This window comes from Coffea arabica, chromosome 10e (assembly GCF_036785885.1).
Source record: "Coffea arabica cultivar ET-39 chromosome 10e, Coffea Arabica ET-39 HiFi, whole genome shotgun sequence".
NCBI lineage: Eukaryota > Viridiplantae > Streptophyta > Magnoliopsida > Gentianales > Rubiaceae > Coffea > Coffea arabica.
Window position 1 is genome coordinate 586,412 of NC_092328.1, and position 123,037 is coordinate 709,448.

General features: G+C 37.6%; 18 protein-coding genes and 1 long non-coding RNA gene across 27 annotated transcripts; 11 read left to right on the top strand and 8 right to left on the bottom strand.

Annotated features, from left to right (window-relative positions):
• The first annotated feature begins 2,880 nt into the window (after positions 1–2,880).
• Positions 2,881–7,634, top strand: LOC140015346 (uncharacterized). 3 transcript variants are annotated; one of them, XM_072067674.1, is made up of 11 exons: positions 2,881–3,335; positions 3,717–3,774; positions 3,874–3,984; positions 4,379–4,516; positions 4,897–4,966; positions 5,049–5,104; positions 5,384–5,509; positions 6,218–6,357; positions 6,810–6,882; positions 6,972–7,046; positions 7,212–7,634. In XM_072067674.1, the coding sequence occupies exons 1-11, from the start codon at positions 3,151–3,153 to the stop codon at positions 7,518–7,520; spliced, it is 1,341 nt and encodes a 446-aa protein (XP_071923775.1). In that variant the 5' UTR covers positions 2,881–3,150; the 3' UTR covers positions 7,521–7,634. The 3 variants fall into 3 exon arrangements, with proteins under 3 accessions (XP_071923775.1, XP_071923776.1, XP_071923774.1); XM_072067675.1 differs by having other exon boundaries at positions 4,897–4,951; positions 7,209–7,634; XM_072067673.1 differs by having other exon boundaries at positions 2,882–3,335; positions 7,209–7,634.
• Positions 7,635–7,961: 327 nt separating this feature from the next.
• On the bottom strand, positions 7,962–12,913 carry LOC113712842 (uncharacterized). Of its 2 annotated transcripts, none has more exons than XM_027236441.2 (5): positions 11,030–12,913; positions 10,203–10,355; positions 9,925–9,996; positions 8,672–8,879; positions 7,962–8,419 (listed from the first exon to the last, which is right to left on the bottom strand). In XM_027236441.2, exons 1-4 carry the CDS (start codon positions 12,788–12,790, stop codon positions 8,769–8,771), a joined length of 2,097 nt encoding a protein of 698 aa, XP_027092242.2. In that variant the 5' UTR covers positions 12,791–12,913; the 3' UTR covers positions 7,962–8,419; positions 8,672–8,768. The 2 variants fall into 2 exon arrangements, with proteins under 2 accessions (XP_027092242.2, XP_071923432.1); XM_072067331.1 differs by having other exon boundaries at positions 7,962–8,447; positions 11,030–12,892.
• A 1,060-nt stretch (positions 12,914–13,973) lies between these two features.
• On the top strand, positions 13,974–21,216 carry LOC113712400 (uncharacterized). Of its 2 annotated transcripts, none has more exons than XM_072066772.1 (21): positions 13,974–14,180; positions 14,264–14,340; positions 14,464–14,541; positions 14,632–14,763; positions 15,229–15,279; positions 15,362–15,505; positions 15,597–15,719; positions 15,890–15,967; positions 16,221–16,313; positions 16,385–16,504; positions 16,903–16,986; positions 17,318–17,416; positions 17,521–17,715; positions 18,096–18,171; positions 18,944–19,047; positions 19,133–19,392; positions 19,496–19,582; positions 19,687–19,917; positions 20,057–20,135; positions 20,204–20,267; positions 20,728–20,909. In XM_072066772.1, exons 1-21 carry the CDS (start codon positions 14,090–14,092, stop codon positions 20,844–20,846), a joined length of 2,385 nt encoding a protein of 794 aa, XP_071922873.1. In that variant the 5' UTR covers positions 13,974–14,089; the 3' UTR covers positions 20,847–20,909. The 2 variants fall into 2 exon arrangements, with proteins under 2 accessions (XP_071922873.1, XP_071922874.1); XM_072066773.1 differs by having other exon boundaries at positions 14,023–14,180; positions 15,188–15,279; positions 20,728–21,216.
• A 226-nt stretch (positions 21,217–21,442) lies between these two features.
• LOC113715225 (uncharacterized) lies at positions 21,443–26,163 on the bottom strand. Of its 2 annotated transcripts, XM_027239481.2 has the most exons (7): positions 25,730–26,163; positions 25,516–25,605; positions 24,943–25,023; positions 24,681–24,812; positions 22,809–23,027; positions 22,364–22,456; positions 21,443–21,923 (listed from the first exon to the last, which is right to left on the bottom strand). In XM_027239481.2, exons 1-7 carry the CDS (start codon positions 25,997–25,999, stop codon positions 21,762–21,764), a joined length of 1,047 nt encoding a protein of 348 aa, XP_027095282.1. In that variant the 5' UTR covers positions 26,000–26,163; the 3' UTR covers positions 21,443–21,761. The 2 variants fall into 2 exon arrangements, with proteins under 2 accessions (XP_027095282.1, XP_027095283.1); XM_027239482.2 differs by lacking the exon at positions 22,364–22,456.
• A 4,990-nt stretch (positions 26,164–31,153) lies between these two features.
• On the top strand, positions 31,154–36,640 carry LOC113722490 (O-fucosyltransferase 16-like). The gene is made up of 10 exons (XM_072067493.1): positions 31,154–31,612; positions 31,751–31,822; positions 31,940–32,030; positions 32,220–32,296; positions 32,878–32,966; positions 33,137–33,320; positions 33,924–34,105; positions 34,521–34,623; positions 34,955–35,286; positions 35,384–36,640. The coding sequence occupies exons 1-10, from the start codon at positions 31,436–31,438 to the stop codon at positions 35,829–35,831; spliced, it is 1,755 nt and encodes a 584-aa protein (XP_071923594.1). The 5' UTR covers positions 31,154–31,435; the 3' UTR covers positions 35,832–36,640.
• A 1,455-nt stretch (positions 36,641–38,095) lies between these two features.
• Positions 38,096–44,220, top strand: LOC113712866 (WD repeat-containing protein DWA2-like). Of its 2 annotated transcripts, none has more exons than XM_072067685.1 (14): positions 38,096–38,308; positions 38,480–38,563; positions 38,656–38,788; positions 38,957–39,068; positions 39,712–39,811; positions 40,899–41,026; positions 41,173–41,242; positions 42,182–42,270; positions 42,520–42,565; positions 42,665–42,738; positions 42,830–42,900; positions 42,970–43,028; positions 43,592–43,658; positions 43,773–44,220. In XM_072067685.1, exons 1-13 carry the CDS (start codon positions 38,264–38,266, stop codon positions 43,631–43,633), a joined length of 1,053 nt encoding a protein of 350 aa, XP_071923786.1. In that variant the 5' UTR covers positions 38,096–38,263; the 3' UTR covers positions 43,634–43,658; positions 43,773–44,220. The 2 variants fall into 2 exon arrangements, with proteins under 2 accessions (XP_071923786.1, XP_071923787.1); XM_072067686.1 differs by having other exon boundaries at positions 43,794–44,025.
• Positions 44,221–46,857: 2,637 nt separating this feature from the next.
• On the top strand, positions 46,858–52,990 carry LOC140015301 (protein EARLY STARVATION 1, chloroplastic-like). Its single transcript, XM_072067393.1, has 11 exons — positions 46,858–47,469; positions 48,241–48,332; positions 48,502–48,695; positions 50,029–50,068; positions 50,184–50,265; positions 50,405–50,482; positions 50,585–50,710; positions 51,450–51,571; positions 52,165–52,204; positions 52,398–52,472; positions 52,690–52,990. The coding sequence occupies exons 1-11, from the start codon at positions 47,129–47,131 to the stop codon at positions 52,856–52,858; spliced, it is 1,359 nt and encodes a 452-aa protein (XP_071923494.1). The 5' UTR covers positions 46,858–47,128; the 3' UTR covers positions 52,859–52,990.
• Positions 52,991–54,716: 1,726 nt separating this feature from the next.
• On the top strand, positions 54,717–58,080 carry LOC113712759 (uncharacterized). Its single transcript, XM_027236313.2, has 2 exons — positions 54,717–55,787; positions 57,119–58,080. Exons 1-2 carry the CDS (start codon positions 55,278–55,280, stop codon positions 57,893–57,895), a joined length of 1,287 nt encoding a protein of 428 aa, XP_027092114.2. The 5' UTR covers positions 54,717–55,277; the 3' UTR covers positions 57,896–58,080.
• A 48-nt stretch (positions 58,081–58,128) lies between these two features.
• LOC140015413 (alcohol dehydrogenase-like 7) lies at positions 58,129–62,879 on the bottom strand. Of its 2 annotated transcripts, none has more exons than XM_072067985.1 (11): positions 62,664–62,879; positions 62,487–62,585; positions 62,092–62,228; positions 61,883–61,929; positions 60,508–60,833; positions 60,046–60,128; positions 59,864–59,939; positions 59,631–59,695; positions 59,184–59,279; positions 58,618–58,782; positions 58,129–58,460 (listed from the first exon to the last, which is right to left on the bottom strand). In XM_072067985.1, the coding sequence occupies exons 2-11, from the start codon at positions 62,542–62,544 to the stop codon at positions 58,344–58,346; spliced, it is 1,170 nt and encodes a 389-aa protein (XP_071924086.1). In that variant the 5' UTR covers positions 62,545–62,585; positions 62,664–62,879; the 3' UTR covers positions 58,129–58,343. The 2 variants fall into 2 exon arrangements, with proteins under 2 accessions (XP_071924086.1, XP_071924087.1); XM_072067986.1 differs by having other exon boundaries at positions 62,668–62,878.
• A 515-nt stretch (positions 62,880–63,394) lies between these two features.
• Positions 63,395–65,452, bottom strand: LOC113712762 (uncharacterized). Its single transcript, XM_072068006.1, has 2 exons — positions 65,446–65,452; positions 63,395–63,826 (listed from the first exon to the last, which is right to left on the bottom strand). The coding sequence occupies exons 1-2, from the start codon at positions 65,450–65,452 to the stop codon at positions 63,417–63,419; spliced, it is 417 nt and encodes a 138-aa protein (XP_071924107.1). The 3' UTR covers positions 63,395–63,416.
• Positions 65,453–66,777: 1,325 nt separating this feature from the next.
• Positions 66,778–67,713, top strand: LOC113712538 (uncharacterized). Its single transcript, XM_072068007.1, has one exon. It carries the CDS (start codon positions 66,778–66,780, stop codon positions 67,711–67,713), a length of 936 nt encoding a protein of 311 aa, XP_071924108.1.
• A 3,616-nt stretch (positions 67,714–71,329) lies between these two features.
• On the top strand, positions 71,330–77,174 carry LOC113712760 (serine/threonine-protein kinase BSK1-like). The gene is made up of 9 exons (XM_027236314.2): positions 71,330–72,025; positions 72,211–72,346; positions 73,271–73,404; positions 73,583–73,688; positions 74,277–74,362; positions 75,131–75,319; positions 75,771–75,935; positions 76,017–76,130; positions 76,645–77,174. The coding sequence occupies exons 1-9, from the start codon at positions 71,705–71,707 to the stop codon at positions 76,894–76,896; spliced, it is 1,503 nt and encodes a 500-aa protein (XP_027092115.2). The 5' UTR covers positions 71,330–71,704; the 3' UTR covers positions 76,897–77,174.
• LOC113712758 (ATP-dependent zinc metalloprotease FTSH, chloroplastic) lies at positions 77,037–80,702 on the bottom strand. Its single transcript, XM_027236312.2, has 5 exons — positions 79,059–80,702; positions 78,285–78,531; positions 78,008–78,191; positions 77,452–77,623; positions 77,037–77,364 (listed from the first exon to the last, which is right to left on the bottom strand). Exons 1-5 carry the CDS (start codon positions 80,352–80,354, stop codon positions 77,143–77,145), a joined length of 2,121 nt encoding a protein of 706 aa, XP_027092113.2. The 5' UTR covers positions 80,355–80,702; the 3' UTR covers positions 77,037–77,142.
• A 7,048-nt stretch (positions 80,703–87,750) lies between these two features.
• On the bottom strand, positions 87,751–89,730 carry LOC140015484 (probable cytokinin riboside 5'-monophosphate phosphoribohydrolase LOGL10). The gene is made up of 7 exons (XM_072068103.1): positions 89,569–89,730; positions 89,299–89,396; positions 89,114–89,144; positions 88,880–88,979; positions 88,653–88,723; positions 88,312–88,455; positions 87,751–88,120 (listed from the first exon to the last, which is right to left on the bottom strand). The coding sequence occupies exons 1-7, from the start codon at positions 89,692–89,694 to the stop codon at positions 88,022–88,024; spliced, it is 669 nt and encodes a 222-aa protein (XP_071924204.1). The 5' UTR covers positions 89,695–89,730; the 3' UTR covers positions 87,751–88,021.
• A 4,257-nt stretch (positions 89,731–93,987) lies between these two features.
• On the top strand, positions 93,988–94,725 carry LOC140015431 (uncharacterized). Its single transcript, XM_072068008.1, has one exon. It carries the CDS (start codon positions 93,988–93,990, stop codon positions 94,723–94,725), a length of 738 nt encoding a protein of 245 aa, XP_071924109.1.
• A 280-nt stretch (positions 94,726–95,005) lies between these two features.
• On the bottom strand, positions 95,006–95,442 carry LOC140015324 (uncharacterized). The gene is made up of 2 exons (XR_011821937.1): positions 95,303–95,442; positions 95,006–95,215 (listed from the first exon to the last, which is right to left on the bottom strand). It is a non-coding gene; the product is annotated as an uncharacterized lncRNA (long non-coding RNA).
• A 5,844-nt stretch (positions 95,443–101,286) lies between these two features.
• LOC140015345 (probable CoA ligase CCL5) lies at positions 101,287–108,141 on the top strand. Its single transcript, XM_072067656.1, has 5 exons — positions 101,287–102,690; positions 107,033–107,178; positions 107,368–107,435; positions 107,512–107,614; positions 107,711–108,141. Exons 1-5 carry the CDS (start codon positions 101,424–101,426, stop codon positions 107,822–107,824), a joined length of 1,698 nt encoding a protein of 565 aa, XP_071923757.1. The 5' UTR covers positions 101,287–101,423; the 3' UTR covers positions 107,825–108,141.
• A 3,933-nt stretch (positions 108,142–112,074) lies between these two features.
• On the top strand, positions 112,075–114,758 carry LOC140015378 (lysine histidine transporter-like 8). The gene is made up of 5 exons (XM_072067842.1): positions 112,075–112,625; positions 112,805–112,938; positions 113,182–113,612; positions 113,806–113,937; positions 114,082–114,758. The coding sequence occupies exons 1-5, from the start codon at positions 112,210–112,212 to the stop codon at positions 114,568–114,570; spliced, it is 1,602 nt and encodes a 533-aa protein (XP_071923943.1). The 5' UTR covers positions 112,075–112,209; the 3' UTR covers positions 114,571–114,758.
• LOC113713037 (uncharacterized) lies at positions 113,637–117,624 on the bottom strand. 2 transcript variants are annotated; one of them, XM_027236737.2, is made up of 3 exons: positions 117,217–117,624; positions 115,069–115,313; positions 113,637–114,812 (listed from the first exon to the last, which is right to left on the bottom strand). In XM_027236737.2, exons 1-2 carry the CDS (start codon positions 117,327–117,329, stop codon positions 115,106–115,108), a joined length of 321 nt encoding a protein of 106 aa, XP_027092538.1. In that variant the 5' UTR covers positions 117,330–117,624; the 3' UTR covers positions 113,637–114,812; positions 115,069–115,105. The 2 variants fall into 2 exon arrangements, with proteins under 2 accessions (XP_027092538.1, XP_027092537.1); XM_027236736.2 differs by lacking the exon at positions 113,637–114,812 and having other exon boundaries at positions 114,929–115,313; positions 117,217–117,622.
• Positions 117,625–123,037: the final 5,413 nt, after the last annotated feature.

The following is a 123,037-nucleotide window of genomic DNA, read 5'->3' on the forward strand; positions in this document are numbered from 1 at the left end:
TTTAAATTGTTTTATAACATTTCTTTAGTTTCTTCTATTTTTGTTTTTAGTGTATGTAAGAGAATTCAAATCTAAGATATCTCATTTACACTTCGTCCTTTTAAATTACCCAATCCATCCCTCCTCCATCTTTTGATTTATATTATACAAAAACAAATGCAATTAAAATTCATCATCTAATATAACAAAAGTGTACCAATCCCCATGATTTAATGGTCTAGCTTGACCTTTTTGGATATTTTGATTTTATAATGATGAATTGAATAATTGAAACTCACATGACTACTCATAAAAAATTAAAAGGCAATGAACTCTAATGAATTTTTATGTGTTAAATCATCACTAGTTAAGGTGGGGATTGATCCCTACATTTATAAAACAAATTTATGGTGATATATTGTTTTAATTGATGCATCAATAGGGTGGTCACATGTATATTTGTTATCTTCTCGCAATTTGGCGTTTGCAAGAATGTTTATTTACATGATTAAATTATGAGTATAATTTCTAGATTATTCAATTAATAGAATTTGTGTCTCTTCACCACATGTTTTTTATGATTATTATATGTATATTACAATAATTGTTGAACATTCTATATCTTATATTCACACACAAAATGATCTAACTAAATCATTTATTAAATTATTATAATTAATTGCTAAATTATTATTAATGAGGTCTAAATTTTTTTATCTGCTTGAAAATATGCTATATTACATACAAGAGTACTTGAAGTAAGCTAACAAATTAAAGCCAATTATCCCGATAACCATTAAATTTTTTGAATAGTCGAGTTTTGACAATTCAACTATTAATGGTGTGTTTTTACCCACTAAACTATTAAAAATATAAATTTTGGGTCATTTTATTTGATTTTACCGTTAACTCTACCAAATCCAACCATTAATAGTCTGTCTCGTAAATTGTGCACATTCTTAGATTTAACAAAGTTAATGGTGGAATCAGACGGAATAATCCAAAATTACGCTTTTATAGTTTAATAGATAAAAACATACTATTAATAATTAAATGGCCAAATCTTGACTATTAAAAAAGTTTAATAACTACCCGAATAATTTCCTCCAACAAGTTATCATATTTTTTCCCCTGCAATTAGCGTTTGGTTTTGAGCATTATATTTCTCATTTAATTTTTTTTTGTGATGCGATTTATGTTTTAATTACATTGTCTCAACATACTAAGATAGCCCCTAAAAAAGATTGAAGATATATATTGGGTATAAATCACATTTTATAATTAATCACATTGAACCATAAATTAGTGAGTTGTTTATACTTATATTTATTTTTTTATAATTAAAATAGTTAAACTATTGTAGTATTCCAAAAAAAGTACTTTTTTGTTGGAAAAGTAATAGTTAATTCAACAGATATGGAGTGATGACAGGGAGGTGAGTAGTCAAAATGATATAATTCTCTTCAAAAAAATAAGAGTAAATTAGACAATACATTAAATGACACAATTTGTTTAAACTAAAACCTTCTCCTCTTGCTTTATATACAATAAGAGATAGTTCGTGAACAGGTTTATCTTCAGCCTGATATCTCGCTTTATATATAGTACGATAGTTCGTGAATAGGTTTATTCTCAATTTGATTATTAAACACGTCTGAAAACTCATTTGGAGTTGCGGTAGTTTATTAGTAGATCTGTTAATAAAAGCATTTATTAACAGTTTAAGTGTTTTTAAATATATTATTTGGATACATGGTTCAATAACTGCTTATTATATTTGATAAAATGTAAATTTAAAAATTTTTAAATGTATTTATTTATGTATTTAATTCATAATATATGATTAAATGATTAAATTTAATATTCCTTTTAAAGCATAAAGTTATTCTAAAAGCATCAAATTGGATCTTTTGTTAAAAAGACTATTAACACCAAAAATTTCGCTTCTAATTTTATAGAATGATTTTTATTAAATGTTTTAAAAGTACTTTTAGCGTCAAAAAATATTTCCTTACCATGAGTACCGTAATCTCAAATGAAACCGTATATTATATACCACCGAACTGAACCAAACACAAATATGCTCCAGTTGGGTTTGTTAAAAGCTATGCATACAAACAAGCATGTGGATAAAATTGCTGAAAATTAAGAAAGAGGACAAGATCAAGCTATGCAAGCAGAGAAGTAAAAAACAGTTGAACAAGTGGATGATTTAAGTCCCTTCAAATTTTTCTTATACCTCTTCAGGTCCCCCTCCCCTACGCACTCCTCATTTGGATCAGCGGTGATTAAATCCCTTCCAGGTTCTCTTTGGATTTCTTCAAGTCCTTCTCTCCCCCTTATATAGAGTAGGAGCAAGTTTAGAATAAATCTTATTTTATCCGAAAAAAAAATCAGTTTAGGTCGGTGGTAATTTAGTTCCTTTTGAATTTTTCTAGATCCCCTCCTTCCTTATGCACAAAAATTTGTTTGGGCCAATGATGGTTCAGTTCCCTTCGAATTTTTCTTAGGCCTTTTCAAGTCCCCCTTCCCCGCCGATAGTGATTCAATCCCTTCTGAATTCTTCTTGAACCTCTTCAGATCGTTCTCTATTCTATTATAGAGTAGGAGTAGATCTAAGGGTTTGTTTGGATTATAAGTTATTTGGGATATTTTTACTGTAACATTTTTTATGACGTGATGTATGTGAAATAAAAAGATAATTGGGAAGATAAAAAAATGTATTAGAAATTATAATAATGATGTAAGCAGATAAAATTGGGGAAATAATGCTCAATCCAAACAAACCAAAATAAATTCTATTGTATCTGTAAAAAAAAGAAAAAAAGCAGACGAGAAGAGGAATCAGTGGGGCCTAACTATGACATCGTGACCGTTGAACGTGTTGAATCAAATCAAATCAAATCAAATCAATGCAGGACAGACCCTCCGCCACCACCACCACCACATTCCCAACCCACGCCCATTCCCTGACACAACTAAGTCCTCCCTCCCCCTCCTCCTCCCTTCTCACACTCGTCCTCTCGCTCCCAGGCCAGAAAGCCGGCCGGCAGCCTTCATACCATCAAACCATGCCCTTTCCCTTCTCCGATTCCTCCAAATTTAATCAAAGTCTTTGCAGAAAAATTACATAAGATATCACAAATTCAGGAAATGAAAAACCAGATTTAGATGGGCCGTCGTCGCCGTCGTCAAAACCACTTTCTTGATTTCAATTCCTCCTCTCCATTATATTGTTCACTGTGGCCATTTTTATTAGTTTTGTTATTCTTTGCTAGTTTTTATTTGGTCGATGGGAAAACTAATGCCACCAGTTCTCCAGTCACACCCATCAATCACGATCTGTACCATACCAGGTAAAGTTCTTACTTAAATTTCATTTTATTTCTTATCGTACCCTTTTGTATTGGAAGAAGTGAGTGATATTCTGACATTAGTAAAACATTCTAATTTGGAAAGTCATGATAGTTGTAGCAGAATTAAATTTGGACTGGTGAGATCCGCCAATTTCGCATGTGCTCCATCAAAGATGGATTTTTGGTATTGATTTATTGTTGCCTCCTCAGGCTGCTTCATTCAAGTTCAATGGGAAACACAAAAATTTGAATGTAAACGGGTCCTTTTCTGAACTAACAACAGTTTGATTGGGTCTAGCTTTACTGTTTAAAAATCCAAGCGTCTTATAAGCAAAGCTGAATCTTTCTTTTCGTGTTCTTTTCTTTTGTCGAATTATGCAGTGGAGCTTTGTTGGAAGAAATTGAAGCCTTGGTGCACCGCCACCCAGACAAACTATCAGTGCGTTTATTGGTTTCTTTGGTTTTTTTCCACTTTTGTTGTTGTCGTTGTTATAATTGGGAATAATGTTTCCTGATTGTTTTGTCATAACTTGATTAGATTGAGACAATTCCCAGTAAGAACAAGGGGTACAATGCGGAGATGACTGTGGTTACTTATTGTAGGAAAAGGAAAGATTGTGATGGCAAGTCCAAGTTCAGAGTACTCCTTGTAAGATTTTTCTCCACATATATTTTTTAATTGGTTTCGTTTTAATTTGCAGAATTAGGTAACATTTTCCCAATGTAGATCTACAAGCTCATTACCTTTTTCTTTTTTCTTTCTCTAAATTCTGTCATCATAAGAAAGGAGTATTATAACAATGACAGAACCATCCTTGCTCAGAGGAAACAGAGAGAGGGAACACTTAAAGCAAAAAAAAAAAAAAAAACCGAAGAAGAGGAAAAGTTGAAAAAACTATACATTTTTTTGTTTCTATGCTGACTTGTGAGTAGATAGAAGTGTGCTTCCTGCACCTAAATGTATCATATTTGACATTTAGCGTTTAGAAAATCTCAGATTTGCCATTGCTGCTGTTTTTGACAGATAATTACTTGTATTCCAGAGTTTTGGTCAGCATGGAAGGGAACTCATTACCTCTGAGCTTGCGTTTCGGATTCTTTCTATATTAAGTGAAGAAGAATTTTTACCTTATACAGATCGAGGGTCAGTAAATGACACCCTTGATAATCTTGTTATAAAGGTAATATTTGTTTTCTTGAGCTTCTGTTGTGTAAATTCTTGTTTATTTTGGCATCTACACATTCTTGTGTTCAGTATGTTATACTAATTTTCATCAGTAGAAGCTGAACAAAATTCTCTTCCAACTTCAAACTGATTACAGCTCGTTATTAAGCAGCTCTGCTGATGTTATTAATCACAAGAAGTTCTTTTTTAGTTTGATCTTGAATTAGAAACTAATACTATCTCTTTTATTATGTGAACATGCCATATTCTACTTGTATCCTGAGAATACTATCTCTTTTATTATGCTGCATATATTGTGTCTTTTCTATACTAAGAAAGACATTGCCTTCTAGAACTTACGCTTATTCTAAATCAAAGTGCATGTTGCTCTGTCAGGTTGTACCAATGGAAAATTTGAATGGCCGCAAACTTGTTGAAGCGGGAGACTTTTGTGAGAGGAGAAATGGTCTTTCATTTTATCATAGTGGCTATGGAGTTTGCACAGGACTACAAGTAAAAAATACTAAAAAGTTTGTCTTTTCTGGCAGGGAGAGGGGTTGATCTTAATCGAAATTGGAGTGTAGATTGGGGCAAAAAAGAAAAGGTGTGTTTAATGAACTTTTCAGGATATTTTTTTTTCCTGTATTCTGGTCTTTGATCCTTCTAAAATTTTCTATCCAGGATATGATGTCCAATATTTTTATCTCTCCTGCTGTCTTGATTCTTGTTTACCTATATGCTGAGTGGTGGCTGATACATCAATACTATCTTTTGGATTGATCACACCCCCCTCCCTGGGGGTGGTATATTTTATTTTACAAATTAGTATATGGGTCCATTCCACATGCTAACAAGTTCTTCTGCCTGCTTTATTCTCTTTCAGGATTATGATCCCTATGAAGAAAATCCAGGGACTGCTCCTTTTAGTGAGCCTGAGACTCAATTCATGCGGAAGCTTTCGATATCTTTTGAGCCCCATGTGTGGGTTAATGTTCATTCAGGAATGGAAGTAAGCTTTGATTCTTAAATATCTCTGGCTTCTGCCACTGCAAGTTTGCTCCAAGATTTGCATTTTGTAAAGTTAGCACATAAGTTTAAGTTTTCAGCACAATCTATTTTAAGGTGTTTGTCACCCAGCCTGTGGTTGTGGACTATCTTTGCAGCAATTAAGCTGTTTCCTTCTGGACTTAACTGTAAAACCTGTTCTTTCAAAATGCATTGCATCTTGAAGCCCCAACAGTATTCCTCTTTTTTAGTTTTTGTGTGTTTCATCTTTCTTTTACCTTTTTGTTTTCTTCAAATCTTCATGGAAGCGATCTTTGTTTTTCAATTGATATAGTTGATGAACATGTCCTGTTATTCAATCAAAGCAGCTTCTGAATGTGACTGGATATGCATTCCCTGTAAAATGAAGTTTTTTGGTGCCAAGCTTCTTTCTTTGACGTATCAGACATTTATTGATCAGGTTTTTATACTTAATCTTGGGATGAGTTCTCAGATGAATAAAGGCAGCAAATACAACAGTCTTACATGTTTGTTTTCAGACTAGATGAGTACATGGAGTTTTACGGCTTTATATTTCCTGGACCTAATTCACATTGAATTGGTAACCTGCATCTGCCTCGTTATTATGCGAAGTAAATAGTAATACCATATTGCTGTAATATTTGGATTTTCATGTCAGTTTTCATCAGTTGTCGTTTATTGTTTTCGTTAGGCCTTATTTATGCCATATGATCACAAAAATACGACTCCAGATGGATCTCCTTCCCTGAGAATGAGATCAATGCTTGAAAAGTTGAACCATCTTCACTTGAAAGATCGTTGTTTAATTGGATCTGGTGGAGGCTCTGTCGGGTTTGTATACTTACACTGATATCCTGCAATATCTGGTTTGTTCTGAAAGTGGCCATGCATTATGTTACCTCAGCTTAAGTGGTATTTATATGGGTTTATTCAAAGACCTAAAGTGACCCCTATTGACATTCTTATTCTGTTTACCACTGCAATGCTGCTGCTTTCTGCCTGACTACATTGCTGGGTGATTCCGGTGTAAATTTTTTTTTCTTTTTTCCTGACTGCAAAAGGCCATGAAGCATGTTATCCAGTGAATAAGCAGCCCTGGTGAACTTAGAACCTACCCGTGCAGTTAATTTGCAGTGTTGTTATTTTCAAATCAAGCTCTTTTAGGATGGAATAATATGCAGTGCTTGCATTTAAATTAGACAGGAAACGTGTTGCTTTTACAATGTTCTTATTGTTTTGCATAACAAATTATTTTGACTGCTTTTTTTTTTGGGTGTGTTTAGATATCTAGCTCACGGGACAGCTACTGATTACATGTATGATGTCACAAAGGTCCCCATGGCATTCACCTTTGAGGTGTGTGATTCTCTTCTATATGTTGTTTAAGTTGAGTATTTTCTCGATTTCGATGTTCTGTTCTTAATGCGTGCACCTTGGACTAGCAGATATACGGAGATGGTACAGCCTCCTCAAAGGACTGCTTTAGAATGTTCAATCCCATCGACATCTCCACCTTTAATGTATGTTGGTTTTCAAGTTATGTACATAGATACAAGTGTATTAGATTGGTTAATTCAAGTTTCAAATTTCTCTTTGGAAGGAGATTTATTGAGCTAATTATAAGTAGCGTCTGTTCATGGTTAGTTCTGGGAACTTATCAGTATTGATCTTTTGAATTTCAGAAGGTTCTCAATGATTGGTCTGCTGCATTTTTAACACTGTTCACATTGGGTGAGTTGCAAGTGGATGGACTTCATTCAGGGGATGTGGCATCAAGTTCTGAGAAGTGGATATCCATAGATGACTACTTGAATGGTTATCTGTTCGAGAGGAGAAATAGATACGGCAAGAAGATGGAAGTGCTTGAACTCGGAATGCAGGAGATTAGAACATATTTCCGATTATTTCTGTTATCATCAGTCCTTTTGATGTTTATGTTTTGTTCTAGAATCTCGAAGAGCACAAGACCTATTGTTTCAGCAATGTCCTTGTAATGATGTACTATTGGCCCTCCTGTTGCTCAATGAAATTGGAGGGTCAAGCGACAGACGGCGAGAGAGCAATTTTGGCGCACCTGTAATTTATTCCCTGTAGCAATTCTTTTTGTATTTTTTGCCCCTTGTGCCTCATTTCCCTTCTTTTTTTCCACTGCAAGTGAATCTAAGGATAATTTGGAACAGTAAGTCTCATTTTATGCATTTGAACGATCTCCAATTTTCCTTCAAGAAGATAACCAGTGCACATCTCGAATGTTATGCATCGCTGACAGATTCTCTGAAGTTACTCGCAATACAGCATGAAACTTGCTAAAGCCTTCTGCTTGCTTGCTCAAACATGCCAAATTAGAAAATTTTGTCTCATCCTCTTTTACGTTTGTCAGAGTTAAATGGGATTCACAATGAAATTGCACAGGATAAACCATTTTGACTAGCAAATTGAGAAACTAATGCCTCAAAATTATCAGTAGAATATTACACTTCCATGATCACAATCAAACACAGAATGTTTCCCAGTTTATACACAATCTACAATTAACACTGGTCCTCAGAACAACACAATCATCTTAAGGACCTCTTCCTAGAATTTTTAGAATCATTTTAAGGATAAAAAATATATCATTGTTCTCTTCTGTATAGAAAGGAAAATGGAACCTTCAATCTGGATGCATAACAAAGAAGTGTAAGATATTCAATTTCAAGTGGTCGAATGGTAGAAGATAGATATTTCAGGGCCTCTGATGCATCTTAATCCTTTTGGAGTCTTGAAGCATCTAACTGCTACATCTGATTTCACCTTCATCCTCTCTGATTTTGCATCATCAAACTTCAACATCAAAGACTTCAGACACAATCTTATATCTGCACTAAGCTGGAATAGCCTATCACATATCAACCTGCACAAAGAGCAAATTAAGAGGAGACCTGGTGCAGGGTGCAGGAGGATGAGTGAATCTCATTGGCATAAACTCTTGGGAGGAAAATAGAAATGAGAGTATTACATATTAAGTTTTTTACTGGAAATTCAGAAAGATAATCACAACTTGACCCCCTTCTGCAAATTTTGAAATTCATAATGGGCAAAAGCTTTGGAAATTGGAAGATGCTTATGATGATTAAAATTACAAAGGCACAGAACCGGAGCTTACCTCCATGAAAGGGTCGCAGCATGTAGACTCAAACAGATGTTTTATCACAATCACATGGATCAGTATTTTGGTTTGGCCAAAGGTATTGTGAAACCAACTACACTTTCAATGTAGACTTCATATATCGCAGAGCAGATCGTAACATTGCTCTAGCTTTCCTATCTGGGAGGCATCCAGATGATAGCATTTCTTCATAAACAGCTGGAACCTAAAATGTGAACAACTTGACAGAAATTAGTATGGAAATGAAAGTTAAATTTATAAACGAACCAAAACAATGACATATTATCACACCAGTTCCCCTGCAACGCATTTGGGATTTTGGTGAATCTTTATGTGCATGAATGATACCTGAGATCTGAAGCTTCCCAAAAGCAATTTACAGGTGACATAGTCCTGAACTGACGCAAAATATTCTACAGTTCCTTAGGACAATTAAAACACCTATCTCTCTCTCTGTGCCCATGATCCCTAAAGAAAAGTATAAGCAGTTGGCAAAACTGTATTTTATACTTTCGTGTAAACTGTTGTACACCAAAATTTTTAAGCCAATTAAGAAGGGAGCATCAGTTCTAGACTAGATGTCATATGTTGAATGGTAGGAGCCAAAATCCTGTAAATTTATTGAAAGCATTCATCCACAAAATATCCGTCTCTGTATCACTAAAAAAAAATGGAGAGATAATTGAGTAGTCCAGAGTAAAGAAGAAGGAAAACCTTCCTGACACCAATAGTTAAGATCAAACTAAGATAAAGCAGAAACAAATTTAACTGCACTACCTGCCTCACTCTTTGAGAGTTAGAAGTGCACAACACCTAGAAGACTAGCAGAGATCTATGCATTTTATTAGGTTATCTATAGCAAGATGATAAGTGACTTTCTAATACTCATCAACTGTATAATCCCAAATAGTGTGTTGTATTTTACCCTCGTGATCAGAAACCGATACATGAATGTAAGATCAGCATTCCCTAAAGTCTTAAACTCTTTCTACCATATCCTTGAGGTAGCTATTGTGAATAAGTAAGTAATACTAAAGAATAGCACAAAAAATACTGTGGAAAAATTAATCAACAAATTGCAGCAGTGCAAGAGAGGGATTGGATTAAAAAAAAAAGATTTTTAGTAATCTCATTCATTCTCGAGAAACAGTCTATTCAGATCTACCACATGAAAGAGATCTTTGCCTATGCAAAAATGCTCTAATCGAAATGAAAAAGAATAGAATACTTGGAGAAGATTATTGCCTAACCTTTTCAAATTTCTCTACACGAATTAGAGCCTTCATGAGTGTAGTGTAAGTAACCACATCTGGCTTAAGGTCCTGTAGATATAGAATAGTATATTACAGAAAGGAAGAGGTGATTAATTCAAAACAATATACATGCATACACACACACATGCGCACGCACACGCGCACGCGCGCGCACACACACACACACACATATATATATATATATAGAGAGAGAGAGAGAGAGAGAGAGAGAGAGAGAGTGATCCAACATAGAACTTTTTCAGGCATCAACTCACATTATCCTTCATGTACTGTAAAACAGCAAAGGCTTCAGAATCTCTCCTATCCTCACTAAATGCATTGATAAGTGAATTTAAAGCCAATAAACTAGGCTTTAACCGTTCTCCTCTCATTACCCGAAATGCATTTACTGCTTGCTCCGATAATCCCTGTGAAAATGTGAAGAACCGTACAATCATCAAACATTGTTCAAAGCTTTAGTTACAGCAATGATCTGTAGATCGGGCTCCCAGTATAAATTATGGTGGAAGCAAGAGCAAGATGCAGTAACAGGTGCATAGCTTGTTTGGTTAAATTGTGTCTCACAACTGTTCCACCAGTCTACTGATAGAATAGTCACTAAATTGATAACTAGTGCATGAGTTAAGCCCTTCACAAAAATGTGGGCCTATCGCATCCCAAAATAAGTAAAAAAAAATGATAACATTGTTTGAGAAAAGGCTTGTATTTATGCAGTGAGAGGGATACAGAATTACGGGCACAACAAGAAATGGCGGTAACATACATGTCCACATAAACGAAATCAAACAACGAGAAACTCTAAAAGTAAAGCAAAATATATGGCAGACAATGAAGGACAAATTGTATTCAGTCATGGTAATCTTAAAAGCTGCTTCCAGCCATTCCTTGTACTGAAACATCTATGCAATTGTGTGTAGGTGCCTGTAGAAATGTATGCTAAGAACATCTCTACGAAAGCCTAAGGAGGCAACACGGTAAGTTAAACAATGTAAGACCACATTAATCAAGCAATGAGGATAGGCTGATCACCATGCATTACTTAGTGAAGTGTATATAGATTAGGTTCTCATTAAAGACATACCCTCTGTGCATAAGCATTGATCAAGGCATTGTACATGGTTGAGGATGGTTTCAATCCTACAGATTTCATCACCTCCAAGCACTCTATTGCGTCGGTGAATCTCCCTGACCGTCCATATATATCAACAAGTGTTGTATATGTAACAACAGTAGGCAGTAACCCCTGACTCTGCATCTTACCGAGCAAGTCCTTCACATCCTCCCACCTCTCCTGCTCCCCAAACGAATTAATCATTATATTGTATGTTGTGGTGCAAGGCAAACAACCGCTTTTTTGCATTGCCTCAAACAACTCCTCGGATTTATTATGATGCCCGTGCTTACAATGACAGTCAATAAGCGTATTCCATGTCACAGTATCTGGCTCAATTCCCTCCAATTTCATCCTCTCAAATGTATCCATTGCATGATGTAAGCAATTATACTTGCCGAAAGTATCAATCATGACATTGTAGAATTGCCTGTCAGGAGTCACCCCGTTATTCTTCATTTCCTTGAGCACCTGAAACGATCTCTGCCACTCTCCCCTATCACGATAACTAGCTAAAATCCTACTAAAAACATGTGAATTAGGTTGAACGTTATTAGCTTCCATTTCTTTCAATACAATTCTCGCGCTCTCCCACCTACCGGCATTTCCATAAGCATCAATAAGCAGACCATACGTGTGCTCATCCGGGGCCACCCCGCTCCTCTCCATCTCTGACACAACATCCTCGGCATCCCTCAAGGCACCGGTCTTAACATATCCTTTGAGAAGGGCATTATAAGCCCTCGTCCTGGGCTTCAGTCCACCTTCTTTCAACTCCTCAAAAACAGCCTCGGCCTCCTCGGTCCTCCCCGAATTCCCCAACTGCGAAATGACAGCAACCAAAGTTGCAGTCTTGGGACTCAACCCGTTTCCTTGGATTACGGATAGGAAATACAAGGCCCTACTAACGTCACCAGCTTTGGAGAACCCCACAGTTACATCATTCAACAACTGCCCATCAAGCTCGATCCTATCAGCCTCTATTTCGTCATACAATTTTTCTAAGACGGTGGAATCAATGGAATTGTTGCGCAAAAGTGACTGAATAATCAAACTATAATTGACAAAATCAGATTGGTAGCCGTCGCGACGCATTCTGGCCATCAAATTAAGGGCTTTTTCGAGGTCATCATTCCGAGCACAGGCGCCAATGAGGGCATTATAAGTCAAGGGAGTCAACCTCTGGCGCTGGGAGAGCAAGAAGGCTTCGTAAAGCTTGTCGGAGCGTCCGAGGGCGTGGATGAGAATGGAGTAGAGAAGCTCGTAGGAGAAGCAAAGATTGTGTTTTTGGAGCCAGGTGACGAGAGCATATGCGGTGGAGATAGAGGAAGGAGTGGAGGAGAGTGATTTTAAGAGGGAATGCCAAAGCGGGGCGGGCACGGCTCGGTAGGACTCGGCGAGACGGAGCTCAGCGGGGTGAAGCTGGGTAGGGGAGTCAGCGGAGCTGTTAGAGTGGTCGGGAGTGTAAGTAGAGAGGAATTGGAGGAGTGGGGAGAAGTCGTAGCGGCGGTTGTTCAAGGAAGCGACGTCGTCTTGGTCGTCGTCCTCCTCTTGTCGGTTGTCTAGGCTGAGCTGGTGGGAGGAGAGAGACGTGGCGGTGACACAACTAATGAGAGAGATAGCAGTGGGGAAGAATTGATGGTGGTGGCGGAGGATTGGCGGCGGAGTGATATGAATGGGAGGGAAGCGAAATTGGAGCGGGGCAGGCTGCAAAGCTACGCCTATGTTCATCTTCCTTCCTACTGGCCTTTCTTGCTCACCCGAAGGCTGATTTGAGCCTGAGCCTGAGCCTGAGCCTGACGAAGGCGGTGGAAGATAGTTTCATACTTACATTTCATCTCTCTCTCTCTTTTTGTTTTGTTTTGTTTTTGTTTTTTTTGGGTTGTCAAAAAAATAATCACTTTACCCAAAATATCCTCATATGCAGAATTATATGACGGTAGTATCCCCCAGTGTGCCTAAACAGGAAAGAGACGAGAGAGTGCGGGCTGCAAACGAGCCGAGTCGAGTCGAGTTTTGAGCTAATCGAGCCGAGCCTCGGCTAAATTTTATCAAGCTCGAGCTCGAGCTCGAGCTCGACGAGCTGGCAATTTTCGAGTTCGAGCTCGAGCTCGAAAAAAATAAAAAAAAATTATTTTATTTTTAAAAAAATAAATAAAATAATATTTTTTTCTGAATAAATAATAAAATATTAAGGATATATCCGTAATTTCACTATGAAAATAAAAAATAAAAAAAAAATATATATATAATATACATAATTTATTATTAAATAAAAATAAAAATAAAAATAAAAATATATATATATACTCAAGCTCGCGAGCCGGCTCGCGAGTTAACGAGCTTAATATTCTGAGCTCGAGTTCGAACTCGAGTTTGACTCGAGCTGGCTCGAGCTCGACTCGAGCTCGATTAATGTCGAGCTCGACTCGAGCTTGGCTCGAGCCGCTCGCGAGCGGCTCGATTCGTTTGCAGCCCTCCGATTATGTTTATATTTAGAGATAATTTCAAAAACCTCCCTTGAGGTTTTTCTAATCACACCTAATATCCCTAAAGTTTCTAAAATTACACTTAACACCCTTAAAATGACAACATTTGTAACATGTCAGCTCTTTTATATAAAAATAATATTAAAAAATATATTTAGTAGAGGGACTATAGTATTCTTTCAATTTTGCCCTTTTGCAAGTTGATTTTTAAAATTTAAAAGATGAAAATAAAAACAAATAGGACTGCAATATTTTCATAGAATTGAGGGGGTGTAAGTACAATAACTGCTAAATTGTTATGCCACAAAAATTGTTATTCTAAAGATGCTAAGTGTGATTTCAGAGCTGGGTGTGATTAGGAAAAACCTCAAGGACGTTTCTGAAATTATTCCTTATGTTTCTGAAATTTCGGAGCTAGGTGTTTCTGTCTGTTGTTTACGTTAAAACCCTACGCACAGCAGACAGAGGTTTATCGGGCTGTAAAGGTCGATTCTTTGGTTGGTGGTGGGTGTCGCCAGGAGGAGGAGGAGGAGGAGCTCTAATGGCGGGCTCTCGAGTTCAAGTAAACAAACAACACAAGACTCGATTTGCTTCCAAGTCGTCTCGCAATGCCCATAAAGTTCCTCTACAAGGTTAAACTAATTCGATTTCACTTTCTTCCCCTTTATTTACCATTTTACATCTCCTAAATTCTCTCTCTCTCTCTATTTATCAGATAAGCATAAAATCGCAAAATCCCATGCTAATGTTGGCAAAGGAGCACGAGCAGCTCGACTTCAACGTAGCAAGATGGTAGCTTTTCTTTTCTCTCTTTTGTTCTTTTTGTTGTTCTTTTTTATTGTTAGATTAGATGGCTTTTTGGGTCTATAAAGCTATCTGTTTGAATGGGGCAATTGAAAATTTCTGATTTTGTAGCTGAGAGACCAGAAGCGGGCGGAGCTACTGAAGGAGAAAAGGTTCTCTTCTGGATCAGGAAGCCCACCCCGCATTGTCGTGAGTGCTATTTGCCGCTAATCATCTATGCTTCCATCCTAACCTCTAATTTGATCATTAATATTAAGTGTCTTGTTTAATTATGTATAGGTTTTATTTGGTTTATCGTCTTCTGTGGACCTGAATTCACTTGAAGAAGATCTCTTGGGATTATTATCGCCGCAGAGAAATGCCATTGGGTCTCCTGCAGTTGCTTCCTCTGAATACAAGCTCAGAGCTACTGTGAGCTCGATTCCAGTTTTATTAGCTATGATTACTAGTATCCTGTAATTTGTCTGTTAAGAGAATGTTATCTTTGTAGTTAACAAAAATTCTTACAACGTTTTTCAAGCTCTTTTAAGTTATTAGAGACCACATGTAATATTTCCTGGTCGGGTTTGATGTAAATCAACTTGAATGCCCCTGAATGGCTAGCTTATGGCTATCTTTTCAAAGTAATTCACCTCAGAATTTGCTGGGTGGTAGGTGCATACTCATGAAGGATTTTCATAGATATCATGAGAATCAGTTTCTATAGAAATGTACTGCTTAAGATTCTAGTATTAGCTCTTTTCTTGTTGCCAAGAAGCATACAATTTAGTCCGCTGGACACATCAAATATCATATCCAATGCCATTTTGGTTGAGAAATTTAAATTGTTTTTCAGGATGAAGTTTGCAAAAGACTAACTAATATCGCTTTCTCTAGATCTTGAAAGCCCCTTATGGTGATTTGTCAGCATGCATGGAAATGGCCAAGGTACTTCTTCAATTTAGTTGCTGAACCTGGATTGTATAGACCGTTGTTGCAATGCTGATGCTTAGATGCTTTTCTGTTTTAGGTTGCTGATTTAATTGCTTTTGTGGCATCTGCCAGCTTTCTAAGTGAAGATGACAGTTCTAACCTTTACATAGATTCATTTGGGTCTCAATGCCTTTCAGTGTTTAGAGCTGTTGGTCTACCAAGCACTGTTGTTTTGATTCGTGTAAGTTTTTCTGTCCTGTTTCTTCCATTTTTTACTGCTTGTTGCTTATTTGGTTAATGATTATGAGTTAAAACTTTTTGCAAATTTTTAGGATCTACCAACAGCATTGAAAAGGAAACATGATTTGAGGAAGGCTTGTACATCTAGCCTTGTATCTGAATTTCCTGAAGATTGTAAGTTTTATCCCGCAGATACAAAGGATGAATTACACAAGGTAATGTCGATACTCGTTGCCATTTTTCCAGTATTTTATACGGAACTTGACATATTAGTCACTGATTATAAACAAAAATACTTCTGTCAAGTTGTCTTTATTTGAGTTTCATGACAGCCTAGTTGTTTTTTTTCCCTATAAGAGTTAATATTCTCATTCATTGGTTACAGTTTATGTGGCTTTTCAAGGAACAAAGGCTCACAGTTCCTCATTGGCGAAACCAGCGGCCTTATATTGTGGCTCAAAAGGTAGTTTTAGCAGACATATCTTCTCTTCAAAAGGCTCACAGTTCCTCATTATGCATTGAGTACTTTCCTGTTGTGCTTGGGGACCATATGGATGCATTCTACATGGAAAATTGGAGAAAGATAATAGATTCATGCTAATAAATCTTATTTTCTATTCAATAGTTCTATATAGATTTTGAAATGTCTTTCTGATTGTGTGTATGGAAAAGATAGGACTGGTTCGATCTATTAGTTTTATTTTGGTGGTGTACAGGTTGACTTGGTAGAAGATAATTGTACTCCTGGGAATTGTACCCTTCTTCTTACTGGTTATCTGCGTGCTCGCTCTTTGTCAATAAACCAGCTGGTAACTTGTCAGCGTTTGTTTTCCATCTCGTACTATTCTTGGTGTTCAATGGCTGAGCCTTTCTGGATTAGGTTCATGTTTCAGGTGCAGGGGATTTTCAATTGTCGAAAATTGAACTTCTCAAGGATCCATGCCCTCTGAGTGTCAAGAAAGGAGGTGACTCAATGCATTCAGATGATAATCATACCCAGGTATTGTTGTTGATTGCCCCAGTAAAACAATCTAAAAATGATCAGGAAAATTCTTATGATGTTTATACGGGCAACGAAAGGAAAGGGATTCCTTGTTAATCATGTAATGAACGGTGTTTTGGGTTCAATCTTAAAATGTCATTGAAGTCGCTTCCTTTCCTTCTGATGGGTTCATTTTCAGATGGAAACTCGGGCTTAGTCTATCCCTTCAGTGCACTGCAAGTTCTTTCCTTTCCTTCCCTTCAGAAAATGAATCAAAACTCAAATAAACCCAATATACCAAATTCTTTGCCTATCTGTTTCTTGCAACTTCTTCAATTTATTGTTTTGTAAAATAAGCAATATTATTTGTCTGGACCCTGGTTTGTGATATCCAATACATGTTTCTGACATTTCAGGTAATCAGGTGCCTAATGCCTGATCCAATGGAGCAAGAGCCTTTACTTGTTGAAAATATCCCTGATCCCTTGGCAGGAGAGCAGGTAGTTTGTTTTATTTTTGAAAAGGTTGCGAGTAGAACATAGCTAAAAAGAGAAATAACTTGAGTTGCATGTTAGTTGTTGGTACTTGGTATAGATCAGTAATCTTGTCACATTTTATTCTTGCTTTTTATCCTGGAAAGGGTAGAAAGATGGAAACTCTTTACCTAGCGCTGCGATAGTTTGTTGTTGATGAATTTTGGCAAAAGTTTCATGATCCTAGGTTGTTGTATACCGTAATTATGTAATTGAGATTTTACTTTAAATTAACTTTCAGCATGTATTGTTTTAACATTTTTTTATTGGAGATAACTTATGACATGCTATGGACTAGACTTGGCCAACAGAAGCAGAAATGGCTGAAGCCGACAGAAATCACAAGGATAAAAAGCCAAAAAAGAGGATTCTTCCTCCGGGTACATCTGAATACCAGGTCAATACTTTTGTATATTCTCAAATTACTCCCCTCTTTCCTACCTTCTTCTGCCATTGGATAACGAGATGACTTCTGATATGCATCTAAATTACAATGTGCAGGCTGCTTGGATTGTTGACAATTCAGATATTGACTATACAGATAGTGATGACAATGAAGATGACGCTATGGTCCTGGAAGAAAGAGGGAGTGACTTTTTAGACCAAGGGAATGAAAATGGCTTTGAGCCTGATGATGATGAGTCTTCTCTTCCAGGGGAGTATGATGAACAGACTGAAACAGATTCCATAATGATGGTGAGCATTTGTTATGAATCCAATATAATTGTTACTCAAATTCTCTCACCTTTCTGGTGACTGTTTGATGGTAATCTCATGATCATAACACCTAAAGTTAAGATTGATGGCTGCTAAATGAAAAGGAAACAGTGTTAAAACCACATTCTTGTGACAGACATTGTAAGCTTGATAATTGGCTTTTGGTAAGTATCTGAGAACTAGTTTAAAATTTTTGTTTTGATTTATATGACTATTGCTGCAGGACAGCTAGCGCCGACTCCATTCGAGATGCCTTTTCTTATCTGAGCGATTAGCTTTCTTGCTTTTCAAAGTTTTCAGCCAGCACAGTGTTATCCTAAAGGTTTACCTGTGCTACATTGGTTTATTTTGGTTTGCAGGACGGTGAGAACCTCACTAAAGAGCAAATTGAGGATGAGATTCGAAAAATTAAAGCAGCACATGCTGAAGATGAAGGTGTGGTTTTGAAGTTTTCGATTGACAAATACTTTTCTCGGTAGTACTAGGAAATCTGTGTGTGTCTCAAACCATGTCAAGAAAGGTCAGAGCCATATTTAATGCGCGAAGGCACAATGACTTATTGTTTAGAGTCTTATGAGCTTTTCCTGGGGAGCTTATTATTTGGGTGGGTAGTTAGCTAAAGAAGTAACAATATGAGTACAAAGAATGAGTATATAGTATTTGGAAAAATTTCTCAACAAAAGGCTGTGAAATCAAGGTTGTGCAAAAAGCTAATTACTGGCAGATTTATGCTGATGCAGAATGTGTTTTGGGAATTTTTATAACATCAGTTTTGGTGTTGCCTAGCTTGTATAAAAACATAGAAGTACTTCTTTCTCTTGATGTGATTTGACTTCCAAAGCCTTTTGCCAAAAGAATGATGCAGTCTTTAATGATGGAAAGAATTTGCCTTGTTTGGATTGTGATTTTCCACGAACACATTTCCCAATCAACTTTTAACCTCACATACATCAAATCGTTACAGTACATTTTTCTACAAAAACTCCTAAAAATAGCAATCCGAATGGTTACGGCATTAATTTTTTCTGCTATCTGTATAAAGGAGTACGTTTCATTTCACTTTGTGCTAGAAGCACATAATACTATTAGCTCTTTGTAAAAACAGTAGCTAAAATCTTTTTTTCATGTTCTCGGTTTCTGTTAGTGTTTTGATTTTTGTGGTAACATGGTCTTGAGTTGTTTTGTAATTTTTTTTTATTTCCTTCAGAATTTCCTGATGAAGTGGATACCCCATTTGACACTCCTGCTCGGAAACGCTTTGCCAAGTATAGAGGCGTGAAATCTTTCAGAACCTCTTCATGGGACCCAAAAGTTCGTTCTCTCATCCATGAATTAATTAGGAATGAGCTAATATTTGACGTTGTACTTGGTACTGACTCTTGTATATGGCTTACAGGAATCTCTTCCTGCGGAATTTGCTAGAATTTTTGCATTTGATAATTTCTCAAGAACTCAGAAACATGTACTTGCAAAAGCTCGAGAAATGGAACAGGGAAATGACGATGAGATTATACCAGCAGGCTCGTATACAAGGCTCCATATCAAGGAGGTGCCTAACGTTGTTGCGTCCAAATTATCCAACTTAACAAAGACAATGCCTGTAATCTCATGTGGTCTATTGCAACACGAGTCTAAAATTTCTGTCCTCCATTTCAGGTTTTCCTCATTCAAAGTTTTATGATTTTTATTGGTTTCAATTCTCGTGGAAATCTGAATGACTCTCAGTTGACTAATCTTACTATTTGATATGTTTCTGCAGCATAAAGAAGCACGACACATATACTGCTCCTCTTAAAGCTAAAGAAGAACTCACGTTTCATGTTGGCTTTCGCCAATTTGTTGCTAAGTAGGTTCTCTTTCTTGGCCCTATTGAATCTGGAAGGGAGAGAATGGGCATTGAGAAACTTTATTAACCTTTTGCTCTTCTTTAATGTTCTTGTTTGGTTGCAGGCCATTATACTCGTCTGACAATATCAATTCTGACAAGCACAAAATGGAAAGATTTCTTCATGCTGGGCGGTTTTCAATAGCTTCTATTTATGCTCCAATTTCTTTCCCACCTCTTCCACTGATTGCCCTCAAGAATGATGGAGAAGCTGCTTCACCTGTTGTTGCCGCTGTTGGTTCACTGAGAAGTATTGACCCAGATAGGATTCTTCTGAAGAAAATAATTTTAACTGGGTAAGATAGGTTTCCTTCACACACTATCTAACCAGTTTACTCATAAGTAGAGAGCTCAACAGGAGTGTGTGCTCTTTTGACATTCTTATGCTGAAGTACTGCAAATCGGGATTAACATGTTGAATTAATTGTGATACAGATATCCTCAAAGAGTGTCAAAACTAAAGGCTACTGTACGCTATATGTTCCATAATCCAGAGGATGTCAGATGGTTCAAGGTATGGAATTCTATAGCTTACTGTGAATTTTTTGGCATTGATGTTGCTTATAAATGTATTACTTGCAGCCTGTTGAAGTTTGGACAAAATGTGGGCGCCGTGGTCGCATTAAGGAGCCGGTTGGTACCCATGGTAAGAAATGTACAAAAATGACTTTCAAAGATATAATGTTTGTTGTTGCTGACTTCATGGTTACCTGCAATGTCTTGTTGCTTGTATGGAGACGGTAGATATCTATCTTTGTACAGTAACTTACCATGTTATATGTTGTGTTGAGGCGTTCTATGTGCACGGATGCATGTCTCACCTGAGCATAATATGCATGTTCTGCATTTGTATCATGCGTGTGAACAGAAATACTGTGACTCTGGAGGGAGGGTAATGGTTCTGATTGTGTTTTATATGTTTGTACGTGTTATTTTCTGAATGGTCTGTTACATGTATCGCCAGTTTGCGCATGCATTTATGTGCATACCCAGATTATTTTATATGGTTATAGGTCGGTCGGTAGCAATTAAAGCATCAGCTGTTAATTTGGAATAAAAGAGTTTCTGTAGCGAACGTACTGGTGAGTCTCTCCCTGTATTTGCAGGTGCAATGAAATGTGTTTTTAACGGGGTCCTTCAGCAGCATGACACTGTGTGCATGAGCTTGTATAAACGCGCATATCCCAAGTGGCCACAACACTGGTTTCCTCTTCTTGGTGCTTGAATGACATAAATGAATCCGTGGCAGCGAGATATATCATCTTTCTGGTGCGCAACGGAGGAGAGGATAGAGGCCCGTTTACCAAATGGGAATGAAGCTCTGGTTCAGAATTGCTATTTGACGAACGGGCTAGCTACCTCTACGTGTGGCTCAGTGATTCAAGCCGATTAGGATCCTCCTCTACATTCGGTTTGGAGAAGTTTTGACTGCACATGATAATTGGCAGCGTTGGTCATTCCATTTTGGTGATTTAGCGCAAGCGAGTTCTTCTTCATTGTAGAAATGAATAGATATTGTGTAATGGCGAAAGATTCTGAAGTTTGCAATTCTTCCGGCATTTATTCAAGCGTTCGAAAGTCATTTATCGTGCCCATGTCTGATTCCTTCCTTTTGACATTAAAGTTGTTTCGTATTTTGAATCTTCCACCGTTAGATTGATATTCATTTCAAGAATGGCTTAACGTCGTCCAGAAATCCTCTTCCGAGGGGCTTGTCTCTCTGTGCCATCAATACCGGATGGAGAAATTAATTAAACAATTAGCGTTTGAAATTGCAATAACCAAGAGAAAGCAGGCATTTATTTGTTACAACTTGCAATATAAAAAACGCTAATGTTAATGGATTTCAATTACCACAATTTGGTTGCGTTCTGATTACAGGCAGGAGAAAGCAAAATGGCGAAATCCTCCTCCCGTGAGTTGTTCGGTACATTAGCTGCCTTGCCGTGACTAACTAGAGTTTATCAATCCCTTTCTTTCTTTCAGGCTCTGTAACCCTACCCTAACTCCCTTCTCCCTTTATACAAAGCAATTTAATAGAAACCCAAAACAGCATTGGCAGTTATAGCTTATGGTGATCGGACCGTCAGCCTTGCAAAAACAGCGCCAGCCGGCATATACGCACTCCAGCAACGGAAGCCTATATATTCTCACCTGGCGGTAGCTCTGCAAGCTTTGGTGGAGTACCTAGTACACGTTCCATGTCAAAGCGAACTTCAATATTTCTGATACTATAACCAACAACCATGAGCCAGTAGAGCAATTTAGCAAGCTCTGGAGCACTTGTCTCTGTCACACTAGTCTGCGAAACACAGACAAATAAAAATTGTTGATAGGAGCCCCATCAGCCAATGAGCAGTATTGCTTCTACCAAAAAGGTAAAACAAGAGGAGTTCTAGCTAAATAGCACTAGTTAATTAGAATAATTCATAAAGAAGGGATACTGGTTTGCATCAATAGTAATAAAAACATAGTTTCCAACTCTAATTACGTTGAGACTATTCCTCAAAAATAAAAAAATTATGTTGAGAATAGAAGCATCATGTCACCTACAAGGATTGTGTCAAGACTAATCTTCTCTTTGAGGTAAATCAAATTTCTATACTGTCACATCTCAACCAGAAGCTGAAAGAATAATTTGAAAGGTTTGTAGCAATTTCCAGTGCAGTACTCTTTAACAATTCCTCAAGGACTAGAATCTAAAGAAGGCTCAGGATTTAAATAAACAAGGAGGAGGAATACCTTCATTTGACTAGGGTCTGAAACAGTTAACAGGCGTTTTATGAATGTATTCATGGCCAGAATCACATCCTCCCCAGCAGTGCTAGTTAATTCCTGGCCAACTTTTCAAATGAGAAACCTAAACACAAATAGAAAACTGCTCTTTCCATTGAACTTTTTCATGCAAACCAATAGTTAACTAATAGATATCTCTCTCCAAACATATGAATTGACCCAAAGCATGTGGAACAGAGTAGCGGCTTTACATCAATCTGATGGGTCATAATTGCAAAGCAACAAAGGTATGCCGCGCTCAACAGATGCTATTGCCTTAAATTTTCTGATATTTACTAAACATAAGCAACCATTATATGCATTTGGAATGCAGGTATTATCCTAACGAGCAAAAAAGGTAAGGACAAAACTTCCCCAAAATGTTCAAGCTGTCGGTTGGTATTATTCTAACCTTTAGATTTTGGGGCTCAAGGGTTTTCAGATAGTCCAATAAGTCATTCTGGCCATCACTAGATTTTCTTTCAATCTGACGGTTGAGTTCCTCTATTTCTGCTTCCAGCAACTCAATGTATTTCACTGCATCTAGTTTTTCAGGACCAGAAACATTGTTCCATCTGATAACTTCTCCAGTCACTTTTTTCTGTGTGCCAGGTGCAAATTCTGGTCCATCCTATACATTCAGGAATAATTGCCCAAAGACATCATCAGATGCATGAAAAGTTTCAGCGAAATTAACAGCCAGTAACATATAAAAATCCAACATACCAATAAGACAAATCAATTAATGCTAAGTGGAAAAAATGTTGAAAATGTACAGAACATGTCTATCATTTATACATGGTATGTGCTTGTAAAACTCCTATAAGCATTTCTCAAGGTGTGTGAATGTTAAAGTGAAATGACTTTTACATCACCTTGTAGGGTTGCAAACCATATTTGCTTAAGTAGCACAAAATTATGTATCCATGAAAAATGAGATGCCAAGCACTCCCTTGTCTAACAAAAAGGAAAACAAGAAAGAATAAACAAATTGACCACTTAAAGTTAAGCAGTGGCAATTACTTTTCAGGACACACTTGATCTTATCCATCACTTCTAGTCCACGTCTTGTTTTCTACAACTGGGAATTTATGACAGGCATGAGCCAGGTCATGACTAAATTATTCATGTTTCCATGTACTTTTACACAAAATGGATGGCCTGTTAGCTTTTCTGTTTCACTGCATCCAATCAAATTTCCCTTCTAGGCTACTTCAATGAGAAAAAATGCAACTCTCACTGGGACCCCAAACAGACCTAGCCTTCCAAGGAAAAGGAAACCAAGTTCTCATTACTTTGCATAAATAAGATGCAAAATATAGCATTCAACCTTCCAAATTGGTGTCTAAAGTCTATACCAATTCTCCCAGCTCAGGCTGCCAGTCTAACACGGAGCACATGCACAGTGTTTCTTTAAAAGTTAAAGATTTCGTTTCCAAGTGCATATACCAAGCATGAGCACATGGCATCTTTTTGCCTCTTTATAACCTAAGAAATAACAAAAAAATAAAATAAAATAAGTCCCCAAATCTTTGTGAGCAATCCCTAGAATAAGGTTCACATGATATCATTGCCATCCCAAAGACATATCCTTGTGATAATTTGATGCATATGAACAGGGACATACATTTACATATCATAACATAGCTTTAACAGCGGAAGCCTTTTTACTTTTGTTTATTTCTGTAATGCAATTACAAGATAGAATACAAATATACTAACAACAAATAAGATAACTTTAACAGCGGAAGCCTTTTTACTTTTTCCTTATTTCTATAATGCAATTGCAAGATAGAATATAAATGTACTAATAACAAATAAGTAAACATGACTAAATCCCAAATTTTTTCCATTTTGATGCCCAAGGATTCAGATTGAATCAACACATTACAGTTAACATGTTATGACAACTATTGGAACTTGAAAACAGCAACACTAATAATCCCTTATCTGATTTACAGGTCTCCCTTATAATGCTGAGGTAGCACATTATATGCATGCTACTCCACTAGCATTAGCGACAACACTTATATGTTCTACCACGTGACAAGATTTCTTTTCACTAAAGACTTGCCCTTATATAAGATTTCTTTTCAATAAAGACTTGCCTTCCACACTAGAAGTCACCAAGGTTGGACGAAGGCACAACCTAATTTCCGAAAATGCCAAAAAGCCAGCAAGCTCAGTTTACTCCATAATTGACGTTAGCTGTCATCCCAAAACGAATAAAGTTGTGCAAAACAAGTAACGACAAGATTTCCAAAGTAAATAAAAAAGGAATAACCTTGCTCTTTGGTGGTTCAGGGAGAGCAACTTGCTCCAAGCTTTGTTGCAATTCTATCCGGTATTGTGCATTCCTGAACATATATCCAGTCATCAGAACACTATACATGAGCTGTGCAAGATTCTCAGCAACCTACAAAGGGTCAATGGATCCCAAAATCAGAATACTTCGAACATATCCAACTTAAACAACGGATAAATTTATTTAACATTTAAACCATGTGGAGGTCCAAAAGTCCAACGTCATAATTCATGAAACGTACAGTGGTCACAGTTACTGCAAAAAATTGCGGCGGCAGTGTCCCTATCATATTTGTCACAGTATGTCGCATAGCTTCAACCACCTAAACAACCAGAGAGCAAATTAAATGGAATACAAATAAAGCACTCTGCCACGTCATTTCAAGGCTGTTTAAGGCAGCAAAAGATCTGTACTCTAAAATCAGAGTTCGACAATTCAATAAAATGATGCCCAGAGTCTTCTCCAATTCAAAATACAACGAATAAATTCAATTATAATGGATTGCAGCAGTGCGTGTTAATGCAAGTAAAGTTGCAACAAGAAAAACCAATCAAAAGGCTGCCTCGTGTCATCTCCGGTTCAAAATTTAACAACCAAAGAATAACATCATTGGCGGCAGCATACAAAAATGCAAATAAAGTTGTAAGAAGAAAGGCCAGTCTAATGCAACCTGGTGCAGCTTCCAATTCAAAATTTACCGGACAAATTCAATCAGAGCACCGTTGGTGGCAGTAGCTAAACGCATAAAACCCAAATGAAGCTGTAACAAGAAAGACGAATGCCGAAAAGAATACCGCGGTAATATAATCAATACCTGCTGGGGTGCCCTCTTAACAAACAATTCCATGAATTCAGGCTGCACATTTTGCACATATTCCAATAGAATTTCCCTCCTGCTTTTATGCTGACGCTCCAAACCAAAGCCCAAATCAAAAGCACAAAACATAAAAATAAAAATAAAAATGAAACAGAAATAAAAACCAAACTTCATATTTCAGTAATAAGAAAAACTGGAACAGGGTTGATACCAGAGTGCCGTTGGAAGGTTGAGAACCAGCAGCATTGGAGTTGTTGTTCTTGTTGTTACTGTCCTCACTACTGCTATCAAAAGATTGAGCTCTCAAGATTAATCTACCTTTGTAAGCTGATGATTTCGTCCGGCAATTAATCGAGGAAGAATTCTGCCAATTGTTACGCCAGGATACCAAAGCCAACGAACAATTTGACGACGAAGCTGAAGCTGAAGGTGAAGAAGATGACTGTGATAACAACGATGGTCTCAAAGTCAAGGACGACATTTTAGAATTGTTGATAGATAATTAACGGACAAAAAATATTGAGCAAATTGTAAGCAGTTTTTGGAATTATTTGATGCTTCAGTCCATCCCCAAAACCCCTCTTTTATCACTCGTCTTCTCCCTCACTCCATTAACGATAACACTGAGACAGGCACTAATATATTCTACGCTTCTGATCTGTGTCTGAGGAAGACTTAAGTTTGTTGGGTTGGGCTTCTGATTCTATGGCTGTGCCCCAAGGATGCTACGACGTAGTATCCTTTGTGGTTTAGGCTTTCATACCCCCTCGCAGCCGTGTGCCCGAGGCTTCTACTTCTTATTCTTCTTTTTTTTTTTTTTTTGGTTGGTTGGAGTCCCGCTATAACCAAGCTTCTCCAACTTAAACACTATTCACGAGCACTCAATTGTAAAGATTCTTCAGCTCAATTAAATGAAATCTCAGTTCTATTCTGGGGAATTTTTCGACCAATAAAATTGTTCCGAATAAAATTTATAGATGTAGGGTCCTTATTTGTATAATTTGCTGCTAATTCATTGGTCGAAAAAAGGTAGTTGGTCCGAATCATGATAAAAATTCTTGGTTCTATTTGTTAATGTTGTTAAAGTCGTACTAGATATTGATTCGTCTAAACTACTGGGTCTGGGGTCAATTGGTCGGATCCCTCTAAAAAATCTATTGATGTCTGTATGATGTCATAATTTTTTTTATGTTTTTATAAGTTTTAGAAATATTGAAATTAAATTCTTAGTTATATTCAGCCAATCATACAAAATGTTTCAAAAATATTAGACTTTTGCAATCGAATATACACCTAAGAATTATATATAAAAAAGCAAATACATAACTAAAATATGTCCATTCTCCAAAACTATATGAAAAACTAAATTAATGCAAGTTGGAATCACTTATACTAAATTGATAAGATGATAGGGATGAAAACATCTTGATTTAGAGATCATTGAGAAAAGCGAGTGATTTGGTATTTACACTAAGTGGGTGATGTTTTCTCATTCCTATTCATAAATGAAAGTATTACAATTTAAGTAACTCAAAAATTATGTTTAGGAAAAACAAGAAAAAAAAAGTTTGAAAATTGGGTCAATAATTTAGTTGATTTTTATGATTTTGACTAATATTTTATCAAAATGGTTTTGCACTACAAATCAGTTCAAAAACCCGGTCCCGGATTCATTTCAACCGATAGGTGATTCCAACTTCGGAGGGCTTTGGACCGATCAAACTTACCGGTCTGATCCGGGTCTAACAACACTACTATTTGCGATTAAAAGAAAAACTTAAGCAATACTCTTTTTTTTCTTTTTCCCTAGCTCAGGGAGGCTCTAATATATAAATGGCTCAAGATTTCGCTCAATGGCAGAATTGGACTACTTTGTACTGCGATGTTACCATGATCAATCCTTACTTAATCTGTTTCTTAATGTCATAAACTTTTGGATCTTGGAAATTCTACGACACTTTTGAAACAGAATCGTGGACGCGAGATAACAAACCTGTAAAATAACAACCCCATGCTGTACCGGAGTGTACGTGTTCCTTAAAAAAGAGAGAATGGCTTATTGGTTTTGGAATGATGGTTGGATGCCTTGCTTAGTTCTTAATGTCCCGACACTTTTAAAGCAAGATACGAGGAACCAATCATGCTAACTACACACATATCCAGCTTGTCTCTTTTCTTCTCCTTTAGTGAATGTTCTTTTGGGTTTCTTTTTCTTTTGTCTGGTTGGGGTTTCGCCAACCTTTTTACTGGATGCGCATCATGTCACTACCCCCCCCCCCCCCCCCCCGGTCTCTCTCTAGCTCTCTAATGTTTTCTTAATATAAGACGCAACAGAGGATCATCTATGTTAAAAAAAAATCACACTCTTGTTTCTACAATGTGGTTTACCACAACATGGTATACCACATTGTAGGATTTCTCACCAAATCATGGGGGCATGACTGATGATTAGTTGTGACAAGCACTTATGACCCATTAGCTTCAGTTCTCTACGGAAATAGGACGACATGTATGTGAATGTCCTTTCACCTTTTATTCCTTGTGGTAAAAACCTAGAATATAATCCACCTTTTAACATGTGCGCTAGCACTAGTATGGGATTGAATGAACCCAAAAAAAAAAGGGAAGGGAGGGGAGGGGAACTTACATTATAGGGAATTGCCTAAAGTACACCGATGAAACGCAGTGGAGCACTTGCCGAACCAGAGGTTGTCTTTCCTAATCAATTACTAGGGTCCATTTTTACATGTGTTTACTATTTAGTGAAATTTTACTTAGCTTAACCACCCCACCCATCCACAACCCCTACTTATTTGGGTACTAGTCAAGTTTTTCTCCTCCTTCTTATTCTATTTATGCCTAGTTAAAAGATTTTTCTAGCAGATATCTAATAGTCACTCGTTAACACATTTAAATAATCACCGACTTTGAGTCAGTGGACACCAAAAAGGGATTGAGTCCCTCTTTGGACTGTACTTTGGGAATTCAAATCCTATTAACAGTGAAAGAATATTCAAAAAAGGTGTCAAAGCACCCCTCCCGTTGGTTTAGTCGAGCATGTATATCTGCTAATCCTTTCTACAATCTCTTTAGGCTCCCCAACCCCTTGTACGGTCTCTTTGATCTCTCCTTCTATGTAGAATGGGATAGATTTTGTTATAAAAAAAGTTATGCTTGCAGCAAAAAAAAAAACAAACACTTAGGTCACATGTTATCTATCATGTAAATGCACACCCTCACTATTATTTCTTAAGAAGTGTCCAATGAACACTTGTGGCAAATTCAACGGGGAGCCATGCCATTACCAGCAGTAAGCCAGCGCAAATATAACTTTAGTATGAAATTTAAGACCCAATAACCTTCTAGATTTATCATTGAATTTTGAGTTGATGTTGTACTGTATAACACTCATATTTATTAGTATATCTCAGTATTTAAATACTTTCTTAAATTAATACTTATTACTCTTGTCGAATAAAAATTAATACCTGAATCTGTTTTAATGTGCATCTCAATAAATAAATCATAAATGCCGCTACATGTGTTTCCAATTTTGCTAAACAACATGCATCCTGCATTTGTTTCGACTCGGAGCCTGGGGCTGTTGTTAATTTAGCCGGCGCCGGCCCGCGTGCCGCGGGATGTGGAATCATGTGCACAACACGTGAGTAGCTGGCACAAAGGGTGTGTTTGGATTGCTTGTTTTCGTCGGAAAATATTATCATTTTTCGTGATCACATTTTTCTATCACCTTTTTTCCTCACATATATCAAATCGCCACAGTAATTTTTCTATAAAAAATAACGAAAAATACAATCCAAACACACCCTTAAAATTCGGTTTCAGGAGAGGAGGAGAAGGAGGAGGAGGAGGTGTGACGTCTATCCGTACGACTCTATCCTTGCGAAACAAAACAGGGATCTTCTTTTTCTTTTGTTTTCTTTTCTTCTCACATCACATCTAGGGTGGTCCGTTGGCTTGTAAATGGAGAGAACTTTACGTCGAAAAATGCCAAAACCAAATGGGCGTTTGGTAATAGGCATGAGCGGTAAGAATAGGCATCTATACCGATTTTTTGACAGTAGCATACTACTATAAGAATCATCGAATAGAAATGAAAGCATTGGATCTTGTTCCCTATCAATTATCATTGGCCACTTATAATTAAAACTATCTTCATTGTATTATATTTTGTGATGCTCGATGCATGTGAAAAAAACACTCGTTGAAAAATATTAAAAAGATAATTTAAAATGCGTTTATAATATGAAAAAAAATTCAAATAATGGACAATCCAAACAAATAATTTTTGTTGATTTGAGAATCACAATTTACAAGAAAGGAATTGAAAGGCGAAATTACTTTGGTACGTTTTTTTTTTTGTAAGCAAGACTCACTCACAATCCATCTTCCTCTACCACCTAACCCAACCCAACGACTCATCATTATACATCAATAACTTATTATCACTTATGAAATGTTCAAAATAGTAATATTTTATTTTGGCTTAGTCAATAAACTACCTTTAATTAGAAGACAATTATATGGGATGTTGTACAGTTTAAAATGTTTTTGATGCTTGTTATGAGCTAAATTAACTAAACAATTTACGAGTACCTCGAATTTAGGTTTTAGTCGAACTCGATTTGACCTAATTTAAATTAGTTTATTTTATTTATTTGAATTTACAAGTGAATTGATTTTGAGTAGTTACTTTTTCAACGAAAAAATCAGAATTAAATTACTAACCCTGAATCACAGGTGTTTACCTCAAAAGCAGGAACTCTTGAGGCCATCTAGGGAACTAATAACCTAACCCTTAACCCCCGAGGATCGACGTGGGATTCTTGTGGTAAGGTGTACTAAAGGTGATTTTGAGTAGTTACTCGAGTATTGCAAATTCATGAGGCTATTGAGCTCGCGAAGAATACTTCATATATTTTTTTATCTGAACATTGATTGTATATGCATCTTGCTAAATAAACTTTTTTAAATCCAACAAGTGCATATTGTACCTAATTCAACTGTACTTTCTCTTAGATCCAACGGGTACATGTTGTATCTATTTGGTTTGATGGCAATTAGTTTCCGTGGATTAGTAATAGATGTAGATATGCGACGATTAGCGGGAAATAAAAGGTGCTGAAACCACAAGCTGCAATATTATTGATCCAACCAAACGTACCCTGATGACAAATTCACCTCTTTCGGCAGACATATCTCCAAACGGAGCCTAACAATTCTTTCCCACCTTGCCAAAGTTCTAGATTATCCAAAAGCCAAGCCAGCTGCAGTGGGTTTTACGGTTTTACTCATCCACAAATCATCATCTAATTCATTCCCACTTTACCAAATTAAGGTTCTAGACTTATCCAAAAGCTAGCTGTAGTGGTTTTACTGACTCGTGCATATCATCATCATCGACAACCCTTCCCATCCACAGATAGAAACCACTTCGCCGAATTAATTATCCAGAAGCCAGCTGTATTAGTTTTTACAGTTTTACTCATCCATCATCATTGACCATCCTTTCCCACCCACAGTAAAAAACCAGCAGGGAAAGAGGGGGGCTGAAAAAAAAAAACCAAAACAAAAACAAAAACTTAGGTACATATAAGACAGGCGCACAGGGGATGGCGATGCAATCCACAACAATATTAAAATGTTTGTCGTTATCCCAGATGTTCCTGTGCAAAAAAACTACCGGATCCCACCCTCCTCCTCTTCCTGTATTGATATTGCAACCCCGCGTTCCCGGTTCCCCCTCCCCCGCTAAACCCCTTCTCCCGCCTCGTTCTCCTGCTCCTGCTAGCCTGCTTACTACTACTAGTTTTACGCAGAAAGAAGAAATAAAACGCCTAGGTCACTGTGTTAAGAACGTCGGAGGGTGGGCGGCTCAGCTCCGCAACCGCCCCCCATGGCCTTCCAGCGACGCCGGCTTCAGTACCAGTACAAAAATCGTGGCCGGCTCTTAATCCCCGCCATTTCCGTCATCTCCGCTGCTCTTCTTGTCTTATTCGTTTTGATCTCGCTACTCGCCCCTTCCCCGACTGATGGAAATGGTCCCCTCCGCCTGCCCCGCCACCGTTCTTCGGTAATCTCTTCAACTATCACTCTCTCTCTCTTGCTCTGCCCCCTCATTTCTATTGCTCTGAGACGCATGCCATAGGTATCTGTGAGAGTTTTATGTAATGCAGGATTTGATAACAATCAGTTTGTTTGTTTGTTCTAGACGGAGACGGAGACTAGGAATAAGGATAGAACTAAGGACGAAGGGAAGGGAGTTCCGAAATTTCGTGTGCCGGTTAGGGTTCTTCTTTTGATCTCTTTTGCTTTGGTTTTCCAGCTTCTTTTTAAAAATTTTGCGGATCCGAATAATATTATGACGAATGCGATGCTTTGTTGGCTATTGGAGATGTAGCCCGCTCGAGGAGCCTATCATCGTGATCTTTGGACTTCGACAAATGCCAAATTCTATCATGGTTGTAGTGATGCCAGCAGCAAATTTCCAAGTGCGTATGCTTCTACTCGGATTCAATACCATTTTTACATTCATTCATTTTGTAAGCCTAGTAACTGGGAATGCACGTTTCCCTTCAGTTGGTTGATCTGGGACAATAAAAAATATATATTTCGCTGGATATCTGAGACCTTTTTTTTTGGATTTTATTGACTACGGATTTTGATTATTACTACTGCAGAAGCAGAAGCTATCACGCGTCCCAACCGCTATTTGTTGGTCGCAACCAGTGGGGGTCTTAATCAACAGAGAACTGGGGTAATGTTTTCTGATATTCGGAGTTTGTGTTCTAATTTGCAGTAGCTATGTGTGGGAAGTATTAGCAGGGCTTTAGGCAAATGGGCTCTTGACATGTGCTGACTGCATTTTAATTTTGAATTCCCATTTAATGTTTGAACCCAATTAAGCATGTATTTATTGCTGTTATTCCTTTTTGTTGGATGTATGTCTATAACGTTTTGGTAAGCAGTAGTGAAAGAGTTAAGAAAGCCGTTAATGTTGTTGTTCTCTTCCTGACAATTGCTTTTTCTGCGGCCTATTTCATCTATTGTACTTCATTTTCTGAGAGAAACGATAGAAGTAGCTGGTCAGCAGGTGATGGAAAACTGACTACCAAAATAGAAGATCAACTTCAGGGGGCTTTCGCCTATGCCGCCATTCAAATTAATTTGGATATGACCTCCATCATATTTTGTGATCAAGAATCATGGATACTGTAAAGATTTTCTGTATTAGTCATTAGTCCATAGTCCTGCTGCAACCATGTTGAAATGCTGATTTAATCTCAAGGCATATATATTTGCATTGAAATGCTGATTCTTCTTGCTTGTCTTTGTCAGATAACTGATGCTGTTGTTGCTGCTCGTATTTTGAATGCCACCCTTGTCGTTCCAAAGCTAGATAAGAAATCCTTTTGGAAGGATTCGAGGTTAGTTCACAAATGCTTTCCTGCTAGAGTTTTGCATCTGGTATTTCTTTCTACATCTTTGACAGGCTTCTGGTCTGGATATAAATGCTGTAGATCTGATCAGCTCTTTAAAATTTTAACAGAATGAAATGAAATTTGATAAATTCCTTTGCTTCTTTGTCCTATTGCAGTAACTTTTCAGAGATATTTAATGTTGATTGGTTTATATCATATCTAGCAAAAGATGTTAGAATTATTAAAGAGCTTCCATTAAGGAGAGGACACCAATGGATTCCACACAGCATGCGAGTCCCAAGAAAGTGCAATGAAAGATGTTATATTACTCGTGTCTTACCTGTTCTTTCAAAAAAGCAGGTGAGCCTTTAAACTGGAGATTCTAACTTCTATTTTGTGTATATATACTGCCCTGGAATATGATTCCTTAATTACTGTTGTTGGAGTGTGTCTTGATGCTTAAGCATTTTGTGAACATAAACCCAATGAGGTCGTCAAGTTGTAGCATGTTGCGTTTGTTTGAGATTTGTTCTCCATTTCCCTTTAATTTGCTCCAGTCAAGAATAAGTATATCCCATTTTATGCAAGCTACCAGATGGCTCAATAGGATATTTCTTTCAGTTCTAGCAACATTATTGTGGGATTTTTTTTAAGTTAACTACTACTTGCTCAGTCAACTTGATATTCTTCATATGAGAAAACCTCCATGCAAGTTCATTCTTCCCTCCCTGATACCACTTCTCTTGGAGTAATAAGTTGTTTACAAGTCCAATATACATGTGATGTATGTGTAGAGCTCTTGATATCAAGGTTGACCACTGCAGCAATGAAAATGTCTCTTCGTTGCATTTTGAGTTCCTTGATTTAGGCTTTCTTAAGTTGGTCTTTGTTGGCTGTTATATTCCTTTTTTTTCTTCTCTTTTTCTAGGAAACATGTTAAATGAATTTGAATCCTTGTAACAGGCTATCCAGCTAAACAAGTTTGACTATAGACTTTCAAATCGGCTGGAAACAGATTTTCAAAAGCTTAGATGTAGAGTCAATTATCATGCTCTGAGGTTCACCAACCCCATAATTACCATGGGTGAGAAATTGGTTCAAAGAATGCGGATGAGGAGCAAGCACTTTATCGCCCTTCATCTAAGGTAGTCTAGATGTTCCAAATTTTGATTATATGCTGATGTATGAGTCACGTATTTGACTTTTAACTAATTATATGTTCTATTCTTGGTCCCTAGAGATTGTTTTGATCTTTCTGATGGAGTCCATTTTGGTGAGCATGTATCTATGCTACTGGAAAAACTGGGATGCATGTGGATTTTGTTCTCCAGTATCCACTTGAATTGGCCGGAGTTGCATGTACCTTAGGAGAACTTGATCGCTTCATATGTTATAATTTGTTCAGGGGTTGTCGTTATCTTGTTCTATATTGTTTTTCAACAAATTTGGAGAGAATGGATAGAAACTTCTTTTCTAATTCTTTAAGCAAAGCATGATGATATTCTGATTTGGATGACGAGGTCTAACCATTATCATCCTCAAAAATATGTAACATTACAGGTTTGAACCCGATATGCTTGCATTCTCGGGATGTTATTATGGTGGGGGAGAGAAGGAGAGGACGGAGCTTGGTAAAATACGGAAGAGGTGGAAGACCTTACATGTAAGGCTTCGAATATCATTCTTTCTTTATTTACAGATCCTTTTGGAGCCACAACACTGTTTACCTCTTGGGTTAGGCATCATATTTGGTTACTTGTTAAATTTCAATGCACGAATAATTCAAGGCATAATACCTGACAATCAGCTATGGGCGATTGGTGATATGAATTTCATATTGTCGTTTGACCTGATTCACGTGAATCTTCTTTTCCATTAGATAGCTTGATAAGATGAGTTTTATGTTAAAAAGATGGCAAGATGCAATGTTAGGACCAAAAGGCCATTCTTGTATCATGTTTTAGTTAATTCAGATCTTTATTGGTTATTTCCAGACTAGCAACCCAGATAAAGTAAGGAGGCAAGGAAGGTGTCCCCTTACTCCTGAAGAAGTAGGCTTGATGCTGAAAGCACTTGGATATGGTAGTGATGTTCACATCTATGTGGCATCAGGTGAAGTATATGGGGGTGAAGAGACATTGGCTCCACTGAAGGCACTCTTCCCAAATTTCCATTCAAAAGAGAGTCTTGCTAGCAAGGAAGAGTTGGAATCATTTTCTGCATTTTCTTCTCGCATGGCTGCATTAGATTTCATTGTTTGTGATGAAAGTGATGTATTTGTTACCAATAATAATGGTAACATGGCAAAAATTTTAGCGGGACGAAGGTATCTAGCCTCTACTGTTCTATGAAAAAACTCTAGAGTCTTGATAGCATCTAAATGTTGGTAATCTTTATTTTATGTTATTTTATTGTTATTGTAGGAGGTATTTTGGACATAAACCTACCATTCGGCCAAATGCCAAGAAATTGTATAGGCTGTTCTTGGACCGAGACAACATGACTTGGGAAGAATTTGAATCAAAAGTTCGCAAGTTTCAGCGAGGTTTCATTGGGGAGCCCAAAGAGGTGAGACCAGGAAGGGGTGAATTTCATGAAAACCCCGCTTCCTGTATATGTGAAGATTCAGATGCAAAAGCAAAGGTGGATTCACTTTCAAGAAAATTTGGCAAGGAAAATGGTGTAAGAAAGGAAGATGTTGATACTGCAGCTGATGATGAAAATATGGATGATGAACCGGAAGTTTCTGATGGTGATGGTGATGAAGATCCAGATGACCTTCCTACAAATATTTTGCTAAATGGGACGGCTTCAGATTATGAGGCGTCTCTCTTGGACAACCCTGAGCTGGATGAGTTGCTTTCCGATTGAATGAAATCTTTGACCTTCCTGGAGAAGTTCTTTTCTTTGGCTAATCTATTGTCTGACACTCTTTTCAGTCTTTCTACAATGGCTTCGACAAAGGTGCAGCTCTAGGCCCATCTGCGTGAACTATGCAGATGATTTGATGTATATTATGGCCCTTTTGATGGAGTGAGATGGAGCAAGATTTCACCAGTAAAGCTGATTGCATCATTATGGTTAATCGAGTTTCAACCTGTAAGGGCTCCGTGGGAGATGAAAATCGTACTCGGGGCTTGGAATGGGTGGCATTGCTTTCACAAGAAACTTGGGGCTTTTAACTAATTGTATGAACAAAGGCAGAGTTAGGACTGCGTGAATGCAGGTAAACATATTTTAGGATAGATTGGAACTAGACAAGTCCGGTTGACGCAAATCATGCGGTCAAGGAATGAAAGTGGCTGGGTAACTTGCTACTGACAAGTAGGCGAGTGGTTGAATCTTATACGCGGAGATGAGCATGCTGCAAAGTATATTAGGAAGCAAACGACGATGAAAATTTCATCGCAAAGATGTTTATGAATGTCGTCGTGCTCTCTTCTGCAATTAGCACGGCAAGGGGCCCGGAGGCATAATTAGACGTACCAAGAGAATTGAATTTGCCTTTTTTTTTTTTTCATTTTTTATTTTTGGGGGGTTCATTTTTCCCTTCTGGATGGATCCTTGGATCTGGAAGCCTTAATTTGTACTGATTCACTAGTAATGTGCATCAAAAGTAGGCAAGTGTAGATTAAAATTTGAGGGATCATATATATTAATTATCATTCTTCTTGTGGTTATGTGGAATTGCGACATAGAAGTGCTACGCAACCAACTTGAGGAGTGAAACTCTAGTGATTGAATTCAGCGATTTTACCCTTCTCAACTCTGCTGCTGTATTCTTCGGTAAATCAACATATCCATGAATCAACAAGTCTGGTATCCATGATCCATCCATCAAGTTGCGGGACCTTGGTGAATCATTTCCTTCACAAAAGCCGATAACTTATGTGGTGTGGTTCCTGAGGAGACTAATATCTTAACTCCAAATCCCCTCAGACATCGATGTGGAACTTGACTAGCCTATGCAGCTTAGCTGCTACTAAGGAATAAAGACCCCCCCTCCTCCCACTAAAGCCAGTGTGGCCAGTCTGTCTGTTTTACCAAACATACTTTTGTGTTTTTGGTTTACTTAATTTCTGAGGGAAAGCTATTTCTTTCTTCATCATATTTATTCATGCATAATGGTCGTTTTTCACGAAAGGGCTTGGGCTGTGAGTTGACCTAAACCCATTATCAAACGAAGCAGGTGCCGGGAGATAGAGGCAGGCTGGCTAATCTGTTTATGAATTTCTTAGAGGTCTCTTGCTCATCTCGCCTAAATGATGAATGTTGGGCAAGTTTTAATTGAAATCAATGGTTTCTCCTCAATGCATTGCATGGTCAAGCAATTTTATTTTATTTTATTTTTTGTAACAAGACAAAATAAGTTGCCTTAAAAAGGAAAACTTATTACTGAATCGAATTGTCGTCCTTGCGTGTCTTCATCCATCCCCTCAGAAAAACGCTACAGACGTGACGCCAAATTTGACGGGAGACTTGCAAGCGGAGCGGATGATATTGCAGGAGTGGGCATCCCACAATTAATTATTATTAATGGGTTTGTTTGGATTGTGTTTTATTTCCCCAATTTTATCTACTTACATCATCATTACAATTTCCAATACACCTTTTTATCTTTCCAATTACCTTTTTATCTCATACACATCACATCACAAAAAGTGTTACAGTAAAAATATTCCAAATAAAACACAATCCAAACAAACCTCTGTGACAAAAAAATCTTTAGAAATTCACAAGATGAGAGATTTTCTCGTACGTATTACAATTGCTCGAGCATTGATTCATCGGGTACGGTAATAAGAAACGAAAGCCTTGTATGTGTTTGAGCTCTCGGACAGTAAATTTTCATATTTTGACTTTGATTGAATTAATTGATAGAGTAGTTTTATATCATAGTAAATTTGTTGGTATTGAGTAGTTGATGCGATCAGTTGGACGCATGCACAATTGCAATCCACCGCATCACTCAGAGGTTGGATTTAGCAGCTGGTACCTTTTCCCCCTTTTTTAAGTTTTAGCCCTCTGTGACCGGATAACAGTGCAGTAAATCAATTTAATAATAGTACAGTACGATATAGGGAATAGTAGTCTATACTACTGCTACATTATTCCAGTTGAAAAAATAAAAAAGGAGGCCAGTGAAGGGTGCTTTCCTCATTGAAATTATTTGCCGCGGTTCGAGTTGGAGGCAGGAAGGACTGGGACTAGGAGGAGGCCCCTGAAAGTGAAAGAGGGAAAGGCAGATCGGATCTAAAAAGCCAAAGAGCTGTTATCTATAGGTGGATCGATCGGGAAAAGCAATGCAGGGAGGATCGACGGGAATCGGCTATGGTCTCAAATATCAGGTGGTCATCCCCTCCCCTTTTTAATACCCCATTCTTCCTTCTTCTTCTTCTTCTTCTTCCTTTTCTTCCTCTTCCTCCATCTTCCTTGTCTTCTATCTTATTTTACTAGTGAGTATTAATTTGTTGTGTTCTCTTGTGTTTGGTAAAAACATAAATTGGCAAAATTCGCAGGCGAGATGCATTTCCGACGTCAAAGCAGACACCGACCACACCTCCTTCCTCGCTGCCACTCTCAGTCTCAAAGAAGAAAATGAGGTTGGAGAAACTACTCCTAATTGCTTTTCATTCCAAATGTATTTTCTTACTGGAGACGCAGTTTCAAAAATTGTGATGCCCTGCTCTCGTAGGTGCATCTCATTAGGCTTTCTTCGGATGGTAATGAATTGATTTGCGAGGGTTTGTTTTCACACCCAAATGAGATCTGGGACCTCGCTTCTTGCCCTTTTGATCAGCGCATTTTCTCTACCGTCTTTTCTTCTGGTAACTACTACTAACATTTTCTGCTCTCTCCATCTTTTATTGTTGCTATTATTATTATTATTTTAAACGAAAATTGTTGGCTATTTTGTCCTCCTAACATGCCGGTGAATAATTACTTCTTTTAACACTCTTTCCCCCCCCCCCCCCCCCCCCTTTGGGGTTGTGAAGGTGAGTCGTATGGGGCGGCAGTTTGGCAAATCCCTGAGCTGTATGGCCAACTGAATTCCCCTCAATTGGAGCGAATCGCCTCTCTTGATGGACATGATTCCAAGATTAGAAGGTTGTATTTATCATTTCATTGCAAATTCTTCACTGAATAAATAAGCTGACATTTTAGATTTATTTTGTGGAGTAAAAAATTAAAATAATAAAAATGATTTATTTTGGATTTTATTTCTTTCTTTTTCCTCAAATTAATAAAAAAATGGTTTTGAATTGATTATTAGTTCTGGATTGCAGGACTTTATTCTTTTCACGCTATTCTATTCATTTTCATGAACTATGAAACTGATTGATTACTATAGGTGTAATTTATTTTTTAATTAAATTTTGGGTTTTACCAGCTACTCAGAGCCTTTATTTTTCGTCCTTGATCATTGTTTCTTTCATTTCATAACCTGTGCTGGAACCTGCTAGCTGCATTTTATATATGCCGGTATACGAGTGGGAGGAAGTGGAGGCATACTGAGGGAGTAGAGAAGGAAAATTTTTTAATTTTCACAATTGTATTCCCAAATTTCTAGGTGTATTAGTTTCTTCCCCCCCCCCTTTTCTTATGATGATTCCGTCTTCATATTGACATTCTCATTAGCTACAAGAACATGCCTTCCCTAAAATGGACCAAGAATTCGTCTAATCAAGAAGAAACATAGGTCCACTGCCTGGGTTTGCAACTCATGATATTAATTGGCTACACTTGGCAGTGTGCTTTGGTGGCCAACTGGAAGGCATGACAAGTTGATTAGTATCGACGAGCAGAATCTTTTACTGTGGAGCCTAGACACTTCAAAGAAGACTGCACAGGTACGGTGAACAGAATACTACATGGGTTGCATAATGCACATCACGTGCACGTCATGATACTTCAGTACATAAAGCTATGGCCTTGTCCTTTGTTTACTGTGTGCTATCAGCTGAATTCTTTTTCCAGAAAGTTTTTTCTTTTTACATACAACTAGATCATTCACTTTGTCAGCTATTGGATGTAAATTTGTATCAAATGCGGGAAGGACTAGATAGAGAACATTTCTACGTATAATTGATACATTTATGATTAGCACGTCATGATTGACTGAGTAGTTATTCTACATACATTGACCTTAATATCTTAATTACTTGAGTGCCTTTAACTGAGCTGGATGGTTTCATAGTTGTTTCTTGACTTATATATTTTTGAAGATTAGCCATAGGAGGTCAATAGAAGACTATTTTAGTATATCATAAGTTACTTAAATAGGCTTCTGAGAATGTGCTTTGTCTACTGCAGATCAAGAGTTTTGTTTACATTTATTTGCTTCATAATGGATAGTTAAGAGTTTTTCCTGGCCTTTATTCCTTCTTGTTTGGTGTACTTGTAGGTATGCATTGTATCGAATTGTTTGCTTCATCACATTGAGACAAACACGACGCGTTCATGTCATTACTACGCCTTCTGAAAATTTAGCAATTCTGTTTCCCGTGTACACTGTTCCCTGTGTATACATCTTTAAGATAGTTTATTATCATGTAATATATCAGTAGCAGTGTGGTTCTCCATTTTGAGTTAACCATTTTGGTTATAGGGACAAGGATTTGTACAACTGGGATTCTCAGCGATTAAAGCCTCTGGAATTAGATTTCCCCATTGATTATTACCATTGTATACATCTTTAAGATAGTTTATTATCATGTAATATATCAGTCGTAGTGTGATTCTCCATTCATTATTACCATTGATGTTCATATATTGCTTTATGTTAGGTGTCACTATGTAGGATGCTCATTTTTCTCTCATGTCTCTCCTTGTGCGTTCTTAATATTGCTTCTGTATGGCCCATAAATATGAAACTGTGGCATTGTTGCTTCTGATTTGTTGGACTAATTCATATTCAGGTCTTGCTGCAAAATCTAGGTTCAAACTAAAGAATCCGCTGGGATGCTTCACTATCTATCTGGTGGAGCATGGGATCCACATGATGTTAATGCTGTGGCCATAACCTGTGATTCATCTATCCAGTTTTGGGATCTGCGAAGCATGACGTATGTTCTGTTGGTTTGATAAAATATATTTAATTCTCCATTGGTTTATATGTTCTTAATCGATGTGGGTTTTGCATTGTGACAAATTAATCCTGTAAAGTTCAAGGCTCTACTGTATGTCTGATTCCCGATTTTTGTATTTGCAGGAAGACAAATTCAATTGAGCATGCACATGTCCGTAATCTTGACTATGACATGAAGAAGAAATATACACTTGTAAGTGTTGATCTACAGAATGGTTGTTACAGTTAGAGAGTTTTTACTTGCTTGTGTTGGAAGAGCTTTTGTGCGAGTGAAAAATAAATGTAGCATTTGCAAGTTATATTCCCTTTTGTGTGAGTGAAAAATAAATGTAGCATTTGCAAGTTATATTCTATCATCTGCTTAGTTATACTCCCCAATAATTAAACTGTATCCTATCTGTTAATATTTGACGATGTGCAATATTCAGATTACTTACATCAAAAGATCTTTTTGCTTGCACAGATAAGGCTGCGGACTCTACAATGATGGGAATGTTTTTTATGGTGTTTTATCATAAAGGAAATCCTTTAGAGGTGGATTTGCAGATTACATTTAAAGAAAAAAAGAGTTTCACCTTATTTCTTTAGGCTGTTCTAGACATACCTTAGATATCTTATTGAAAGCAACATTGTTTCTTGAGTGCAATGAGGCATGGACCGCATAATCAGATAAAGCAACTCTTTAAAATTTTTCCTGCCACTTTGAGGGCCCACACCACAAGGTTGGACATGAATATCTGTAAGAAAGGTGCAGAATGAGGAAGTAGGATTTTTATTAGGTTTATCTGAAGAATATCTTCCATTGCAACCATTTAGGAGCAGATCAATGTGGCACTATATTGGTGAAAGTATTGATATGCTAATTATACTAAAAGCTGAGATCATTTCTGAAGCACACTTAAATTAATTAATGAGCTGTATGAAGTTGATTTTGTGGTGTATATAACGGATTAACATTTCTGTCATTCACCATCCTTTTACGCTAATCATATTTATAGGATGTCTTGGAAATCTGAATAGAATATTAACTCTCTTTGCTTCACAAAATTTTCAAAAAATCTCCTTTGGCAATCCTGTGTTGATTTGCTTGTTGTTCAAAGATGAGCTTATAGGGTCTGATTGATTCTAACAGGTAACTGCTGATGATGAGTTTGGTATACACATATGGGACACACGGATGTTGAATTTTCCATTCCTGGAGCTCCCTGGACATGCACACTGGTATTCCTTGTGAAAACTGAAGCAAGTTTATGTTTTTGTCTTGCATTTGTAGATGTGCAGCATCTTTAATCATTTATATCTTTAATAAAAGTATCATTTTTGTGTCTTGTTGCTGAAGCTCTTAATTTTATTGTCTTTCGCATTCTAGATTTATTATAACTTGTTGGCTGATTGCATGTTATCAATTGTGGTTTGGGGTCATCTTTGTCAAAATTTTTCCTCTAGTTAAGATAATGCTGTTTTCAACAGGACATGGACTGTTAAGTGTAATCCTGAGATTGAAGGCTTGATTCTGGTTCTCTCTCTCTCTCTCTCTCTCTTCCCCTCTCTCCCTCACTCTGTATTTGAGAGTGTGTGTTATAAAGTGTGTTTTGACATATGCTAACTTTTGTAGAGTGCTGGAACTGATTCAGCTGTGAACTTGTGGCTTGCTTCTCCTCCTAACGGAGATCATTTAACATCTGAAAGGTGATTTTCTTATTTCGTTCCTCTGAATTTTATTATTTGGCATATTATTTTTGTTTTATACTGGTTTCACCTGTCTTTGTTGTTTTGCCAGCTTGGAGTCACCAACTAGGCAGGTGGATCCATTGCTTAATTCATACACTGACTATGAAGACAGCGTCTATGGTAACTGTTGCAATCTCTGACTTTATGGAACTTAATTGAACTGAAATTAGCTCATCAAGTAAATCTCAGGCCTCGCTTGGAGTTCTCGACAGCCGTGGATATTTGCGTCATTATCTTATGATGGGAGGGTAAGAGTACTAGAACGTTATGGAAAAAGGACATATAGATTATTTTCATGGCTATGTTTTTCTTTATCAAGCACCTGATTATTCTGCTCATCTGAATTGTCACTTCTACTTTCTTCTTATTGATGGGATATAACCAGTATGGAGCCCTTTGAGGTTATCTTTTCCACTGATCAATTGGAAGTACTGTTTCCACTGGTTCAAGAATTGTTTTCCTTTCTAAAGTTTTGATCCCGCATAATGGAACTATGTGCCACTCTATGTGTGTCCTCTATCTTGGGCATCTTGTGAATTGGTAAAGATTTGGGGATCTGAGTAGTGCTTTCCTGCTTAAACCTGCTATCGTGGTCCTTGCTATTCTGTATTCATCTTCTGTAGCAGTATGACGCATCCTTATGTTTCAGTTTAGGATAAAACTTATAGTAATGGCATATTCTTTATTTTAAAACAAAAAAAAAAAAGTTGAAAATTTAAAATTTCAGCTGTTAGAGTGATAATTGAAAATTTCTCCATATTATTATCTTGTTCAGGATTGCTATTTAATGATAGATTTTTTAATTGAACAGGTGGTTGTAGAATCTGTGAAGTCTCATCTCCCAAGAAAATGAATGAATCCAGATGCTGTTTGGGAAGGTTGTGGACCCTAGACATTACTTCTTTTTGAGAAGTTCTCGCTGCTCTTCCCCCCCCCCTCCCCCCTTTCTATTTTTTTTCTTTTTCTTCCTGCTAATTTTTGTGTTCTTACAGGTCTTCTTGCTTCAACTCCAGAAAACATCCTTCTATGGAAGTGTAATTTTGATGTTTAATCTGATGCGGCTCATTTCGGCCATGACAACCTGAGTGTCTTGGAACTCTGCATTGATTTGATTCTGGTATGGTATATCGACCTATGCAATATGCTTGTCTTACCACCCCCTGTATTTGATTGTCTGTAGTTGCAGTTACACCTGCTGTGAAAGTGTAGCTGGATAACTTTTTTTTTAAGTTTCTACTGGGACTAGCCTGTGGTTCTTTTTTAGTCAATGCGAGAGAAGTTCTAATGGCTAGAAGAAATGTTGTATGTCGTCGTCTTAACGTTCTGGCCAGATACCGATAGATACTCTATTATTAGGCGGGAACTGCTTGGATGATGGGCCATCTTTTCCGCTATCAGTGAGAGAAATTAAATACTACTCCTATAATTCATTTCACAGAACCACTCACCCACAGACAGAAAGGAAAAAGAAAGAAAAATTTTTGCCACGTAGACCAGTAATAATATTTTGCTTTGTGATAGTAGTGGTTGTGGAACTGATACTTGGCATGGCGTGAAATTTTGGTTGGTTTTGTTACATCTGTTTGTGGATGTTGGGTGTTGAAAGAGGTTGAGCAGTGTTTCGCTGCCTGCTCACCCTAATTGACGCGCTCCTCCTCCATTTACAACAAGGTGTACAAGGGTCATATGTGTTTTGTCAAATGCTTTATATGAATATGGAAAGAATTTCTAAGTTTGTTTGGAGTTTGAAAGAGGGAGCTACTTCTGAAAGCTTTGTTCAAGCACTCTGTGGTTGTGGTGTCTTCTGCTTCGTGGGTGTGTATACAAATACAAGCAAGCACTCAGGGGGAATGTCTCTATTGATCGGTAACCTCAATCAAACATGTTTTCAAGGGCTTTCTGGATGCTGCTTGTGTGTGGTGTGGTGTGGTGTACCCATATTGAATTTTGTGTAGTCAACAATTAATCGCTGAAACGTATGTTGCAAACGATTCTTTGAGAGTCATAATATTGTCGTGAGGGCAATTTGAGAAGAGTCGTGGTAGCGGTGTTGCTAACTATTATGTATGTGGGAAGTGGACTTCAAACCTATCCAAAAGAGCAGAATGACTCGTCAAAAAAGTGGATTAGGTTTCCTCGTTGAAGCCGAAGGGGATATGTTTGAATTCGGTTGGTTTATATCACAGTAACTTGTTGTTTTAGTCCGGCAGATCCCTGTGTGACTCCTTCCTTATGTTTCATTTCGCCACGAACGCCGCGTCGGATGGTGGGGTTTGCCTTGTCATCCCATTTGCATCTCATCCACTAATTCTTTGAGTTCCGCCATCAGCTGCCCTGTCATTGTGATACCCGTCCTTTGACACGTTGGAATACCGGAGGTCTGAGGGGTACGGCGGACTTGGAGTGGGGGCTGGTACCATTGTTTTGGATAAGGTAAAATCGACGAGGGATGACGAATGACGATCTCTTGGAAAATGACATTTTGGGCATCATTGACATTGCTGTTGTTGGTCGGTAGTCTACCAAATGGTTCAATTCATTAAAGGCCCACATTCCCAACTGTGAACAAATCCATGGCTCCTCACCTTGGCATAAACACTCCCCAACGTTAGAGTTTACGCTTGACCCCAAACAAAAGAGGGCGATAAAAAAAAAAAAGAGAGAGAGAAAAGTTTATATTCTCTGGGCTGATAGAGTAGCAAAAACCAAGCTTCCTATGATTGTACGAGTTTCCGCTTCAACGTTCGAGGAACCCACACCCACAGAAAGTATTTTTTTGTTTTTTTTTTTTGGGGGTGGGAGGGGCGGGGGGATAGTTAATAAACATAAAAAAAACGAGCGAAAAGAAATTTCTAGTTTCGAGCAAAAAGAATTCAAACTTCAGAATTTAAATTCAATTTTATCAAATGAAACCTTAACCATAAACACATTCCAAAAATTGAAATGCCTTTTTTTTTTCGAACCAATTCTGTGATTCTAAAGTGGCAAGAATCAGGGAGCTTGCGTCTGTGGGAAGGAGTATGCACTAAAATTGCATAGCACATAATGATGATGATGATGGATTTCAATCGAGCGCTGGTAAGGTAATGCGCTAAAAAAATAGACCGCGCAGTTGCAGCAGTCCCAATAGTTGGTCAGCAGTACTCTTTCATCCCAATTATTTAGTTATTTGAAAATTTTATTTTTTTTAAAATAATAATTTGATTGTGATATTTATACTTTTTTTTTTTCAATTTTATCTCCATAAATTCAAAATTTAAATTTGAATGATAACATGCATATGATTAGAAAGAAAGATTATATTAGAAAGAGAGACTAAAAAAGACTTTAGGGATTATTTTGGATATCATATTATTTTAAATAATATTTTGCTTAAATCATAAATATATTTTTCAACTCATTTTTTTATTATTTTTTTTATTTCACATACATCACATCATAAAAAGTGTTACAGTAATTATATCAAATAATATTTTAAATAACACTCTATCGAAACACGCCGTTAATTTTTCTAATATGATGAATGTTTCGAGACATTTAAAAATGAAAATTATGACACCTGAGATGAGAACGGAGGGAGCAGTGAAATGAAATCAAGAATCTGATGATGGGTTATGGGCCTACAAGATGGGTGAGTTGGCAGCAGAGCAGAGGCACCAAGAAAAAACAAAGGCCCGTCAGAGGAAGCAGCGATGCATCCGTGGGACACATGGCGGATCCAGAGAGGCAAAATAAGATAAGCATACCCACAAGGTCGTTTGGTTGATCCGTCACCCCGTCGATTCCACGTCAATTGCGCTAAAATAATTGGTAAATAAAAGGTGGTAAATTATATATCCACTCCAGGCCCGGCCCCCGGGGAGTTGTTGGATTCCGCAACCAGCACAGTAGCCCGCTCCCGCGCCACCCCATCCCGTCCCACCCAACAGCCACGGGGCAGTAGGCAGCAGCAGATCCTCATTTCCCATCCCAGACTCCTCGGACTTATTGAAGACTCGGGTCAAACTCAACGGTCTCATTTATCGATAAAATTACAGGGGCGGGGGGGGGGGGTGTCGTTCTTCTTATTTTAAAAATAATAAATAATAAATAATATTATTATTATTCCAATGAAGTGAATGAACAACAATAATAAAACCTCACTCCCCCATAAAAATCGATGATTTCTCCAACTTTTTCCAAATGCCATTTAAATTCCCACTAACATTCGACCAACTGTAGTTTTCTTGCTGCTCCTGCTCTTCCTCCTCCTCTTGGCAGTTCAGCTGCAATCTTAGGGTTCCCCAATTCTGAATTTTCCTCGAATGCTACTACTGCTATTACTATTTCTATTGGAGAGGAAGAAGCAATGGTCGCATCATCTAGAGGTTTTGCGCCCTTCGGTCTTGTTCGTCTGAGGAGTGGCGGTGATGCCGCTATTCTTGCTTCGCTGCATCGTCACCGGGACGGGAATGGATTTCTGGACTTGCCCAGGAAGAAGAGAAGGTTCATTCTTGGTGAATGCAGCAGGCGGCGAGTGGTGGTTCAGTGCTGCTCTTCCGATTCTGTGGTGCCAATTCGGGGGAGTACCGGTGGGTCCAGGAAGAGTGTCGACAAGTGCTCCGAAGACTGGAGGTTTGATTCTATAATCACTCCCAATTATCGACCTCGAATTCAGGCTTCCCCTGCATTGCCCTTCCCTTCTCCTCAGTAAGTTCCCTTCCCTTTCTTTCTTTCTTTTTTTTAAACAATTATTTCTTTTTCAACTGATCAGAATTTTCAAAATTTTTAAAAATCTCATTGTGTTTAATTCCTTCCTTACTTCCAACCTTAAAGCGGTTCCTTTCTCTCTCTCTCTCTTTTTTTTTTTTTTTTTTCGGTTTCTTTGTTCTGGTTACTTTCACTATCAATTTCATAAAAGAAGAATGATCTGGAACAATTGCTGTTGCAATATATATTTAGGAAGGACTAGGAGCTGTTTGTTTGGACGAGTCTACAGCGAAATCATAGGAACAGCTCGTGAGCCAACTGGTCGGTTGTGTATGTTGGAAGTTGGGGAGGAAAAATTAGAGACTGGGAGATGAAGATGGGGAGTATCTTTTAAGATAAAGGAACTGTACTTGACATGCTTCTCTGCATCATGTCAAAGAGGATCTTTTATCCTAGTTCTGGCATTGCTATGACTTTTAAATCATTAGGAATAGATGGAATGATGATCTCGTCCATTGAGTACTTAACAAACTGAGGACAATGATCCTTTATGTGTCCAAGTTAGTTTATATTAGGGATTTGTTTCTTTTTTTTTGAACATTTACAAGTTCCCAAGGAAGAGAAGGGCTGGTGGCCTGATGATATGTTGGTTCTCTTAACCGCCTATTTGTTGTCAGCTCACTCTATCTCGCAATGTTAGCCAGTTTGTATCAGAAGACACTGAATAAGTCTGAGTCATTCAAATTTTCACAAGCATCTTTGGTGTTGCAGGTCTCGATTCGTGTCCAAACAAGAAAAATTCTTCCCGCGCTGCACCCCAAGGAATTCTGGTCCTCAGTCACGTGATTCTCCACCAAAACGAGGTTATTGCAGTATCCCTACTGCAGTTTCTTCTATATACACCTTCATATCGTAATTTAATCATAGTGAATTTATTAGCGTTTTGGTCTTGTGCAACTTGATTTGAGTACATGGTGGGATTGCTTATTTCACCTGATAGTTTATGAATTGTTATGCTTTCTCTGCTTGCAGATACAGGTATTGCAAGTGAGAAAGATTGGGGCATCAGTCTGTTAAATGATAATGTTAATGAATCTGGTACAAATGAAGATGGAAGTACTTGGTATCGAGAAAGTAGAGAGGATCTTGGAGAAAATGGATTCAGATGTAGATGGACGAGAATGGGTGGTCAAAGCCATGATGGCACTTCAGAGTGGAAGGAAACGGTATTTTAAGTAATTTATCACGTGAATTCCTAATGTGTGCTTAATTATGCTAGTCATTGATACGTGGCAACATTTTGTTCATATCCTCGAGGATAGCTTTCCTGTGGTGTTTGTGTCATCTTATTGTCCCTGCTTGTATAGACATGTCTTCTGAGTCTAGGCCCTTCCAAACATGCAAACTAGCATGCTCACCCAGGCACACACTCACTCGAACAGCAGATAGGCAGACAGGGAGAGAAAAAAATAATAAGATACTTGCAGATAACGGTGGAGTTAATATTGAGTTGCATGCTGTGTATGTGGTTAAATTGTTGGAGAACAGGATACTGAACTAATAAAGGAACGGAAGGGAGCACAAATCTGTAATTTGATAGGGGTGTTAAGGGTAGAGGATGATGTATAGGAGCGCCACTTGGGAGGATATGAAAAGGTATGATGGAAATCATAGTCAGGGATTATATCCTTTTCCTAATCAGGGGTTGATTTTTAGCGCTCATTCAGGAGATGCTGAAAGTTTTCCCATAGGTATATGAAATTATAGGAAACAGACCCATGTCTACCCATAACCCTCCTGGAGAGACAGAGAGCCCAGAAAAGTTTTCACTAGAAGGGGAACAAGAAAAAAGAGGATTGGAGAGCAGGTAATCAAAACATGGTGGTTTCCCTATGTGATCCCTAAGGGTAGTGCAACTTAAAGTTTCAGGAATGCTGATACCAAAGGATAAAGGGGAGTTAGTTTTAATTGTCTACTGATATCCTATCCTTTTAGCTGTTATATAATTGTTGCTGTTGGGTACGTCTATAATGCCCTGTTACCAAAAGGCTTGGGACCTTTTAGAGTTTACTGAATTTACTTGAACAGACCGTTGTCTCACTGGGAATTTGTAAAACTTTCTTCTGATTGTCGTATGAGTGAATAATAGCTTTAACATTTTTCCTTGTATTTAGTGAATGAATCTTGCCTGGTTGGAGGCTTGTGGATCTTCTATGCCTAGTGGTTTACAGTAACCACTTTTGATACGAGCTGCTGTGAGACAATATGCAGGATCTTCAACTAGAAAATTCTGATGAACCATGAAAGTGAATTGTTCGCTTCAGCTGTGGCTTTCTGAGGAAAACTAAAACTTTTGGTTAATCGTACCTTGGATTCTGGATTTCAGACTTATCAAAAGAAAAAGAAAATACCACAAATAGTTTCCTCCCTTCTTAAATCTGTTTCTTTCATCCATGATAGTGCATGCACGGTCATCCTATGCTGAATTTGGTTTTATAACATCATTAAGTATCATCCCAGGTGGATGCATTTAATTGGATTTGTTGATCTCCTTGACAGTGGTGGGAGAAAAGTGACTGGACAGGATACAAAGAACTAGGTATTGTCATGCTTTCATTTTATTGAACCAAGAGAACCAAGACAACTTGTTCTTTTAGATTCTCCTCTTTACTGTTTTTCAACTATTCTAGTGCTTATTTCTAGTGCTTTCATAGGAGTCGAGAAATCTGGAAGAAATGCTGAAGGGGATTCATGGTGGGAAACATGGCGAGAAGTTCTCCACCAAGATGAATGGAGGTTTTGGGTTTTTGCTCTTCTCCCTTGTGCTTATAGTTCCCAAATAGAGAAGATACTGCTCTGGTCATTTTTTCCAACTATTACTGGAAAAATTAATTTATCCCATGACACTCTCCCTGCCTGCTTTCTCAAATTGCAGTAATCTCGCTAGGATAGAGAGGAGTGCACAAAAGCAAGCAAAATCAGGTACAGAGAATGCTGGGTGGTATGAAAACTGGTAAGAAAGTATTTAAATCAGGAAATTAGTTAATTATAAAGCATCAAACATTGGACAAGCAACAAAGAGAACAATCTACCAGAATCTACACCCTTTATACAGGTGGGAAAAATATGACGCCAAAGGCTGGACGGAGAAAGGGGCACATAAATATGGGAGATTGAATGAACAGTCTTGGTGGGAGAAGTGGGGAGAGCATTATGATGGAAGGGGATCTGTATTAAAATGGTATGTACTTTGCTCTTTATTCTAGACATACAGGATGGCTTTCTTCTGGGTACATGAGTTTTGGTGAATTTGGACTTGGTACGTCAAAGAAAATTTGTATGTTAGCATGACAGGCCGAAAGGTTATCATCCGGTTGCACTTATTCATCCTATCTCTACTTATATTAAATGGTTCACTAGAAGCAAATGGTGTTGCCCTTGCTAAGTTGCCAGTAATTGACAACACGAAATGAACAGTGAAGAAAAACGTTTCTTAAATTCTGGTGCATGACTTGAGCATATAGTTTAAGCGCTCTTTCTTCTGATCGTCTCTTGGTACATTATGGAGTTGGGCATCATTCTTCTTTCTGATCATGTGTTGGTACTTTTGGAGTCAGATACAAATATTTCAAATGCTCAATATCCAGATGCATCTTTGTTAGATGAAGTTGATTCAGAATTTGGTTTCAAGAAGTGATAGTATTACCATAAGATGCTGAATATAGAATTTGGAAGACAAGGTTGTTTGGCTTGTGGTTGGATGTCCACCATATAGTGCTTAGAGATCAAGAGTTCAGCTCTACATATGCCCTCCTCCTAAATGACCAAAACTATTACTGAAAGTTTGACCTCTAGATGGACTTGCAGTGGGGTTCTTCGCTTCAATTAAACCCCTAATCTAATCGGTCATGTTTCATCACTGCTACCTGGCTTTTTTCCTCTGTCAAATGTTCTCAAGTTCTATATTTCTGTTTCCTCAGGACAGACAAATGGGCTGAGACTGAACTGGGAACAAAATGGGGAGACAAGTGGGAAGAGAAATTTTTTGCTGGCATTGGTTCGCGTCAAGGAGAGACTTGGCATGTGTCACCTGGTGGTGAAAGTATGTGACATTTTCCTTTTCTTTAGTAGTGATTAATATATCTGAATGTTGTGTGTGCCAGTAAGAGCTTAATTGCTGAAGTAGATGCTTCTCAAGGATATTGTCTCAACGCACTTAGAACTTGAGTCCTCTACTGTTTAACATAAGCTCAAGGCAACTTGCAGGGATCTCTTTTATAGTTCTCAGGTAGTTGTGGTTTTTACAACCCAGCATGCCCATTGTCAAGAAACTGATACATGGTTATATTTAAACTTAGATTTTGGTATTGCTCTGTATGGTGCGAGGATTTTCAGTTGAATTCAGTAATTAAGAGCTAAGAAAAATGCCTGATCGTATATGGTTGATGTTGCAAGAAAATTTCCCTGAATGACAGAGAAAAGTAACCTATTGAAACATGACAAGAATGAGAATTGAATTTTAAATAATAAACATAAAATTTTGCACTGGGAATAAAATAGTTGTAGTTTTTTTTTTTTTTTTTTTAATTTAGGAATGCATTCACTTCAACCATTACTATTTTTTCAGCTTGGGTTATGATCTTCTAGATTGATATTGATTAAAGGACCAATGACCATTTTCTTGTGTAATTGTAGGATGGTCAAGGACATGGGGAGAAGAGCACTTCGGAAATGGGTAAGAACTGACTGAGATTTATTATTGTACATATCTGTCCAATGTATTTATCTGACTTCTGTTACCAAAAAAGGAGCGTTAAAAAGGGAAGAATAACCTACTTTTGCAAAAGGTTCCTACTGGAGAGACACTTAAAATTCTCTCTTTTTTCATGTCATGGTGGAACTTCACTTTGATTCCACACATTTTGCAGAAAAGTTCACAAATACGGGAAGAGCACGACAGGTGAAAGCTGGGATATAGTTGTGGATGAAGAAACATATTACGAGTAAGTTATTATTTCACCAATTAATTACGAGGGTTGGATGTCTTTCCAAAATTATGCGTGCAGGCTTTTGTGCCCACATTAAAGACATCCTTAACTCCTAGTTCCTTTTTTTTTTTTTCTTGTATTCATACTGACAAAGTGTGAGACTTGTGCTGAACCTCATTATGGATTTCTCTTGAATTCATGCTGACAAAAAGTGGTAAACTTGTGATATAAGGGCTGAACCTCATTATGGATGGGCGGATGTGGTGGGAGATTCAACTCAGTTGCTGTCCATCCAGCCCATGGAGAGACCTCCAGGGGTTTATCCAAATCTTGATTTTGGTCCATCACCACCATTAGCTGCAGATGATGAAGAACCTCCTGCTGCCCAATCATCACAATGACAAGAAGCTGTATTATTTCTCGGTTAATTTATTTAATGAAATTGTAATTGTAATTGGTGAAGACCCTCCTGTAAGAGAGACCATTAGAACCCACTCCAGCATTCATTTTATTCATTCCATTGATTTTTTGCATTAATATGGGTTAAACATTCAATGGTTAACACTAAACGACGACATGAAGTTTTTTTGGTCTGGAAGTTGCAAGTACCGTAAATCGATGTGGAAACAGACGTCTACGACTGCACATGCTGCACGTCACAGCACAGGTAGAGCCCGTGGATTTAGAGAATTGCATGCATTAGAATGGATGGAAGTCGTGCGGGGGTCTAAAGTATGAGCTCTCATTATCATATGGGATCTTTTTGATTCTTGCAATGCCAGACCCACCGCTAACCAGCTTTTTGGTCTATTGTTCTCGATCTGGAATGGTATATTGCAGAACCGCAAATTTGACGCTCACACGTTTATGTTTTGACCTGGCTGCCTGTGCCGTAATAATATCAAATGTCGAATAAAATCTGGCTGCCCAACAAACGTTCAAAACTATTTATTAATTTTCTAGCCTCCAAGAACATGCTAGTTGATGATGTTCGCAGAATGGCATGGCATAAATGAAAAGTGCCGTCTACGATTAGGGTTGACTGTGCCTCAAATATGAAATACTCGTACACAGACTCCTCCCTTCCCCACCAAAAAACTTTCTCCTCAATTTGTTGGGTAGAGTGTTATTTGAAATAATTACTGTAGCACCTTTTGTGATGCGATGTATGTGAGATAAAAAAGTAATTGAGAGTATAAAAAGGTGGGTTGGAAAATGTGTTTATGATGCAAATGAAATATTAATTTGATCACATACATCACATCACAAAAGGTGTTACAGTAATTATTCCAAATAATAATTCAAATCCAACAAATATGAAACCTCTCACTTACACTTCCTCTCCCTTACTATCCAACCCATCATTCTCCTCCAATCCTTTATTGCTTTCTTATTTATAGTAGATGTCAAATAATCGATTATTTACATACTTTTATACACATTTGTATAATTTGTGCCTCATTCTATTTTTGGTTAATAGCTTTCCTTTATTAATTCTCTACAATCACATTATCTATTCCTATTATTGTATTGATCATTTATTAGTATTACTAAAATTTGGACAAATTTTCATTTTTTCTATCATTTTTTCTAGTACTTCCTTATTTATAACAAATTTAGATCTATTAATTCCCTACTTTATATCCGTTTACATTGGTATTTATGTTTCCCTATTTTATCAATCAACATTATTTTTAAAATTTTTCTTCGATTACAATGACTTGATTATTTATTTGTAATTCTAAAGTTTTGACAATTTTCATTTTTCAATAAATTCATATTCCATAATTTTATCGTATTATTCATATAAGACCACTTAAATGGTATAAATAGTCATTATATTCTTAAAATTTTTTCTAATAATTTGTATGCTCTCTTTCCACTAGAATTCAATTGTAGGCTAAGAAAATGGTATCCATATAATCACAGGATTGTAAAGTTCTCCTAAATTACTTTTCTTTTATTATTTTTAATAATTTGATTAAATAATGAGTACATTGTATATTAGTTTGCATTTCTTTTTTTTTTTTTTTTTGAGTCGTGAAAGAATAAGATATTTAGTGCATTTATTTCCTAATATACCTTATTTACTCGTAGAGTTATAAGTTGTGGTTCTGCAAACGTATCAATAGCCAAAACCAATTAATAAGCACCCCCGCCCCCTGCCCGGCCCCGCCCCGCCCCGCCCCGTGTATCAAATCAAATGTTACTTTCCTTCAAAGAAAAAATCGAATGTTACTTGTAGGATCTATATAATACAATTTGCTTAACGGCAAAGCGTCTTTTTTTTTTTTTAAGTAATTCCTCCAACTCATCCATCAGAATCCTCTGCTCTGCTGCTGCTCCTGTTACTGGCAAAAGTATTCATTCATTCATCCATTAGAGGGACAGCGCAACTTTTTTATTTTCTCTTTCCTCAACGAACAAATCTTCAGTATCAGCTTCTCCAACCACAACCAGAGGTCCAAAACCAAACCAGCCAAAGCAAAAGCAATTGTCCGCCTTTACCTACTACAATCTATCTATGTGATTATTGATTTGTAGTAGTAGCAGTAGTAAATGGCAAATGCTTCCTTGAAACCCAAAAAGACAGACAAACCAAAGGTACTGTAGAATTTCAAAAGGCATCTCTCACACATTCCCTTGACTCCTGGTCTCTCTCTCTCTCTATATATATATATGTGTGTGTGTGTGTGTGTGTGGTACAGAGGAGTTAGTTAATCTCCTCTGGATCTGTAGGAGAAATTTTTAAAAGTAGGGAGTTGTTTTTCATATATTTTAAAATTTCTGGATGGGAAGAGCAATTGGGAAGCCCGAGAGATGAAAAACCCGACCAAAATACTGATGCAGTTAACGAGAAAGGTGTTGGATCTCGACTGGAGGCTTCTTTTATTGCTTCTCCCTCCTCTCTCTCTTCTGGTCTACGTATCCCTCTCCTCCTCCTTCACCACCACCAGCAGCACCGCCGTGGGAACGCTTTTGAGCTCTTTGTCCCCCTTGAAATCCATTTTCCATTCGAATTATGTACCCCATGCAGGGCCGTCGCCGGAGGAAGTGGGGTTGGATAGGTCGAGAATTGCGGTGTGCTTGGTGGGTGGGGCCCGGAGGTTCGAGCTAACTGGACCATCCATCGTTCAGAACATTCTGGGCGTTTACAACAATTCCGATCTTTTCCTTCATAGCCCCCTGGACCCCAATGCCTACAAGCTATCCTTGTTAAAGGCTGCGCCCAGGATCGCCGCCGTTAAGATATTTCAGCCCGAGCCCATTCCGGAGACTCAGTCCCAGTCCCGAGTTCTCACGGCTGCCAACTCGCCCAACGGCATCCAGGTAAGTAATACTACTGATCCATATATGATGGTTTCTTCCTAATTACACTACTGCTTGCTGCTGCTGCTGCTGCTGCTTTGATTATTATTATTATTATTATTTTTGATAATTACTACTGCTTTGGGTAGGTTATTAAGAGGTATGAATTTGGCCATTTTGGCAGCAGAGCTTGTGACACCACTCCAGAGATAGATACAGGATGGATGGATGGATGATTCACGGGATAGTAACTATTAATAAGCTTACAAAAATATCAATCACAGTTGTTGTTGTTGGCAAAATGAAAATCCCATTAAAGCCCCTAATTTTGCTTTAGCCAATCCCTAACCATAAATAAATACGGAGCTATACTTACTACTGCTGCTACCATCGAAGAAGAAGAAAACCGACCTTTCGATTCCTAAAGCTGGTCAATCGTCGCTTTTGTTCGATTACTAAAGACTAGTAGTAATTTTTTGGGCCACGTGTGGTGTGTTTGTTGGGAAAATTACGAACCAATCGACATAAAGCAACGAAATCATATGATGTTTGTTGTTAAGAAGAATTGAGATGAGAAGAAGCGTGTAGCAGCTAGCTACATGGTAGTAGTAGGTAAAGCGTACGCGGGGAAGGTTTTTAAATTGCATTCCTAGCACGTAATTGGTAAAGTTGGAATGAAGGGGACTTTGGCCAGAAGAGAAGACGTTGGCCAGAAGAAGACTTTTTGCCCCCAAAGTCAGCTGACTGGTTACAGGGTAGCCAATGCGCTCGCGACTTTTGGCACCATTTAGAGTCCATGCTGGACTGGGCGACTTTTTGTTTTTGACCTAGTCAAATGCGTATCTCCTCCCATCTCCCTTGACTGCTTGCGAGAAATGCGGTTCCAATTTTTATTCCCGAATTGATTGACAGTTAGTGATTTTTTTTTTTTTTTTGAAAAATACTCTTAAAAATTTTAATTTTAAATTGGAATTTAATATAAAATATAAATAAAGGTGGAGTTAATATTAAAATTAAGCTTGACTTTAATAATAAAATAACAAATATTTCAGCACATTTTATAAAATGATTAGTTGACGATGAAACAGCTGCTGCGCTCGCATTCTTATACCTACTGGCGTTTCTTTGCTCGATTGCTAATGCCGCCGCCGCTCACAATTCTTTTTTTTTAAAAAAAAAAAAAAACAATCCGACAGACATTCCCTAAGAAATCTTTTTTGTTGTTGTTGTTGTTGTTGTTGTTGTTGTTGTTGTTGTTGTTGTTTGGTCCCCACAAATTGGACGTCATCTTGGTTAGTTGTAGTAGTAGCATGCAGAAGTATTTCTCATCACCCTCGACCCACTGATTGCAGGGATTGCTGCAATATTTCAATCTCGTAGAGGGCTGTCTCACCATGATTTATGACTATCAACGCAAGAACAACTTCACCTACGATTGGATCGTCCGAACCAGAGTGGACGGCTACTGGTCCCGCCCCCTGCCCCGCGACAGCTTCATTCCGGGCAAGTACCTCGTTCCACCGGGCTCTTCCTACAGCGGCTTAAACGACCGCCTGGGCGTCGGTGACTACAACACCTCTGCGGTGGCTCTCTCCCGCCTCTCCTTCATTCCCCTGCTCGACGCCGCCGGCCATCAGCAGCTCAATTCCGAGTCCGCCTTCAAGGCACAGCTGGCCGTCAAGGAAGTCCCTTACGTCACGCACCGGATTCCCTTCTGCGTAGTGACGGACCGCAGATACGAGTTTCCACCGGGCCGTTTCGGAGTCCCGGTGGCTGCATTGTCAAGCCCAGGCCCCTTGAGCGGGGCGAAGTGCAGACCCTGTACTCCGGCCTGCACGGGGTCCTGCGTTGGCCCAGTCATGAATGGGCTGTACAGAGGGTGGAGCTGGACGGAGTGGGCCAACAGAAGTCTCGAGCTTTGCGACGCCCGCGGTGATTGGGAGGAAGGCTGGGAGAAATTGTTCGACGCAGTAGCTGGCAAAAGATTAGCCGCGGAGAGGAAGAGAGTTGAGGAGGCGCTGAAGCTAAAACAGTGCGTGGACGACTTCGAGGAGATGAGGAAACGGACGGCACTCTGGGAAGCACCGCCGGCGGCTGACATTTGCCGCCTTGCTTCTGGGCTGGTCTAGCGGTCGAAGAGTAACGTAGGAATTAAAACTTCAGTGATGCTGTTTCCTGTTTGTAAAGATGAAAAGAAATACATACATACATACGAGTGTTGGTTGTACATATCAACGACATTCCCGTCTGCGGTTGTTCATGCAGAACAAGGATTTATTAGGAGCTGGGACATATCGAATTTGACCATTCATTCTTTCGTTTCTCCGGAGATTAATCAAGCATATGTTTCTTTGGAAAAATATTCTCTTAAGAGATGAGCATATATCATATCTTTTTAACCATTCCTTTTCAAGGTCTTTTATCATCAAAGCTTGTCCTTGATGTCAAAATTTACAAACACTTCACAAATGTTCACAGCACAACATGGAGAGACTGAAATTGACAAGGGTTTTCTTCAAAGACGTCCCAAGTGCTAGGTCAGATCATACATGTTTAGGGAAGCGTAGGAGACTGCAATCATTTGTCCATCCATATCACACAGCGGAGGCTCTTCCCTTGAAGCAGTAACTCGAAGGCTCTGTTAATCTCTTCAAAATTCACCTCATGCGTCACGAACTTGTCCAATTCCAACTCCTGAATGCGTCATGGATGCCAGGAAGACAGAGTAAATGGTCTTTTTAGGTGATAGTGCCAAAAACTCAATTCACTCGAAACTAAATTCCACAGGAGATGCAAATCTTTGCATCATGATCATGGGCTAGCCCATGCATCCAAACCAGGAAAACTATACCTTGTCCAAGTACTTTTTAATGAGCATGGGAACATCTGTCTTGGGTTTAAGGCCTCCATACAACGATCCCACGAGGGTTTTTCCCATGTGAAGAACCTCATAGGAGTTGAAAGTCAGCTGAGACCCAGGCTTGTCCACTCCTACCACAACAGTCTTTCCCCACCCCTGAGGTTAAGTTCAAAAAGATAAAGATTAGACCATTTTGTTTACCAGCTACGGCAAGACAACGTTAAGAACTTTCAGAGTCTTAAATCAGGCACTAATTGTTAATCTGCATATTAAGGCACAAGTGAATTGGAAAACAGGCACGTAATGAAAATGATAGAGATAGGTGATTCAGGGGCTACATGCTTAAGCCGGTGCCAGATTCTTAGGTTTAATAGCCTAACTGTAAGTAGTCTCATCACTTAAATGAGAAATCTTCAAGGATTTGATAGCAAACTTAGCAGATGTCCTACATGCCATGAATCACTTTTTCTGCGTGAATTCTTTTTTTTTTTTTATTTCATTTTCTCTTCCCCAAGAAGAAGAGGGGGGGGGGGGGGGGGGGGATGAAACATATGAACCTTTCGGCAGCAGGCATATGCTTCATGCACCAGTGATGCCAAACCAACACATTCGAAGCAATAGTCTGCTCCTCCATCAGTCATATCCGTGATCACCTGCTCCATGTCAATAAGAAAGAGGTAACAAAAATAAGAAACCCGAAGCAAACACCATACATTGGCTTCCAACCACAGAAACAAGCTCCACATGCACAATGAATACACAATAGTTGGTTGGACAGGATCCTAAGTTGATTAAAAAAAAAAAAATGGATCAAGCCATTGCATTGACATGTAATACTCGCTTTCATTATTTGTCAACTGCAGCCTTAATGAGCATGGTTTCCATATTTTATGACAGTACGAGCGTATGAGACTGTAAGCAAATCAGCCACAAACTAAATAAGTCTCAAGAATGGATTGCACTGAATCAAATTCATCAACCAGTCCATAGATTAAGCATACAACCTGGCTTATGGACTTATTCCCACAGCTTCTAGAGTCCACAAAGTCAGTGAGTCCAAACTTTTTCCCTGTGAAGAATGAGACATAACTCAGTTAAATGCGGTGAAATTTGAACCCTGAGGAAGACCAACTATTTGAACATTGCCTTGATGGTATATCAACTAATCATGCAACGTTTATAACTAATGAAATTACACCAATAAAGAAAAGGCGGAAACTGAAACAATTATACTTGCCTATTTCACGTTTGTCAGGGTTGATATCCACACCAATGATTCTTTTAGCACCAGCGATCCGTGCACCTTCTGCAACCTAATAACAGCCAATCTGATCATTATGCTCTTGAAAAAAGCCGACTGATATTCATGTGACAAGGACAAGGAAGAGTGCTCTTATTTTCATGATCACGAGATCGTACCGCCAATCCAATAGCTCCCAAGCCAAAGATAGCAACTGTTGATCCCGATTCCACATTCGCTGTTCTCAAGGCAGCACCAACTCCTGATCGTTCAAGTTATATCAATTAGTGAATTCAATTGTTTCAAATAGAAAATTTGCGAATCTGAGCCATGATAAAACAGCAAAGGACCATAAGAGTAGAAATCCAAAAAGCTGTATTGACAAAGTCTTGTTCACCACAGATAACTGGATTCCAGTAAATGATTGTGATAAATAAAGCACAAGCTAGAGAATTGCAAGAATCAGCCAAGGAGGCCTTGGCCCAACTGGTTAAGGTTCAGACCCCTAGAATTAGAGATCCTAGGTTCAAATCCCTCCTTTCCTCTCTTAGCTTCTTAAATTCCACCTCTCCCTTGCTAGAAAATTTAACACCCCCCCCCCCCCCCACACACAGACACAAAATTGCAAGAATCACCGTTACCAGTTGACACTCCACAGCTTAGAAGGCATGCTCTGTTTGGCGGAATTGCAGGATCAATTTTTGTTACACTTGCAACATCCACCACAGTGTACTCACTGAAGCTTGATGTATAAATAAAATGGAACAAAGTCTCTCCTTTGAGATCAGTGAATCTGCTTGTACCGTCTCTAGGCATCATTGAAGCAACATGAAATGGGAATTTTGAACAAAGGTTGCTCTTGTTGGATTGACAGTCCATGCACTCTGCACAGTCAGGCAAGAATATAGGAAGAACTGTATCTCCCGGGGCCAGCTCATGAACATCCTCCGCAACACTTTCCACAACCCTTGAGTGCAAAGCATCAAAGCAATAGGAAAAGGAATCAGTGATTCATGTGGCTATTGAAGTTAAATACCGACAGCAGAAGGATGCGTCTCACCATGCACAACAACTTATGGCAAAACGGTTACTAGCGACAGCATGAGAAAAGATAAGCAGAAATACTACTATTTCTTTACAGCAAGTGGTAGTACAGAAACACTATTAAAACCACCTCTGAGCGAGGAAGCCAAAATAAGAATAGCAGTGTTAGAACACTGAGATGGTATCACTTAAAGACCATCAAAGGCGAGCATCTGCTTATAAAGATGCATTAGGACTTCCATCACTTCAGTTTTTACTTATAAATATTAAAAAAAAAATTAAAGAAGAGCGGCGTGTCATGCCACTAATGGGAGAAATAGTGCCAAACTTGTTATTAAACATAATTCAGGATACGAAGAAGCACCATGAGGTAGTGATGCCTGGAGGAATCCTTCTGAAATTCTAAATGACAATGTTGAGATAACCCAGGAAACTCAATTTTGATTTGAATAAATAATCCATCCGCCAAAAAGGAAAAAAAAAATTGCATCATCTTTTCTTGCACTCATGTAGTGCAGCGACCTGCTCTCTTTTTGTTTTTCTTCTGCTGAATGGCATCGGAAATGATTTACTTTGCAGACAGAATAAGGCCGGCAGTTAATCTTAAGATCCCAAATCCACACAGCAGAGGGAGAGGGTGTAAAAAGACCAGAACAAGATCATATTCCAACCATTCCTTGAGCATGTGCCAGCAAAATATCACGTCTTTGCAGGGGACACGTCCCAAAAACACGTAAAAAGGAATAATTTCACGGAAATTCTCGAAAGAAAAAGAGCTGCATTCCAGAACGAACGTGTTCAATAAATTACTGAGCCGCCAAGCCAAAATACACTAGCTTGGCCTACTAGGCATGAGCACCACTTTTCTTTTCTTTTTTTTTTTGGAAATTTTCTTTGGATTCCTGATTCTCATTTTAGTTCAATAACCAAAAATAGGCAGTCCTGAATGTTCCGTTAAACTCGCAAACTTACCCAACAGCTTCGTGACCCAATATCCTCGGAAAGCACGCAGGGGGGACCTTCAAGACAGGAAACAGAAGTCGGAAATCAAACTCCCTTTTTTTATTCACATTTTAATTTCCAAAGCAGGAAACCAGACACAAAAGAAATGGGGTGGGGGAGGGGTGGTTGGTGGGAGAGCTAGCCAGAAAGATGCAGAGAAGAGGAGCAGAGGAGGATACCTTCAATCTCCAGAAGGTAATATCGCTGAAGCAAAGAGAGGTGCAGATGATTTTAATGCGAACTTCCCGGGATTTAGGAGGGGCCACTATCACCTCCTCGATCACCAGTGGCTCCCCTGCTTCCCTTGCCACTGCAGCTGCACCACCACCACCACCACATGTATATATATATATATATATATATATATATATCACCGTCAATTCACATACGCATTACTAGTAAGAACTCAGATGTAGCACAGCATTTTTGTTTATTAGGTTGGAAAATCACAAAAAACAAAAAGCGTTGACTTGGCAATGCAGTAAGCATTACTCAATCAGTTTATGCACCCATCTCATCTATTGAAAATAAAAAAGTACTTCTAGCAGTAGTATCAGCTTGAGTTGAGATATACCTCTGCATCTTATGGGCTTCCCAGCAGTTCTGCTGAATTCAACTTTTTCGGCGTTCATTGCAATATCCTCGACTGTGTATTGTGGGTGTGATGACTCAACTGTAGAGATGCCCGATCGTTCATTTGATTGCACTATACTATTATATTATGCATACACATAATAGTGGGAGATGATACCTACAAGCTGTGAACAATACGCAAGACAAGGGAGGCGGCCGAATCGTCCGGTGACGGGGGGGCGTGAGAATTGGAAGGAATATTCTTTTGATTCAATGCCTTCTCATCTCGGCAGTCATCACCTCACCACCCACTGGATGGATAGTGTTTTGGTCATTATCCGTCCGAATCAGTAGGCAGAAATTAATAATAATGTCAAATCTACGACAAAATCTTCCAACCAATCTGCCATTTGTCGCAACTATGCCCAAAACGCAACGCTACAACAATAACAAGCAACGGACATTTGGCTGATTAGTTAAGGTGTCAGCAGTACTCAGCTACCAACTCCTACCATTCTGATTTGTTTTTTTTTTTTTTTGGCGGCTGGGCGGTGCCGACTGCCGATAGATAGAGTGAAAACCCTCAAAATAGAGAGTAATTATTGGCTGCTTTTGAAACTTTTGCAAACGGTTGGAGCTTTTGGCAAATCTGATGGAGGTGAAATCAATATTACAATCCATGACAGGACAGGACTAATGGTTTTTATCATTGATGCCAAACTTTTTGAAAATTCAAGGATCACTCCTAAAAGTAACTCGCATATTATACATCATTCAAATCCATGAAATTGTAACTCGCATATAACTCCTAAAAGTAGAGCAAAATTCAATGAAAGCGACAACCAACCCACCTCTTGAAAATTTGTTCAATACATTTAACATCGTCACAATTACGGTACGTCTTCAGTCTTCATCTTGTCTAAAACTTATTTTACTGAAGGTAGGCTTGACCGGTGATATCAGCGTCGCAATCACCAGAGGAAGGTGGGGGCTTATGCTTGGGCTTTTTTGTAGTGGCTTCATCTGGACCATCTGCACTTTGGGTAGAGCTAGCGGGTGGATTTCCAGCGGGTCTATTGGGCTGGCCCTCTTCTTTTCCGTACAACCCACCACCATATGCTTCCCTCTGAACGGGTTCCATGCGAGAAATATACGGAGGTTGATGCCTCTGGCCTAGGGCTGCAAACGAACCGAGTCGAGTCGAGTTTTGAGTTAATCGAGCCGAGTCTCGACTAAATTTTACCGAGCTCGAGCTCGACGAGTCGGCAATTTTCGAGCTCGAGCTCAAGCTCGAAAAAAAATAAAAAATAAAAATTTTATTTTTAAAAAAATAAATAAATTCTCAAGTATGGTTCGAATTTGTGGTTCAAGACATGTTGCGGAGAGCACAAGGCATATTTTCCTCAATTTGAACCATACTCCAGGAATTAAAAATAATTTCTTCTTTTTTTATTTTTCTTTCAATTTATCTAATTTTTAATATTCATTTTTAAGATTTAAAATAATTATTGATTCAAAACTATTTATGGAAGCAAAGATATGATTTTTATAAAATAATAAGCAAAAACTTTTTCTATTTTTTTGGATTGCTTCAGGGTTAATAAAATAAAAATATTTCTTTTTTTAATGCAACATGACCTTAATTAGGGCATTTTCGGCATTAAGGGGTTTTTGTTAAATGTTTGATCATTCAAAGGGTGAGACCGTTATTTGGACAAATTACAGGGATTGATTGATAATATGGTCAAACCTCGGGGGATGTAAATGTAATTAACCCATAAATAAATTTGGGGTGCTTTTAAATAATTAATAATGGTGCTTGTGTGATGACTCAGTGACACGCTGGCTGCCCTTTACATATCATGATCTATCAAGTTAACACCCAACTCGATTGGGCCCTTGCTCCATTCTTCTTCTTCTTCCTTTTAACCAATCCATCCATCGCCAGCTGCCAGAATATTTTTTGACAGAAGCTAAGTATTGTGTTAGTATATTCTGGTCTTTTCTGTTAAATTTTTCTATTTTTATTTTCTGTTAATTAGTGACTGCTAGCTACAACTTAGAAAGAACCAGCCTGCCTCCAACAAGCAATACCTTGTAGTGTGGTAAGTCATAATTACCTGATGAATTCGACCAAACCAATCCGCAGGCCAGAGTGCAAATCAAAAGTTTCGATAACTCCAACGTTGAACTGAAAATTAAGAAGCCAAATCTTGGTGGCAGTCTTTAGAGTCTGTTGGATAACATACAAAAGTGCTGAAATTAAATTTTTTTAGACATTCAGATGTTTTGTGTGTTTGATAAATGAAAATCCATCTGCTGGATTTGTTAAGCAGTGCTGAACTTGTTTGTATTTTTTTCAGCATAAAAATCCTAACTGAATGTTTAATTCTGATAATAATCAATATAATTACTTCAACTTCTTTATCTTATCTACTAAATCTACCCTTATTTATTAATTATGTTCAAAATTCTTATCTAATTAAACAATCTGATATTCTCTATCTAACGATTTTTAGTTTCAATTTTCTTTCTTTTTAATGACTTTCACATCTTTTTCATACTATTCATATAATATATTTCATCTTTTATATTAATTTGATTTAAAAATAAATATTGTCATTTTCATACCTAATAATTTTAAATTAATTAAATCATAGATTCTATTTCTTTTTTGAATGAAAATATATAATGGTTAAATTATCAAATTAAACTTATTAAGCATTCAGATATAAATATTTGAAATTCAGACATTCATATATTTCTTTTCAATACTTAAAATTTAGCAAATTAATTATTTTAGTATTCAGATTCAATTTTATCAAACGAAACCATAAATTAATTATGTGAACCTTTAATCCAAATCTTTGCCATAGATAAAAGGGATAATTTCAGATACATCCCCTGAGGTTTCTGACAGTCTCGCTCTCCTCCCTTGTGGTTTCAAAAATATCACAAACCTCCCATGTCAGAATTTAGGTCCCATTTCTTACCTCATCATGGCCAAAAAAACTTAAATACCCTCACAAGTCAGCTAATATTTCGTGATTATCAGGACAAATACATTCCAATTCACGTAATTATTTTTTTCTACGCTCTATTTAATCTCCCTTTTACATGTATACATAATCAAATAATTAACACCTAACATGATCTACACTTTTTTAATACCTAGCCATTTCAAATTTATATGTACTATTACACTACTTTTTATAGATATAAACAGTCAAGTAACTAACATCTAATATAATGTATATATTTGCAAATTGATTGTACCTCATAGATCACCCCGTATAAGATATTTATAGGCAAATTAAAATTAGTTATATAGATAAAATTACATACCCACTGCAACTTGTAAGGAGATGCACAAGTGGGTCAAAGCACCAATAACCATTCCAAATGTATACATACCATTGCACTATGCATATTGCTGCGATGACTAATTGCAATATGCATGTGAACAAATAACTGCATGTTCAATAATTTCTATGCATCGTACTTGGTCGATAACACGGTGTACATTATTTCAACCAGATTATACATTCATTAAGTATTTATATACATGCTACTTATTGAAATAAACTACCTCTCTACTAAATATTTAATGCACTATTATAAGCATTAATGGTTGATTTAATATGCAATTGGAACAAATAACCATATAGTAAAAGCTTTTGATATAATATTATTGATGAATAACATATTGTATCTGAAATTATCCTTTTTTTCTAATTTATTTTTTATTTTTATTAGTTTTCATTATTTCACTAATATAACTTGTACACTTACCTCAGGGGAGGTTTGTGAATTTTTTGAAACCACAGAGGAGGAGAGTGAGACTGTCAGAAACCTCCAATTATCCCTAGATAAAATGGTAATGATGCTAATGCACGTGGCGTATGCCCTTTTCATTCGCTGTTCCACCAGAACCTACTTAAGATGAGGGCACACAAAAAGTAATGAATTAAGCGGCTCCCTTTCCTTCCTGTACTAAGCATAAACAGATCATCATCCACATGCAGATGCAGCAGCGTGACAAGTCCCGTTAAGTTAGCTGCTGCCAAGATGTCCCAACCAGCTGGATTTATTCGCGGATCCACTCCCCTGCTGTCCACGGCCAAAAGACAAAATACCACGACTTCCCCCCCAAGCGCCCTGCCCCCTCGTGCGTCTCTAATTTATTTCCCTGACCGCGTAATTGTCTTCCCTTTATAAACCTCCCCACCCCACACCTCTATCTCTCGTTCACTCGCAGAACAGAAACTCAGCAAACCAAAATGCCCTCTAAAATGGTGACCAACTTCAGAAGATCCCTTTCATTTCCAAGCCAACCGGGCTCTTCTTCTTCTTCCACAAAATTGCCCAAAAAGGCCTACCACGTTAGATCTACCAGCCTTCCCTGTAGATCGCACCCCTTGGTTTCTCAGCTCAGAGATGAGATCAATGAGCTTAAATCATGGGCATCTTCTTCTAAACCCGATAACCACCGCACCTCAGCCTGGCTCTGTGACGGCTTGAGCCAGCTCACGAATGTCCAAGAATCCCTGGATGATCTCCTCCAGCTCCCTCAGGCTCGCGAATCTTTGTGCCCCAACCATGATTTGATAGAAAAGTTTCTAGACGACTTTCTGGGCTTGGTCGATGTTTATGGGATTTTCCAAACGTTGCTTTTAACGTTAAAACAAGAGCATTTGGCGGCACAGGTGGCTGTAAGAAAAAGAGATGATTCTAAGACAGCTTTATACTTGAAAAATTTGAAAAAAATTGCTAAAGATTTCGGCCAGCTCGAGTCCTCCGTCCAGTCCATTGCCGGTGGACAATTAGTCATATTATCCCCGCCAGCACCAGCAGCTGCTGGGGAAGATGCTGAGATTGCTCGAGTTCTCAGGGACGCCATCCAGGTTACGGCTTCCATTTCGGCTGCACTTTTCAATGGGCTCTCGGTTTCCTTGGCATTTCGGAAACCATCATGTGTAGGCTTGATCAGCTTGGTGAAGAACAGCAAAAAAATAGCTATCGTTAAAGGCGGCATTCAAGAATTTCAACAAGTTAGTTTTCAGAACTTATGGGGGTTGCAAAGAAAGGGTGAAGAGGAGTTGAAATTGACGTTAAAGATAATGCATGAATTGGAGGATTGTATCCGTGGGATTGGAAGCGGTGGGGAGAGAGTGTTTAGGAGTTTAATCAGCACCAGGGTTTCACTCCTCAACGTTGTCACACACTAATATTAGTTAAGTCGGACGCTTGGATATATTTCAAGAAGCAGCCTTTCTTGACATAGTACTAATTAACTTGTTCTGTTTATATATCTTTTTTTTTTTTTTCCTCCCTTTCTGTTTCTGTCAAAAAATTGTCTTATGTTAACTCCGCCTAGAAAGATTAGGAAGTTCTGACCAAATCGTGTCCATGCCGTGGCACATCTACGTGTACAATAGTGATGAATACGGTAAACTAATCAAATGACTTGTCAAAATGAAATCTTTTCAGTTTTTCTTCGTCCTGGCTGAGAAACCATCTGTGACCTCCTTTACACTCTACAGGTACAGGTTGGCTCTACCTCCACCTCCTCTCCTATTATTGGCAAACTTACCAAATTGAAAGCGACAAAAACTTGGGTACATCTAATCTCAATTACAGCTTATTATCCAAATTTTATCACACCTTTAATGCAATTCTTCTTCTTTTTTTTTTTTTTGGGGTTTTGTTTTAAGAACAATGAAATGGTCCTTTTTATTTATCAATAATATAATAATTGTCAAAATACATAAATTCTTGATTTATGGTAGAACCTGTAGGCTTATGTATAAAATAGTGGGCATGACAATTGACACATCGTTTTCAATGAAAAACCTCTTGATGTTCTACGTTAGTATTCCATCGTTTCATCCCTCATGCTGTTAACATTTAATAAGCATACAGTCTGGATCAATTGGTATGAGAAATCTGGTTCGGTTAGTGCCAGTGCTTTAGGCAGCGTTGTAGATGCAAGGCTAATTTTCATCCAGCAAGCAATAGTATTGCCAAATTGTATTCCGAAGAAAGGAAAAAAAAAAAAAGAAGAGGCTGTAAAAAGAAGAATCTTAGCCAGATGTTTTAACGGTCCAGCATCACCATGCACGCAACGCACTGAGACATGCAGCCTGACATATGGAACTGGATCCGTCAGAACTCAGAAGAAGAGAGGCAAGGCAACAACCAAAATAATTGTAAACAAACAAAAAAAAAATTTAGTACTAATTAAATTGTGCATGAGCGTTTGGATTAGCATATGGAGGCAACAAAGCACATGATTGGCTTTGGTTCTCCATAATTAATTGTACGCTCGATTGATGCTCATTATGAGAACTCTTTAAATAAATACTATGTATTACAGGCCGATCGAACCTGGTGTTTCTGCTAGAAATTTCAATAATGGTATTAATGATTTTATGTAATCATTTCCTTCATAATTCATAAAAAGGTCCTTTCATCATAACACATTATTCTTTTCAAGGGACCAAAGATGAATTGGCATTGCCTTAAATCTGCCCCGCTGATACGACTTGCATTTGTTTATCAGATTTGTCAAGGCTGACCATGTTCACTTCTCTCATCATGGTTTTATTTTCATAATAATATGTTTATAGTAGTATCATCTTTCCATTTCTTCCCTGGAGGGACCGAAATTGTGAGGTCTGTCAAATTATGGTTAATTGTGTTTGGATTGCATTTTCCATGATTTTTCATGGAAAAATTGCTGTAGCGATTTGATGTATGTGAGGAAAAAAGGTAATAGAGAAATGTGATCACAGAAAACAACGTAATTTTCCGACGGAAAACTGCAATCCAAACAAGGCATAGTTTATAATCGATTCAAGAACAAGTTTATCAACAACTCCATTATTTTTTCATATTTAAATCCTATTATTTATCTATCAGGTACATCACATATCATTCTTTTTAATTGTCAAGTACATTAATAGAAAAAAAGTGCACCTAGTTCTTTTTTTTTTTTTAAATACCAAGCTATGGTCAATTCAATTAGTAAATGTTTTAATTGTTTCTCTCCACGAATGTGTGTAAGATATCCTAAGTTGTAAGGATGATGGAGTCATTTTATCATTAATGATGTAAGCATTGAACGCCAAATTATCTTGATTTTTTTAAAAAAAAAATTTATTTATATGCTCGTGCCTCCTCCTGATATGGTTCAAGCAGCCTACCAGACCGACGAGTCACACTCGTCAGACTCTTACTCATCTCTTTCAATTTCCTTATTGTCATGTAATGGTACCACCGTCACCATCCAGCGTCCGTTTCGATGGAGATCAGAAAGCAGCATCTGCAAGGAATATGAATAGCCATTAGTATTGCCCCTTTGTTCAAAAACTCATTTTCCTTTCCAACCCCAAAATCTGCATTCTTTCCTGACACACCGGAGAAACTTGTCCTTTAGTTCCATTAAAACCACCAACCCTACAGCCACCGCCTTTGTGTTCCCCCGGTGTCTTCTTTCTTTCTCGTAGCACCTACGATTAGGATTTCGGATTATTTTTAAGCCATATAAGTTTTGAAGAAAACCCACCCACTTGTACAACACCCAATATTATTAAAACAAATAAATCAAAAAGAAAAAGAAAGTATCAAAGATGAGGGGTCTACAATTTTTTTTCTTCTTCTTTTTGGAGATGATACAAAGCGAGGTGGAATTTGTGGAAGAAATGTTTGCACTGGAAAATTGCGTTGAGACTCAAATTTTGATTTCTACATATATGCGGTATAAGGGGGGTGGGGAAACCAAGAATAGAACCACAATTAAGTCAATTGAATACTCCCTCCGTCCCACTTTGATAGTCCCGTTTTCCTTTTTCATCTGTCACAAATTGTAGTCCACTTTCTAATTGAAGAATGCAGTTGAATTTTAATTTACCTAAAATACCCTTATTCAATGTAAGTTGTTGTTATTATAAACCTACCCCATTTAATGAGAGTTAATTTTTTTTTACCATAAACCTACCCCATTCAAGTTTCCATAAAGTTGTACCATATTTAATGTGAGGGTATTTTAGGAAAATAGCAATCTAAATTTACTTTTTCAACAAAGTTAACTACTTTTTCTTAAACTGTGTGAAAAAAAAAATAGGACTATCAAAGTGGGACGGAGGAAGTATTTATTATGTGGCAAATTGTGTACGAATCGGTCTACAAAAGCGGCTGTAGACCGAGCCCACACAAGTTTTTTTTTTGGCCTTTACAAATGCAATGAATTAATGTAAAAGTAGCCCTTAAACATCATTTTGTAATGACAAAAATACCCAATATAATTTCCCGCTTTCAATTTACAAGGACAAGCCAAGAAAAGTAGAAAACACGACACGTTTAGTACGAATGAAGTAGTACTAGTATGAATGGACAGAGACGAGAAATGGCGAAAAAGACGGAGAGACTTTTTTGTCTGCTGCAGAAAGTGGCAGAAAGCCTATCAAAAGGTAGGAGGTACAAGAGAGAAAAGGAAAAAACGGCAAACCGGGACAGCGATAGCGATAGCTCCTCGTGTACACGCTGCTACACACTAAAGTTTCATCGTCATCGTCATCATCATCATCATCATCATCATCATCAACCTCCTCATCATCATCGTGGCTTGGTATCTGGAAATCGATCACCCCACCATAACTGATAACCCCAGCCCTTTATCTAAATCTTCAAACCCCTGCCACCTCTAGAGCCCTCTGTCGCGCACGCAAGCACTGCCTTGTCACTTTGTTGTTCATCTATTCACACAAACACACACTTAAAAATATTAATAGTACTTACTAGTAGCAGTACTATAAAACGCAAACTTTTAGTACCTTAAAACACGATGATGGTTTGACAGTTTTAATACAACTCCCTTCCTGCCATTCCCTTCTACTCTTATACTACTATTAGCTGTATTTGTAGCATTTTTTTTTTTTTATAAACTGATGTGCATATATTCATTTCTTTAATAAATTCCGAAACAAAATAAAGCATCCTCATTTTTTATATGTGATGCCACTACTTGCTCTTTTTTCTACCTAGTATAAAGCTTAGCAGTTACTAACATATTACTGCTTCCTAGGTTAAAAGCGGATTGAAAAAGAGCAATCCCCTATTTTTGTTTTGGGAGTTTTCTTTTTCTTTTTTTTTTTGGTCCTTTTTGTTTTTTTTTTTTTTATAGTTAGTCGAGTCGTGTCAACTCAACTCAACTGAGTTATGGGCTGTTGCCAATCGTTTCTCCCGATGGGCTCTCGTCCTCGAGACAAGGATCAACACCACTACGGTGGAGCTGTCGGCGGCCAACCCCACCATCCTCGTTCTTCAAATGGAACCGAAGGAGCTGGCGCACAAGGCTTCTCGGAGTTCTCCCTAGCTGAGCTTAAAGCTGCCACCAATAACTTCAGCTCCGATTTCATTGTCTCCGAGAGTGGCGAGAAGGCTCCCAATGTGGTCTACAGAGGCCGCTTACAGAATCGCCGCTGGATCGCTGTTAAGAAATTTACTAAAATGGCCTGGCCCGACCCTAAACAGTTTGCAGTACTCTCTCTTTCCCTCCCTCCTTCCTTGTTAAGTAATTAAAGATTTAATCTTTTCCTTTTTGTGCAATTGTTTTGGGATTCTTATTGGTTTTATTTGGGATTCAAAAAAGGAACCGATGGAGAATTTTTTTTTAAAAAAGGAACAAATTTTGATGTCTATTTTGGTTTTGTTTTTTTTAATAGGAGGAGGCTAAAGGTGTTGGGAAATTGAGGCATAAGAGGCTGGCGAATTTGATAGGCTACTGCAGCGACGGAGATGAGAGGCTACTTGTAGCTGAATTTATGCCTAATGATACCCTTGCCAAGCATCTTTTTCATTGTATGTGTTTCGATTTTTATGCATATGCTTATCTCCTGTTGCAACTTTTGGAGAAGTTAACCTTATTAGTTCAGCTGTTGTTAGTCTTACCAAATCCTGTTTCTATCATACGAATATCCCTTGGTTCATTGGGTTGTATCTATTTAAAAAACAATAATGTGTTTTTCATTAGTTTCGAATTAATGTTTTTGGTATCGGTGCTTTATTATCTGGGGTTTCTGAGGATAGGTTCAAAGTGGTGCTGCCTCTTGTCGGTGCACGAGTTCTTTTTCTGTTGTGCATAAGTTCTGTTTTAAGAGTTTTCTAATCAAAGGGGTTTATTGAAATGAATGACTGGGGTTTATTGAATATGGTAGAAGTATGAGGTCTATTATTATCCAAAAGACAGGATTTTTAATGAGAGAAGCCACGTGAAAGAGAAGAGCTCTGGATGACTTTTTTTTGTTTCTAAATTGTTTGCAATATAAGCATATTTCTGGAACATGATTTTCATTTCAAATTGATGAAGGCATATTTTGGAGAATATGTTACCACTTTAAGATCAAATGTGGATGTATCAAAGGAATTGTTGCAAATTAAGTCAGCATTAATTTATTCATGTATTCGTTGTGAGGGACAAGTGAATGTCAAAAAGTCCTTTGATATTTCCGAGCACAACTATTTGGGTACTAAATCCACCCTTTCCCCCTTTTCATGCTCTTCTGTTCCTCTTGGCTGTGGCTTAGCACTTCTTTGTTTTGATTTCTAAGTTCCAGCTAGTAAGATACTTTGTATTGTGCTCTTTCCTTTTGGAACTATATCAATGTAACTGCAAAACACGTGTTGATATCTGATGGTTTCTTCTAGTTTGTTGGAGCTGATAAGGAGTAATATAATTTTCTTATTCCATCATTTCCTATGGTCACTTTTTAACTTCCTTCTCAGGGGAGAACCAGACTCTTGAGTGGGCCATGCGTTTAAGGGTAGCTTTGTATATTGCTGAGGCTCTGGATTATTGCAGTACAGAAGGTCGTCCACTGTACCATGATTTGAACGCATATAGGGTTCTCTTTGATGAGGTGTTGTTATGAATCTTTTGACTTTATTCCCTGCTCATGTAGAAATATGTTTTATTGTTACATGTGACCATCATTATTCAATTGCAAACTTTTGCCATATTGGCCCTTAGCAGTACTCCTGCAGATGCTCTAGATTTTAATTCGAGAAATGCATTAATGTGGCTGTTGTCTTTGGCAGAATGGTGACCCACGGCTTTCTTGTTTTGGATTAATGAAAAACAGCCGGGATGGTAAAAGTTATAGCACAAATCTAGCATACACGCCTCCTGAGTATTTGAGAAATGGTGAGTACTTTTTCCTTTCTGTTATTTGTCTTATAATTGGAAATGAGAAATAGCTAATGCTGCACCCTTTTAGTGAAATGACATGCTAAAAAATTGCTTTGTATTCTAAGTAGACTCTTACTTTTGTAGTTTGGAAAGTAAATTGATTAAAGGAGTAGTTAATTAGTTATCTCTCTGAGCTTCTTGATTTGGCTTCTTGATGGCCAATGAAATTAAAACTAAGTTGGAATTTGTCCCTCATTTGCTCAAGAATCAGCACCAATTATTTGGGTTTATGTAAATTGGGTGGGGGCTGGTTGTTAAATGCCGGAAACAGGGATTGTATTAGTGTTATATTACCATTTTCCAGCAAAGAAATTACTGTACAAGTTTTGGTGTTTTTTGACAATGATTCAGTAGCCATGACATGCTGTTTGTCTTTTAGAGAATTAGCAGTTAGTGCACATTATGACATTTTCTTTAGCTGAGCAAGTGTCTTTGTAGATCTGAATGCATGTCTGGTTTCTTTGTTGTTTTCATATTTTGAGGTCAGTATTGACTTGATTTTGGAGATATTGTTGACTATTCACAAACCTATGTTTTATGTAGGAAGGGTCACTCAAGAAAGTGTTGTTTTCAGCTTTGGAACTGTCCTTCTAGATCTTCTAAGCGGGAAGCATATCCCTCCTAGTCATGTAAGTTGTTTGTAGCTTATAACAAAATACTGTCTCATCTTCCTGGTGTTCCTTCTGAGTCTCGCGGAATTTTATCCCAAAATTCCTTTCTCTACATACATTTATACTGTAGCATAAATGTATCATATATGTATGTATGTGTGCACACACACATATGTATGATATTCATACTGGAATGAAGGCATTCACTTGCTACTTGGGCAGTTGGACGTGCTGAGTAGATTTTAGATGCATCCTTAATAAGTGCATATCTGCTCAAAGAACGTGCACAGTGTGTCAAGAAATGATAAAATTAGATTTGTGAAGTGACTGATTACGTGGCTAACTCATTTTTCATGGTTGTGTGAAACTTCTTTTAGCCTTCTGCTTCCACATGCACTCTAAAAAGTTTTGCTTTGTGCTTTCATTCTTTGAATAGGATATGTATACATCCACTTTGTTAGTATTTTTCTAGACTGCCTCATAGTGTTAGATAGCTAGCTAAGGAATGACCAGAACAGACTCATTTATATCAAAGGTCAACATCATGAAAAAAGCGTTTGTGAATTGTCTCCGTCTTCGTCCCAAAAGAAAAGAAATCATGTTTCACGTAAAGTTTTGATGGTTTTAATGCATCTGATGTTTGAGGTGAACAAGAATCACCACCTCAAAGTTAATGTTGTGCTTGGTGAAAATATCGACCTGTAATTGGCTGAGTGCCTTGAGTCTTTTGGTTATGCTTTTCCTAGAGAAATTGTTTTACGGTTTATGGATGCCATGATTGATCAGGCACTAGATATGATACGAGGCAAAAACATACTTCTTTTGATGGATTCACATTTGGAGGGAAACTTCTCAACTGAAGAGGCAACTGTGGTTTTTGATCTTGCTTCTCAATGCTTGCAATATGAACCAAGGGATCGGCCAAACACCAAAGATCTTGTCTCAACACTTGCTCCCTTGCAAAATAAATCTGATGTAAGTTGAACTTTTTAAAGTTTGCTTATGTACTATGTAAGTTAATGATATTTGATTCCTTGATGAGCTATTTCTGTTGTTATTTATAATCTGACTTTAAAAGGTCATATTGAATGAGTAATTGGGCCTTGTTATCTTATGTTTCCTTTTGTGTTCTTAGTTTATACTGAAGAATTTAAGTTTCCAAATGTGTTTATGGTATATCCACTGCTTATGTAATGTGCCTTTTAAGCATTAAAGTTTGGTTATTTTGGGAGCTGGAGTATGGTTATTTGATTTACTCCAAGCTATATGTGTATAATCATCTACGTCTCATTAGGAGCTCTTTGCAAGAGTCTCCAAAATTCCAGCACTTCAATATTCTACTAAGAACACAGTATCCTAGATGTAGTTATGCTACTTTACTGGTTGTTATTCCACTTTGCACTTTTAAATTATAAATTTTGCACAGGTGCCATCACATGTGATGCTTGGAATTCCCAAGCATGATGAAACACCAGCAACTCCACAGCACCCTCTTTCACCAATGGGCGATGCCTGTTCGCGTATGGATCTCACAGCTATCCATCAAATTTTGGTAGCAACACACTATAAAGACGATGAGGGTACCAATGAGGTAATTTATCTGCGCTATAAGATGCAATGGTATCTTGCCTAAGACATATATATTCTAAGGGAATCAGTGTCAAATCTGCAGTTATCTTTCCAAGAATGGACTCAGCAAATGAGAGATATGTTGGAGGCAAGGAAACGTGGGGATTTGGCATTCCGCGACAAAGATTTTAGGTCTGCGATAGATTGTTATTCTCAGGTAATATTATACTATTTTTGCTTTTGTTCTGGTGGCAAAAGAGTTCAGTGTTTGGCTTTGGCCATTGTATGCTAACTCTTCATGTTGAGCGCTGCATCGTTGATTGCCTAGGAGTTAAAAATTGTTGACTGTTTCTGACAGAGATGCCATAATCTTCACTTTGGGATCATATTGTTTCTCTGTCTGAAAGTATGCTTACGAATTAGTAGGTTCTTGTTAAAAATTGCGAAATAATTTACATTTTTTCCCCTTCCCCTGGATGGTCTTGCAATATTAGAATGGAAGAGCACCTGGGTTTTCTTTTTCCAGATGCTCTGCTTGATAATTATATAAGATTGAGGATTCATTATGGCTAACTACAATCAAACCATGATAACTCGGCCATACACCACACTGTTTTCCTGAGTATCAAGTATTTTTCTCTCATTAAAGGAAATATACGGGCCAGAGAAATTAGCAAGTAGTTCCTTATTGGTACAGTGGTCACATCTGTTTTTTCTGGTTTTATATGCAGTTCGTAGATGTCGGCACCATGGTCTCTCCAACCGTCTATTCACGACGAAGCCTTTGCTATCTTATGTGCGATCAACCTGACGCAGCTCTTCGAGATGCAATGCAAGCGCAATGTGTCTACCCGGATTGGTCTACAGCATTCTACATGCAGGCAGTTGCCCTTGCCAAGCTCGACATGCACAAGGATGCGGCTGATATGTTGAATGAGGCTGCTATGCTGGAGGAAAAGAAGCAACGGGGTGGGAGAGGATAATTGTGCCTTCGTGTAATATTCTTTTATAGCCATGATTCATTCAATTGTGTTGTTGTAACGATTGACAGTTGCAATGTATCATTTGGTTTGAGGTGTTTGCCATATAAAGATGTACAATAGAGGGGGAGGCACACTTAAAATTGCGGTATATGCTCAAAAAATTTTTAGTCGAGCTTGTCAGAGTAATTGATAATTTCTCAATGTGTATAGTTGTAATACAACAGAGCTTGGGTCTTCAGAGTTAAATTATGCAACGTATAGTTCAGCCTTGCCATCAATGAATAGGCTCAGGAACTCTTCTCCATCAACTGTTACTTTTTCTATGAGCAGTTGAGCGAGCTTGTGCAGAATGTCAATGTGTGTGGTCATTATTTGTTTGGCCCTGGAATATGCCTTCTCTACGAGCTCTCTAACTTCTGAATCCACCACATCGGCAGTAGCCATAGAGTAGTCTTTCTGGGAAGACATCTGCAATTTAAACGAAACGAGGCGTCAATCAAAATTCTTTTATTACAAAAACAGTCGGACATATCTAATTTTGAAGGAAACAAGCACCTGCTGACCAAGGAAGGGATTGCCACCAGGTCCACCTATCGCAACTTGTCCAATCTTTTTGCTGAAACCAAATCTTTCAACCATCTGTCTCGCCACCCGTGAAACTTGCATGAAGTCATTTGACGCACCGGTTGTGACGTTTTCGGTTCCAAAGATAACCTCTTCGGCAACCCTGCATGATGGAGGCGAGAATGAAATCAATAACGCCCTCAGGCTGAGTCATGGACATGCCAAACACTAAATAGCAATTAGGTGCGAAAACCCCTTTTCTACTTTTATTTAGAGAAATGCATGTGGTAAATTCGTAGAAAAGAAGAAGCAAGGTTCCTTATCCACAAGAATATCAACACAAGCAAAGGATTAGATATGAAGCAAGGATTACATATGATGTTATTTGTGGCTTTCTTGTATATGCATATGTCATAAGCTATCCTCATTTTCCAAATGATGAATATACGAGCAATGCAGATGCATTGGATCCTTTTACTTATAATTCACAAACAAGTTTCCTTTCAGATAAATCAGTTTAAGGAAGCGGGCAGCATAGCACGCTAACCTTCCACCAAGGGCAACTGCCATCTGATTCTCCAGGTAGCTTCTGCTGTATAGTCCTGACTCTAGCCTCTCTTCACTTGGAGCAAAAAATGTAAGACCACCAGCTTGGCCACGAGGAATGATTGAAATTTTGGCAACAGGGTCATACTCTGGCATTAGTGCACCAACTAAAGCATGGCCAGCCTCTGTAAAGCAGATAGACCATATGCATTACATCAATGAGATGACTAATTCACAATTGAAAGATTAGCAATAGACAGCAAAGTATGCATCCATACCATGATAAGCAACCAGCTTCTTCTTCTCATCTGAGACAACAGCATTTTTCTTCTCTGGGCCAGCAATTATTCTCTCCAAAGCATCAGAAATCTCATCCTTGCTGATTTCCTTGAGGTCACGCCTGGCAGCAAGAATGGCTGCTTCATTCATCAAATTCTGCAAATCAGCACCAGTGAATCCTGGTGTTCTTCTGGAAATCTTTTCGAAGTCCACATCCTTGGCAAGAGCCTTTCCTCTGGAATGCACCTGCAACACAAGACATGTTAATGGTACAATCAGGAATGCTATGAAACAATTAGTCGTTGGCGGACATTACAGGAACCCATTAGATTTTTATTGAAAGAGTTTGAGAATCAACTTAGGACATGAACAGTAACAACACTATCTCTGTCACATAATCACTAAAGTTGCACAAGTATCCAGAACACCAAGTAGGTGGATCAAATTCAGAAGATATTTCTCCCTGATAATGCATTTACAAATAATGTATTTGACAAACTTGGGCAGATTCCATTATGGTACAGCAAAATATTACGTTGTAACACAATCTACTTGTAAAAAGAACCCAGACTGTGTTTCTTAAAGATGCGTGTTTCAAAATAGAGTGCATTTGCATCTGTCACTTTTAGATCGCAACCATCTCTTGCTTCCGAATTAAAGCCTATGCTCAACCACACACGGTCTATGTCCATGCTACTATTATAATGACTTCAATGACATTGCTGCTAAAATAACAGAATGAAAACGTGTAGATTACTAGAAAGGGAGCTGACCTGAAGAATCTTGACTCTGCCAGCGACATCAGGTCTGTCCACTGTAACCTGGCGATCAAACCTTCCAGGCCTCAATAATGCAGAGTCAAGAACATCCGGCCTGTTAGTTGCTGCTAAAACTATAACACCCGAGTTCCCTGAAAACCCATCCATTTCAGTCAACAGCTGATTAATGGTCTGTTCTCTCTCATCATTTCCCCCACCAAGCCCTGCTCCTCTCTGCCTTCCAACAGCATCAATCTCATCAATAAACACAATGCAAGGAGCCTTAGACTTGGCTTTCTCAAACAAATCCCTCACTCTGGAAGCTCCAACACCCACAAACAACTCCACGAATTCAGAAGCAGCACAGGAAAAGAACGGCACGCCAGCCTCACCAGCAACAGCTCTAGCCAAAAGGGTCTTCCCTGTACCAGGTGGTCCAACCAAAAGACACCCTTTGGGAATCTTAGCACCTAGAGCAGTGTACTTATCAGGATTTTTCAAGAAATCAACTACTTCTTGCAACTCCAGTTTTGCCTGATCAGCTCCAGCAACATCAGCAAAGGTCACACCCGTCTCAGGAACCTCCTGAAACTTTGACTTGGACCTGCCGAAATCCATAGGCCCGCCGAGACCACCAGGCCCACCGGGTCCTCCCTGAGCCCGCCGGAAAAGGAAGAACAAGCCAGCAAAAGCGAGAAATGGGAAAAGCAAATTCCCAATAAAATTAAACAGACCATTGCCAGAATCACCCTCAGAAACTGAAATGTCAACTCCGTTCATTGCCAAAATGTCAATCAAGTCGGGGTCATTAGGCACAATTACAGTAGCTCTGCGGCCATCCACGGCGGTGAGCTGAAGGGCACTACCGTCTTTGCTGAACCTTACCCTCTCCACTTTACCCTTCTTGACAGCATTCAAGAATTCACTGTACCGCCACTGGGACCCCTCTGGGAGGTCAGTGGAGGGCTGAGCTTGGGGCTTTGGGGCATTCAAGATCAGATTTTGGGAAAAGGGAGATGGGTTTGAAGGACTGGGTTGTGGGGCTTCGGCTTGAATTACCGGAGGCAGAGTTGGCGGGGCAGTGTTATCCACGGCTAAAGCTCGTGGGTTGATTGAGGAAAATAGTAGAGCAGCTAGTGTGGCTTTTGATGGAATATCCTTCAAGGATTGTGAAATACTATTGGATTTTTTCCCTCCAAGGATTGATTGGGGAACAAGAAATTTTCTGGGCAAAGATTTAGTTGTCTTTGGGGTCGGAGGTGAGAGGAAGATTTGAGTACCCAAGAAGTTGGAGGCTGTGGAAGAAGCCATAGGGGAAGTTCAATTGGTTGAATCAGACGCAGTTGAGGCTTACTACTCCTCTATGCTGGCAGTTTTCAGTGTAAAGTTCGAGTCTTTCTTTTTGTGAGCTTGGGGAGTTTCACGTTGGAGCTGCGAAAGATAAAAGTGATTGAATCTCAACTACTATACCGGGGACTTTTCAGGGGAGGGAGTGAATATATATCTGTCCATGAGAGCTTGGTTTGATAAAGGGTATGAAGAAAATTTGTGAAACAAGTCTGGAAGATCAAAGTTGGGTTTTTGGTTCAACATAAGCCATATGTTTGGGGAGTAGCTTGGATTGCTTCTACGTGTTTTCAATGCTAACCAGAAATGGGAGCTTTGATTTTTTTATTTTTTCGTTTCTTCTTGCCCCACGAACAGCAAAATGAAGTATAAACCGGTAGTGTTGTTAGGCCAGGCCGAACCGGCCAATCCGGTTATGAACCATTTTTTTTTGTCCCCAAACTGATTTGTAGCACAAAATCGCTTTGATAAAAAATCAGTCAAAATCGATTAAATCAGTTACCCGATTCTCAATCTTTTTCTTTTTCTTTTCTCCCAATCATAATTTGAGTTCTCTAAATTATAACATATTCGTTTATTAATAAGAATTTAAAAAGTCACCCATTTAGTGTAAGTATTAAAATCACTCGCTTTCTTGAATAATCTCTAAATCAAAATATTTTCATCCTTACGATCCTATCAATTTAGCATTAGTTATTCCAACTTGCATTAATTTGTTTTAATTTAATTTTTCAAGTGGTTTTGGTGAATGAACATATTTTAGCCATGAACTTACATTTTTGTGTATAATTATTAGGTGTATATTTGATTGCAAATCTAATATTTTTGGAACATTTTCTATTATTAGTCAAATATAGCCAATAACTTAATTTCAATATTTCTAAAACTTATAAAATATAAAAATAATTATGACATTATGCTAATATCAGCGAATTTTTTAGAACGATTTAACCAATCTAACCAGCTAATCCCTGACCCAATAATTTAATCGAGTCGTTATCCGGTTCGAATTTAATAACATAATTGTTAAAACGGGATGTGTAAAGAATATCCATGTTGACCACTTTGACCTCACTAATAGTATATGGATTAAAAATGGCCATTGAATTAGTGTATTTTTTTCACTATCACACAAGAGGGATTTGATCTTGATGTTGAGGCGGAGACATTGAGCTCGAGTGCTGGGGAATAGAAGGCGTACAAATTATGGCAAATAAGATAATTCAGGACTTCAAGTAATCAAGGACTATTTATCTTTCAATTTGCTGCCTAAACAGTAAACACTAGTTGTGTTTGGATTGCATTTTCCGTCATTTTTCATGGAAAAATTACTGTAGTGATTTGATATATGTGAGGGAAAAAGGTGATAGGAAAATGTGATCACGAAAAACGACAATATTTTCCGACGGAAACAAGCAATCCAAACGAGGCCCGTTTTCCAATTGGTGTTTAAGGTGAACAAGAAATAGATTTAGTATATCATCTTTATAAATACATATGGTTGTTATATTTTGTACGGATTTTCATTTACAATCATTTCACAAGGAAAGTTATTACCCATTAATTTTTAAAAAAAACTGAAATAAATAAAAATATATTTTATTATAATTTCTATATTGTGTTTAAATTCAAATATTATGCACAGCCTGAAACGTGGACAAATCGAATTGGGACAAAGTTCGTTATCTATAGAAACTAGTATAAAAACAACATAAAATTTTTTTTCTTGACATGAACTATAAACTTATCATCAAAATATTTTGGCTTATTATTATTTCTTTCACAAGGTTCAAGTTATTTGGGTAGTTACAATGGTTAAGGATATTTACGAGTGGTTTTGTGGGTAAAATATGATGAGGTTTTTTAAGGGTAAAAAAATTGGAGGTTTAGAAAATGATTTTTTTATAAAAAAAAGTGTTTATAAATGGATAACAATTTGTCTAAAATGTTCAAAATTGAAGCTAATCTCCTTACCACAATGGAACCGCTGCATTATCGTTTTCTTCTTGTACTAGGAGGCATGAACCGCGCCCTGCGCGGTGATAATTTATTATGGATGCCCATAAAACATATGTAGCAGGTATATAATTTTGAAAATAAAAAGGACATTGACTTTATTAGATGTAATAAGTTGGAATAACAAAAGTAACAGCTAGGACAGAAGGAATGTTTGTTGCTTAAAACTCCAAAGGCTAAAGAACTATACAAAGATCTAGGCTTTAGAAACGCAGAAACAAAACAAAGTTTAGTAATTGTCCAGTGAATGAATCGTCTAAGTAACAAACATGTGGTCTATAGTCTACATATCACTATTCCAAATACTACTGCTGCCTAAGAACTCAGCCCAAGAAGAAAGGCTCTGAGCTGGCAGCATAACAAAGCATCCCAAAGAAAATTTTTTAAAAAGAACAGAACCACTAAATGCTATTAGTATCAATAGCATATAAGCCTCAAAACTAATACCGACGCCACTACAAGCTCAAAGAAGTTCACGAGCTGACAAGATAGCACAAGAAATAAGCATCCAAAAACAACCTCTCTAAACTGGGTAGCAAGCAACAACAGCGTATTTAGTGCATGTCACTTTGTTGATCACATCGGATGAACGCTTAAAATAGCATAGGAGCCTGGTCAGTTCAATTCGACAAGCCACACGATGGTACAACTTAAAGGTCTGCAAAAAGGTTGAATCGAAATAAAGTGGCAATTCAAGAATCCATGTACACAAATCAGACCATTTAAATTGCATAAAAGAAAGTTCATTAATGACAAATCCAAATGACCTGGCTACATAGTTGAACAATCTCCAAGTTCAGGTATCTATGCATGAGAATAGAGCAACACATAACCTCATCGTCAGCAGCCTCAAACATGTCAAGCGCGCTAACACCAATCAGCTTCTTAGCTTCGACACCTAATGCAATAACATTTACACACCCAGTATCATCATGAAAAGTGAGCCAGATCCATGCTCTATAACAAAAATAACATTAACCACCAAAAAAAAGGAAACCAAGGAATACATAGAGTTTTTAAAAACTAATAACTAATAACAAATCCACGATGCACCTAGGGAAATCATACATTCCCTGACCTCAACCAAGGTATACAAATAGTCTTATATGTTGACAAGACACCCTCAATTGATTTTAGTTTTCTCACGTGGCACGATACCGTTGGGGTAAAAGATTGGAGGCACAAACAAAAGTGACACGAAAAATCAACATAATTTCTTTTCACAAAAAATCAAGATGCAGAGGGGAATGCAATATTGGCCATACATCTTTAACAAGAGCTCTGTGTTATTATAGCAATCAAACTTCCAGATAAGAGTTTTGGAGCCACGAAAACAGGCAATTTCGCATTTCAGACACATGCAAACATTTAATTCTTGTTTATCAATGAAGGAACATTATTACAGTTGCAATGTACATTTTTTGTGTGCTAAAATGTCTAGAATTAAAAAGTTTCATCCTCCATTTGCAAAGCCTTCTATTGCATGATACAGTTCCTGCCAAAATCCAGATGCAGCAGTGATTTGATACTACAAACAACTTAACTAAGAGAAACAGCTCCTTAGCAGTATCAAGAACAACTGAACATTTAGTATTCATGCCAGACTGCAGATTTACCAAAATGATCTCATAGCATTATACCTAATCAATATTGAACAAGCTAAACGTTTAAAAAAGTTTCCTCGTCTAATGTAGCTCAGGACATAGAAAACAATGCATGCAATAAATCTTATAGAATAATCAGTGGGTAGAAGCAACCTTTTTTGTAGACAAATCCTTTTTTTTTTTTTTTTTGCACTGGCTTCTTCACAGTCGACCCAAACACTTCATACTTAATAAAAAGGAAAATGTTTAACAATCAAAAGCTGTCCCATTCCATTTCCAGTAGCAAAAAAAATAAAAATAATTGTCTAGTTTATGGAGTAAATCTTGCACCCGAGTACGTGAACTATTAACCCAATACAGGAAAGGTCAACTGCACATTAATTAAAGTACTGCAATTCAAATAGAACTAACATGAAACGGGGATACCTCTAATCAAATGCATAGGGATCATCTGCATAAGGATTCAGAGATCCTTCTGAAAACAGATCACCTATATTAGATGAATTTGTATGAACTTGTCCCTTTGTTCCCTATCATGAAATTCCAATCACAAATGTCAGCACACATAACATAAAATTATATGTGACCGTAATCACAAGGCATCTTGCAGTGTACAGAGACAAACTTCATCACATACAGTTAAATTTCTCCTTGTTTCTACTTTACCTTGCTCAGGTTAACCAATTGCTCTGTTTCATTGCATTAATCTATTAGTAATCACAACTTAATCCTAAATGATATGAATAAGAGTAACACCATTTCAAGGTAAGAGAATTTTGTGACCACGATTATTGTCTGTCTAGTACACCCCATTCATCAAAAATAGGCAAAAATCCTACTTCTTGTTGGGTGAGACATGACTGACACTCCACAAAAGATCAAAAGCTAAAACAACCAGCATGATGACACTGAGAAGGAAAATTTATCCTAGTTCATTGTTTAATTACCTTAGTAACAGCTCTAGGTGTAACAACTTTTGGTGTCTCTAGTTTTTTATGTCTGCCTGGGTCCTGTAGTAATAGAGACAATTACACATAACCAAGAAATATACACATAAAGAATCGTTCCCCTACGACAATGCATACTGATCAGAAATCAAAATTACATACCGCAAACATTACAGTACTTTTGGTTTTCCTTTTTTTGTAATTGTTCTTCCATTTGCTGTTTCGACTTCATATTCATGATGAGTGACATGCTTAAGCAAGGAAAGGAGGTTAGACAAACGGGCACAAAGAGTTGGGCTGAATTTTCTACGAACACAGAGAGCTTATCAATGATATTCAGAAGCATGAACCTAATTTTCCATGTCTTTCTTGAGATATAGATTAAATTGACAAAAAAAGAAAAAAAGGGAGAGCGAGGCATAGGAAAACTGATACGGGTCATGGATTTCTCTTTCATTGTAAAAATATAGACTGGCAGGCTTTCCTTTTTTTTTTTATTAGTGCTCACTTGGTCGGGTTGGTTATAAGAATCGGACCTTTTCTTGGTCAGCGAGGGTGAGTTTGTCGGAAGCGTCGGAAAGGGAGGCATCGAGGGACTGAAGCTGGGACTGAAGGTCGGCGATGATGGCGTCAAAACATACGAATTCCAGGCAAAAAAAAAAAAAAAAAAAAGAAAGAAGGAAACTTGTAGCAAGGACTGAAGCTGACTGGACAGATTACAACGAAGGAAGAGGAAGAGATCCAAACGAATGGAAGAAGATCCGGACAGCTGCAACCAACAGCGAAGATGGCACCTCCTTGGGCGGAAAGAAGACAGTGACCGAGCAAAAAAACAGAAAGCTGCACGTCACCGGACAAGGGAAAAAAATAGGAACGCCAGGGAAAAAAAATGAACAGAGGAAACTTGAAGAGAGGATCGGACCTCACTGGAAAGGAAAATAAAAGACAAAGAAGAGAGCTTACAACAAAAGAGGAGGAGAGGCCAACGAACGGCACAAGATCTGTACCGATGCAGCCGACAGCGAAGGTGGCAGCTCCTTGGCCGGTAAGAAGGCTATGGGCTTGGGAGAACCGAATACCAGAGCTCAACAAAATGTTGCAGCAGGCTCCAGAGCATGCGGGTAAGTGGCAGAGCAACATTGTGGGGAGAAGTAAATGCAGTTGGAGAGAGAAGGGAGCGGGAAGAAAGCAAATGCAGCAGACGCATAGAAAGAAGGACGGACGGTCACATGGGACACTGGCTGGCGAAACCAGATGGGAAGCTGACGCGCGATGCGCGAACAACATGATACTTCCAATCCACATGCCGGGCACGTGAGAGGACGACGAAAGTTTTGGCTGAATGCTGGTGGGACGTTATCTACTTATGTTGAAAATGCAGGCCCAAAGTGCAGATTGCTGATTTCAGCGTGGCTTTCGATCATGCCTGATGGTGGGTATTGGGTACTCTGTCGGTACAAAAAAAGATGTCTTCACGAATTGGGAGTTGCACCCTTAAAAGGGCAAAAGAAAAAAAGTTTGAACAGTCATTTTTTGTCGAAAAATTGCTACGTTTTTTATGAACGTATTTTTTTATCGTTTTTTTTCCTCATATGTATCAAATCATTACAGTAATTTTTTACAAAAAAAATTCAGAAAAATACAATCCAAACACAACATTGAGCAACTTTCTTTTAATCAGACTTTTACATGCAACTGAATGGAATCAAGAAAGGAACAGAAAGGGAAGTTTCGACTTTCAAGCCAAACCATTTTTCTGCTAAAAACCAGTGTGGATTTTCTAGTCTAGAGGGCCATTCGACTCATCCGAAGGGAAGGGAAACTCTGGCAAACGCATTGCAACGAATCAATTAATGATTGATAGGCTTTTCGGACCCTGGCCATGCCACAAGATTTCGGACATTTCTTTTTTAGTTCTTGTAGCATCTCTTTTTATGGGTTTGAATTTGGGTTGACGGATGGATTGTTCACTGATTTGGGCCACGCATCAGTCTCACACTCTCATCGTGACTCCTTGAATTCCAAAACCCTTTGTCAAATTATCACCAACTTATCCTGTAATCCTTGCACCCAACCCACAACCTGATTTTATAATTTACAGCACCATCCCTTTTACTACTATTTAGGCTTTTAGTTACCGGTTTGCCTACCCTTCTCTATTTATTTCTTCGGCCTTTTTTTTTTTTTTTTTTCTCATTCAGTTGGGAGTGTCCGGACTTACACCCGACTAGTCCCTCAACCCCGAGGAGAACGAATCCCACCGATCCTCAAAAAATTATGCTGAATTTGCTGAACTCGGGATCGAATCCATACCGTCTCGCCCTAACTAGGCTACACGACCACCCGAACAATCCGTCGGGGTCTTATTTCTTAGACCTCTTCTTGGTTGCTTTTTGGGCGGTTACTGGGGATAACGATGGTCAACTTCTGGTCAAGCCGTCAACCTCATAGTACTCATCGGATTAATTATTTTCAGTATTTAGTCCCGGCTACTACTAGGCTTCCTCCGAATATTTTTGTTAGGGAAAGAAATGCTTTACCGTATCTGAGGGTTCTTATTTCACCGTATTTCGGCTCGACTAACACTACTGCTTAATAAATAGTTTAACTCCACATTTGATTGGAATATTTTCCTTGTCCGAATCAACCGGAAGGTATAACCATTTAGCCTGAAGCCACGGGCACAAGACACGCAGAGACGGAATTTTTTGGGGACAATGAAAGACTAGCTAGCTGCTGTATTTTGTGATTCCTGCAGGTCCATTTGACTTGGTTTTCTAGCACACAACAGTATAGGAAAGAAGATGAGATTTCTTTTCTTTTTTTTTTTCCTCTTTCTTTCTTTTTTTTTTCGCAAAGAAACAGCAAACAACCTAAATCACAACCTAGCTTTCTCCTCTTCTTTGTACCAATTCTTCGCAATAAATACAATTTTGAGGAGGAGCAAACGTAGATTGAGTAACAGCTATTTTCAGGGGGCAAAAAAAAAAAAAGAAACCCATGAAAGAGATCGAAGCTAAAAAATGCCAGACAAGTAATTTTTGTCTTTTGTAGCCACAGCTAGCTAACGAGCCAATTCAGACTGCAAAGATGCGTTGAGCTCCACTTGTTCAACCTCCCACCGTGCCTTGGCCACCACTTCATCATGTACGGGCACGTACTCCTAACCCATCACAGCATAATAATAAAAAAAAAAAAAACCATGAACCCCTATATATATATATATATATATATATGTATGTATGTATGTATCACAAACCTCGGGTCTACACAATTGAGTAATTATTTATATATGCTACGCTGCTCCTCTATTACAAGGCCACAGGTTGGAAAAGCAAGGCTTTTGGTACGTACCTCCAGTTTTTGAAGAAGCTCCTTAGCGTTTGGGGCAGAGACAATAATGTGGCGCTGCGAAGGTTTGATAAAACCATCTTCAACAGCCTTGTCTATGAAGGTTAGTAGGTTGTTGTAGTAGCCCTCCACATTTAGCAATCCCACCTATTATCATATGAACATATGTCGGGTTATAAACCAGCTCCACGATGCTAATCGAAATAGTTTAGCAATATTGAGTGGCAGCTAAGCATATAATATAGGCCATGACGGAGTTGAAGAAGGGAAAGAAAATGATAGAAGGTGGGAGTCCAGATTTGGCCAAACCAAAAATACAGTAGTGTTATATAGTATGTGCTTACAGGCTTGTCATGAATCCCTAGCTGGGCCCATGTGATGACTTCCAATAGCTCCTCCAGTGTTCCATATCCACCTAATCATCATATATATATATGTATGTGAATTGTTAAAAGGGTTCTCATCATGAGCACTGAGTTACAAGACTTGATTAAAAAGAAAGAGAAAAGACAGTTGTAGTAAGAGTCTTAGCTTAGCTAGCAGCATTTCAGAATTCCTGAGTAGTACGTACCCGGTAGGGCAATGAAACAGTCAGATTGGCGGGCCATTTCTGCTTTTCTTTGGTGCATGTTTGCTACAGGTCGTACCTCCCCCACCGTTTCACCAGTTATCTGATGCATAAACAGATTCAGATGGTTAATAAGCAATGGATCAAAAGCATGATGATGCATGATGAACTAATTGAAATCAGATGCCAAATTGGAGTACTGTAATAATTGTTTATTGGTCCAAGAAATTGACTCACCTCTTTGCACATCAGGGTCTTTGGGATGACTCTTGAGGACGAACAAAACAACAAGTAGAGAAACAATGAGAATCAAGTCAGCAAACGGCCAACCCAGCAAGGAGAGAATGAATCTAGACATCTATCTATCTGTACATGACGAGAAAAATTTGTTTTGAGGTTTCGAGTCTATCTGAGCTAAATACCCCAAGACGTGTCTCCCACCACGATGGACCTCCTGAGATACTAATCCCATTAAGCCGACGCTCCCTCCACCGTAAACTAAGTCCAGCCTTCTTGCCACCTACACAATAAAGCAGAAAAGAAAGAAAACCCCCAAAAAATTTGATGTCAAATCTTTGTTTACGATTCTCATTCATTCATTCATTCCCATGTAGTAGTGGCGGGTGGAGTATATCCTGTAAGTAGACATAAAATATCAGAGGAATCTTTATGGAAGTGGGGCAGTAGTATACCAGTTCCTGGCCTAATTCAAGAGCAGCATCTCTGTAGCAATTCCTCTTGCCAGAACTGCTTCCGCAAAACACACAAACGCTCCTGAACCTTGACTTGGCTGCTTCCTCATCCTCCATAAATCTCATCTAGCTAGTAATACTCCTTTTAGGCTTTTCTCTCTCTCTCTCTCTCTCTCTCTCTCTCTCTGTATATATATATATATATATATACATACATACATACATGTATATGCCTTGTGGCTTTTTTTTTTTTTTTTTTTTGGGGGTATGGATTTAAAGACTAAAGGATGCATTGTATGGTCCTGTATTTATGCGTTTTTTTTTTGGTGACTTTATGTCTCTTGTGTGTACGTATATATGGTCAAGAAAGGGATATAAAGTACATTAATTTTAGTCTCTCTCTCTCTTTTTTTTTTTTTTTTTTTTTTGGGCGTTTGGGGGAGGAGGGTCCGTTTGGGGTGGCTCCCCACCCAGGCATAGGTCTCCACTCACCAGGCGGTACCAAAAAGGAACACGCGGAACAACATCCACAAATGGGACCCGCCGGAAGCAGAATGAACGAATCATGATTGGATGAATGCTGGAATTGCTATTGCCACGTGGATTCCTTTGCCGGATAATTTCCACTTTCTACTTTTTCTTTTTCTTTTTTATTACTCCATCGTCTTTCTTTCCTTTCCGGCTAAATTGGAATTTGGGAGTCGGGACCCATTAAAATTTAAGACATCAATTTCACCTTCTAAATATGATATTGTAGTGGTAATCACTTTTAAGACTAATTAATCATTGTAGTAAAATTTTGCAATCTACATGTATGCTAAAATTTCAACTTCTATACACTGTCTTGGTTAATGCTGAAAGCACAAAATCCATGTTTATATTTTGTTGCCGTGAATTCTCATAAACGGCTAAAGCTCTACTCCTGCACGAGCTAATGTGTTCAAATTTTAGCCATAGACATGTCATAGGTAGTTGGGCTTGAGCCTCTACTGCTATTCAATATTCCCACAACATTAGTTAGAATAGACAGTTTGTTACTGCAATTGCAATATAAATAGAAAAATGTTATTTGCACTCTCCTTTTTGTTATTTGTATTCCTACTATTATTTTTATTACTATATAGTTTTCATATGTTAGACTATATAATATAACAAATGGTACGAGTATAAATAACAAAATATTCCCAAACACACATCAACATTAATTCGATCCCTTTGCAAACGCACACCGTTGATTTGTGATTTATTGTGACCATCGATGTAAAGAAGTATAGGTCAATTTTTTTTTTCAGAGATGACAACAGTTGTATGACCTAATCTATTCTACACTAAGGCGGAGAAGACAGACCTAAGGAGGTTCGGGGATAACTCGGAGGGGGCTAAACCACCATCGGATGAAACGAACGCACAACACACCCGCCTGAATTTTTTTTTGGAAGTAAACCACTTAAATGTGAATTTTTTAAGTATAGGTTATTTTCTCACAAAAAAAATATCGTGTGATCGAATCCCATTATCAATCTAAAGTTGTATTGACGGGCGATTTGTAAAAGTTTCTACGATCAATCTTTCTATGGTATCATATCAAAGGCATTTTCTAACCCGCGGTGGTTGTTTGTATTCCTCGCCTGAACTTACTGACCTGCTTTTGCTTGCTATTGCTTTTGACTCGAATGTTTAACTGAAATTCGTCGACAAAGGGTCACGTCTATGACTACGTGTAGATATCAACTTTCACGTCTCCTAAACCAATCCAATAGCAATGGGTCAAAAATACTTGTGACTCGTAGCCGGTTCCTTCCGTATACAATATAGTAACTATGTAGCTGCATCAGAAAATGACTCTCAGTTCAATATCAACAGCAGAAGAAAGAACGTGTTAGCATCAAAGTACATATGAACTTCATTCATTTAGGACCTTAATAAAGATAAGAATTTTAGTCGGTAAGGTGGGACCCTACTTTTTTTGGGGGGGGGGGGGGGGGAGGGGGAGGGTTTCGCTCTCACTTAAATTTTTTTTTTTTTAAAATTCCGAACAAGAGAAGTGAGGAATGAAAACCGAGCATTTAAGAAAGAAAGGAAGAAGGAGGAGGGGATTTGGCTTTTAATACAATTGTTACATGGTGTTGTAACATTACCAATTATTTGGCCAAATATATTTGCTGACATCACCATTACAATTTTCAATACACCTTTTTATCTTCCCAATTATCTTTTTATCTCACATACATCACATCACAAAAAGTGCTACAGTAAAAATATTTCAAATAACTTACAATCCAAACACACTCATTATAAAAATTTTTCTATGAGAACAAGTTGAGATGTCTGACACACGCGTTGTATTCAAATTTGTTCAAAAGTAGTACTACTCAGTAAATTTTGAAAAGGCATCTTGTCATCTTAAAACGCAAACAGTGCTGTAAACCTAAATCATCATCAACCATTGAGCTTGGTTTTAAGTCCCTCGTTGAATTGTAGGTGGGGGTTCAAATCTTATCTGTAGTTAAAAAAAAATTCAAAGAATGTGCTAAAGCACTCCCTTAATCTAGTAAGATCTATGTACCTGAAAGCCCGAAACACAGCTTCTTTAGGCCCCCTCCCCTCTAATTTAGAATGTATAAATTATACAATAGTTGTCGTCTCTGACAAAAAAATATAAATCATTATCTAAATGCTTTGTTTATTTCTCATATTTGACGTATGTGTGATGCGTGTCATATATCTTCTATCATTATCATAGATTCCATGAATGAAGAGAGAGAGAGAGAGAGAGAGCGCTAATCACTTATCCAACTGTTTTGCAAAATGAGCCGACGTACTTGAGTGGCGGTTCATCATCATACATAGCGTACACCGAAGAGAGAGAGAGAGTTTATGGTGAAGCATCTTTCGGTTACTATAGCGACAATTCATGAGACATAGAGTTAAATGGAAAATGTTACACGTGCAGTGCAGATGTTGACAATTTTCCCAGGCATTAGTATATTATTATGGGTGGTCGTTGGAGGGAGAAAAGAGTCTTCTTGACGTGGGGTGGGAGGAGGCTGGATCGATTGAGGAGCAAGATGGAAGTTGGCGTGGGGCTTCTGCCGAAGCTGGGGACCTTGAAAATGTGACGGGGAGATGATTCAACGTCTTTTTTGTTTTTGAATCGAATGCTCCTGTTTTAAGTCCACAATTCTCTGGCCGCCGAATGATGCATCATACCAACACATGGAAAATGAAAATTGCACCGAAGTAATTTTAGCCAACTCTTTTGCTGGATCGCACTCTCATAATCAGGGCCCCAACTAAATCTAAGCTTTAGTTCGACTGGGAAAAGTTTTTAGACCCAAATTAAATATAGGTCGAGATTAGATCAACAGTATTTATATGGTTTTCATGAGAATGGGCTCAATCAGCCAGGTCCCATCTCGATTAGGCCCATTTAACCTCTCCAAAGCCTAGCACTCCTCCACAGGCGTTGCCCATAGAGGCCTTGTTCTCACACTTATATTTATTTACTTATATTAGGTGTGCATATTACTGTTGTCTTCGTGAAAAAAGCTATAGGTACAAACAAAATATTTCACAAGAAGAATATAATGTAATGAGACTGTATACCAAATACAATCTAGAAATAGGATGAAACCGGACCTAACACACAAAATCGTATAGGGGGGTGCACAATCGTGGAGTCAAGGCATTAGGTCAAAGAATCAAATCCTTAATGCCGCCTGAAATCATAAGATGTTTTGCATATACATCCATCTTGTGCAGAAAGCACTTCACTTCTTTAAGCTGTCCTTAATTTCAAAGTATACAAGTAGGCTCTTCTCCTCCTACATGAAAAGGAACAGGTGACTATATGAAAAGGAACAATTATCTAGTTTCCACCAGAACGGTACATCTAGTTTCCTGTTGGAGGAGGCGCCGACTCTAAGGTTCTTGAATCCAAGATTTTATGTCGTATGTGGTAGAAAACGAAGCCGTGATGTGATATATTATACAGTTGTAATAGCTAATAGGCACATTAGATTTGCAGACACCAGGTCGTCTGGTCTGCTGCATGGCAACGCTTGACACAGGCTGGCAGAGCCGCTTATGTTTTGACCCAAATCCACCAACAACTAATCCATTCAACGGCGTTGGAAGTTTCCTCCAGACGACATTTGATACTGCAGCTGTTCCTAGTATGCGTACGACAAATTAGGAGTACGGAGGAAGGACGCTTCCTCTGTCCTTTTCCTGGCTGCAGGAGATCTAATCACCTCAATTGGCTACCAGCTGTTTCTTTTCAGAAAACTAGATCGCCTGAGCTAAGCTGTATAAGTTGCTAATTCTAGGAAGGATTGATGATGAGTGCTTAATTAATTAGTACAATCTTCAGACCTCAGTGGGGGTCTAATTGGTTAATTAATTCCATCTGCTTGCGAAATGGCACGCCTGAATTTTCTTGCTCTTAGAGACTTGCACGATTCGGCTAATGACTCGCTTCACTCGCCAATCACCATAAGGGCAATTGCTGGGCATAAACAAGAGAAATGGGTTCACGAGGTTTCAGAAGCATCCCTGAGAATGTTGGAAACTTGCGGCAACACCAGGGATGTTCTCTTGTTCGCCAAAGACCATCTGCATGACCTTCAATCGGCTTTCCGAAGACGAGTAGGCATCGCCGACAGCAGTGCAGCTGGAGCAGCAAACAATTTCTCCGGCTACAGTCGCGAAAGAAAGAAATTGAAGAAAGCCATGCTAAGGCGGCTGCACTCGTTGAAGGAGATGAAGAACAAATGCATCCGCTCATCGTCGTCATCATCATCATCACCTGATGTCTCGTCACCCTTAAACCAAAACCTTGTGGCTGTGGTCAATGTGCTGAGACAAGTGAGAATGGCCACCATGGCCATCGCGGAGTCCCTAATGTCACTCGTGTCCATGCCTAATGCGAAGCCGCACAGTAAATCGAATAGAGGGTTTTTCGAGGCCAGGCTAAGTCGTGTGGACAGCCTAAGTTCGTGGTGGGAAAATTGTGACACGAGCATGCTGCAAGAAGCTAGTAAAAGAATGCAGGCGGTGGAGATGGCCATTGATGATCTTGAAGAAGAGTTGAACTGCATTTTCAAGCGTTTGATTCAGACCAGAGTGTCGCTTCTTAACATACTCACCGCCCACTAGCATACAGCTTGCCCAGTTGCAAGTTGCGACGCGCGGCTGGCCACTTCCGGCAACCAACTCTTCAGCCGGAAGAAGCTTTCAACATTGATTACTTCATTCTTTATAATTAAATATTATACCCATATATTGTAGCACTTCTTTGATGATAACTTCGGCGTCATGAATTCGTCTTGCTTTCATTCGCATTAATCTCCATGCCGGACAAGAGGTACGTTTGGAAGTCTATTACAATTGGCCTCCGTATACAGCAAGGTCAATATCTTCCGCGTAAGCTGGAGCATTTTGCTGCTAAATTTATCAAATTGGCTTATGAACATTTCGGACAACAGAGCGTCTTTGATGGTAGTACCAACTATCCTTACTTTTGCTCTATCACAAAGAAAAAAAGAAAACCATCAAACAAAAAAAAAAATATCGAGAGTTCGAACCCTACCTGCAGTGAAAAAATTCCAAAGAGATGCCAGAGAATACTTTTTGGTCTAAATCAGATCTGCGTTTAGAATAGGATGGGCTAGATTATAAGAATGTTATCGTTGCAGCCAAGAAAAAAAAAAAGAGAACAAAGTCAGATGCTTACATATTTGTATTTAGTACAACGTTTAATGAGCTTCAACTGCTCTAGACCCAGAGTCACGGATCAAAGTCAGATGCTTCAACTGAAAATACTTCAGTTACGAGGACACATAATTCCATTGCAGAATATTCCAAAGCTGCATTATTTCTTAAAGGAAAACTATCTTAGGAAACAGGATATGGAAACCAGTGCATTACATCATCAAGTTCAGAATGTTTTTCCTTTCAAACATTTAACCCGATAGGCAACTGCATGAGAAATCCCCCCAAAAGACCTTCACAGCACGAGCACATCAGAAAGTTCTCACTTCTGCTTCGCCGCTTGTCAAAAAGACACCTGCAAAAGATACACACTGCTAACACGTCGTAAAGATATACAGAGAGAGCACCAAACTTTCAGCAACTTTATCAACACTGCATACACCCAAAGATTGTACATAATATCTTCAACTTCTCTAGAATGAGACAAAGTCCAGATTTTAACTGATGAAAGACACTGAAAAATAATTCAAATGCCTCTCCATTTTGTGTGATAAAACATACCAAGCGTACTGCAAAATGGGTTACCTTAGCTAATGTTCATGCCCATGATCATGTGAGTGATCGCCATGACCTTCCCAAGGATGCCTCCAGCCCTTTAATGTGTACCAAGTAAATCAACAGGGAGTGTAATTAACAGGCATAGTTATCATGGAAGATTTAGATGGAAAAGACCATTTAAAAGCTTACCAACACTACAGGACCATCCTGTTTGGCCCTGTATAGAATCCAAAACCTGATATATGCAACCAACAAGAAATCCAAGTCAGCTTCAAAATTGCAGTAACATGGGCAATTGAAGTGTTAACTTGATTGTGATACTATATAGTTTAAATTCTTACAATTATATCAACTGCTACCTTATGAAAGAATTATTATAATTACTATGCCTCAGAAGATAAAGAATGTTTTATTTGGCACTGTAAGCCTTCTTATGCAGTAAAATATATATATATAGAGAGAGAGAGAGGGGGGGGGCAGGGGATAAAGAGAAGAAGAGAGGCAGAGAGAGCAAACAAGTATTTTATGAGTCAACATAGCATTTGTGAAAACAAAAACAGGATAGCAGCATGACAAAAACTTGTGCTTCTGAAAATGATATACACTTATTAGCATTTTCCAGATTTTTTAAGAAAAAGCAATTTTTTAGCGAAAATTGTTTGGGCTCTTGAGAAATTGGACAAGTAGATTTGATACTACAGTGCACCAAAACAATCTGCTACAAGTTCAGATATGAAACTCAAATATGTTCCATATATTTGAGAAACAGCACTAATTTATGCATTTACAATTCTAAAGGGTTAACTTCTCTTCATGACCAGTGCTTAAAATTGTGGCACACACACAATTGGATCAAATTTCATAATTAAAAAATATATATATGTGTGTGTGTATGTGAACATGACAATGATAGTCTGATGAGGCTATCATCCAAAGTGAGAAGGATGATGATTTTGAGCAAATTCATATTTCAAGGTTATGTGAACAAAATTTTGTTGTCATATAGACAAGATAAAGTAACTACTTCCAGCATCCCTGTGAGGCTGTACTTATCTGCTAGTCTGCATGTTGTAACATGATCCAAGTCCTAATTTTTCTACATATCTGACCTAATCTGAACCCCAAATACAACCTTTCATCAACTAAATGAGATAAAAATGAAGTTCTCCTATTATCACCAGTTATCTCAACGTGTATCTGAGACAGAGTTGAATTTATGTACAAGAATATTTAACCACAGAAACATTTGTTCATCTGAACCTTGGATATATTCTTCAAATCCAGTGAGATGGAACTATCAAATATCATATTACTTCAGGGAATCTACTTTACCAAGAAATGATGACTTAGCACCAAGGGAAACCATATGACTGAAGTCAAGTTGCAAGCCAGTATTGTACAACAAAAATAAAGGTAGACGTTACACTTTCGTTGCAAGTTGCAAGCCAGTATTATACAACAAAAATAGTTATAAGGTAGAAGTTAAGCTTTTATGCCAACCATTGTTATTCAGTCACAAACACTATAACTTTGCACCTAAAATATCAAACTATGGAACCAAAAAAGCAGGATACATAATATCTTTAACTTGGTTCAGAAATGAAAACTAAAAAGAAGAAACCATCAACAATGTAACTACAACGTCAGAGGTAACAGAAGCAATATAACTAGAGCAACAACATACTTGTGAGTAACAAAAATTGGGAATTTCTCAAAAACCGATTTTTGTTACAGAAAACATGAAAACACAATGGACACCATGGATAGTATAACACACAATTTAGAGAAAGAGAGGAACTGAATGTAACAACTCTTAAATCACAAGACCAAAGCCTTTGCATCTTCTATTGTTGTAATATGTATTATCTCCTCTAGATGCGACCTAGCAATCGGACTTGACCACCTACCACTACTAAAAATAGCAAGGAATTATTTTGTTTCATCATATATAACCTGCCCTGATATTGTAAATCCACAAGAAGCCAGCATCACAAGAAAACAGAAAGCAATTCAAGCATGCCATTTTTATTTAGCATGCCAAGTGTCACCCATTTGTTATTCCTCCCACCAAACACGTATATTATTTTGCAAAAATGTCAAAATCAAACTAAGACAACCGCAAGGACAAAAGCCAAACATGACAAGAATGTACAAGAAAGAAATCTTAAAAAGGAATCGATCAATCCCTCAAAATTGAGAATTAAGACAACGAAGCAAAAAAACATTTGAGTCTTTAATCTGAAGTCAACAGTAGCATCATCTTGATACCAGTTCTTGCTCGCGAGCAAAAGAAAAAGGGAGGGTGGTGGGGGTGGGGGTGTGAAGGATGCCTCCTTTAGTGCATCCACGTATCAACAATGGCTTGTGAAAATTTCCTTATTTCTTCTAATTACTTGCGGCCCCTGGGGCATCTACTGAGGTATTCATTTTTTGAGACTATAGCTTAATTTGTACGGCTCTAAACACTGGATTGAGAAATTACAAAGGAAAGAGAGGTTCCAGATCCTCAAAAGAATGCAATGAAGACGAAAAGGCTTAAACTTTAATTACCCAACCAACAAAACAGTCACGTCCAGAAGTAACAATTAGCCTAATTAAAGTGACTCGAAAGGAAAACCAAAAAAAAAAATCCACACTCATCTAGTTACGATTACAGCAGCTAAAAGAAGAAAAGTGATTTCATCGGCTTACGTTCACCAAAAGAATGGTGCTGAGATGGGAAATTTTACCACATAAGGGCGCACATGCCCTTTCCGGTGACCGAGTGCCACCGCTTGGGATGGTGCACAGTGATGCCTTTGAAAGTAGTGCCGTGTCCATGTCCTCCTCCGGCCATTCCGACGACGTTTCGATTGTGCGATTGAACTTCCAGAGACGAGATGATGGAGTGATTCACTCTTTCAGGAACGAAAGTGGGAACGAAAATGAAATGAAACCCATCGAACTACCCGGAATCTCATCTCAGAAGCTTAGGAGGCTTCCCCGTACTGTTGGGCCTCCCCTAACCTTAAAATTTACGATTGGGCCGATATAATTGGATTAGGCTTTGACAATACCCTTTAGGGCTTTGAGCAGACTGGAGGTATTTGGATCAGATTTCCAGAAGCAGGCCGCGGAGTCGAAAGAACTCTAGAAAATTTATACGCTAGTAAAAGAGGCACGCTCCAGGCACTGTGCAGTCCGTTGAACAGACAAAAAAAATTGTGATAGACTAAAAAAACAAATGAAGAATAGTTAAGAAATATATGCGACATTTGACAAATGAGTTTTTTGGGTGTTTATTTAAAATTTTACTATAACTTACAGTAGAAAATGTAAAAATTTTTTTTGAAATATATAAATTTTTTGATAATTTAAAATGTATAGTTTAAAAACTTTGAGAAATTTTTTAAGGTTAGTGGAGTTAAAGTTGTTGAAAAACTTATAGCAAATAAACTTGGCAAAAAACTTGTTTGCCAAACAGGTCCATACACATGTACAATAGTCAAATCAAAAGGGAAAATATATAAAATACTGAATATTAATGACTTACAAATGAATCCTTTGGAAAGGGAAAAAAATCAATTACTTACAATAGGTCTTAGGTTCGAGTCCTCTTGCTTACACTAAAAAAAAAAAAAAAAATTTTAAAAAAAACTTACAATAGTGGAGGATTAACATGGGAAGGGTGTAGTGATAATTACTCTCTAGAAGTAAAGTAGTTACCCCAAGATAGGCCTTTTTTTTCTATGTAGGAAAGAATGAAAAATAAATACTTTATCCATCAAACTTTGCTCAAAATTCGCGTTGTCAACACAAAATGTATGCGTTTCTAATGTTTGTGGGTCCCCCTTAGATCAGTCTTTTGGCCCAATTTGACGATGATTTATGAGCATTTCTAATCTAATTGTGTGTGTGTTTCTTCTATCTATGAAAAAAAACACAAAATGTATGCGTTAACTTATACGGCGGGGTTAAGTTTACACCCATTGGTCTTAAATCCACACGAAGGGGTTAAATGTACACCTGTTCGATGCAATTTTTAATACTGATGGTACAAGTTATCAATTTGATAAAAAAAAAAAAAAAGTTATCAATACTAATAACACGTGTGAATTTAGACATTAAGTGTGCAAATTTAACTTATCTCAAGTCAATAATGTTTGTTTGGATTGACTTGATTTCAGATAAAATAATTTACTTTACAAATTTCAACCACCTTTTTATCTTGTCAATCACCTTTTTATCTCACATATATCACATTATAAAAAATATTATTATAATAATTATCTCAAATAAATCATCCAAATAAACTCATGTTTATGGAGTTCATTTAACTTTGGGCAGCATCAAATGGCCTTATCAAGCAATCATGTCAGTCCTCCTTGATCCCGTGATACTATATGATTCTGGATCTGCCACCTCGACGCTTGCGAATGAGGTGCGACAAATTGCCTAAAATTATGAATAACAAATAATAATAATAAGGGTAAATTGTCAAAAAAATTTCTGTGATTTGATAAATGTTTAATTTAACTCCCTCGAGTTTGAAAACTTATATTATAATTTCCTGCAGTGTTGACTAAATTGAATTAGATAGAAAGCATTCAATCTAACGATTGTGTGTGACATGTCAATATTACCCTTACTATATGTAAGATGCTTTCCATTCAAATTTCAATTAAATCGAAATCACGAAAAGTTATAGTGTAATTTTTTAAACTGGAGGGAGTTAATTTGAATATTTGACAAATCACAGGGAGTTCATTTATATAGGGACAATATTGACATTTCACATATAACCGTTGGATTTGATGCTTTTCGTCCAATTTTTAAATTAGTTGAAATCACATAAAATTACAGTGTAACGATTTGATATATGTGAAGTAAAAAGGTGAAAATATTGTGTTTGGATAGCAATTTTGCTTTTAAAAATTGCTGTCCAAACAAGGACTAGGTTTCCAAATAAGACAGAATTAAATTAAATATTTAGTAAATCACAAGAAGTTTTTTTTAGTATTTTACCCTAATAATAATAACAAATCATTTCTATATGCACGCGTTGCATCATCGTTTTTGCAGGTGAACTCCCACGTACATTTTACATAATATTCTAATCCCTTCTCCTAGTGTTTTTCTTCCCTTCATTCGTTGGCTCCTCCAGCACCCACCATATTATATTTTATCAGTAAAAAAGTACGTTTAAACTTGACCAAGACGTATCAGACCCATATTATTGTTTGAACAAACTTTTTAGAATAATGATCTATCTAGACAATCAAAAAAGGAAAAGAAAAAAAAGAAAGTTATTGTTAAAATAATGGTCTATCTAAACAACCCCGATAATTTTTTTGCGTAAACTGCTAAATCAATTCTGAACCAGCCACCGAGTAAAAAATAAATTTTTTTTTTTACGCGACTACTTTAAACAAATCAAAGAGACGCCTAATCATGGACTCAATTCCCACTTTCCACCTACAAGCTCGCTCTATGATTAGTACCACCACTTGCTCCTAGCGATTTGCAACCTCAGGCGGACTTGGGAGAGAGGGAACAGAGAAAGAAATCAACCCCCTCCCAAAAAAGAAAAAAAGAAAAAAAGAGCAATGGTGGTGGTGCGATCGGCAGATGCCGGGCTGATGGTCGACCCAAGAAGTGGCTTCTGCAAAGCTAACTCCACCTTCTACAGCAAGCGCAAACCCATCCCGTTTCCTGCTAACCATGCTCTGGACTTGACCACGTTCATTTCTTCGCGTCCCCATCACGGCAAGGTTGCCTTCATCGACGCAACCACCGGCGGCCAACTCACCTTTCCCGACTTCTGGAAAGCAGTGGAATCCGTCTCCACGTGTCTTTGGGAAATGGGCATCCGCAAAGGCCACGTAGTCCTCCTCCTCTCCCCCAACTCCATATTCTTCCCCGTCGTCAGCCTCTCTGTTATTTCTCTGGGAGCCGTCATCACTACCACCAACCCCCTCAACACCGCCCGCGAAATCGCCAAACATATCTCCGACACCAAGCCTGCTCTCGCATTCACAGTCCCCCAACTCTTGCCCAAACTCGCGGACGCTTCTAACGACAACCACCTCAAAGTTGTCCTCGTGGGAGAAAGAGAAGGAGAAACCCCATGCGAGAACAGCTTCAGTACTAGTAGCTGTACTGTTATTGGAAGCTTGGAGGAGATGATGAAAAGAGAAGCAAGTCAAGCCCGAGTCAAAGACCGGGTGACCCTAGACGACACTGCAACGCTCCTATACTCGTCCGGCACCACTGGAGTTAGTAAAGGCGTGGCTTCATCGCACAAGAATTTCATAGCTTTGATCGAAACTCTAGTTCGCCGTTTCGGAACGAATGCCCAGGAAGAAATTTACATCGCAACCGTTCCCATGTTTCACATCTACGGTTTAGCTGCATTTACCATGGGTCATTTAGCCATGGGCTCAACGGTGGTGGTCTTGTCGAAGTTCGATTTGGAGGAGATGCTATGGGCCGTGCAAAAATACAGAGCTACTTATTTGCCGTTGGTGCCGCCAATTTTGGTTGGAATCGTTAACAAAGCTGATGAAATTAAGAAGACATATGACTTGAGTAGTTTGAGGACGGTGCTGTGTGGGGGCGCGCCCCTGAGCAAGGAGATGATCGAGGGGTTCGTGGACAAGTTTCCAAAGGTGACCATCATGCAAGGCTATGCTTTGACAGAGTCGACCGGAGGTGGAGCCTCCACGGACACCATGGAGGAGAGCCGGAGGTACGGGACTGCGGGGCTGCTCTCGCCCAGCGTTGAGGGGAGGATTGTGGACTCAGATAGCGGAAGGGCACTGCCGGTGAACCGAACCGGTGAGCTTTGGCTAAGAGGGCCCACCATTATGAAAGGTTAGCTCGTCCTACTGCTTCACCATAAATTGATATAATATCCTGCCCAATGCCTGAATATATTGGACAGGAATCGGATTGGGTGGCTTCTAACCTCATGATCTGTTGTCGGCCATTTCTAAATGGGATGATTTTAGAAACCTCCCCGAGGCTCCACCAAATATCACCTGGCTCCTCTTACGTTTTCAAAATCTCGCTTAGCACCCTTGAAGTAATAGTGTGACCATATGCCAATATCAAAGACGAAGAATTATCAATAATACTCTTTTATTTAAATTTTCTAAACTTCTTTTTTTTTCCTAAATTTCTTGCTTTTCTTTAACAATATATCTATATGTATAATTGAATTGAAAATGTCGATGAAATATAGGATTTAATCAATGAAATATTCAACTCATTTGGAGAAGAATAACTATAAGTTCTTTTTTTCCTTTTTCTTTTTGTATTTCACAACTATATTTGTCTATTTATTTATTTATTTCTATTCATGCAGAGTGCGACAGAAATGAAGTACTTGAAGCTCTAGACTATGTTGTTTTCAAATTCTGAAATTTTCTTTTTTATAATAAAATTTTTTATCTTTCACACACATAAAAAAGTCAATCTATTTGAAGTAAATTCTCTGTATGATATTGAAGCTAAATTTCATCTATTGCTCAAATGCATGAGTTTTATATGCTAATTGTCTTCAACATTATGGAGGGTTTTATTTGTATAAATGATTTAAAGAATAGTATTTGCTTTTACTGTCTCTCTCTCTGCTATAGAAGTGATTATTAGCTGTAACATAAATTCTTATCAACTTTCATCATCTTATTTTTAAGATGATTTCAATTTAGTACTTTTTTTTTCTTGATTTGTAAAATGTTTATTTTTTTATAGCCTATGGGTTCAAAGGGCACTAAAATAGGGCTAATTGATTAGAATATAGGTGTAAAAAAAAAAAAGTCAAACACTTACGAATCTATCTGATAGAGTGTGTGTATAAAACTATGGACAGCCCGGCACCTGATAGAAAGCTTTTTTTTTTAAAACATGTCAGGTGCCTGGCTGTCTGGCACCTGACACATTTTTTTTTAAAAAAAAAGATGTCAAGTGCCGGGCTGACATAGCCTGGCACCTGACATCGAATTGAGTGAATTGCAATTCACATCAAATTGAGTGAATTGCAATTCACTTTATTTGTTAAGCTAGTTGATAAATGCAATTCACTTTAATTAGTTTAGTGAATTAATTAGTTTAATTAATTGAGTGAATTAATTTTAAGAGATTCGATTAAATGCATTTAATTAAGGTGATGAATTAGGTTTAATTTGTTATTTATTAAATATTCATTTATTTGTTATAAATGATTTAATTATTTAATTATAATGCATTATTTGTTGTTATTTAATTACACTTTATTTGTTGTTATTTGTTATACTATTTGTTATTATTTAATTACCCTTTATTTGTTGTTATTTGTTATATTATTTGTTATTATTTCTTATAATTATAGAATCGCACCTGACAGGAAATTTTTTTTTTTTTTTAAATCTATCAGGTGTCGGACTGTGTTAGCCCGATACCTAACCGAATTTTCTGAAAAATAAAAAAAAAACTAATAAGTCTACCAAACAAAATGTGCCGAGTAACAAAAAATTCTTAGTGAAACTTTCCCAGTAGAATTCAAATCACTTGACTTGAAATACAATTATCTAGTATTCATATTCTTTTAATTTTGAATTTTCCTCTTTCATTTATAACTTCTCATTTTATTCTCAAGAAAATATCGTAAGACTGAAATTGTAATATGATTAGTAATTATCAATCGCAATTTGTGACACGTTGCATCATGCAAAAGATCAAAACCCTAAACCCTAAACACTAAACACTAAACCCTAAACTCTAAACCCTAAACACTAAACCCTAAACCCTAAACCTGAAAACCCTAATCCCTAATCCCTAAAGCCTAAAAGCCTAAACCCTAAAACCCTAAACCTTAAAGATCAAAACCCTAAACCCAAAACCCTGAACCTTGAACCCTAAACCCAAAACCCAAAACCCTAACCTTAAACCCTAAACATTTTAGATTTTGTATTCATTCTCGTGTTGGTACTTATATTGAATTTTTGCATTTTACCAATTGAACATAATGCATACTAATAGAACATCTATTTAAGTTCTGAATTTTTTTCGTAGTTTGTATTGTGAGGATAATTTCATAAATCTCCTATACAAAAAAAAATCAAAAAACCAAAACAAGAAAAAAAGTTTAATAAAAAGCTGAGTCGACCTGAAGTACTAAATACTTTGAAATTTAAGTTAATTAATTTACATTTCAAAGTTGAAACGTAAGAAAAAGAAGAAAATAGATTTGTGCAAAATCACTAATTACTCCTATAGGATGTTAAACTACGAAAATGTTTTTCAAACAAAATATACCATTCATTTTGTAATAAGATGTAGTTCTCAAATTGTTGAGAAATAATTTGTTAGAATTTTTATGTAATTTTTAATGTTCACTATAATTTTATAAAACTAAATTTATTGTGCAATATATAAAAAAAGGACCAAAAAAAGAGGAAAAAATGCATAGCGTGACAACGGTGAAATGGCTAAATATAAAAATAACGATAAGCATTCAAATAATAAAAGGCTAAATTCCCATATTATAATATTTGATATTTAGCAAACATGTAATGAAGATTGTATATTTTGTTTACCCAGAAGATTCCGATCTAAACCCAAAAGATTGTATATTTTGTCTACCAAATCATCATAACCTACCATCTCTGTAAGGAACAACACTTGTTTCGGTATAGAAGGATCATATGAAATTGACCCTCCTTCGTTTATAATTTTTCCACCCCAATATACTTGAATCACCAAGCAATTATCACTTGACATGTTATACCTATTAGAGACGAGTGTTGATAGCATTTTAGAACCTCATTAATATGCTTATTTGAATAATTAATTAATTGAATCAAATATATATAATTTATAACAAATAAATAAATAATTGCGATTCTATAATTATAAGAAATAATAACAAATAATATAACAAATAACAACAACTAAAGTGTAATTAAATAACAACGAATAATAACAAATAGTATAACAAATAAAGTGTAATTAAATAACAACAAATAATAACAAATAACAACAAATAATGCATTATAATTAAATAATTAAATAATTTATAACAAATAAATGAATATTTAATAAATAACAAAACCATCACCTTAATTAAATGCATTTAATCGAATCTCTTAAAATTACTTCACTCAATTAATTAAACTAATTAATCCACTAAACTAATTAAAGTGAATTGCATTTATCAACTAGCTTAACAAATAAAGTGAATTGCAATTCACTCAATTGGAAAAAAAATGTGTCGGGTGCTGGGTTGAGACAGCCCGGCACCTGACATGTTTTAAAAAAAAAAGAATTTCTGTCAGGTGCCGGACTGTCTCAACCCGGTACCTATAGTTTTATACATGGACTCTGTCAGATCTGCAAGTGTCTGACTTTTCTTTTTTACACCTATATTCTAATCAATTAGCCCCAAAATAGTCTCTCTCCTCAAACATGAATTTTATATTACTTTTGGTCAGAAGGGATGACAATATGTTTGGATAGGAGATTATTTAAAATATTTCTTGGAATAATCACTGTAACATTTTTTATGATGTGATGTATGTGAAATAAAAATATATGTTGAAAATTGTATTTGTGATGCAAGCAAATAATTTAGAATCACGAAATGACTATCCAAAGGGATATTTTCAAAATTTCAAGGGAGCTAAGTGATATTTCATGAAACCTTAGGGGAGATTTCTGAAATTATCCCTTTCTAAATATGTGAGGTTGTTAGCCAAGCTTTTCTTTTCCTTCAGAGTTCGTACCTTTTATTTTTCCGGATTGATCGTCACCTTAGCTTTTTTGTTAGACTGGTTGTTTTCCGATTACAACATGGCCTCCGGTAAATTAAAACAATGACAGAATGGATTGATTCCGTTGTTCATTTCATGGTCAGGACTCCAACGTAAAGAATTTTTGTGAACTCTGTATGATCTTGGCCATAATTGGTGCGATATATTCGCTGGCAATACAAGAAGAAAGATCCACAAAGTTTACTTGTTCAATCGCATTACAAACAGTGATGTCAATTAACGTCCTTTTAAAGGATATGTTCGAACTTCTTCAAGCTGTCATAAAATAGGTTATACACCTGACCTGATGATGATCATGGACATGAAGTCCAACTCCGCTTATTCAGATCATAAATGTTGCATTTGCAGGGCAGGATTTAATTCCTAGTACTTACGATTTGTTAGGATAAACTTAACGTATGCAGGTTATTTCAACAACGAAGAAGCAACGGCATCAACTCTATACTCAGATGGATGGTTAAGAACTGGAGATCTCTGCTACATAGACGAGGATGGGTTTCTTTTCATTGTTGATAGGCTGAAGGAGCTGATCAAGTACAAAGGTTATCAGGTAATTGCGGCATTTGTTCAAGTTGTCATATAATCGACTCTAGTTCGATGTCTTCTCCCAGAAAGGAAACAAATAAATTTTTTTTTTGGGCTTTTGGTTCTTTTTCTTCCCCCTCCCCATTCAATACATAATGATGTTCTAGCTAGATGGATGCAATTCTTAAATAAATGAGTGCTTGAAATTTTGTAGGTAGCTCCAGCAGAACTGGAGGCCTTGTTACTCTGTCACCCAGAAGTAGCTGATGCTGCTGTAATTCCGTAAGTATTTCATTGCACCACTCTAGCTAGCGCCATCAGTCACACCTGAAACTTTCGCGTTTGATCGCCTGATCAGGTTTCCTGATGAGGAGGTTGGACAATTCCCCATGGCATATGTGGTGCGAAAAGCTGGAAGCACGATTTCTGGGGTTGCAGTAATTGATTTTATTGCGAAGCAGGTAACTCGATGCTCACTTGTCATGCAGTATCGTGCTAGGAATTGATTATGCTGATTGACTTAATGTCGTTTATCCTGGTTGTTTCCTCGTATGTAGGTGGCTCCATACAAGAGAATCCGGCGAGTGGCGTTTATAGCTTCCATTCCCAAGAATCCCTCTGGCAAGATTCTTAGGAAGGACCTGATCCAACTTGCTGCCTCCAAACTTTAAAGCAATGGGGTTTATCTTGAATGAATTTGTTTCCTGGATTCTCAAAACACTCAATACAGAGGAAAATTTGGGAATTAAAGCTGAAGATCATATCCTCAAAGTCCAAACAATCAATCAAATGTCCATTTAAAAACCTCATGCGTATGCTGAAGCTCAGATGTAATAGTTCTGGATTACGTTGGCTGAGAAGCACAGTAGTGCGACCTGCTGCATACAAAGTTGTTACTGGATTTAATCGATGAAGTAAAACTTTGGAGCATTTGCATTGCTGCTGCTTCCAAGTGCCATATTTGCTAATGAAAGACTTCTTCAGAGCACTCTTGATCAAAGAAGCAATAATCAATTAATATGGCGGTCCATTGATAGTGAAATTGCAAAATTGTTATGCCGATCTAGTCTTATTTTCTTTTTTTTTTTTTGGTATTAACTGAAAGAGAAAACTACAATTCGCATGACCATCAATCCTTGGAAGGGCTTTGCAATTTTCTTTTGGGATAATTTAGAAATCTCGTTTGAGATTTTTTATAATTTCAGTTAATACCTTTGGAATTTCAAAATTATACATAACTCCCTCAAGCAATCGAAATTTACTGTTTTAGTAACAATAAGTATTCAGTAGTCAAAATGTTGAATAAATACCCTAAAATTTCCTCGTGAAATGGTGAAATTCATTTGACTTTTTCATAAGGTTCTTATGAAAAAATTTTCCTACATTGACAGTGCACTGTCAGCATTGGATGGATGAATGATAAATATGTAAAATTTTGAATTTAAAATTTAACTTTTTAGACATGTCATGAATCTAATGATTACAATGCATACATTTTATGAGATTTACTCAAATTATAAACCCATTTTCAACCCTTATTTATACTATTATAAATCTTCCATATTTCCATATTCATAGCTCTTAAAATCTTCCCACTAAGAATTGAATGAAAACTCGAACATGAATGATTCTCGCGTTTCAATCCCAAAAACCTCGAAGACAGCCAAGCAGCTTTGAAGCTCACGGCGAACCACCAGTCCTCTGTGCGTGGTCGGTATCCGTATGGCGCAGCTTCCTCAAAGTCAAACCAACGTGGATCCTAGAAGCGGCTTCTGCAAGTCTAACTCCACCTTCTACAGCAAACGCAAACCCTTGGCATTACCATCTAACCACTCCCTGGACATCACCACCTTCATTTCCTCTCCTCGCACCTGCTCACCCAGCATCACAACGACAACAAGGTTGCATTCATTGACGCCTCCACCGGTCGCCACCTCAGCTTCGCAGACGTCTGGAAGGGTGTTGAGTCGGCTTCCACGTGTCTCTCTGAGATGGGAATCCGCAAAGGTGACGCGGTCCTCCTGCTCTCCCCCAACTCCATCTTCTTCCCAATTGTCTGCCTCTCCGTCATGTCCCTCGGCGCCATCATCACCCCCGCCAACCCACTGAACACAGCCTCAGAAATAGCCAAGCAAATCGTGGATTCCAAGGCCACCCTCGTCTTCATTTATACGGTGGGTGCCGGTGGTTAATATGCATTTCCTTCATCAAGTACAGTATACAGCAAATGTATAAGGATTTATTTACGCTTTTTAATGTCTTTTTTTCATGCTCTCATGTCATGCTATAAATGCAATAGCAATCCTTTCACAAAAATTTTTTTTTTTTTAAAAAAAAAAGGTTCAAGAGCTTTTTAAATGACAAGATGGGCATTTTTAAATAAGAATAACGAGTTTGTTCATTGTTGCAAGTTTCCTTCCTTTTCTGCCAAAATTGGGAGGGCAAAAAAAAAATTTTTAATCACTGTTATCTCTATTATGCATATCCCTCCAAATCCTTCCATTTTACTCTACTAGCATTTTAACCGTGTTATGCACAGACTTATATTTATATATTGTGGTATAGAATTATTTATATATATATATATATAAAGACTAAAAATTTTAAAGAAGTGTATGCTTTACGTGTTGAAAAAATTTTAATTTATAAAATACCTCACTTTTGAACGTCGATCGCAACTTGAAGGAAAACTGTGGATGTGACCAATAATCAAATTTGGCACAAGCCAGGCGAAAACCATCCTCTGTGTGTGTTTGTCAGAAGGATATTTTATATGTTTTTGGCATTTTTTTTATATAATAATTATAAAACACGTGACTATCATATTGCGTGACTCTTTCTAATAATAATTTGGAACAAAATTGTCAAAGATACTAAATACACTCAAAAGTTAAAAGTTCAAGAATCAGAACCGCTCGTAAGTTAAAGTTTAACAAAGCTGGCAATTGTAATTTTCATACGACAAAAGACTCGCAATAATTCAACAATGCATTGGGCGGACAACAAGGGCCCTATTGTCATCAATGAGTGAACGTTGTAAAACGCCGTTAAGAGAGAGAGTAGAGAAGACTCAGTACTATTTGCTGTACATTGAACAATTTGTTGTCAGAAAAAGAAAAACATGCTATGCTGTATATGTCCAATAAAGATTGTCTAGTGTAGAGAAGACTATCCATTAAATGATCGTATTATGATGTCAGAGGCTTCCAACAGCTAGCGACCCCTTTAACCATCCTTCGGTGTCCCACCAGCCACTGTCGAGTGACGAGTGCTTGGGCCGTGGATTCCCTGACTTGTCCTGCAGCTTCGGAAGGTTGGTGGGAGACGCTCAAAAATCTTTCAAATGGAGGAGATACTGATCTGGGTGGCCGCACCGCCGCCCCCAGTGACATAGGTTTCATAGAATCATTACCGGAGTTAAAAGAGGGATCTGGGGTCTCTCAACTCTCAAGTGGAATTGTTGCCCTGTCTGGTTATGTAATTCTCATAAACTGCTGTAACGAAAGGTTATCAACTCATACTATTTATTATACTTGGTATAAAAAATTACGATTACATCAGAATTACACCAACCAGGCCAATCCTGATCCAGTTAAGAGTAGAGTCTAATGCCCAAAAAAAAAAATGTTGAGTCGAAAAATTGAAACTTGTTTAACATTAAAGCAGGTATAGAGAAAAGTAGAAAGCTTCTAAGAAATGAAACATGGATTGAGTCGATAAAAATGGTTCTCTTCCCTGGCCTCTAATGTCAGTCCATATAAAGATGAACCAATTTGAGTCGATAGCAGGCAAACTAGAAAGTTTGAGTCCGGAAAGAAAGAACCAAATTTAGTTGTCAAGGAAGAAAAAGGTGGAACGAATAGCGCACTATGAGAAAGTTGGTGGCCCTTGCAACCTTTTTTTTTTTTTTGGGTGTTAACTGCTAGTGTTCGGAGACTGCATTGGTTTTGAATAATTCGAGTCTGAGAATTGTCGAATCCTTTTTGGGGGTGTTATTTTCTCCATTCACCAGATTCGAATCCTTTAAGCTTTATTTAAAGGGTATCATGCTCCTTGGTCCTCTGACCCGGTGCGGTCCTAGCAAATACTCTGTCCTGGGCAGCAGGGATGGAGATCGTCTCAATTCTCAATTCTTAGGTAAGTTCACCCATGTATGGTCGCTAACACCTCAGCCCACGTATCCTTCATCACTTTTCTGGACTGGACCTGCATAATTCTTGCGTCAGGCTATGGCATCAGTACCGCCGACGTTAGGACCCTGAGGTCATCCATTTTCACTTAACCGCAAAGGGGTTCCTTATGCATTAGGTAATCCAAAACTTACAGGAACCGAGGAACTTAAACAACAGCCATCAACCCCTGTATTCCACCACCGTAATGCTGCCGAAGTGCTCTTGGCCATTCGTGCTGCATAAGGTATAGTGAGTTAAATAACGAAATATAAGAAAAAAGTTGGTTCAACTATCTTGTATTCTTCAGTCTACTTGGTGTTTATTGGTGCGTACAATGTGGAAAGAAAGTGCCCTTAATAAACAACTGAGTTTCACTTCAATTTGAATAGCGATCAATGAAACTTCCTAGCAAAGAGGCACCATATTTGATTGGATAAAGGATATTCTGGTTCCCAAGAACAGTGTAGCCAAGAGAGTGCAACTTGTGGGAAATTTCCTCCCAGCCCTGCTGATTAATTAAGCTTCTGATGATATTTATCTGCTTATCTGCATGATAGACCACATACGCTCCTCTGATACAAGCAGACATACTTTATGACTCGTTGAGCAGTGATTGCTCGTATTACTAACCTTTTTCAAGTCTTTTAACCGGCAACCAGGCCATTGTGCGGTTGGTCAAAGAAGCAAAAGATACCAACTTTATTCCCGCAGCATGGTAGCATCCACATCGACCAATACATCGATCAAAACTCCCTTTAAATGGTTCTATATATATCCTACCATTGCTCCAACAAATCCTACGACACAGGCTCTACATCAAAGACCAACGATACTAATTACGTGAGGAGAAAGTGACAAGAGAGAGAGAGATTCCTAGGCCAATCATGAGTCGAGCAGAGCTGGTAGAAGTGATCTCAAGCCCCAGCCCCGATATTCAAGAACCTATTCCTGGAATACTTCCGGCATCCTCAGTATCCCCAACATTTGGAGCAATTTATTCACTTTCCACGACTGAAACTCCAAACCATGGAATTAACGGAACCCCGCCTAAGACCCCTAAAAGCCCTTTTGCCGCACGCATTATGACCCCTTTAGCAAGCCCCATGAAGAAAGCCATTGAAAGCATGCAAGGTTGCCTGGAAGAAATAGGTCATTTCACTAACCTTGATCCTCAAGAAGCATGGCTTCCCATCACGGAGTCCAGGAATGGAAACGCCTATTATGCAGCTTTTCACACGCTTAGCTCAGGGATTGGAGTACAAGCTCTTGTACTCCCTCTTGCTTTTACAGCCCTTGGTTGGTGAGTTAATTAAACGTTAACATAATTTGGTTGGATGGTGACTAACACTTGAAAAAATTCCACTTCTTTTTAAGTTAATTCACCAGTATATATGGTACTAGTATGTGTATTCTTACCACTACTTTTTCAATCTCGATCTGATTAAGTTCCTAATTATGCATGCACTACTAATTTTGCAGGACCTGGGGGATCATTTGTCTGTCGCTGGCTTTTATGTGGCAGTTATACACTTTATGGTTATTAATCCAATTACACGAGTCTGTAGCGGGGATGCGATACAGCCGTTACCTATGGCTCTCCATGGCTGTTTTCGGTCAGCATCAGACTACGTCCTCCTTCATGAGTCACAACTAGCACTATTACAAAAGACCAAAAGCTTAATTCTGTTAATCCTGCCACACAAATTAAAGTTGAAAAGACCAGTATCACTAGAACCACCTTACCTTTTTTTTTTTTTTTTTTTTTTTTAAAATTACCGTACTTTTCAAAGTACGCAGTGAAAGATCGATGAATCGGTAACTAAAAGATGATTGATTTTTGGGCCGGGTTGCTGCAGGTAACAAGGTAGGGAAGCTTTTGGCTCTATTTCCGACTATGTACCTATCAGGAGGGACTTGTGTTGCACTAATAATGATTGGAGGCGGAACCATGAAGATGTTTTATCAAACTGTTTGCGGCGGAGCCACCGACCACATCACCCCGCTGAGCATGACCGAATGGTATCTGGTCTTCACGTTCTCTGCCGTAATTCTGGCTCAACTTCCTAATCTAAACTCCATAGCCGGAGTGTCTTTAATCGGTGCAGTCACAGCAGTTTCTTACTGTACGATTATATGGGTGGTGTCGGTTGTCAAGGATCGGCCTGGGAAAGTCTCTTATGAACCAATAGTGTTTAAATCTGAAATTGGTAGAATTTGCAGCATCCTGAACGCCCTTGGGATCGTTGCATTTGCCTTCAGGGGCCACAATCTAGTCCTTGAGATACAGGTTTTGCTCTATTTGCAACTCGAATAACTGTCATTGAGAATGGAACATGCCTATATATATATATATATATAACATAAATGGTACTAAGAGTTGGACTGTATCCCTTTGAATTCCGATATGGAAGCAAGTAGAAAGGTGTGTGTTGTGTTGGGCACTGATCTGTTCCTACTACTATGTTGCGTTTTCAATACAGGGTACGATGCCATCCAGCCTCAAGCAACCCTCACGCCTGCCAATGTGGAAAGGAGTGAAGTTCTCGTACCTCATCATTGCCTTGTGTTTGTTTCCTTTGGCAATTGGCGGCTACCGGGCTTACGGAGACCTGGTACACTCCAATGCCCCTCTTTGGACTTGCTACTCTAGCAGTACTAATCATCCTTAATAATTATGTGCTCCTGCATATATTTGTCATCTAAAACTGCAATTTTTGAACGAGATAAGTACTGATTCTGGTGTGCTCTGCCGCCAGATACCTTCCAACGGTGGGATAATGAGCGCTTTGGACAAATACCACAGGAATGACACGTCAAAGGTGATTCTAGGGGCGACAAGCCTGTTTATCGTCCTCAACAGCTTAACATCATTCCAAATATATGCAATGCCAGTCTTCGACAACCTTGAATTCAGGTACACCAGCAACAATAACAGGCCATGTCCGTGGTGGTTGAGGGCAGCATTACGAATGTTTTTTGGGTGCCTGGCATTCTTTATAGCAGTGGCTCTTCCCTTCTTGCCGAGTTTGGCAGGGCTGATTGGAGGCATTACACTCCCAGTAACTTTTGCATATCCCTGTATAATGTGGATTATGACCAACAAACCTGTAAAGCATAGCGCAATGTGGTACCTTAATTGGTCACTTGGAAGCTTGGGAATTGTTTTGAGCATTCTACTGGTCTTCGGTGCAATATGGACAATAGTGACGCAGGGAATTGAGGTCCATTTCTTTAAGCCCCAATGATCTTCAAGCATCGCACAGACTGTCTATGTATCACTCAACTAACAATTTGAAGACCTCAAACCTCATGTAGAAATCATTTAAACACCAATTTCTCCGCAATGTATAGAATCCAATCCTCATTCTCAGATAGAGGTCATGCATCCAATATTGCAAATCAGGATTCTATTCCAAGGATACTGGTTGGTGTATTCGATGGTCATCAAATGCCAATGTTTAACAAGTAAATGGTATCAAACAGCTTCCTACATGACAAAGCAGTACAACCGCCAAAATGTGCAACGTCAGTGTTCATGGGACAAGGGTGCTAATAGAACCAAAATCCGTGCTTGATGGCACAAAATAAATTTAGGGACAGAACTTCAACCTCCAAACCCAGCCGTCTCATTGTTAAATAACAACAGGAATTTATACTCTTACTCAGCTACCTCAAATTCAGTTACATGGACCAAAATAACTGATGGTAAAAGAATGAGAAATACAAAGGTTAAAGATTCTCACAATTTACAGAGTCAATGTTGACCACTTGTAAGAACTGTTACATTGACAGCGGAAGAAGCATCCTTCGCTTCTTTCTCCTAGCCTGTCTTACTTGTTTGGTAATCTTCATGCACAGAAGCAATAGCAACGTAACACATAATAAAATAAAAGCAAGCCTCAGCTGTCTGAAGTATAATGAAACAGCTGAGAAAACCAGAAATGCTAAGATCACAAGCTCCCAAATTACAAAGACTACAACATCCACCCTGCAAAAAATCAGAGAAATGAGATCAGCTGAGACAGCGGAGTACAGGGTTATCCATAAGCAACAGTTGCTGCACATTTAGAAATAGAAAGCATTTTGCAAACTCATAAGGACAGAGGCAGGAGGTGTTGCACACGAGAGGGAAATGAAGAACATTAAAAGCATAAGCCAGAATTGATCAAGTTGACAAAAATGGTGTGCATATTGCTGTATACATAAGAGAAAAATCCTTTATAGAACCCAAGAAGATCAAATTTCAGCTGCTTCTAAATCTTCAATTTCACTCAAAAATGGCAGCTTCTAACTTTTGCACCCTAAAAGGCATAATTAAATGCCCCCGGGCCGGCCAGGGGGGGGGGGGTTTAAAGGAAAGGTACATCCAAAATTCCCATACACCTACCTAACATACAAAGCATACATTCACTCATTTAGGGTGGCATCACCCCGTAATAGTACCCTAATATGAGCTTAAAGCCTTTTCCTTTTATCTCCAATTCGGGTACAATCAGAATCTATAAGAGAAACAGCACACACTGTGCTTTAAAAACACATGGACATGCAAATACAAACAAATGAACCACACAATTTGATGAATGCAACCACATAAACAACATAATCCAGTTATGAAAAGCATGGCTTTGCTCACTGCCTCTTCCTAGAACTCACTTCCCAATGGTTATACATGTCATTGACACTACCGTCAACATCCACTTACAAACAAACACTTGGAGACTGTAACATAGGATAATTGCTCCAAAAAACATGCTACAAAGATATTGGAACTAATTCACAGCCTGAATTGCTATTATGAAGAGATAAATACACATTACTAAATATAAAAATACATTTAAAAAGACCTTTTTTTGGACAGGATTGTGGAATTCCTTATGTTTAATAAGCAGAGAAAAAGTTAATAACAAGGAGAGGATAACTGCATTCTAGATTAACAATAAAGCCGAACATATACGACAGAAAGAATTATATACCAGGTCTATTAATTAATGTGACACCATTGCATTCAATCTCGCATTCAAATTACCAAAGATAGCACAGGATCATATTTATTACCCAGATTTTGCTGGCTTTATTTGTAGAATTATAACCAGAGATCGCATCCAATAAGAGTTAATGAAAGAATAACAACCTTTTCCAGACAAAAGAGATGTGGCCAATATTCAAAGGAAACATTTCAAGAAAAATTCTAGCTGACAACATCATCATAGCCAAAATGAGACGGTCTACCTGCAATCGCTACACAAAGACACCCTGAACTAAATATCCATACATGCCTCAACTATCCAGAGGTGTTCGACGGATACACACTTCCAAGTAAATCATGATCCTAGGGAAGACCATTTAGTTACATCTGCAGAAAGTGGTTCCATTTATGTGCATTCAGCTGGAAAGTATTCCATGGATCAGAGTTGTACATTCATATCAACCTGAGACTTTCTTTCAGGGTTGGTAAAAGAACCCAAAATTCCATATCAGCAGAACAAAAAAGCTCAGGTTCACTAAAAGCTATTAAGATCATCTAATTTAAACCTTCAACTCAGTGCAGAAACCAACCAAATTTTGTCAATTACCAACGCATCTCAAAAATATTAAAAATCGATAAATTGGAGAACGTTAAACCTAAATTCAATTGGATCACCGAGATGGCAATTGACTGACAAAATTAATCCCTCGAAAGAACCAAATGCCCCAATTAAACACTTCTCTCCAATCAACTTTCAACAATTTTTGCCAGATGCTAAACATTTTATATATCCAGAAATCTTAAACAATTTTAACAAAAGGAATCTTCCACGATGATCTTAGTGATCTGATCACGAGACACAAACACTAAAATTGAATTTGAGCGAGCTATTTAAAAAAAAAAATGGAATTGTGGAGATGCCTACCGGGAAGAAGAGAGATTAGAGGTGGAGGAGAAGAAAGAGACGGAAGCCCAATCGTGCTTGGACCGAATCTGGTATTCTCTCAGCTGCTCCGCTAGATTCGATCGCGTTATCATCGCTAAGCCGCCTCGGCTCCGCTCCGCCCCGTCCCGCCCGCCGCCGGCAATAATAATTTAATCCTCTCCCACTTGTAATTCTCCCTTTCCAGTTTCTTCTTCCACTTCAAATAAAATTACAAATATAGGAACCGTGTATTGTGTGTTAGTCTGTAAATGTCCGGAAAAAAAAAAGGATTTTTCAAAATTTGTTTGTTTTTCAATCCGTCCCAGAACCAGAAGCCGATGGACGGACGGCTGGACGAATGAGAAAAAAGGGCAAAATATACTCTAGTATTCAATTTTTCATTTTGGGAGACACTCATATGCTTTTTTTTTTTTTTGGATTAATTTATTAAACCATTGGATATTCTTGTCTTGTAATCTATGTCTATATGTATTGCATATGAGGTTTATAGCAAAAATCCTCTCAATGGCTTCCAAATTTCTCATTTTTTTTCTAGAATTTTGTATTTATTTTAATACATAAAATCTAATTAAAACTTTAAAATAGTGGTTTATAACTAATCCTATCACTAGTCAAATTTAAAATTTAAAACTTTCTCGCTATCTTCTATAAACCATTTATAGTTTGTTATTTATACTTTAAGTCCTTTTTACTCCTTAATTAAATAAAATACATTTGTCAAGCCAAAATTCTCAAGAATAATTGATTAGTCTCATTTTAAAATTATTCACCCTATTATATCTTTATCACTTTAGCCCCTTTTATTCCTTCATTAAAGACGATTAATTTATCTAGCCAACTCCTTGAGATAATATGATTAGTCCTATTTTTAAGTAATTCACCCAATTATTTCTTTATAGCTTTCCTTCTGGATACAATAATCACTTGTCAAAATCTTCTAATGATATACTTGATTACTCTTATTTTTTAATAATTTATGTTACAATTACTAAATCAATTTTCTTGTGCTCTTAAACTTATATATATATATATATATATATATATATATATATATATATATATATATATATATATATATATATATATATATATAGTATTCAGCAAGTTGAGGGCACTTTAATAGGTTTGCTTTTTATAATTTGTATAATTTTTATATTGGATTTTATTCAATAGGTCTGTTTTTTAAAAGTTGTAAAATTTGAATGTTGAAATTATACTCTAACATTAAATTGGAGTATGTAAATAACAATTATGACATTTTATTTGCACTTATAATAAACTCAATGGTAATATCGTGCGAGCATTTAGATGATTTTTCATTTAGCACGTGTACACCAAAAAGTGCATGTAAAGAAAAATTTATGTATGAATTTTAAATTAATAAAGGTGTAATTAGAAGGTTGCTTTTGGTGGTATTTTAGCAAAATTTTGATAAAAATGTTGTACTTCACCAAATTTACATCCGAAAGTTTACTTTTTCTCAATGATTGCAATTCTAGTTTTTTTTTTATTAAAAACACTTAAAAATGAGGCAGCAACTTGGAAAAATAATTCTAACTTTTTATATGTTCAAAAACACTTAAAAAGTGAGATAATGAATCCTAAATAGTGAAAGGATTAGAAAGATAGAACTGTAGGGTTAGGGAAGGTAAATATTAGGGGACAGTTATCAAATTTGATGATTCATGTGAATCTGGACAAGTTATAATTAGGTTAATCTATATATTCCTACTTAATTAATGGTTCAAAATAGACGAACTATCAATGAATATGGGTTTTGATTATCCAATCACCCATTCACAATTTTCTTTACTTTTTCATCCACATTTTGTTTAGCAACAAAATAGTAAATCATATCAACATATCAAGTTAATAAATAAATTTTTACCCAAAGAAATAGCAAAAACATAAAATTTTGCTTAAAGGAGTCTAAAATGATAATCATAGTGAGTTTCAAATTTTGCCACTGTACGACAGTCTAAAAATAATTTAGGTATTAATGCAAACAATCAATCAACATTCATGAAATTTATTAAACTTTTATGAAATGAATGGAGGAAGTAGGATAAATTTAAAAAAATAAAATAATAGAAATTAAAGAAGAGGAAAAACAATGAATTCATCTTTGCAAAAATAAGAATATAATTATTAGAGTAATTTAGATTTACCCACTAATGATTGAGTTTGAATATACGTCTAATTTAATTAAGTCAAAATAAGTGATCCAAAACTATCAATTTCATACCCACTAAGTAATGGGTTAATTTGGTCACCCATTTGAATCCAATTAAATTACACACGCAAACTCATTTGTTAATAGGCGGGCCAAGTAAATAGGTTACCATTTACATTTATAAATAGATGAAAATAACAGTAGAATAGGAGACAAGTGGGCTGTAAAATTAGATAAGAGATAGGATAACATATCCAATTACCACGCAAAAAAAAAAAAAAAAAAGTGTGGAAGCTGACGACGAGCAATAATACTACTGTACGCTTAAAACAAGAAAAAAAAATGGAAATAATTGGCTGGCACTTGGAATTCGGAAGTCATTTTCTTTTATTTCGATGCCGAATGTAATGAAGCGAAAGTTTGAGCCCCCGTTTTCTGTGATTTATTCCATTTTTAGGCGGGACTTGTGAACAGCCCAGTAACATTTTTGGCTTCCAACTTAAAGTCGCAGATTCAAAATTTATATAACCTTCGGCCCATACCCAAAAACTCAAAATTGGCCTTTGGGCTTTATCCATCGAAGCTGACGACGAGCCATGCTAAGGAAGAACAGATATCTGACCTGTGGAAAATAAAAATATATATATATATATATGTACCCTACCCCGCGCGAATTAAAGGAGAAAGTCTGGAGTCTAAAGTCTGAGGAAGGACTTGAGATGATCTGGGAATCTTCTTCAATTAGGTGACGTTTAGCCATGGGCGAAGAGTCAACGACATACTTTGAAATTGTGTGTTATGACCTAAAGGATAATAGAAATAAAAATATTTGTGTGCTGTCAAGAAAGGATATGTGCAATACTCTCCGAATTCAGAACTTCAGAAATTGTGTGATGTTAAATGTCTGCAAATTATGCATTGTGAAGAGTCATATTTCTCGAATTTTTTATCTACTATTACATGCCTGAGACGAGATAATTAGACCAACCCAAAAAACCAACACGGAGACTTATGGAAAAAACTTTAAAATTATCACTCATCTTTCTACTAAATCTAAGATGAAAATAAGCCGGATTGGTCAATTACCGAGTCGCTCAATTGTGAGCTTTTGAGTTAAATTCGAGTCCGAAGATATGAAAACTTGTCAAGCCTATAATATTCCATATATTTGTTAGAATGAAATTATTTGATCCCTTTCAAATTTATCATATCTATTGTTTATTTTTACTTTTTTTTTTCTACAAACGATTTATGACACATTACAAAAAGAGCTAATAACAAAGAGAGACAGCTACCCTCATTTCTTTTTTTTTTTTGCTGTATCTATTAGCTACACCGTGAAATCATTTTCCCATTCTATATCACTAACTAACTGGTCTGAAAGCATATTATGCTAGCATATGACTACCTACATTTCGTGACCTAGGTACAACAGAGAAGTTACGTTGTTCAACATCTTGCCTTAAAGTCCTCAATATCTTCCGAGATTGCTGCAATGTTCCTGTCCTGTACATTGCTTGCTACAATCTGCTCTTTGCAGTCTAATTGGACTTATATTTTAGTCCACCCTGCATGCTTGCCCATCAATAATGCACTTCTCACCCCTAGAGCTTCTTGCTTCTCCCCTTATGCCTTCTATTGTCCCTTTTGCTCTTATTATTTTACCAGCCCAATTCCTGGCTATGATCCCTTTTCATGTTCTTACCATTTGAGCGAACATGGCGCTGCATCCATATTTATCTTGATCACACCCTCATTTGGCGGTTTCCAACCCCCTTGTGTTGATGTTGTAATTCTGTTGGTCTGCTGTTATCCTTGCCTGTTTCACCAGCCATTTTACATTCCATCCCTTCCTACTAAGCTTTTTCTGCACTATCCTGTCCGCTTCATAACTTGAATACTCAAATACCATTTTGTTTCTTACTTTAGAAATTGCTATTGTTTATTTTTACTTGAGTTCGAGCTTTCGAACTTGAGTGAAATTGAATTTGGTAAGTTAAGGTCTTGTTTGTATAGCAAATTTTTCAAAGAAAAATTGTTACGTTTTTTGTGAATATATTTTTCAATCACATTTTTATCTCACATATATTAAATTATTACAGTAATTTTTTCTTTAACAAAAAATTCAGAAAAATACAATCCAAACAAGACATAAATAAGACTTGACTTGATTAGGTTAGAGCGCGAGTCGACTCAAATTGCCCGAAACTCTAACTAAATCCACAATTTATACTGTGCTTAACGTTTAGAATTCTCAAATTCATATTGTGCTTCAAAAATATGAGTGGGAAGTGAGGAACGAGCTAAGCGTAAGTAGGGCAAGTGGGCTGTGCTACAATTATCCATACCCATTGGAAACTTGTGACACTATCAAATCAGATTAACCAACATTAATTCGGTTTGAATGGTCTCTTTCCCGGTTCGATCGGAGTGCGTAGCCCCTACAACTCGTTACTTGTTATTATCCCAACTCCAAAGAAGAACTATGAAGCGTCACCAACGTCAAACCGACCACCTGTCCAAGAAGTGGGCCACCTAGCCTGTGAAAGAAACAGCAATCCGTGGGACGGGAATTGGAGCCCACCGGATAGAGATCAGAATAAAGAGAGAGAGAGAGGCTCATCCCTGTCACCCGAATTGTGCATCTCGAAACAATCACGGTCCAATAACTTCGTGCCACGTCTTCACTTTCGGTTCCTCACAGCTCCCAACCCTGACGTTCCCCAAAGCTATCCAATCTAGGCCGACAATTCGCGGTCCCACATAGTACAGCCTCTCACGTTCCCATCCTACGTGTTACCTCTCCATTCGCTGTCGCCGCCACCTTATTACAGCGTGTCTTTCCTGGACCTTTCTAGTTCCTACTTTCTTCTTGGCATTTTCGTCAATCAATCAATTGTCGCGTAACGAACACGGAACCATCTTAGGGTCTAAGGTTTCGACTGATGAAATTGAAGTGTGAATGACAAAATTTGAAATTTGAAATTTTAAAATCTAAATATATTAAATCACTGAGTTGATAAATGTTAAATTTCATATATATATATATATATATATATATATGTATAATTATACATTATGTTAAATGCCTGATAAATAATTTATCATTTATTTTTTGAAACAAATTTTATCTAAAAATTTAATATCACTTACTTAGGTCTTATTTGAATTGTATTTTTTAGATTTTTTTGTAAAAAAATTACTATAATGATTTGATATATATGAGATAAAATAATGATTAAAAAATGTGAACATGAAAAACGTAACAAACTTTCTTTAAAAAATTGGAATCCAAACACACTTTAATATAAATGTCTATTTTTGAAAAATTACTATAATAATTTGATATATATAAAATAAAATAATAATTAAAAAATATAAACATGAAAAATATAACAAATTTTCTTTAAAAAATTAGAATCCAAACACACCTCAATATAGATGTCTATTTTTGAGCTCATGTGGAGACACAGATTCATTAAATGTGACCGTTGAATTGAAATACGGGGTAAAACTTATACCACGTGTCAACCTCACGGAGCGAGTGAATGGATATTGTGAACTCCCGCGTCTTTGGGTGAAACCTGGCAACATCTTTATTCGCATTGCTTTAGAAAAGATCATCAT

What these genes read in the sequence shown, in the direction of transcription:
- LOC113713037 (XM_027236737.2), bottom strand. Translation starts at nt 117,329, where the DNA reads ATGATAACGCGATCGAATCTAGCGGAGCAGCTGAGAGAATACCAGATT. An exon ending in TCTAATCTCTCTTCTTCCCG is followed by an intron (nt 115,314 to 117,216) that starts GTAGGCATCTCC and finishes GATTTTTTGCAG; the next exon opens with GGTGGATGTTGTAGTCTTTG.
- LOC113712760 (XM_027236314.2), top strand. Translation starts at nt 71,705, where the DNA reads ATGGGCTGTTGCCAATCGTTTCTCCCGATGGGCTCTCGTCCTCGAGAC. An exon ending in AGCATATCCCTCCTAGTCAT is followed by an intron (nt 74,363 to 75,130) that starts GTAAGTTGTTTG and finishes ATGATTGATCAG; the next exon opens with GCACTAGATATGATACGAGG. An exon ending in ACGATGAGGGTACCAATGAG is followed by an intron (nt 75,936 to 76,016) that starts GTAATTTATCTG and finishes TCAAATCTGCAG; the next exon opens with TTATCTTTCCAAGAATGGAC.
- LOC140015484 (XM_072068103.1), bottom strand. Translation starts at nt 89,694, where the DNA reads ATGAGATTTATGGAGGATGAGGAAGCAGCCAAGTCAAGGTTCAGGAGC. An exon ending in TTGAATTAGGCCAGGAACTG is followed by an intron (nt 89,397 to 89,568) that starts GTATACTACTGC and finishes TTTATTGTGTAG; the next exon opens with GTGGCAAGAAGGCTGGACTT. An exon ending in AGACCCTGATGTGCAAAGAG is followed by an intron (nt 88,980 to 89,113) that starts GTGAGTCAATTT and finishes TTTATGCATCAG; the next exon opens with ATAACTGGTGAAACGGTGGG.
- LOC140015345 (XM_072067656.1), top strand. Translation starts at nt 101,424, where the DNA reads ATGGTGGTGGTGCGATCGGCAGATGCCGGGCTGATGGTCGACCCAAGA. An exon ending in AGGGCCCACCATTATGAAAG is followed by an intron (nt 102,691 to 107,032) that starts GTTAGCTCGTCC and finishes TAACGTATGCAG; the next exon opens with GTTATTTCAACAACGAAGAA. An exon ending in TCAAGTACAAAGGTTATCAG is followed by an intron (nt 107,179 to 107,367) that starts GTAATTGCGGCA and finishes GAAATTTTGTAG; the next exon opens with GTAGCTCCAGCAGAACTGGA.
- LOC113712538 (XM_072068007.1), top strand. Translation starts at nt 66,778, where the DNA reads ATGGTGACCAACTTCAGAAGATCCCTTTCATTTCCAAGCCAACCGGGC.
- LOC140015301 (XM_072067393.1), top strand. Translation starts at nt 47,129, where the DNA reads ATGGTCGCATCATCTAGAGGTTTTGCGCCCTTCGGTCTTGTTCGTCTG. An exon ending in CTTCAGAGTGGAAGGAAACG is followed by an intron (nt 48,696 to 50,028) that starts GTATTTTAAGTA and finishes TCTCCTTGACAG; the next exon opens with TGGTGGGAGAAAAGTGACTG. An exon ending in GCTGGGTGGTATGAAAACTG is followed by an intron (nt 50,483 to 50,584) that starts GTAAGAAAGTAT and finishes CCCTTTATACAG; the next exon opens with GTGGGAAAAATATGACGCCA.
- LOC113712759 (XM_027236313.2), top strand. Translation starts at nt 55,278, where the DNA reads ATGAAAAACCCGACCAAAATACTGATGCAGTTAACGAGAAAGGTGTTG. An exon ending in ACTCGCCCAACGGCATCCAG is followed by an intron (nt 55,788 to 57,118) that starts GTAAGTAATACT and finishes CACTGATTGCAG; the next exon opens with GGATTGCTGCAATATTTCAA.
- LOC113712842 (XM_027236441.2), bottom strand. Translation starts at nt 12,790, where the DNA reads ATGAACATAGGCGTAGCTTTGCAGCCTGCCCCGCTCCAATTTCGCTTC. An exon ending in TCAATGCTTATGCACAGAGG is followed by an intron (nt 10,356 to 11,029) that starts GTATGTCTTTAA and finishes ACATTTTCACAG; the next exon opens with GGATTATCGGAGCAAGCAGT. An exon ending in GTGTAGAGAAATTTGAAAAG is followed by an intron (nt 8,880 to 9,924) that starts GTTAGGCAATAA and finishes TTCACATTTTAG; the next exon opens with GTTCCAGCTGTTTATGAAGA.
- LOC140015413 (XM_072067985.1), bottom strand. Translation starts at nt 62,544, where the DNA reads ATGAACGCCGAAAAAGTTGAATTCAGCAGAACTGCTGGGAAGCCCATA. An exon ending in GAAGCCCATAAGATGCAGAG is followed by an intron (nt 62,229 to 62,486) that starts GTATATCTCAAC and finishes GTGGTGGTGCAG; the next exon opens with CTGCAGTGGCAAGGGAAGCA. An exon ending in TGGGAGCTATTGGATTGGCG is followed by an intron (nt 59,940 to 60,045) that starts GTACGATCTCGT and finishes GGCTGTTATTAG; the next exon opens with GTTGCAGAAGGTGCACGGAT.
- LOC140015346 (XM_072067673.1), top strand. Translation starts at nt 3,151, where the DNA reads ATGGGCCGTCGTCGCCGTCGTCAAAACCACTTTCTTGATTTCAATTCC. An exon ending in ATTGGGGCAAAAAAGAAAAG is followed by an intron (nt 5,105 to 5,383) that starts GTGTGTTTAATG and finishes ATTCTCTTTCAG; the next exon opens with GATTATGATCCCTATGAAGA. An exon ending in CCATGGCATTCACCTTTGAG is followed by an intron (nt 6,883 to 6,971) that starts GTGTGTGATTCT and finishes TTGGACTAGCAG; the next exon opens with ATATACGGAGATGGTACAGC.
- LOC113712866 (XM_072067685.1), top strand. Translation starts at nt 38,264, where the DNA reads ATGCAGGGAGGATCGACGGGAATCGGCTATGGTCTCAAATATCAG. An exon ending in GTCTCAAAGAAGAAAATGAG is followed by an intron (nt 38,564 to 38,655) that starts GTTGGAGAAACT and finishes CTGCTCTCGTAG; the next exon opens with GTGCATCTCATTAGGCTTTC. An exon ending in CTCTACCGTCTTTTCTTCTG is followed by an intron (nt 38,789 to 38,956) that starts GTAACTACTACT and finishes GGGGTTGTGAAG; the next exon opens with GTGAGTCGTATGGGGCGGCA.
- LOC113712400 (XM_072066772.1), top strand. Translation starts at nt 14,090, where the DNA reads ATGGCGGGCTCTCGAGTTCAAGTAAACAAACAACACAAGACTCGATTT. An exon ending in CCATAAAGTTCCTCTACAAG is followed by an intron (nt 14,181 to 14,263) that starts GTTAAACTAATT and finishes TCTATTTATCAG; the next exon opens with ATAAGCATAAAATCGCAAAA. An exon ending in GAAGCCCACCCCGCATTGTC is followed by an intron (nt 14,542 to 14,631) that starts GTGAGTGCTATT and finishes AATTATGTATAG; the next exon opens with GTTTTATTTGGTTTATCGTC.
- LOC113715225 (XM_027239481.2), bottom strand. Translation starts at nt 25,999, where the DNA reads ATGTCGTCCTTGACTTTGAGACCATCGTTGTTATCACAGTCATCTTCT. An exon ending in TTGCAGTAACTGTGACCACT is followed by an intron (nt 24,813 to 24,942) that starts GTACGTTTCATG and finishes GACCCTTTGTAG; the next exon opens with GTTGCTGAGAATCTTGCACA. An exon ending in CTGAACCACCAAAGAGCAAG is followed by an intron (nt 23,028 to 24,680) that starts GTTATTCCTTTT and finishes CTGAATGTATAG; the next exon opens with GATGGACCAGAATTTGCACC.
- LOC140015378 (XM_072067842.1), top strand. Translation starts at nt 112,210, where the DNA reads ATGAGTCGAGCAGAGCTGGTAGAAGTGATCTCAAGCCCCAGCCCCGAT. An exon ending in GCTTTTACAGCCCTTGGTTG is followed by an intron (nt 112,626 to 112,804) that starts GTGAGTTAATTA and finishes CTAATTTTGCAG; the next exon opens with GACCTGGGGGATCATTTGTC. An exon ending in ATCTAGTCCTTGAGATACAG is followed by an intron (nt 113,613 to 113,805) that starts GTTTTGCTCTAT and finishes TTTTCAATACAG; the next exon opens with GGTACGATGCCATCCAGCCT.
- LOC113722490 (XM_072067493.1), top strand. Translation starts at nt 31,436, where the DNA reads ATGGCCTTCCAGCGACGCCGGCTTCAGTACCAGTACAAAAATCGTGGC. An exon ending in TCCTTTTGGAAGGATTCGAG is followed by an intron (nt 32,967 to 33,136) that starts GTTAGTTCACAA and finishes GTCCTATTGCAG; the next exon opens with TAACTTTTCAGAGATATTTA. An exon ending in CTGTTCTTTCAAAAAAGCAG is followed by an intron (nt 33,321 to 33,923) that starts GTGAGCCTTTAA and finishes TCCTTGTAACAG; the next exon opens with GCTATCCAGCTAAACAAGTT.
- LOC113712758 (XM_027236312.2), bottom strand. Translation starts at nt 80,354, where the DNA reads ATGGCTTCTTCCACAGCCTCCAACTTCTTGGGTACTCAAATCTTCCTC. An exon ending in GAAGCTGGTTGCTTATCATG is followed by an intron (nt 78,192 to 78,284) that starts GTATGGATGCAT and finishes TCTGCTTTACAG; the next exon opens with AGGCTGGCCATGCTTTAGTT. An exon ending in ATCCCTTCCTTGGTCAGCAG is followed by an intron (nt 77,365 to 77,451) that starts GTGCTTGTTTCC and finishes TTTAAATTGCAG; the next exon opens with ATGTCTTCCCAGAAAGACTA.
- LOC140015431 (XM_072068008.1), top strand. Translation starts at nt 93,988, where the DNA reads ATGGCACGCCTGAATTTTCTTGCTCTTAGAGACTTGCACGATTCGGCT.